General features: G+C 46.3%; 2 protein-coding genes across 2 annotated transcripts; one reads left to right on the top strand and one right to left on the bottom strand.

Annotated features, from left to right (window-relative positions):
* Window positions 1-11833: 11833 nt before the first annotated feature.
* LOC115322017 (juvenile hormone acid O-methyltransferase) lies at window positions 11834-31090 on the top strand. Its single transcript, XM_040214926.3, has 3 exons — window positions 11834-12388; window positions 21075-21231; window positions 30924-31090. The coding sequence occupies exons 1-3, from the start codon at window positions 11834-11836 to the stop codon at window positions 31088-31090; spliced, it is 879 nt and encodes a 292-aa protein (XP_040070860.1).
* A 16731-nt stretch (window positions 31091-47821) lies between these two features.
* Window positions 47822-133493, bottom strand: LOC8029760 (sodium/nucleoside cotransporter 2). Its single transcript, XM_040214906.3, has 12 exons — window positions 133402-133493; window positions 129741-129940; window positions 118666-118982; window positions 83696-83843; window positions 78785-79081; window positions 74815-74976; window positions 58124-58249; window positions 57893-58020; window positions 55373-55541; window positions 53875-54027; window positions 52711-52891; window positions 47822-48307 (listed from the first exon to the last, which is right to left on the bottom strand). The coding sequence occupies exons 2-12, from the start codon at window positions 129876-129878 to the stop codon at window positions 48291-48293; spliced, it is 1836 nt and encodes a 611-aa protein (XP_040070840.1). The 5' UTR covers window positions 129879-129940; window positions 133402-133493; the 3' UTR covers window positions 47822-48290.
* Between the last annotated feature and the right edge of the window lie 10686 nt (window positions 133494-144179).

Raw genomic sequence — 144179 nt, 5'->3', positions numbered from 1 at the left:
GTCGCTCGTGCTGTTTTCCTCAATCTCGGACTGGTTGAATTGCTGGGCTGCACCCGTCGTGGTTGGGATCTCCCGGCTCTACCTACGTAGCGCGTGAACTTTCCAATTCAATAGCGTGTTACAGTTGAGTGGCAGTTTAGTAACCGACTTTCATAAGATTGTTGCGTCGTCACGGGGGATTTTTGTGCTGTTACCAGCGCCAGCTCGAGTCCGAACTCGCGCCTCGTTCGCCGTTCCTTTTCTTCTGTTTTGATGTTCTGCCCTATGATTCATTAAACCTGAACCTAAATGTCAATCACCTCTGCGTCGTCACCCGTCAAAGCATCCCATAGTCCTGTCACTCTACCCACCCTTCCTGAATGTCTCCTTCTGCAAAGTAGCAGCTAGATTGTCGAACCATCGACATCGCCGCATCTCCACTAAAGCGTGCGTCAGCTACCACTACATTTTGGTGCGTCGGCCGCTACTACGTTTTAATGCGTCGGACCATCCCGTTCTAACGACGGTTTAACTCTTTCCTGGGCAGAAAAAAAGTCCGCGTGTTTTTTCACGACGTTCTTGCACTCGTGCTAGTTCAGTTCTTTTACTGCACTATATTAGCTTCTGAGGTTCTTTCAGTTCCAACGCTTGTGTTCCTTCAGTTTTATTCGGACAGTAAATAAGCCTGTAAGTTTCTTAACTGTGTTCCAACGCCCGTGATCGTTCAGTTTAGCAGTCTACCTTGCAAGACGTGGCCTCTGAAATATTCTGTCTTTTCCCCTTTGGCCGGTCGCTCTGCTGTACCCCTTTCCGGACTTTACAAAAAGTTTATTGCATTGAGACATACCGTACTATACTCCATCAGCCCTAAGCTGAGACTGCAGTGGGAATTACGTGCCCACCGAACCAATCAGTTGCCTCCTTTCATCACCTGACCCGGTCCTAAGCGAGTGGGTATGAGCGGGAGCGTGATCACGCGGCGATAGAGAGATGTGTGATTGGTCCAACGAGGACGTAGGTTCCACCGCAGTCTCAGCTTAGAGAGGAATAGAATATAGTCAGCGCGCTAGATGGTTAGGCAGCTCCAGCCTCCCGAGAAGTTGGCATTTACGAGACGGCCGCTTTCTTCATTGGCCGTCTCGTTCGAGACTCTATGGCGAAAAACCAGCGTGCACCAGCACGCGCCACGAAGTTTCATCGACGGCTGCCCGTACGCGGAGGAGCTCCCACCTTCTCCGTTAACGACGGGCCTTTCGGTAATTGGCAGTGCTGTGAAATTAATTGTTTCTCTTTCCGCGTTTTGTTCTAAGAAAACGTTTTCATCATAAATGCCTAAAGGCCCCTTCACACTTTTGCGACCTCTTAAAGCTAAGTTTCTTGAAACCTCTTATAACGTATGTGTATATGTAAGTATTATTGCAGCGCAAGCTCTTTGCAACGATAGTCAGTGGCAGGGGAGGCCAGGCTGATCCGGCCTGAGAGCCGCAAATGGAAAACCACGAAATTTCTAAGAGCTGGCGAAAGGGGCGAGGGCGGGGGGGGGGGGGGGGGGGGTCAAAACAAATAACGCTGCCTGGTTACAGGCAATTACAGGCTTCGTGTCCAAGAGATGGTAATCACCAGTGTTGCTTGATGGGATCATGAAAGGTTCTATTACTGAAAAAATGCCTCATCTTAACTGACCTTATGCGAAATCGCTTGGTGGTCTGAAAACACTGAGAGTGTCGCTATTTTAACGTTAGCAAGCGTTCTCGGTACTGAAGCACGTTGGAGGCAACGGAGACAACCGTACTGGCAGTGTGCGATGGCGCGGCAGCTGTGTTTTCCGCCTTCCGACCATGGAACGTGAACGAACTGTTTAAACAACCTACCACAATTCTGTCTGACGAAACTTCCGGAGGCCTGTGTACACGCTGGCTGTGTACGCGCTGGCGAAAACCCGCAGTGTGTAACCTTCCACATTAAGTGCGTAGGACTTGCTCCGCTGCTTCGACAAGGTTCTTGTCAGCGTGCACAGGTCTCCGAGAGTTTCTTCAGACAGTTGCGGCAGGTTGTTTACACTGTTCATCCACATTGCATGGTCAGAAGGCGGAAAAATAGCTGCTGCGCCATCGCACACTGCCCATACGGCTCTCTGCGATGTCTCCACCGTGCTTCGACACCGACGACGCTTGCTCATATTAAAACGGTTACGCTCTCATTGTAGCCAGATCACCAATTAATTTCGCATAATGTCTAGTGAGCTTATTTGACTGGTTGTCATCTTTTTCTATAAACATGGCATATATTGAACGAGCTTGGCGCAGTGAATGATACGAGGGTGGACGCAAAAGAAACCGGAATGAATTTATGAAAGGCAGGCCGTGTGTACCAGCTTCCTCAGCCAGCAGCACTTAGCAGCCCCCTTCCGAGTGAGTTTGCAGACTCGGATTGTCTGCTATAATGTGTTTTTTTTTGTGTTTTTTTTAAGCGCTTAGAATCGCTTTTTCTTTCTAATGTCTGGTATGAAGGAACAGCATGCCGCCGTGAAATTTGCTTTTCTTTTGAAAAAAACTGTGCCGGAAACTCTTGTGATGCTTCAAAGAGCTTACGAAGAAAATGCTAATAAAAAAAACCAAGTCTATGAGTGGCTTTCTCGCTTTAAGGCTCTGAGTTATTGATCGACAACTAACCTCGTTCAGGGCGACCCTCAACCTCCTGACGGATGACAACTTCAAACAATTTGGGCATTGTTCATTCCGAGTTTCTTCTTCTGGGTGAAACTGTTAATCAGGTGTTTTACTTGGAAATTTTGCGGCACTTGCGGAAGTCAGTAAAGTAGAAACACCCCAATTAGATAGAAAGGGGAATGATAGTTCCATCACAACAATGGCCAGCACACACTGCCCTGCCAGTGCAACAATTGTTTACTAAAAATGGCCATGACACCGCTTCTCCACCTCCCGTATTCTCAGGATCTCTCCCCGTGTAACTTTTTTTGTTCGCCCGTATGAAACGTCTTGAAAGGAAACCGTTTTATGAATGCGGAAGGTCCTTCAAGACAGACATTGCAAAAAGCGAATAATAAGTTTGAAGCGCTTGAGGGAAAAAAAATTACAACATGCTTCTAGATTCTTAGCGGACGAAGTTGCTGGGCGAACTGACTCGGGAAGGATGCCACGTGGCGCTGCTAAAGGCGAATGCTGGTACTACGAATTCACGGCCTCTTGAAAATCATTCCAGATACTTTTGCGTACCCCCGAATACTTTTTTTATTGTTGAATCTTTGGTTTTATGGCCGAGTATCATGCTTGGTGTAATTCATATCCCTTTTTGTGTTATACATATTTTCAGATATTTTTTTTAGAATGGTAAAATGACTGCAGTGTTGCATGTTGTTTTTATTTAATATGTTAGTAAGGCATACATAGCCTTGTTTTCTTGGTTCAACGTTCCATGTTTTCATGCAAGTTTATTTTTTATGTTTTATATTCAATGGTGCCAATAAGAAGGCTGCACGGTTGTTTCGGGCTTCAGATTGTCATTACTATAATTATTATAGTTTTATAGTCCAGAGCTAGAAAAAGACTCCGTTTCTGATTTCCATTTCCACAATGTTTCAAAAGTGCCTACAAGGTTGTTTTAAAAGTTTCAATTTTTGAAAAAAAAATATTTTGCCTAAAATTAAGGAACATGGTTTGGAAGTAAGGTTTGGAAAATAAAAGAATACAAATTATTGCCACCTGAACAGTTTGTCTTCATTATATAGCCACTGTATACATATACAGTATAGTTTTGGTTGTAATGTCCTGATGCTTTGAGCTTAATGCACTGTTTACATGAAGTCTCCCCATGCTTGGAACGTGGCAACCTCGGCTGTGCTATGTTTGTATACATATATACAGATAATTGTACCCCAATATCTAGTATATTACAGGTTTAGTTTAGGGGCTATTGAAGGGGAGCGAGTAGAGTGACTCATCGGTTACTCGACCAACACGGGAAAGCAAGCCGCCAGCGTTTGCCCGCTACAATTAAGTCACCTATTCTCAAGCACTGAATTTAAGGCAAAAAAGAACACATTGAACAGCACAAGGCCAAGAATTATGTAAACTTAAGTCGATTACTGTCTTGGAATGCAAATATTGTTATAACTTTTGCTGCTATCACACGCGCGGAACGAGCATGGGGCAACATGTCTTGAGAAAGCATATCACTTCGTGAATCTGAATCAGAAACTGATCGGGAGCATGCAGTGACGTGTTGCTTTAGTCGATTAGTTTCATATCATGTTGCCCTTCGAAGCGCTAGATTAAGAGAGGTGTCTAGCCTGACAAATTAAATACACAGAACACCTTTTACCAATAATAGTTTCAAATACTCTTTGTATTCGTATAGTAAACAGTGGCACGCCCTATTTCCTTATCCTTCTCAAAATATGGTAGGGCATATATACAAATCGGGTCGGTAGGGTGGTTAGAGTAGAGAGCCGCGGAATCGTTGTGTTGGAGTTTTTTTGGGCCTTGTTGTCCTGCTGACATGTATGTTCCTGTAACAGTGACTGCGTTCGCTTTACTTACACCCCCTGCACCGGTGCAGAGAAGTGTAGGGTAGTGCACTTCCAGTCGGATCTAAATACGCCCACTGGAAGTAGACTGACCTCCACTTTTCTGCACTGGTGCAAGAGGTGTAAGTAAATCGAACTCCTCTAGTGTTCGGTACCTTGGTTGGTGTGTGTGTTGGTGTATGAGTAATTGTATGGGTAATAAGTGTTTGAGTAGTATGGGTTGGTGCATGAGTATTTTTAGTGCCATCTAGCGGCTACTACTACACATCTTAGGTGGCGCAAGTTGCAGCTTGACTCAAAAATCAAAGTGTTGAACAGTCCTGTAGCGATTAAGTTACACACAGCTGGCCTGGCTGGCCTGCGTTCCACTTGCCTCCCTATGTCCCTGCCTCTCAGTTCGATAGCAATCGTAATAATTGTGCCACTCTGCCACCTAAATGCTCGTTTTGTGTCGAAGAGCTGCGAAGTGCAGTTACACACGCGCACGAATGAATAACCACGCCGGTAGAGGTAAGCCCAAATGAGTATTATCACAAAATATATATAGCGGTAGCGTTGGTGCTAGTTTAACGCCTCTTGTCGGTGTCGTCGAAGCTGCCCAGCGATGCATCGCCGCACACAAGCATACGTTGTGTTCAATAAAGTCAGCATGCGCATTCCTCGCGTAACGGTTTCTTTCTTGAGCATTCTCCGCCGATGGTAAAAAGAGTCAATCCAGAGAGATGCCGTCGTTTGTAATCGCGGCGATTCTGGCACACACACTGCCGTCCTTCAGGATGTCGGTGCGGTACCGGCCTGTTGAGGCGGGTGTTTAGAGCGACTGATACCGCTTGGAAGACGTCGAATAGGCGTATGCGGTCTATTCTCTCACTAGGCCGAAAATCCTTGCTCTTTGCTAGGCCTTACCGGGGCCTTAGGGGTTAGTCAAATTGGACTACGAGTGGGTTCGTCATCTTTAACCTGGCAACGCATCCAGGAATGCTAATAGCATTCCTCGATGCGTAGCCACTAGGAAATGATTCGAGGAATTTTACTCTTCGGTGATATCGAAAATTCGCCTGCTAAGGACATTTTTTTGGACTCTACGCGTTGGCGTCATCCCGTGATCATGCTCGCTAAACTCCACGTGGGAGTGATCATTCATTCCACGCAGCGCTGTATCATTCCACCGCAAGCACTGCGTGCAGTGGTGTGCTTCAATCTTATTCAAGAGCCTGTGATGTGCATTTTCTGTGGGGTGTCTTTTACTGCATCCGGTTACTGGCAGCGCGTGCTCTAGGGGTCTGCATTGTATCTCAAGAACAACTAAAGCGCTGACAAATATACAGCCTCAAGTGCATGACCTCGTAAAGTGTCTTTTATGCGCTAAATATCGTACCAACAAAAATATTCGGCACATTTTTAACATTTATAGGGCAAGTCACAGGCGCTTGAACCTGCGCCCTGCCCTTGGAATAATACAATAGTATTTCTTTTCAATTTAACTGGGGGCGAGGTTGAAGCTACAAGTACGAGCATCTTTCCGCGAACATTGCATGGACTTCACGAGCTTGTGTGCTTGGCAGAATCCCGGAGCTCGCTCTTGTTGCCATCTGCACCCGCGCTACGTTTTTTTGTTTTGTTTTTACCATTTTTTTTTATGCAGAACAAACATTACCGTCGCGTGGTGAAAACCCGAACAAGATGTTCATGCTGCGTGCAAGGACATACATTGGAAGCTTTTCCAAAAATTCCAAGTTCCTCGCCTTCTGGGCTTCGTACGGGCACCGGAGTATCAACAGTAAGGAACTATTAGCTAGTTTGCTGTTATGGGCTCTTCCCACTAGTAAGAACGATGTCCATTGTTGGTTTCGTAGTTGTTTTTGACGTTGTTATTGACGTCGTATCGGGTCCGTCCTGGATGGTGCCAAATCCTTGAAAAAGATCGCCCGCGCCCGCGGGGGTCGATCCCAGGTCCGTTGCGTGCGAACTACACAGCTACGCCACAGCTTTAACAACCCGATATACACTTTAAATCTTTGTGGTACCAAATGCCCACCGCACGCGATCTCTTAAAAAAAATATGGCCGACAACAAAATTACGTTGTAGTAGTGTAAATGCCGAAAGACGAGCTTTCTTGCGCTCCGGAACAAAAAAAAAAAAAATAATAAACAAAAGGTTTCGAACAAAGTGGTCAGTCGTTTATTATGTTCCGGAAGCTTTTGTCACGTACTCCATTGTGTGTGAGCGCGACGCCGATGACCAGCAATTTCGCCGTGAAGCGTTGCAGCTTTCACTGGATCTGTACTGTTGATTAACACAGAAGTGTCCATTTCTCTTTTCTGAAATAAAAAATGAGTTGCTCTGCATCGCACAGAAATTGGGGAATAAGCAGGATTAGGTACCCAGATTACTACCTATGAGATAACAGGCGATAAGTTGGCGACGAAAAAGGGATGCACTTTTGTGCAGTCGTGGGGAGTATCGCGATGAGGTAACTATAGTCACTTTTTGGTGAGTTTTAACTGTAACTCGATGCATTTTTTTGCCGTAACTGTAACGATAAATTAAATACATTTTTGAAAAAGTAACTAAAAGGTATCTGCATAAATACAGATACTTTTTTCGAAAGAAAAATTTCACCATTTTGTGAAAGCTACACCGGGTTTGACCATATGTGGAGGTTGTACCCCACATTACAAGTGACAAATTAAAACAAAAACTCGAAAACTTTTTTTTATCAAAGCAAAGTGCGAGAGCAAAGGGCAGGCGTTCTTCTACTTTGTTTCTCCTCTCTCTTCGCACAGAAAAGCACATTTGGCATTTGATTTTATTTCAACGTTTTTGTGCGGGTCTCTCTCGCTTTGTCTTCACCTTTCGGGCCTCATCGAACACCCCCGCCTGTCCAGCCAAGCGACAGAGCCACCTCGTGGAAACCTACAACACGTAGACAACCTAACGATGAATTGTCTCAGGCCGAACTTGAGCCTCTGTCGCCGGTTCCGCCGCAGTCGCCGGAATAGCTTTCGTTGCGATAGCGAGTTACCTCAAGGAGAGACACTGTATGACCGGGGCCGCGGACGATGCTTCCACCGCCCGACTTGCCCGGTCCCAGTGGTTGTGGGCACCTGGGAAAGGGAAAGTTTTCTTCTGCGTTGTATGGAAGAAATTACAAAGAAAAGCGTAACGCGTTTTCAGACGATATGTTGTTGTTTTTGTTTACCTTGTTTGATACTAACGGCCTTTTCCACATTATTCTGTTGCAAATGTTTTAGACTTCTGCTCCCCTTCCCTATTATTGTACTGGACTCGTCTGTTCATCGGTATCCTCCTTTCCTGTCAGCTGAGGCAGCGGAATAAGAGATCTCCTAAAAGAAAAAGAAAGGGATAGTTAACGTCGCAAGAAAGATGGAAAATATCTGGATTGTAAAACGCCGCTATCGGTCAGACGAGAGACTCTCGTGAGTGACGAACGGCAGGTGTTATCACGGCCCGGCTATGAACTGCACTTAGACCTTGTCGAATATAGTGGCAATATCTTCACTGCTTGCTGCAAACACTGCAAAAGAGTACACGCAGCCGGGAGGCCCTCTTCCTCCAACCTTCACAAGCAGCTAGGGGTGAGTATAGTCTTCCATTTCTGGACATCACCCCTAGGCTTGGAGACGGAGCAATCGAAGGCTGAAACCCTGACAGCACTTTCCAGCCTCAACGACTTTCCCACGATTAGGAAAGCTTTTCACGCCCGAATACTGCACTGCCGTCTAGCTTATCCGTTGAGTGCCTCTTTAGCAAGGAAAACGATGAGCATCAAAAGGGTCAACTAAAGTGATGATAACATCGAAAAGTATTTGCGCCTGCATTACATAAACTAAATGATTTATTATTAAGTCCATCCTGTATCGAAGCAACAAACGCTTTGATTCAACATAGTCGTGCGAAGGTAAAAACATATATTTCAAAAAGCGCAATGAAAGTTTTCTGAGACTTGCAAATAAATATAAATCGTAGTCATCGTGTGTTGTCATCAATATCTTGATAGCTAAGTTTAAAAATAAATAGCTTTGAAAGTAACTAAGCTACTATGAAGAAGAAACTGTAACTGTAACACGTTACATTTACTCTTAAGTAAAGGCAACCGTAACTTAAATACATGTTGACAAGCTATCTGTAAGTGTAACTAACTGTTTTTTAGATGTAAATTACCCAAAACTGCTTTTGTCGCCGAGTCACTCAGGGTATGGCGTTGAACTAGATAGTTGCTCGTATTGTAAAATATGAATTCCCTTATACGTCAGTGATTGGTGGCAACTGAAGAGACCGCAGTTGATGTCAGCTTAATTTTATAATTTTACTCCCCTAGCAAAAGTTAACACAAGCCGGAGTGGGGAGATCCCTAGGGGAACATGACGCTACAAAGGGTTATTGACGCACGTTTTACCGACTTGCGAATAGATTTAACTCTACTACCATTGGGGGAAAGAAATGACTTATTTTAATTTATAATAATGAAAGTATAAAACCGTGTGATATTTTATTTACAGCACGGTGATGTAACGAGAGCCAGTCGCAAGATAAATAAAATTAAACTTTTAATATTAGTTAACACAGACACGTTCACACAATTATGCTTCACTTTTTTAATATCAAATTTGTTTCAAAATGTATTTATAATATTTATAATTATATATAGCACCTTGTCTAGAAAACAGCGTATTTTTATTGGTACATTTTCTACACATGTAAAATGAATTGTTTAATGTTCCTAATAATTGAAAACAGCGTGAGTAAAGAAATTAATTGTAAATGTACTTATGATGTGGAGAGTCTGATTAACGTAAAACCTACCATACGTCTAGGTGAAGCAGAATGAGATTGCATTTTTTACTCACTATTTCATATAATACATAAACAAATCTAAACATGAGTAAAGCAGCCTCCAAAGGTTTGTCGTTCCTACTCTGTAAAACTTCCAGCCAAAGTGTATTGTTTTCTTAGTTCTCTGTACATTGCGCCCGTGTGGCCATTTACTATGCAGTGTGCTGAACGCAAAATGTGAGCAGCCTCTTGGCTCCACTGGAAGTGCAAGCAACAAAAGGAAGTCTTCAATAACAAATTGAGGCCTTTGAATTTGAGCAGTTTGCAAGTCGCCCGCTTCTTATACCATTTTTACACGGGCACACTTAACCACAGTTGCGCTAAGCCATATTTAGCGCACAATACTTGCGCGCGAAATTTTGCTGCTATGCAGTCAATGCTATGTTCGAACGTGCGCTTGAGCATCTTGAGGCTCCACCAAAGCAGTGCGCGCGCGCTCTTCACTTCTTCGGAAATAGCTGTCTGATGGTGAATTTCACTCGTAGATCCGGAGCGCTTTCCAAAATCCGTGAGGGAGGCGAAATTCCGCTCCGTGTGACCCGCTCCGAATCGACGAAGGGAAGATAAACTCGCATTTCTGGAGCGACCTCCCCCACACCCCTCTCCAACGCTTCCCCCTCCGCTTTTCAAAAGCTGCTCCAACTTGACAAGTCCACCAACGCCTCAGCCGACTGAGCTTTCCGACGCAGAAATAACACGTGACACAGGTCGGGCGAAATTACTTGTACCACGGCGCCAATGTCGCAAATAACGAAGACATCAGCGTTCGGTACCGTCACATACCTTTTGGCCGCGTCGCAGCGGCGGGGCACGGACAGTGATTGCCAGCGGTGGAGTTCAGGTTTCTCGTACGACTTTAATAAACACTGAGGTAACAAACCATCACTTTCACGGCCGTTTTCTAATCTCGTCTTGCTTTATTGCACCGGAAAACGCCGGCGGAACCCAGTGTAAAAAGGTCAACAATCATTGGCTGCAGAATGCACAGGCCTATCTTTGCGTCTGCCTGCGGCTTTTCTCTCGTTCTGTTTTCGTTCTTCCTCTCACGATCACAGATGTCAGCGCTTACAATTTACCACGCTCCACAGTCCCGGCTCTGCATCCCTTGTCTAAGTGAGGTAGAAGCGTTCGAGCCGTCACAATCCCACGTAAACAACCGACGCACCCGAACAGACCTAACTCGACTACCCGACCGTGGCCCGCCCGGCCCGCCGACCTCGCCAACCTCGCCACGCATGCGTACTGCGGATTTAGACGGAAATGACGTAGGGCGCTCGGTCAAGTTCCGGAAATATCTGTGCAATCCCGCAGGGCAAGTTCGGCGGGGTTTGAGGCATTCCGTGGAGCGGGCGTTGCCACAGATCTACGAGCGGAAGATGACCAGCTCGAGCCGGATCTGCGAAGGGAATATGCGCGTTTAAAATGGAGCGCTTTCGGAGCGCTCGAGATCTGCGAGCGCAAATCACCATGAGATTAATCGCGTCTCTAGCTTGTTGCTCGCCTTCTCGCGGCGGAAACAGGAAGCGCTCTAGAGAGTGCCCCGCGACTTTCCTGCTAAGCGGGCATGGCGAACTGCTTGCGATTATGACTCTCGAACAGTTATTTCTGAATGCAAGCAACACTCTTCACTGTACCAATGTAGTGCTGCAGCCGGTATGGGATTGTACCAGAGTTTTAGTATTGCGTTTACAAGGAAACGCAAGCGCTTTGCGATTGAGTTAGAGTTTCATGCTCCACGCGCATGCGCAGTGTGGTACACGCAACCCTAACCCGAGCACACAGTGCTTGCGTTCGTTCATATACGCAATACTAAAACTCACCTCTGCTCCACTGGTTTACGGCGCCAACGAAGCGTGCAGCAGTGAGCAGCAGTGAGCAACGGGTAGGCGTTCCTTTGAACTGGAAAAGCTGCGATTGGCTAAGCGGCGGCGCGTGACAATTAAAGAAAATAAATATTCTGGAAATATTTGTAAATAGAAAAGAAAAACGGAATACTTTTTTTTATTAATATTATTTCGGGATTTTGGTCCGAAAGGATTGGCGGCGACTTTGGAAGTTTTGGCAATTGTTAAAAGTCGCGACTTTGATGGCACCATATGCTTTAACCAGAATTAATGTCACTTTACATTAATTTCTCAGACAAGGTGGAATGCGTTCATTGATATAAAACCACTGTTATTTTATAACTTGGTAATTAGAAATGCTGCAGTTGGCACCAGACCAGTGATTATAATTTTCCAACTTTTGATTGCCATATTTGTTCGCGCGTTTGAAATTAGATTATGAGCAACAAATTATATTAGAACTTGAAAAGCACCCATTGACAAGTTTTAGTTGCGATTGAGACTGACCAATATCTTCGATTCATAGCGATCAATGTTATAGATTTTACCACAGAAATCACTAAAACGTCCTTATTCCATACAGTTTGTGACACTTCAGTGGCGAAAATGGCATCTGCTTCATCCGATGGTGACGTTGTCGGCAAGCCGCTTCTTGAAATGGATATTATTCCGGAGGCCTACATCAAAGCCAACCAATTACAGAAATACGTCAACATAAAAAGTCTCGACTTACTGCAAATGTCCTTCGGCAGTGGACCAAACCGTAGCCAGCAGTTCATCGACGTGGGCTGCGGGACAGGCGACTTCACGAGCCAGGAGCTGTTGCCACGCTGCCAACCTTGCGGCATGATGGTGGCCACTGACATGTCCCCGGGAATGGTGAAATATGCCAAGGAGAACTTCCCACATCCGCAGATCGCGTACGAGGTACACGACATCGAAAGCGACGTCTCGGGGCTCTTGAAGAAGTACGGCAAGTTTGAGCGTGTCTACTCTTTCTTCGCCCTGAACTGGGCGGAGGACCTCGGAGCTGCTCTAAGAAATGTGGCAGCATTGATGACCGACGGTGGGGGGTGCTTACTGGTTTTCCCGGCTCGCACCAGTTTCTTCATGGTGTGGAGGAAAATTGTGGAGCTGGATCGATGGAAGCAGTACAAAGGAGTGAGTTTTTTTGCTCATTCATTTTATTTGTATTTTGACATTTTGCGTTACGTAAAGAGCCATTTTCAAAGGTTCATCAAGCAACATTGGCAGTCGCCATTATAAAGTTTTAGTATAACTTTGCGTACGCAAAGAAAGGCGTCGTCGACACTGCGCATGCGCCAAACGCTAACCACGTTTCGCGCTTTGCGTGCGATATTTCAGCTTGCGCTATTTTTGCGGAAATCGCGTGGGTACACAAAGAGTCTTTGCCTTCCTCCGAGGAGGATTCGTGTTGATAAGTTGGATAGAGCCAAGACGAGCACAGTTAAAAAATGGCGGCTTCCAGGACCATGTCTGCGGCCGCTTTGGCGGGGTCGTGAGTGCGACGTTGGTGGCATCCTCGCGGTTGCGATTTTCAATACGGGACGACTTTGCACTCGGTTTGGCAGCAATCACCGGCAGCTTGATGCGTTTGACGCGCGAACATTTCTCGGCGAAGGCAGCGAAGGTCACTACACGAGACCTCTCTTACCGAGGCGACGCAAGTGGACACGAACGGCCGACTGTTCGCGTCGCATTCTGGTGTTTAATAATATCTAAAATGTTACTCTGGAACAAAAAGCTTTTTTTCTTAAGTTACAGCGTTTCGTATGAAATACAAAATTGTGACTATCTTGGTAGCGTTCCAAGCGCGAGATGCTTGGGCTTTTGCGTCGCGGCAAAGAAACGCTATTCTAAAACTCTCTCGCGTAGCGTGCGCTAACGCAAGCGCTAAATTTAGGGCTAGCGTGCGCTAACTTGCGTACGTTATTCTGAAACTTCCTGTTCATTGATTACGAAGCGCGTGATTGAATTCGAGTGCAGGCACGAACTCTAGATGCTTTTTCTAGATTTCGGTAAACTCTAGCAGTACAATAAAATTAAAGCACCCTGATCTACACAAACCGTTGAATTAGTAAAGCGGAAATAAATGTGGCTGAAAGTGTATCCGAGACGAATATTTTAGTAAGATGTCAAGTAGTTGAATAACGTTGTGAGGACTTCCAATTTAATTTTCGAGTGATCTCCAAATTGGAACTGATTGTAGGTAATATAAAACAATAGGTACGTAATTCCGATGCAACTGCCATTTAATGTCTCTAGGGTCAAAATAACAACTTACGCAGGCACTCGGGATTGCGAATTGCGATAGATTATCTGCGCAAATATCACGCAGATGTTGGGTCGAGGTGAGAACATTCAGGCGATTGATAGGTCCGGCGACCACAAAACACGGATTTCACCGCCGTGTCTGTTCAACCGAAGAGTGAAGTATAGGACCACAAGAGACCGCTATTGCAGACTGCAGACGGTCCCTAGACGCCTCCAAGATAACGATACCGTAGTGTTGGGTTTGAAACTATAACCACTTTAAGAGAGCGTGGGAGATAGACTGCACACGAGCTCTGCCTCAATGCTTGCATGTAACTCGTGCAGCGATAACCCGCGCTGTTGGTTTGCCGCGCAGGTGTTTGGCAGCAGCCTAACTGGGCCAGCTCTGGTAACTTCTACTCTGCTAGGTTACGTCATGCAAAGAACACGTGGGGAAACTTTAGTGGGCTTTAGCCAAAGAAATTATACAAGCTTGACCATGCTGACGAGGAGTGGGAAGCACAAAACGGGTGATAGCCACCTTTCCTGAAGCTCTAAATACGACACTTGGCGAAAAAGTCGCTGAGGAATTCCGCTGCCGTGATTGACCGGTGCAGGGCTTGACCTTGACGCCGGCTGATCACGGAGGTCGAATTTTTCACCGACTTTTTCGCCAAGTGCACAGATTAGCGCCCCTGGATAGCTCAGTCGGCAAAGCGCTTGGCTCACAATCTCGATGTGGTTATTTCAGATCTTTCCTGGGACTGACGTCTATTTATATGGTCTATTATAGGTGTAACGCTTTTCCGTGTCAGTTTTTTCTTACAGCCGGGTGTTACAGCTCTCCTTATACCGGCAGTTACAGGCGGCTGCTAGTGCCAAACGTTAAAGAGGCCATAATTTGACTTATAAAACATATTTTTTTAGTCAAATAGGGAGCATTCACTGGCGGCCATAGCTGTGTGCGCGAATGCTGAGCGCGTGAGGATGACAAGCTTACACAGATCTTTTGCACCGTGCATTCCGCTACATTAAGATTGCCGGTCTTACCAGCCTATTAATGTGAGCTCGCTCTGAGCATACGCTCCAAACAGCACCCTCAAATATGGCGACCAGGGGGGCTATGTTGCGCTTTTTGCACTCCCAGGAGACTAGGGAGAGGGAAGTGACGTCAACGTCACAGCAAACGCAGATTGGGTGTTGATTTCGTTTTCTTCTGTCAACATCCAATCTGCATTTGCTGTGTCGTTGACGTCACTTCCCTCTTCCAAGTCTCCTGGGAGTGCAAAAAGCGCAACATAGCACCCCAGTGTTAACCCCTTATAAACCGATCTCACTAAGTATTTCATGCATGCGTGACGCCTCATTAACTAGGAGGTTCACGACAGCTCACGAGACAGCTCGTGCAGCTTCGCGCTCTGCTCGGGCAGACTCACAGCAGGGTTTTCATTGGCGCAGAAAAACTACAGTTCCTCCTATGCACTGAGGCGGCGGGGGAATAATGAAACTGGGGGATGAAATCGGTATATTGTTCATTAAGGCGGTCAAATGTACGTCCTTCAACTCGCAGCCAAAACAGCCGGAATTGGTGGACACGTGCTCTGGTGCCAATTAGACTAGGTCGTAAATGCTCATTGTAGCAACGTGCTGGGATTTGCATAGCGCAGGACGTGTGCTTACCTCCAGGTATTTGTAGAGTTTGGTTATTTCTGTTAAAGCAGCAACGACATATTAGCAATTACCTGAACGTTCGGCTAAGCTTTGATTCTCAACGAGCCCCATGTCGAGTGATCACGCAGTGCTCGTGTGAAATCCATGGACTTCATTTCACTATCGTCAGTGGTGATCTCAGGGGCTGCGTGAAAACTTCGATTTCTGTTACTTCGTGATGAAGTATTGCGAGAGAGATGCTGAAATACATAGTTTACTTTTATTCTTAAGATCGCACCTCAAAACGTTAGTCATTAGTACCGCATGCATGTATATTTGTGTTACACTACTGCCACATGGCTGAAGGGAAGACACTACCCAGAAAAAAACAATTTCTGCGAGATCTCTATTTTGAAAAATGTCATATTTACATCCACCAACATCTAGAGAGTACTCCCATAAAGTTTGATTAGTTTACATTGTGTAGGTAATTTTATATAAATTATTTTCGGTCCACCGATGCTAAAGAAATGGTAGAGGTTGGAGCACTTTGTAGGCATTTTTTTCCATTCCACTTTTTGGCATAAATTTCATATTAGGAAAACTACCGTTTTCTTGTTACGTAAATTGGATCAATTTTTATGAGCTTTTCTGAAGTGAAACTTTAAGGGGAAGATAAATATAAGCTTGTATTTCTTATTTTTGTCATTTTTTATGATCAAGAACTAAAATTTTGGACAAAGGATGGCAATCAAAAACACAGTATTTGTGTTTATGTGGCTTTTTTGTCATGAAGGATGGTATAATATATACCTATACCTCTATAGCTATCTGCTCTGAACTGTCCCTAAAGAATATAACACATGACAACGACCAATTTATAAGCAATCCCAAAAACATAAGTTTTGATATGAAGGCACGCCCACTTTCATATCTGAACATTTGGAATTAAGTTTGTACTTCACCCAGATCAACAACATTTGACTGAAATGTTCTCAACGTCCACAGAAACAAGTCATGTAGATGTCATTTAAATCAAACAAGTGGTTCCAACATTAAATTTCTAAGCGCCCCCCCCCCCCCCTTAAAAAAAAAAAAAAAAAACTACAAATGTTTTATGGAAGTACAGCCCCTTTAAAATCAGTTCGTTGAGTTTTCAAAATACCCTGTGCCGGTTTTATTGGAATCTCTTGGAAAGAAAGCAGCCCTCACGAAAATACTACTTGTAATCAGAACAAAAAGTGAGCAAATAAATTTAGTGCTGGCAATCGCAAGTGCAATTCACCGAAATGTTTTACTTAATTTTGTTCCCATGATGAGAAAACAAATTAGGGCTGAAGATGGCCATTACTCTTCTTAAACGCAGTGCCTTATACAATGTTTTGAATATTGTCACGAATGAAGCTGACGAAAAGCCGAACAGTGAACTGAAAATAAAGATTTAATGGGCGAACTTGTGCCAATCAAAAATAAATAACGAAAGAGCGTCGAGGTAGCAGAAAAGCGGGCGGCGGTTCGGCGGCACTACGGAGCGCTAGCGAAACTGGGACTGACACGACAAGGTCGCGGGCAGCTGCTTATCTACCGTGCGTCACTATCTCGACAGTTCGGCAAAGAAGGTTCGAGCGTCGCGCGCTCGGGGCGAGGATGAACTGGCACTTTCGAGAATAACAAAGCAGAGGGAAAGTTACGTCTGCTGCGAGGATGACCGGGAATCTTCTAGAAGACCGTGACCAAGCGTTGCCTTCTCGGCTCTGCGGGCGGCATTATCCCCCCCTTTAAAAGTGCATCGCCCCGATGCAAAACGAAAGGAAAACGGAAATGGCTAAAACAATTACGGCGAAACAAAACAAACATGCAGTGTCACAATCCTAATGCGCGTAGAACGGCTTGAGTCGAACTACGTGGACGACCTCGGGTCGTGGCTGGCGGCGTCCAGATGGGCGAGTTCCGTCGGGGAGCACCTCGTAGTTCAAGTCCCCAAGGCGGCGAATAACCTTGTAGGGTCCAAAGCAGCGTTTTAACAGTTTCTCACTAAGGCCGCGGTGACGAATGGGCATCCACACCCACACCCTGTCTCCGGGCTGGAACTCCCCGTCTCGGCAACGAAAGTTGTACCGGCCAGCTTTCACACGTTGCTGATCTTTTATGCGAAGGCGGGCTAGCTGGCGTACTTCTGCTCGTTGGGTGACCAACTAAGCATCGTCGGTGCCATCATTTGTCGGTGCCGTCGTTCGTCGGTGCCGTCGTTCGTCGGTGCCGTCGTTCGTCGGTGCCGTCGTTCGTCGGTGCCGTCGTTCGTCGGTGCCGTCGTTCGTCGGTGCCGTCGTTCGTCGGTGCCGTCGTTCGTCGGTGCCGTCGTTCGTCGGTGCCGTCGTTCGTCGGTGCCGTCGTTCGTCGGGTCGTGAGGCATCACGGCGTCGAGCATCGTCGTCACCTTTCAGCCGTGTACCAACTGAAAAGGTGTAATCCCAGTGGTTCCTTGAACCGCCGTGTTGTACACAAACGTGATGTAGGGCACCACCTCATCCCACGCCTTGTGTTCCACGTCCACAAACATCGAGATCATGTCGGCGATGGTCTTGTTTAGTCTCACCCTCAGCCCGTCAATCTGCAGGTGGTATGCCGTGGTCCGGCGGTGGTCGAGGTCTGCGACGACTGGGGGTCCATCGTTGACCTCGTTGGTTGCTTGATCTTGGTTGGCAGAAATCCGAGTTCCGGGTTAGCTCTTGGTTGCGGCGACTTTATCGGGTCTTGCTTGTGTCTTCGTAGGGTCTTCATGGGCTTGGTGTTGGACTTGCACTGCGGGCCCTCGGAGGAGTACGGTGCAGGGAAATGCGTTACCACGCACCTCCACCAGAAATGTAACGAATGAAGGTGACGAAAAGCCGAACAGTGAACTGAAAATAAAGATTTAATGGGCGAACTTGTGCCAACCAAAAATAAATAACGAAAGAGCGTCGAGGTAGCAGAAAAGCGGGCGGCGGTTCGGCGGCACTACGGAGCGCTAGCGAAACTGGGACTGACACGACAAGGTCGCGGGCAGCTGCTTATCTACCGTGCGTCACTATCTCGACAGTTCGGCAAAGAAGGTTCGAGCGTCGCGCGCTCGGGGCGAGGATGAACTGGCACTTTCGAGAATAACAAAGCAGAGGGAAAGTTACGTCTGCTGCGAGGATGACCGGGAATCTTCTAGAAGACCGTGACCAAGCGTTGCCTTCTCGGCTCTGCGGGCGGCAATATTGTCATGCGTGAAATGACTTGACGCCGTTATGTGAAGAAACTAAGGGTTAAATAAAAGCGAACTTGTGCTAAAACAAAGCGTTAAAAGAACAGGTTTCGAAAGTGAGCGACGATGTCGGCGAGGAGGCAGATTACTGCGCAAGTGTGAAGGGCCACCCACACTAGCGAGAAAACGCGCGCGGCGCGCCGATAAATCGGTTAAGCGGCAAGATAAAGGGCGCGTCTCTGCACGCGCTCGTGGCGCTGACTGTGCTTCGGCGACATTTTGTTACTTGCCGCGATCGGCGTGCCACGCGCGTTTTCTCGCTAGTGTGGGTGGCCCTTAAGGCTGACCGCGGCTTGCCGCACCGAGCCTCTTATGTACACGCGTGGGCTTCTGGAACACTCGGCGGAGAAGATTCGACCCGTAGAGCATTTTAACCTCGAAGCAGCAACACGGTGCTCGAATTTACCAGAACATCACATAACAGAATGAAAAAAAAAGTGAAAGCCGTTTACAAATCCCTGTAACGCCGAATTGGAGCGCAGCTCTTGAGGAGGAGAAGTGAAGGGTACTGAGGGGAGGGTAGACCCCTCCCCCTTCTCCTCCTCCTCCCCTCATTCTTTAATATGCTCCGGGGGGGGGGGTGTCACGTGACTTCGGGGAGGGGGTCACGTGACCTCGGGGAGGCGTGACCTGGGGTTGACCTCAAGGCCACGTGACCCCAAAGGTGACCCCCACGTGACCTTGGGGTCACGTGACCTGGAGGGGTCACGTGACCTCGGGGGGTCACGTGACCTCAGAGGGGTCACGTGACCTCAGAGGGGTCACGTGACCTGGGGGTCACGTGGGGTCACGTGACCTTGAGATGACCTTGGAAGGGGTCACGTGACCTTGGGGGTCACGTGACCTTGGGGAGGCGACCACGTGACCTCGGGGGTCACGTGACCTCAGAGGGGTCACGTGACTTGGGGGTCACGTGACCTTCAAAGGGTCACGTGGGGTCATCTTGGGGTCACGTGACCTTGAGATGACCTTGGAAGGGGTCACGTGACCTTCAGGGGGTCACGTGGGGTCACGTGACCTTGAGATGACCTTGGAAGGGATCACGTGACCTTGGGGGTCACGTGACCTTGGGATGACCTTGGTTACGCCGACGCCGACGGCGACGGCGACGCCGACGCCGACGGCGACGCCGCTCAAGCCGGGAACGGGCCCCTAAGAGCTGCGCTCTAAAAAATGAAAGCCGTTTACAAAACCCTCTATAACGCCGAATTGGAGCGCATCTCTTGAGAAGGAGAAGGGAAGGGTACTGAGGGGAGAATATACCCCTTCTCCCTCCTCCTCCCTTGTGATCCTGCCTGCTACTCGTCCTCTCCTCCTCGCCTCATCCTCCCCCTCCACCCCCTCCTTCTCCTTCACCTCCTCCTTATCCTTCAACCTCCTCACCTCGCCTCCTCCTCCACCTCCTCCTCTCTCCTCCCCTCCTCCACCTCCCTCGTGACCCCCCGGTCACGTGACCTGGGGGGTCAAGTGACATGGAGGGGTTACGTGACCTGGGGGTGTCGGGGGACCTGGGGGAATCACGTGACCTTGCGGTTACGCCGACAGCGACGCCGACGCCGATGCCGCTCAAGCCGGAAACGGGCGCCTAAGAGCTGCGTTCTAAAATGTGTGCCCGCGGCCAGGCATCGAGCATTGGCTTTTTGTGTGAAAGGCAAGCGCGATAACCGTTAGGCCACAAGCGCGCTTTCTACTTGGTCAGCTGCACGCGCGGCGATGTCTGTTAGCTTAGCCACCTCTTAGTTACAAATGATTCGTCTATAATAATTAGCACAATCAATTCTATCACATTCAAAAACTATTTTTTTAGAGCGCAGCTCTTAGGGGCCCGTTCCCGGCTTGAGCGGCGTCGGCGTCGCCGTCGGCGTCGCCGTCGCCGTCGGCGTAACCAAGGTCATCCCAAGGTCACGTGACCCCTCCCAAGGTCATTTCAAGGTCACGTGACCCCCTGAAGGTCACGTGACCCCCAAGATGACCTTGGAAGGGATCACGTGACCCCTCGAGGTCACGTGACCCCTTCCAAGGTCATCTCAAGGTCACGTGACCCCAAGATGACCCCACGTGACCCTTTGAAGGTCACGTGACCCCCAAGTCACGTGACCCCTCTGAGGTCACGTGGTCTCCTCCCCAAGGTCACGTGACCCCCGAGGTCACGCGACCCCTTCCAAGGTCATCTCAAGGTCACGTGACCCCAAGGTGACCCCCACGTGACCCCCCAGGTCACGTGACCCCTCTGAGGTCACGTGACCCCTCTGAGGTCACGTAACCCCCCGAGGTCACGTGACCCCTCCAGGTCACGTGACCCCCAAGGTCACGTGGGGGTCACCTTGGGGGTCACGTGACCTTGAGGTGACCCCCAGGTCACGCCTCCCCGAGGTCACGTGACCCCCTCCCCGAAGTCACGTGACACGCCCCCCCCCCCCCGAGGTCACGTGACCCCCCCCCCGGAGCATATTAAAGAATGAGGGGAGGAGGAGGAGAAGGGGGAGGGGTCTACCCTCCCCTCAGTACCCTTCACTCCTCCTCCTCAAGAGCTGCGCTCCAATTCGGCGTTACAGGGATTTGTAAACGTCTTTCACTTTTTTTTGCAGAAAGGTTAATCACGCAGAAGGATGACGCAATCATATTTTCTTCCAGGTTGTTGAGCGCTTTATTCCCTCAAGCCATGACATCGAAGACAGGTCGGCCCTTACTCCGTACATGCTTGGCATCCTTGAAAGCGCCAACCTAAAGCCACGCACGTGCGATGTGATGACTATAGACATAATCGACATTGGTGTGGACGAATATATCCGTAAGTCTTTGTTCACAATCCTAGCGAGGTTCCTCATTTGCACGACCGTACGGTGACGAACAGCGAGATCCCAGACCGTGATTTTATTTCACTCGTGCACGTATGTCGCAGTCAAACTGCGGATACATAGTGTAAAAGAAAGTCTGCAGACTCCTTCTGAGCAGTGGCCCTTTCTTGTAAAGCGCCACATTTTTTCGTAAAAACACTCTCTGCAGACATATTTGACGCATACATAACCCAGACAACACTGGGACATCCCCAGGATGTCCCCAGGACAACCTTTTGAGGACATTATGATATCCTGAGGATGTCCTCAAATGATCCTGGAAACATCCTACAAACGTTCCATTGTCCGGCCTCAGGGCATCCTCAGAGCGTCCTCAGGAGGGCAGCCAAGGATCTTTCTAGTACATTTTTAGGACAATGCACTGCAGGTGCAGCTGTTCACGGAGCTGTTAGGATGCTTTCATTTTTATTGTTTCTAGGTTTTCTCCAACTGGATTTTGAACCTGAAGATGCCTACAAGAGCTGCCTGCAGAAAAAAATGCATTGTTGTGCTGTATTTTAAAGTGAAATTCACACGCTAATGCTAGATTACTAGTCAGAGAGAGACTAAAAACATAAGGCAAGGGAAAGGAGGAAGCTGGCGGAATGCTGAAGAGGAGAAAAGAAAACCTCTCCCCTCCAGCATCCTGTCGGCTTTCTCCTCTGCGTATTTCTTTGCGCTAGGTTCTTAGCCTGTAACTATGAGCATGATCGTGCCATTGATTATTGCAAACAAAGGTAACTGTTCAAGAAATACTTTATTGCAGAGCAAATGTTATACATGACTTTTTTCAATGTCTGCACCAGACGTGCAGTCTGGCTTCGCACCTTGGCCAGCAGTAGTCCAAATAGTCAACGAGATCTACAAAAAAAAAAAAAATTCTATGAGCATTAATAATAAAAACAGGTAATGTGAGAAACTTACCATCATGTCGAACATCTCCGGCCTTTGACTGCAGCTTTTTCGGTTTCTCTCCAGTATGGCGTAGCCACACTTTGATGATGGTCTCCACGTCAGCTTTGTTTGCTCACTCAACATTTGCTTTCACTACTCCTAAATCATGGATTTCTGATGACAGTCACAGCAGAAAACTAAGATGGTATAGAATAAAATCACAATTAATGTTTGTGCGAGCAAGATACCCTTGCTACCGAGTTTACTTTCGCACAGTTGAAAACCTCGAAGCTATCGTTTACGCGCCGGCATCTTTCCCGCCGAAATTGTCGTTCATTGCTTTCCGCCATTTCGAAGAAGTACTACATTTAAAAACACACTAACCTTTGTCACTGCCTTGCATTGCTGCCATCATCAATTTCGATGGAACAGCGCGGATATACAGACTCGCAGCGCTGATTAACAACTCGGCGATATATTTCTTCATCCTCAAATCGTCATCATCTTCTCCTTCGCCGTTAATGAGAACATTTTAATTTTTTAAACACAAGAAACCAAATAGCCAATAAACATTAATAAGTAATTAATAAATAAATAAATGACAGCTAAAAATAAATAAAACTAAGAAAAAAAAAATAAATTTAAAAATATTTGTTTAGAAAATAAATTATAATTCAAAAATGAAACTTAAAAAATATTTCTTTTAATTTTTAAGTTCTATTTTTTAGTTCTCATTTATTTATTTATTATTTATTAATGTTTATTGGCTATTTGGTTTCTGGTGTTTAAAAATTTAAAATGTTCTCATTAACGGCGAAGGAGGAGAAGATGACGATATGAGGAAGAAGAAATATATAACCGAGTTGTTAGTCAGCGCTGCGAGTATGTTTCTTTCTTGTGTGCCTGTGAGTGTGACTGTATCCGCGCTGTTCCATCCAAGCATGAATTACCAACTAACCCAAGCATCAACATTATTAAGCCATCATCAACCTCGAGGCTATTTCTGTTTCTGTCCTGGCTTGGCTTAGCTTGCTTGAGTCTCTCGGATGGGTGGATAATTGCCATAACGGTACACCGTGCAGTTGGCGGTAGCTTGCGCCTCCTAGATTGAATGTTGCCAATGGAACTGAATTCCGAAATACTGCGCAAATACAAAACTAATAATAATTGTAGTGCGTCCTGGTTTTATTAAATAATTGTTTGATCAAAACTATAGTTAAAAGATGTCCTAAACTTACGCAACTACATGTAATTGTTTGTATGTGAAATTTAGTTGAGCAGTGAACGTGAACTGTGTCTTCTACCGCCACTTGATTCATTTATTTTTTTTAAACGCAATCAAATTGAGGACGTATATATTACCTCTAACTTTGTATCCTTCGTCCTCACTAAGTCCCCGGAAGGACGTTTCTAGGATGATCCAGCGACTGACGTTCTCAGGACGTCCTGAGGACGTCTTGAAAACCGTGAGGACGTTTGTACCTTTCGAGGACGTCCTTAGGACGTCGGGTGTTGTCTGGGAAGTGTTCAGCAAACTCGATTCAAACACGCTTGACCAACCCTTGGCGCGCGTCGGCAGATAATTAAGTCCTGCTTTCAGCGCACGCAGTGTCTTCAGCATGATGCATGAGTAGTGCGAGTCCGGCTCTGGGTTGCTCAAGCTCTACAGTGTAGCTGCATCTGAAGAGAGCGCCGTTTTGCAGCTGCTATCAAGTATCGGGGCATGGCCTCTGAAGGTTTTCCCGCGCTCTGCTCCGGCCTTTCCAAACACTCGGCTGTCCAGCAGAAAAAGCGAGTTAAGTCAGTTCACTAGATCAGTGCATGCGGTGCTTAATATCAAGCCAGGAACGGGAATATATCCTGCTCAAATCACGCTTTCAAGTGTGAGCCTGTGGCAGGAAGCTTGCATCTTTATTGTTCTTATCATCAGAATAGAAAAAGGTAAGTCGGACTCTGTTGATTCGTACTTTTTATTCGCTGCTACGGTCTTTGGGTTGTTTCGCTGGACGATACCTGCGAATGCAAAATTGGAAGAAGATGAAGCCAGCTAGGCGTAAGTCGTGTTTTTCGCATCGTCAAAGAGCCAGCAAGACCAGTGCCACCCATCATGTCTTCGATCGATCGGGTGGTCACGCGGCTCGGTTTCGAGAGCGATAGCAAGCTGGGAGACTTAGGAGCCCGCTTTCGCGAAGATCGCGCCGCCCGGCCCAACACCGGGACCCACCCCTGGAGCTCTACCGCAGTGGTGCTGGTCTCCCTGCGTCGCAGGAATCCGCCCGTTGCTCTCGGGCAGGGGGCGCGAGCGCGTCCGCAAGACGCGACCATGTTATGCTGGCAGCACAAACCCAGACGGCGCTGTAACGCTCGATTTTGCATGTGCCAAGTTCGAATGCAAGCATCTGTCAGCATCTGTAAACGCGCGATAACAAAACGTATAAAAAATAAAATAATAAAAAAAAGAGTTATGCAGCTCGCGGCCTCAGCGTCCCATTAGACATTCCTTTCAACTTTATTATTTTATTGCTTTTTTCATGGCTTCCGTGAGCCCGTATGTTTCACTTTACTTTATAGCGAAGCCGAAGCTACTTGCTAAAGCATGTTCCCCTGAACGATGCTCGCACTGCACGAGCGCGCGTGCTTGGCAGGGACATTAAAAGCTCGGAGCTCGCCCTTGTAGCCTCTGCTACGCTGGCACTTAGAATGGAACGGAGTAGAAAAAAAACTTTAGTGGGGAAGCGTATTGACGCATGTTCGAAACGCGAGCCAAATATTCTATTTTGCTCGCCTGGAGCGCTGCTCAAAACTTGAGAGCTACGGGCCTATAGACCGATCTCAACAGCCAGTTTGACTATGCCACCGTTGCCGCAATGCATCGAGGGAGCTTTAGTCTTTCTGCACGTGCGACAACCTCGCTGGAGCTCTGCGCGTGTGGAGCATGAGGCGGCACGAACCGTCTTGTGTACTGCTCCCTGCCTCCTGCGAACTAAAGTTATGGCGACGTCACGCATGCGCCGAACGCTTGGTGAGATCGGTCTATTTGGCGCGGCTCGTCTGCAAGCTTTAGGCTATTGCATTCGCGCTGTAGGAACTGTTACTGCGGGGCGCGTGGTGGCGCCCGCAAAATCGTGGGCATTTCTGCTACAACTCGCGGTCTTCGCAAAAGCGAACGTTCGAATTTCAATTAAGTTCTTCCTTCTTAAATGTATGCGTCTTGGGGCAAGAGGCGGGGAGCACATATCATGCGGCTCCTAAGTTCAGAATACGGACGATAATGGCGATGATGTATGGGAGGCCATGACAGGGGTATTAAATAACGGCCATAGATGAGTGCCTAGCTGCTCAGCATGCGCTGTCGGCGAGCTTCCAAAGAGCATTCGCGACGTGGATCCCGTGCACTCAAACAGGACATCAGATGCATGCCCCTAAAGCATTTGTTTTGTAAAATGACGTTTGCTTTTACCTTTCTGTCAGATCCCGCGTACAAAATATTGAAAATTCGTCCTCGATACGTCCTTAAACAATGGTGATGAAAATGCAATTCAATGCAAAGGTGCAAGCGAGCCACACAATTATGACGAAAATAATCCCTGAAGGAGGGGAACCATAAAGACAAAGGAGAAACACGATTCCCCAAAGATAGCTACGTGACTGGTGCGCGACCGAAACAATCCACTTGGTTCGGTTATCGAACCAGGGACCTTTTCCAGTTGAGTGCTCTAGGTACAAAGCTAACAAGGCGTTAGACGTCAGTAGAGCAAACAGGTTTGATCAGTTGCCACCAGTCTCACACCAACAAGGGTGAACGGCTTTCCTTCTTAAAGGCGCGATGCAACGATTTTTATATTTCGCGCAAATTCCGCTGAGAACGGATCCCTGACGTTAATGACCTATGAAGTACCCGTTCGTTTTTCACCACACGCAATCGAAGTCGCAGAAAACAATAAAGAAAAACGAGCGGAGTTCACCCCCTCAACTCGCAGCCAGAACAAGCGGCCACGTGATCGGGAGCCGATTATATGGCGCCAGTGTTGATCATAGCCTCGCGCTGTGTTTGGCAAGGCACAGGACACGCGCTGAGTTCCAGACATTGTTATGGTTCGGCTGTTGTCGTCATTGCAGCGATTGGACACAGGACACTATCCAAATGCTTCTCCAGCTATCAATTATCACGAGCCCAAATCGAGTGTCCACGCCATGCTCGGGTCCAATGTATGACCTGCATTCAAATATCGTCACTGGGCGGTACTGCTACCGCCGAGCTACGTCATCAGGTTTTGCGAAGGAGAAATTGAATGAAAACACTCGGTTTTGTCCTCGAAATTACAGCGCAACAAAGAAGTTTCTTGGTCAGTGGCGTTGCGTGCGAGTATCCTTGAGTCCCACTAGTGCAGTAAAGTTGACATTTGGGCTAGTTGGTAGTCTAACATATTAAGGTATTTAGCGCACAAAGTCTTGTCCTTCTTCTTTCTACTTTGTGCGCTAAATACCTTAATATATCCCACTAGTGCCAGTACGATCGTGTAAAGTGAAAAATATTCCAATCGAATATCGTTGCACAGCCTCTTTAAGGCCGGTTCTCACATGCAATGAAGCGCTGATGTAGCGCTCCTCACGTGCCATCGGCTACTCATTGTATGCCATGAGCAACAGTTTCGACGGTGCGATACAAAGCTGGTGAACGCTGCCGTCAGCACGCGCTTAGCGCGAGGTTAGCGCTATGCTTGTAGCGCTCCGCTGCATGTGTGAACGGGCCTTTAAGGTTAAACGATAATGGCCAAAATTAGCCAAAATAATCCCTGGAGAGGGAAACAAGAGGTACAAGGGACAAACACAAATCTATACACACAGCTAGGTTACTGGTGCGCGACCGAAAAGATCTGCCAGGTCCTTGTATCGAACCATGGCTATTTCTTCCCTTGTTGGTGTCCGACTGATGGTAATTTAAAAACCCTGTTCGCTCAACTGGCGTCTAAGTCCTGGTTAGTTCAGTTAGTAGAGTGCTCCACTCAAAATGGAAAGGTGTCAGTTTTTTTATAATAATATTCTAGCGGCGTGCTGAGGCGCGTGCCGGGAACCACGAAAGACGAAGACGAAGCGCCGGCAGGCCGCACGTGAAAGACTTCTAATCTAGCCTAATTTGGTTAAGGACGTCCTCTTGTTAATTGAAAAATGTAACAACTGGTGTCAGAAGTGGGATTCCCGGCATTTCTTCTGACGGCCCGAAAGATGATTTTACAAGCCGCAAGGACATTTTCTGCGCGAGTGTCAGCACCTCGTTGAGTGGCGCGGCCCTGCCTGGATTACCACCGACCAGACCAGCATCTTTCACCATGTTCCATCACTGAAGCTATAGGCTAGCCGATTGTCACGGTCTGCCGGGAGCCCGCGCCACAAAAGCGCGTAAGTGCGCGCTAGGCTTGAGTTGTTTTCCGACAGGTTGTGGCAGCTTTTGCAGTTGACAGCAGTCACAAAAGTCATGGTGTCTCCTGTATTAGGCAATGCCGGTGCATATCATTGTCGGCGTTAACTGTTCCAAAGGCGCAATTGTGCTGTCAACTTTGGCACCGACATGTTCCGTACCGGCATAAGATTTTTTCTCCGACAGGTCGCCAGGGGTGATAATAAGGGAACCGCCTGACCCCCTGGTATCAGGACTCTGCGCAGCAATCTTCCGAAAGTGCTAACGTGCTGGACTTTCGTGCTGCAGGCAGACTGTGATGTCGGTCTGAACGTTAGAGTGTGTGCAAATGAGTACGAACTTTCAAGTCAAGATTCTGCACGCTCAAAGGAGTTCACTCAAGATAAACTTTTCGAAACGAACAAGTACAAGCAGACAGTCTAACGCCACAGGAACGAGGCGAGGTTCTGTAGAAGGAAAACGATCCAAAGATTATTCCTCCAAGAAAACAAGTGCTTAGGGGGAATAGTGTAGCGGCGTGCTGAGGCGCGTGTCGGGAACCACGATAGACGAAGACGAAGCGCGGGCAGGCCACACGTGAAAGACTTCTAATCTGGCCTAGTTTGGCTATGAACGTCCTCTTGTAAAAAAAAAAAAAATGTAACAATATTAAACTTTATTCAGACTCAGTAGTTCGATGCGAGGACCAGGCAGATTTTGTCGGTCGCGCACCAGTCACCTAGCTGTGTTCGGATATTTATGTTTGTCCTTTGTCTCACTTGTTCCCCTTCTCCATGGGTTATTTTCGTCTTCAAATATTAGAGACTCCACAAGCTAAGGTCGAGCGGCAACCATAGTGTACCACTTATGCTATCATCTGGTGAGTGTATGCTTGGCTCAGACGCGCTTCTTCACACGTAGAAATGGCGATGGTGGCGATTTTGATGTTCCACTCGCTTTATCCAAGGAAGTTTCTTGAATATAAGTCTATGGTCTTGTTGCATTGCTGATGATTGTAACTTCAATCTAATTTATAAAAGTTGGAGAATTAGAAGAGAACTATACATTTTCTCGGTGCCTCTTCATTCCAAACTGCGAATTGTGTCCTTAGGATGGTGTCCAATAAAATGCACATCCACCTTTAAAAAAAAGATCTCATACGTACAACTGTAATATCTTCCTTCCCCTTCATCATACACTCACCCTAAATCACATTTTTATGGGCAACTGCATTATGTTTACTTCAGAACTGAAGAAAATATGCCGCTCTACGGTATATCATTTGATTGGTTTGCTTTTTTTGTCTGACAGTTGCAACGGGTAGAACTAATACAGATGTCTAGTGTTCCACTTAACATCTTTAATGTCAGTTCGCGCTTAGGTGTAGCTACATGCATGTTAGCAGGCGTAAATTTGCCTCTCTTCTCAAAGCAGGCAACGTTCTGAAATAGAGATACTAAAAAAAGTATGAAAAGGAAACAAACTCATTCTGCTCTGACTGAGAACTCTATGCTACTTTCCATTCAAATCTAGTACCTTGCGTTCAAGATCTGCTTTAAAACCCGGAGTAAAATCCCGATGGACCGCATCTTACTTTAACACCGTGTTGTCACTGCATCTACCTGTCCGTAGAGCAAAGGCACAGCCAATGAGAGTCTACCACGTGTTCGCTAAACAATAAATTTTTCGTTTTTTTTTTTTTTTTTTGCTGCGACAGCAATAACATTTATTTATTCGCGGTTTAATCCAAACAATTTTAACTTCTTAGTTGCCGTCGTTCCTTATTTCGTCACATAGTGGTGAGCCAAAACGGCTCATGGATACCCGAAAGAGGTCGTCGACGCAGTGCAATCTTTTTCTGTCCGTTTTTCTTTAGACTACCTGTCTGTTGTGAGCAAGAACACGCTTCCACGGAATCTGGTGATTAGTTTCTTCCCAGCACCACTCTATAGCGCTGTCAACTGTCGCGGTTGCCAGGATATTCATATAAGCGGGTCAAGGGATTGTGTGTCCCTCCCTCCGTTTAAACCATCTTTTTAACAGGGCTGTAAGTTGGGCGAATTGGTTGAACATCTTCAAACGTGAAAACAGCGCAAACATTTGACAAAGGACGAGTGAAAGAGGTGCCCGAACAAAGCGCTGACTATCAACTAAAGTTTAATTTTTAAGCGAACCAGAAAAATAAAAACAGGGAGCATAGGACTTTCCTATGCTCCCTGTGTTTATTTTTCTTCTTTGGCACTTTTTCTCTATGGCGAATGTATTACTGATCGACTAATCAGGATTTTCCGTCCCACCGATGCCGACGGGCACTTCGGCGACCCGAACTCCTTAAAGCTATCGGTTTAAAATAATTTTCAGCTGTATTTCGAACTATAGAACGAACCGCATTATGAGATTTGCGTTTTATGAGGAACACAGCAGAAGAGAACTTCAATCTTAGCCTTCCAGGCACGCCACGCCGTGTCAGCACACCGGGTCCTCTTTTTGTGTGTATTCTTTCTGATGGTTTACTTGTTGTTTTTGGAGCTTTCGCCGCTGATGAAATCTTCTCAAGTTCGCCAACCTTGTCTTTCCGGTTTGCTTTTCTAGTTGTGTATGTGTGTGCGTTTTTTTTTTTTTTTTTTTAATCTCGAAGTTGCGTGGTGTGGCAAGCGGAACTCGGAGCGCAGGTGTTTGGCCGCCGCCTGACTATCTTCCATTCCAACTTGGCAGGTTTCACTTTTTATTGCTAAGTCAGGGCTAATTTCGGTAAGAACGCAAATATGCATCATAAAGTTTGCATTGTGACACTGAGCTTGACTTTTCACAGACCCGCGCCACAGAACATGCCACAACCCTGAGTTCATTTTTAGATCTCGGTACATTTTCGGTGCCGTTCATTCTCGAGTTCTCTCCGTGGACCCAATCATGACCGGTACTCTGCAGCCGAGGAGGTGAATTTTAGAGAGGAAATGGTGTTATAATACTTCTATCGCTCTATTGTACTTTCGTTTGGCGCGTCTTATATAACGCTGCGACTTACATCAGCAGAAAGTTGTCCCGAAAATTTAGTAATTTTGTCTCTTGTCAAAAATATCGAGTCTTGATGGCGCTTACGCGTATTGTTTGATCATAATAAATATATGTTGGCATTTAATTTCAGTTTCGCCACGCCCACCGTACAAATATATACCTGAGACTTTTGCATATGTGGGACAGTGTTGCCAACATTTCTGCTGAAATTAGTCGACTGCGACCGATAGAAAGCTGCTATGTATAGACCGGAAAGTATCGTATTTTGTTGCACGTGTTATTCTTCTTGGCTAAGAAAGGAAAAATGTTTTGCTCCCCCCCCCTCCTCTTTTCTTTCAGAAGAAGAACTCGCTATAGATCCCATTGCACCATTGCTGTCCAAGGAAGCGAAGAGGCTGTTTGAGACCGACGTAACGGACATTATTCGGAAGATGTGGAGAGAAAAACCGGCCGGGGATCCATATTATCTTCAGGATAGTTTCTTAGTTCACGCAAGCAAAATCTGAAAATAATGTTTAAAAAAAATGTTTTATGGGGGTTGGATGCTTTGAAGTCCTGCTCAGAATAAATTATTCAGGTTCATAGAGCGTGGAAAAAGTACGCTTATAAACAATGTGTTTTGTTTCTAAAACAGAACAACGTGATTTGTTTTATCTAAAGTACCGCAACTAAGTGCTCCAAGTACCGGTTGGAGTAGTGCGGTGCAGGTGGAGTTTCTCCTCATGAAAGATGTCCGCCCGAAACCTTGCTTCCGTACCCCGACCTTCAACAGAAAGCCCGATGCCATGGCTTTAATAGCAAGTTCCGCGCTTTGAATGTCGGTAAACTTTTGAACTCGTGCAGTGCATGTGTCGTTCAGGACAACAGGTTCTTACTTGGCTTTTCGGTTTCACTTGCACTTAAAGTGAAACGGAGTGTGGCAGTGACGGGACGATATCTTGTGTCAGCCGAAGTTGCCCAGCATTACCACCATAGGGAAGCGAAGGATGCAGCACGCGAAAGCGACTTTGGATGTGCTCTTGCAGAACAAGAGCTTGCGATAGAGCGTGTACATACTAGGTCGCTCTTGTCGCATTCGATTAAAGCTGGCACCCTGGCAAGCCTTTGGCAACACCTTCAGAATGTCCGCATTCTTCACGAAAGCCAGAATGTTATGAATATACAACAATGCTTGGCTTTTATTTAAAAAAAGAGCACTTTCGAAATTTTGAAATTGCGATATGCTCTGAGGAGAGCTATGGTTTGTTGTAATACAAAATCAAATTTGGGGGTTTTACGCGCCAAACCTACGACGGGCATCTGGCACGCCCCAGCAGAGGACTGAGGATTAATTTCGACCACCTGGGGATCTTTTGACGTGCAACCGAAAGCTCGGTTACACGGCACCTTCTCCGCAATAAGCCTCCGTCCTGTTGTAATACAAGAACAGCACCGTAAGCTCTGCCTCTTGTGCACGCTCATTAACTTCCGTACTGCTTAGTACGTGCTCGCCTACGCTCGCTTCATCAAGGCTGAAAATCTTGTGCTGGGATGGGGCTAACAGACTATACATCTCCATTATAACATTTAAAATTGGGATCCCATTTTTTTTTCTGTTGTCTCAGTATTTGTTTATTTTGACCAACGTTACCAAAACCTTAACTGTCCACTTCTCAAATTTCGAACGACAACGAAAGGTTAGAATAAATTCAAGCATGGGGTGGGGCTATCCTATATGGATCTACAAAAGAAGACAAGAATGTCAAGGCGACCCTTGGTTATTTGCTGTGTCTTTATTTTACAGGTGTGTCATACAATTGTATATGTTGAATTTCTTTCAAAAAGGAAGACTTCAACTTAAACAGTTAATTTGAAAACAAGTTTTAAATAAATAGCCAAACAGAACACCATATATATAACAATGTACTGCCCTGTGAAAGATGACCAGGTTATGAATAAAATGAACGAAAGCATTGGACTTACATGGAAATGTAGAACACTGGTGGTGACTTTTGACCGAAACTAATATGCAAAGTATGAACAGGAGCGGTGAAGAAATACAACATTTAATGCCAGTCCTCTTCATATTTAGCAAAGTACCCCAAGATTACAATAATTTGACAGTGAGGATGCTGAACTTCAGACATGGTGACACTAACTGTTTTAACAAAAACGGCAAAAAAAGGAACTACTCCAAACAGTTGCATAATATTTTGCTGACTAGGAAACAACGCATATCACTAGGGAAACGTGATGAGTATAAATTAATAAAGCTGGTCAAAAACTTAAGCATACTGAGATATCTGAGTCACACAACTTGCACCCGCCATCTCAAGAAAAATAAACAAAGCCTTTAGTGATTTCGAAACTCAAAACTAGCATGCAGGAGTTACACCAGACTTCGACGGACGCAGTGTTATCAGCGATCAGGCTACAAGTGTCTTCTTGATTGCGACTGGCCATAGCTGCGAGTAGGTTAGAAGAAGACAAAGCCTCTAGAGAATGCAGCTCGTATTGTATTTCTTCTGGCAATGGGCAAGGCCAAAACGTGAGTAGATCTCCATGAGTGCAGTCAAGCCATCTTCTGCATCTTGCACTTGAAAAAGCCGAGCTATATGAACATAAACACTCATGATTTTCGCTGACTCCATATTGTAGCCTGAGAAGGCAACGCAGCGTGTTGCCAATACGGGTCCCTTCTGCACATAAAAGCTGAACTGATTCAGTCAGAGAACAATAAAGGCGGCATTGATATGAGTATGATTTTAAGCATAAAATGCTCTTAGCTTCCGTTCTCACTAAACCGATGACGTGTCCTTTCGGAAACCAACGCCAACGATCACTTCCCAGGTTCAAAGTAAAAAAATCCCAGGTTTCAAAGTCAATTCGGCGTTGGTTTTCTTATTTGAAACCGTCTTTGACACCTACAGGATCTCAAAGCGCGTTCGGGGTCAGAAAGGTGTGCACTAGCAGGGTTCACAATTTGATGGAGGCGAGCAAATAAATTTCCTGACACCAGAGGTCTCGGCCATTAACGCACGCTGTTTGGTCTGGTTCAGTGTTGTACACGTTCCTAAAAAAAAGGAACGGAAGCTCGTTCCTCGTTCCTTCTGATTTTTGGAACGCGTTCCCGTTACAAGTTCCATTTGTGAGAAAGGAACTCGTTCCCGTTACAGTTTAAAAAATGGAACGTATCGTTACATATACGTTACATTTGTATTTTTTGCTAATTACCATATTTAGTTAAATCAAGCATAGTTTTTTTTTATCTATCCCATTAATAGTCAACATACAAGTTTGTATGTCGTGATGGAAGGGCACCAGGAGTAGAAAGCACGCGGAAGTAGGGTTTCATTTGTTGATAAATTTATGTTAAAAATCTCAGCTATTAACCATGTCCATGTTTGTAGTTGACAATTCAGACGAGCCAAATGTACTTTTACCCAAGATTGCACGAGCGTTTTACAACAACCTCACACGATTCAATTTAACAGAGTCCCATGTTAGAACTTAACAACAGTTGCTTCTCGATGTTGCTGTAAGCAAGACGAGCAAGTGAAGGAGAGGGTAGGGCTTTTGGAAAGCCAGTCTTGAAAGCTACAAATACTTCGTTGTGAAGGTTGGATTTGTTCAGTTTGAAGGTAGGGACAAGAAAAGGAATAATTTTTTTTTTGTGTATCTTTTAAGCGAGTAATGTTCGGGATACAAGGGTGAGTTTGATATCTGGCAATCTGTGATCTTGTTGTAATTGTAGGTCTCGTTATTAAAGTTCAAAATGGCTGTAGTCGGAATAAGATTTCTAGGTGTATGAGGATTCGTGGAACCAAAGAAAGTAGCTGAGTTTGAAACAACCCTCTTTCTTTGTTTTTTCCTACGACTAAAATTTTGCTTTTTGTACCGCAGTTTCGGGCACTCAAAAAAGTATCAATGCCCACCAGCTCTCCTTCACCCGAAACTGTAAGCGAGCGAGGACCACACAAAAGAATCCTTAATATTAGTGGCAAAAAAGTTAAAGAGATCCTGCACGTCGTAAAGATATTGTTTTTGTACTTTCATACTTTCCCTGTTAGAAATAAAATAAAAATTACCCCACTGGGCGAAAAAAGGAACGCCGTTACTCTTTCCGTTCCAGTAAAAATGTAACGCGTTCCCGTTCCAGTTCCAGCGATGCAAAATGGAACGGCGGCGTTCCTTCGTTCCTCCTAAAAGGAACGCGTTCCAGGAACGCCGTTCCTTGGAACGCCGTTCCGTACAACACTGGTCTGGTTAGATTTGCTGAAGGCTGTGCGAGCGAGCGTGAACAGAAGCTTCAGCGGGGAGAGAGCCGCTGGAAGTGTGCAATCTCCTGAAAGATGGCGCTCGCCGGCCTGTAATTGCAACCCGCGCTGGCGGCATGAGAAAAGGACGTTATGCAGTCGCGCAAGTTTATGCGATCATGGTATGTTCACACGATCATGCTTTGCGTAAATATAGACTCACGTTTTGTGATGCACTGTAAAACCCTTAATGTTCGTGCGCCCCTTAATTTTCACGAACTGAAAAATTCATTAAATTTAAGGGACACAGAGACGTCATTGGCCTAAGCTATTTTGGAGAGCTGCAAATGTGGCCTTTGGAGCAACCAAAACAGTGTCTTGCAGCAGCAAAAGTGGCTTTTCGAGCAGTTAAGACAGTGTTTTGGAGCAGCAAAAGTGGCTTTTGGAGCAGATATTCTTTCAAAAACCAAATATATTTGTTTTAAGTGCTGTACAAACGAAGGGTAGTTTGTATTATGTTCTTTTTTGATGTAACGTGTTGTGACGGAACTCGCTGCTGGTGTTTTTACTGCAGAGATATTCCACAAGTGTACAGTGTTGGAAGCGTTGAGAGCGATTACGAAAAACCGTTTGCCACCGTTTTGCATAGCAAAAATAACGGTTTGAAATAACTCCGGAAAGTGAAATCCGGCCTAAAATCAAACCGGAGTCACACCGGAAAGGCGGCTTCCGGTTCGCAAAAACCGTGAATTTTCAAATCCGGTTCAAAGTTAAATTGGAGGAATTCCGGAAAGGCAAATTCCGGTTCGCTCATACCGTGATTTTCGTAATCCGGTTCAAAGTTAAAATGGAGGAATTCCGGACAGGCAAATCCCGGTTCGGTGAAACCGTAATTTTCCTAATCCGGTTCAAGGTCAAATTGGAGGAATTCCGGAGAGACAGATTCCGGTTCACAGAAACTGTGATTTTCCTAATCCGCTTCAAAGTCAAATAGGAGGAATTCCAGACAGACGAGTTCCGGTTCACATAAACACGTGATTTTCCTAATCGGTTCGCACAAACCGTGATTTTTGGAATCCGGTTAAAAGTACAATTGAAGGAATTCCAGACACACATTATGCGGTTCGAACTTACCATTCCTTGCCAAATTCGGTTAAAAGGCAAATAGGGCAAAATCTAGACTGAAAATTGTTTCTTCATAGATATACCGTATTGGTACGGCAGCGAGTGCCACTATAGAACAAAACGTATATCGCGCTCTAGGAGAATTTGTGCTCAGATATGGTATATTGGGTTATGGCTCCTGCTAAAATAACAGACTACAGACAATAAATAAACTGATATTGAGAATAGTAAACAACGTTTCATATGGGACTCAGTTTCAACAATTAGATCTGTTTCACAAACTTGAATCATTTAACATAATGCCATTGCATATTCTATTTATATACATTGTTATAACAACGCATTATTTCTCTACAACGAAATTCAAACATCCAGTTCGTAAAAGGCCCCGCAGAAAGGCGGAACGGATCTATTTGCCATGAATACATACGCTCTACGGAAAAAAGACTAAGAGGTTCCTATATTTCCTGCACTTTCAATGATATACCCCAGTGGTTCTCAACCGTCGATGTTTCGCGGACCCCTTGTGGATCGCTGGAGGTGATGGAGGACCCCGTTCGTGGTGAAAGGAGAGGAAAGCTAGACGATAAATATAATAATGATTTAATAAATGGATATAACTAAGGGCTAGTGTGAAGTAGACCTCTCTTATTGATGTACACACCAGAAAATTGTCCCGAACACTGAAACATTTCTTCTCGACCTGAAAAAAGACGACTTTTATTGCCGGGCTCGTCTGATGAGGTAGTGCTTTGCCGACCCCTAGAATGCCTTCGCGGACCCCAAAGGGTCCGCGGACCCCCATTCGAGAACCACTGATATACCCGAAGAACTTATGGACCTAGGGTCTCTTAAAGGGGCACTCAAGTGGATTCTGAGATCGTCTATTTATTGTCATAACTCAATCTGCGGGCTCTAAGCATCCTAGAAATCCCAAAATTACATTCAAGGGCGACCGATTTCCCTATTAAAAATCCAATCAAAGATCGCTGTTCTGCGCCTAGGCGCACGCCGTCAGGGGCGCTGTCGGACGGGAAGGCAGCAGGGAAGGGCGTGCGCCATCCAATCACGAGTGACGGCTTCCCGGCGGATTGATCCTTCGAACCGGCGGAGTGATCTTCCGAATGTGCGCGTATTTGATGGATTCTCGTTGGGACTCATTTTGTTTACTTCGGGTCTTGCGTCGTGCGGAGATGGACCTGCCAAATCTAACACCGTTGGAGGTGGAAATTCTTCGGCGGACGGCAGATATCAGCTCAATCTCCTACGACGCCCCTCCTACGCGCGACGCCGATGCCTTGAACGCGACGGACTCGGACGACAGTTCGCGATGCTCAATGTCGACACCGGAGGAAGACGACGAAACCGACGACGCAACCCAGCGGCTTGGGAACACCACTGGTAGGTGATGAGCTGTTTATTATACCTCTCATATGTATAGCTGATGCTGGTTTTCTGTTTTAAGGTGCCAATGCAGTTGCTGCGTGCCGATGGAAACCGTCGCAGAGTGTGTCTGCTGCCGTGACTACCCGGCCGCCGTTCGCAAGCAGCAGGGCCGGCAGAGCTGCGTGACAAGCCACCCGGATTTCGAGGGGCTGTGCCTCGATCCGGGTGTGCTACAGCTGGCCTGTAGCACACCCGGGAGAGATGTGCGTGGGCACATCACTCCCGCGTAACAAGGCGAGGAGAAAACGTAGTTCGCTCTTTTAAACAATAATAGCTGTATTACGTCACCTACAGCCAAAGATGTGGCGTTGTTGTCAAAATATAATGTGCATGTGCCTAAAAAGAGCAATAATAATAACTTTAGCAATCTTTTCGCAGTTCGCTATTTCTATTGGTCGAATACTACGGAGGTGGTGGAGACACGGGATGGACCCCGCAAGAGGATATAGTGCCTGTGTATTTTTATTGCTGTGAGTTTACTAGGGCGCCTTGCCATTTAGAACTGGTCATTTTTATTGACTGAAGCCCAACAAACAATATGCTTCCAAAAACAAGCTTCTCCAAAAAGCACTTGAGTGCCCCTTTAAATCAGTTAAAGACAAATTTAGAACATGGTGCTTGCAAAAGTATATTTATAACGTTTTATGTCTTCCTGTGTGCTGACCTGGATGCCTCTTGTACAGTGATTATAGCATGCGTATTTGGGTATATGCATTTTAAGCAATATCCTCCTGATCCTTATGTTTGTTACTCTGATGATCTCTTTATATTGTATAATTCTGTACTTTGGTATATGTGCTGAATTTATATGCGTTCAATTTATCAAGTATTTCTAATTCAATATTGCTTGTGTCTATTGTGCGAATTGTGTCCTTTATGCTTCAGTTGCTATGTAGCACTTACAGGAACTAAGATTTTGTGATGTATCAGACGTTCAGATTAGTGAATGTATATTTGAACTTTTGTCATTTCTCGTTTTGCTCTCTGCAGACGGAAGTCATTGTCCTGTTTTTTTGTACTAGGCTTGAAGTCATCTTTTCTTTTTTTTTTCTGATTTTGTTCAACGCGAGGAGCAGCTTTTGCTTAGTTTAGTTTTGAGACTGCCGGGCCACGTCATACAAGCCTCATGGGCTTTGACGGACCCGAACTTTGTAAAACGAAAAGAAAACAATAAATTATAATTAGTAATTATTATCAATATTATTATTATTATTATATTATTATGACAAGTTAGTGGCGCCCCCCTCCAGTCCGCCCGTCTGCGGCCGTTAGGCTCGGCGGGCAACATTGATCACCCCGCCCAATAAACGCCGTTGAGCGTACGCCGCTCCGGCCAGTCATCGTCCACCCTCACAACCAGGCTGCGTGTCGTCTCTTCTCGGCGGGTGCTTCGGCCCCCTTCGTCCACGTTCGAGAAAGATCGTGACACTGGCGACGAGGAACCGTGGCACTGGAGGCCACCAACGTGCACGGTTCGGCCCACGCCGCCGAGAGAGTCGCAACACCGCCTCCCGCTCCTGTCGCCATGCCGCTGTACGGGAGGCTCGAGCCGTTCGAGGGAGATGGGTCCGCCTGGCCAGTCTACGAAGAACTGGTCCACGTGTTCTTCCGGGCGAACGACACGCCCGTGGCGAAACAACGGGACATCTTCTTGGCCAGCTGCGGGACCCGAGTCTTCAGCCTCCTTCTCGACCTCCTCAAGCTGGCCACGCCGCACGTCAAATCGCTGGGTGAGCTGCTCGCCACGCTGCGCTCGCACTTCAGCCCGGCGCCGTCCACGCTGATGGAGCGGTTCCGCTTCAACAACCAGAGCCGCCGGGACGGGGAGACCCTCGGGCAGTTCGTCGCTGCGCTACGAGGGTTAGCGAGCACCTGCGCCTTCGGCGACCAGTTGGACTCGCTACTCCGGGACCGGTTCGTCTGCGGCATCAACAACCCCGTCATGCAGACGCGACTCCTGGAGCTCCCCGACCCCTCGCTGGACGACGCGGTGAAGGCAGCGCTTGCGATGGAAGCAGCAGCGAAGGACGCCAGCGAGATAGCGCGTGCGGCCGGCTCACCGTCGACGGAAGCGGCGGTGAACAAGATGGCGGCAAGGAGCGGTGCCTGCAGCCGCTGCGGTGCTGCCCACTCCCCCTCACAGTTCCAGTTCGTCCAAGCACAATGCTTCACGTGCGGGAGAACTGGGCACCTCGCACGTGTCTGCCGAGGGGGCAGGACGAGCGGCGGCCAGCAGCAGCAGCAGCCTGGTTCAAGCCCGGGTTCCAGCCACGCCCGCGGCCAGGGTGGCCGTCGCAAGAAAACGCGGCGGGAACGAGCGGCACCAGGGCCGGGTCCGTCCTCAGCCAGGGTCCACGTCGTGGCCGACGAGCCGCAGATCTTCGACGTGTGGCATTTGAATAAACTTTCGTCTGTGCCACCTTACTTGGTGTCTGTCAAAATCTGCGGCCACCCCATCACCATGGAGCTGGACACGGGGGCCAGCGTGTCGGTCATGCCCGGGAAGCTGTTCAAGCGGACCTTCCCCGGCGTGTCCATCGAGGCGTCTGAGGTCATGCTGCGCTGCTACTCCGGGCAGCTTTCCCAGGTCCAGGGTCGGGCCCAAGTCAGCGTTCGCCTTGGCGTCAGGGAGGCAATCCTTCCCCTTTACCTAACCAAGGGGTCGTCGCCGACGCTGCTGGGCCGGAACTGGATTCACTCGCTGGGTGTTCGGCTGCCGGAGTACCAAGAAGCTGCGCTGCACGTGATGAAAGACGTCCAGAGCCTCCTGACCGACTTCCAGTCCCTGTTCCAGCCGGGGGTGGGCACCTTCGCCGGCACGACGGTCGGCATCCATGTACCCGAGAGAACCCGGCCTCGATTCTTCAAGCCGCGTCCGCTGCCGTTTGCCCTGAAGGACGGGGTCACCCAGGAGCTGCAACGACTGCAGCGAGAGGGAATCCTGGTGCCAGTCAAGTCTTCCGAGTGGGCCGCACCGATTGTTCCAGTCAAGCAAGACGGCCGCGTCAGGATCTGCGGGGACTTCAAGGTCACCATCAACCCCGTCGCTACCGTCGAGAAGTACCCGCTGCCTTGGGTAGAAGATCTCTGGTCGGCTCTGTCCGGGGAACAGAAGTTCTCCAAGCTCGACCTTCGAGATGCCTACCAGCAGCTGGTGCTCCAGGATGCCGCCCGGAAGTATGTCACCATTTCGACTACCATGGGACTCCTCCAGTACACGCGCCTACCGTTCGGCGTGGCCTCAGCCCCAGCCATCTTCCAGAGAGAGATGGACAACCCCTTCAGGGGCATGAGGCACGTGGCGGTGTACTTGGACGACATCCTGGTTACCGGTACCGACGACGGGGACCACCTGCAGAACCTGCGCAAGGTCCTGGAACGATTGCAGGACGCCGGTCTCAAGCTGAGGCTGGACAAGTGCGTGTTCCTGACCCCCAGCGTGGAGTACCCGGGACACATCATCTCCCAGGCTGGCCTGGCCCCGGCTCCCCGCAAGATTGAGGCCGTGCTCAAGGCGCCGAAGCCCAAGAGCAAGAAGGAGCTTCAGAGCTACCTCGGCCTCATCAACTTCTACAGGAGGTTCCTGCCCAACCTGTCGACGCATCTAGAGCCGCTGCATTGCCTGCTTCGTGATGGGCAGCAGTGGGATTGGAAGAAGGAGCAGGACTTGGCCTTCCAGCGCAGCAAGAAGCTCGTCGTTAAGGCTCCAGTGCTGGTGCACTTCGATCCGGCCAAGCCTGTGGTCCTCACCGTGGATGCGTCACCGTATGGGGTAGGAGCCGTCCTGTCGCACCGGGGTCAGGATGGTCAGGAACGTCCTGTGGCGTTTGCTTCTCGTCGACTACATGCGGCGGAGCAACGCTACAGCCAGCTCGACATGGAAGGCTTGGCCCTCATCTTCGGGGTCCAGCGCTTCCATCAGTACCTGTGGGGCCGGCAGTTCGAGGCAGTCACGGACCACAAGCCGCTGCTGGGGCTGCTGGGACCTGACAAGGCAGTTCCAGTGCAAGCCTCGCCTCGAGTGGTACGCTGGGCCTTGACGCTGGCAGCCTACAGGTACAAGCTGGTCTACCGCCCTGGGAAGGACCTGGGACCTGCAGACGCCCTGAGCCGCCTGCCCCTGCCGGAGGTGCCTGCTGCCGTTCCAGAGCCAGCTGACGTGTTCCTGCCAGAGCGGGCCTACCCGGGGGTGCTCACCAGGACTGCGGTGGCGCAGGCGACCAGCCGGGACCCGGTCCTGTCTCAGGTGGTCAAGGCGGTTGCCCGAGGGGAGGAGCTGCGTCACCAGGCGTTCAGCCACAAGACCGCCGAGCTGAGCCTGGAGCAGGGCTGCCTGCTGTGGGGTTCCAGGGTGGTGATTCCACAAAGTCTGCGGGCCAAGGTGCTGCAGCTGCTGCACGCGGGGCATCCTGGCATTGAAAAGACCAAAATGTTGGCACGGTCGCACGTTTGGTGGCCTGGCTTGGACCAGGACATCGTGCACCAGGTGCAAGGCTGCCAGGTCTGCCAGGAGAACCAGCGAGCCTCGCGCCACGTGGAGATCACCCCCTGGCCGTTCCCACAGAGGCCGTGGTCCCGCTTGAACGTGGACTATGCGGGACCCTTCAAGGGCCACTACTTCCTGGTGGTAGTGGACGCCTTCTCCAAGTGGGTGGAGGCACTGCCAGTCACCAGTCCCTCGGCAAGCGCGACCATTGCGGCGCTGCGGCAAGTCTTCGCGGCGCAGGGATTGCCGGACATTATTGTGTCCGACAATGGTCCCGCTTTCGCTAGCGCCGAGTACCTGGACTGGCTGCAGAGGAATGGAATCCGCCGGATGATGGTTCCGCCGTACCACCCCGCTTCCAATGGTGCGGCCGAGCGGGTGGTACAGACCCTCAAGAACAAGTTGAAGAGGAGCCAGCCCGGGGATTTCCGGACGCAGGTGGCCCGGGTACTATTCCAGTACCGGACCACGCCTCACGAGGTCACTGGCCGTGCCCCCTGCGAGCTTCTGCTGGGCCGGATGGTCAAGACACCCCTGGACGTCTTGCATCCAGACCTCCGGTCCACGGCGCTCCTGAAGCAGCTGAAGCAGAAGCTGGCTGCTGACCGAGGGTGCCGTCCCGGGCCTTTGCCGGAGCCGGGAGCGTCGGTGTACGCCAGGAACTTCCGTCCTGGCCCACCCTGGTCTGCCAGACATGTGGTTTCACCAGCGAGCGCCTCATCGCTGCTCGTCCGCATGCCGGACGGGACCACCTGGCACCGGCACGCTGACTATGTCAGGCCTCGCCTCGGGACCTGGCTTCCACCCTCGGCCGTCGCTTCAGAGGACCAGCCTGCAGGGGGCCCAACAACAGCACCAGTAGCGGCTGGCGGAGCGCCATTCACCCCGGAGCCGACAAGCGTCGCCACTCCTGTGGCACCAGTTGGGCCGGTGCCACTCCCCAATCCGGTCCCTGCAGCTCCACCGGGTGGAGCGCGACCAATTCAGGCAGCGCCCGGCGTTGCCACACCTGGCCCGCCGACACCTGTGCCCAGGCGGAGTGCACGGCAGAGGAGACCACCTGACCGCTACTCGCCGGGGTGACCTTCATCTTCGACAGGCCGGGACTTTGCATGACCAGACGCCGAGATTGTGTCGGCCGTGCGAGTCGTGTATTTAGTTATTTTGTTTTCAGGAAAAACAAACTGGGGGGGGGGGGGGGGGGGAGTGTGACAAGTTAGTGGCGCCCCCCTCCAGTCCGCCCGTCTGCGGCCGTTAGGCTCGGCGGGCAACAATGATCACCTCGCCCAATAAACGCCGTTGAGCGTACGCCGCTCCGGCCAGTCATCGTCCACCCTCACAACCAGGCTGCGTGTCGTCTCTTCTCGGCGGGCGCTTCGGCCCCCTTCGTCCACGTTCGAGAAAGATCGTGACAAGCAGCTTTTGCTTAGTTTAGTTTTGAGACTGCCGGGCCACGTCATACAAGCCTCATGGGCTTTCACGGACCCGAACTTTGTAAAACGAAAAGAAAACAATAAATTATAATTAGTAATTATTATCATTATTATTATTATTATTATTATTATTATTATTATTATTATTATATTATTATTATTGTTATTATAAAGGTATGGGCTTCAAAATTTAATTAATAATTATACAAGAGAGGAGTACCTGGGAAACAAAGTGACAAGATCGTGCACTGATCATGTTATTGTACGTTCGTGTAATTTAGGCTTTTTTAGCAGGAGTAATAAGACAAAAAGTGACAGACCATTATTTCATTGTGCTCAGGATTATGGGTGAAGACCCTAAAATCAAAACAAACAAACAGGTACATAAACAGGTTCTAGACAATAGTAAAAAGGATGACAAGGTGAAAAAATTCAACTGGAACTCTGTTGCATCTTGATCATGTCATCCTATATGAAATGGTGGTTGAGAAGTTAAATGATTTATACGAGAACTCGAAAAGAACGATAAAACTGACAAAAAGAAACCTTAGCAACAATTGGATAGACCAAGAAATATTAGAATTAAGTTCTGAAAAAAATAAATTATGGAATAGATGCAAACGAACTCTCTATGATGCAAACATTAAAGGAAGAACTCAGACAACTACAAAACAACGTGATTGCCAAAATTAGACTGGCTAAAAAAAGGTTCCATACGACGAAACTCAAGAGGTGTCGGACAAACTTACGGCAAACGTTGAATACACTTTTCCAAATAATCGGACAACTCCCTAAGGACAGCATAAATGAATGCCTAAACAAAAGGTTTGGGGCAAATATCGGGAATACGCTAAGCAACGAGTTCAATAATACATGTGTCAAGCAGGTACAAGAGCTACGGAACCAAACAAGCAACTCTGCAGAAAAACCAAAGCTATTCTCCGAATTCTGCGTAGCTGCCAGAAATGACAATTTCGGAACTAAGGGATATAGTTAACAGTATGTCTTTAACAATGCCAGCCGGGAACGATCGCATAAGGGTAAGAGATATAAAAATGAACTTTAGCTGCTTAAAATATGTTTTGCTTGCCATATTAAATGGCGCTCTGGCTACAGGAAATATACCTAATAAGCTAAAGGTATCGGTTGTTAGGCCTATATAAAAGAAGGAGAATAAAAAAACGACTATCCAATTATAGGCCCATCGCGTTGCTACCTGTCATCTCGCAGATCATGGAAAATTTTGTCTTAAAAATAATGTCTCCCTTTTGCGAAGAGTATTTATTAATTGGCAACAGTCCGTACGGCTTCAGACAACAAAGAGCACCACGATGTTACTCGATGATATAACGGATTTTATGAATGAAAAACATAGACAAGAACCAAATAGTACCTGCACTGCTTTTAGATTTGACGAAAACCTTCGATACAATTGACCGCACTATATTGCTAGATAAACTGGAAAGAATCGGATTCCGAGGGCCGTTTCTCAGGTTGTTTCGAAGCTACTTTTCCAACAGAACGCAGAAAGTCAGATTTGGGGATGATACAAGTGACGCCTTGTACTTCAACTACGGTGTACCCGAACACTCGGTGTTGGGCCCTATGCTTTTTATTGTATGTGTTAATGATCTCGTCTTGCTGCCCTTAAAGTCCAACATTTATCTGTACGCTGATGATACAGCTTTATTCTTGGCGGATGAAAATTACTTTACTGCGGTCTCAACTCTACAGGAGGATATAAAACAAATAAAGATTTGGTTTTCAAAAAATGGTATTTTTGTGCACAACGAAAAAACGCATTTGATGTGCTTTAGACCTCATCAAATACGCGTTAACCTTACAGAGACTGTTTACTTCCATTTAACGATACGTAGACAGTGGTGTTGTTTACCACTACCCAACGTTACGGAAACAAAGTACTTGGGTCTATATTTTGACGAGTTCTTGACATGGAATTTACATGTCGATTATTTACTTAAGAATTTCCGGATGATTTAATTGTACCTTCATAAACTAAGAAGTTGTGGAGATATCAACTGAAGACGAATGATTTTCCAGACGCTAAAAGAATCTAAACTAAGGTAGGGGATAACAATTTACGCATTCTGCTGAAAATACAAAGGAAAAAAATAGATAACTAATTAAAAGGATGATAAAAAAAATATTACGTACGGCACACACGTTGATCATCTAAGCTTTGAAGAGCAGCTGACCGACCTGGACCTGTTGGCCATTCATAACCTACGTAGGTTCGAGGGCCACACAAAATATTATTTCTCGTGTGATTTCAGAGTACAATTCGCTAAACCAAAAAGTCTTACGCACACAGAACGGTCTGACGTTCCAAGGCTATACACCAATTATGAAAAAAAAATGCAGAAGTATTACATTCTTACATATTTCAATGATCTTCTAAAGAATTTATTCGATCTCTCGTCCTTAACAGAGGTGAGAAAATAATTAAGTAAATGGTTCGACCTCGTGCGGAAGTAAAATTGAGTGTAAATGCTTATTTACACGATGCATGTTTTCAACGCGCCACACTCTAGCGAATACAAGATTTCCCGAAATCGGCCGGTTCACACGTGTAGTATGACGCGGGAAACCTGTGACGTATTGATTCACGAGAATTTCGCCGAACCTTGTCATCTGCACCGGGAATACCAAGCGTTTCGCATCAAAATTATATGAAGTACGCACAGTTTGAAGAGACAGCCTGGTTTATTAATACCACTTAATGAACTTCGTCCTGCCAAACCCGGGAAAGAACGCCAACGTCAAAGAACAGGCGGATGATCTCGAAGAATTTTGGACATTTCGCACCGCTAATAAAGAAAGTTATTCCCAGCCACCATGCGGTGCTTGCACTCGTCGCGACTGTTGTTGAATCTGCACCGCGCCACCAACCCGCCGATCACACTAGGACTAAGACTCATCACCCGTACGCACCGTTTCTCCGCCTGTCGCTCGTCATGTTTGTTTGTTTACTTTCGGCTTTGATCCGGATACGGAATCGGCCAAAAATCAGACTCCTCCAAAAGCTCGCTCCTCCTCGAAGGTCAGACGCCATAGCGAAGTCGAGCGGCCATTTGCAGCGTCCGCGTTTCTCCTTCGGGTGATTGACAGGCGTCGGTGAGGTTTCAGCGAAAAATTGCTCCAGAAGCGAGGAACACGTGCCACTTTTTTCGGAGGCGCGCCACGTTTTCGGTCGCGTTCAGGCGGGGAATCTGTTTCCCGAAACCTAGTTTTGCGACACAAGATTCGCCAATAAGATGCAGCGTGTGAATAGACCTTTAATGTTTTTTGGACCTATACGTTTCAATGTTTACATCGAAGTGGTAAATTTCTGTTCTATTTGTGTTCAAAATATTTTCTTACTATTGCAAACATATCATGGATCGAGAAGAAAGGGGAAAATGTATTTTGTTGTTTCTTTTTGCTCTGTTAACAAACCCATTGTGTTCTCCTAGGTATACCGAACGTTGTGCGAAGTAAAATGAAAATCATATGATTGTATAAGGCAAATAGAATCGGCAGTTTTTTTTTTCTTTGACCGTAATTGAAAAGCGTATGACGTCCTCGATTTAATCTATATGCTTTTATTTCGCGGAAAGGTGCAATGATGATATAGAACTAAGTTTGTAACATGTGGTGTCAAAATTGAGGTTTGTTTATTTTACGCTTGTTTGTCTCTGTTTTTTTTTTTTCTTTTTAATTTGCGTTTCTTTTATAGACTACCTGTTCTCACACACAAGCACGCAAGTGCTTTCGTGAGGCAGTAATCGATGTATGTGAATGATTGTGTGCTAATAAAACTACTATTTTTATCATTATTATATCTGGCATTATGAGGTTACATCTGGCAAATACACCATATCAGGTTATATGTGCCCAATTTTCGATATGTGCCATATCTGAAATATTTATATCTGGCCAGAAGTAATTTTTTTGTAAGGGTTGGCGCTCTGCTGTATCTGGGAACAGGCCTTTATGAGACCCATTTCCGAACAACGAGCGCTCACGCTGGAAGGGCGCGGTTCAGCGCAAGAAACAGACAATAGATCATGTTGCTGAAGCATTATTTGCTTATAGCCTTCGCTGCACTCTCAGATAGACGAAGATAACGTTGCCTCGTTTACAACAAGGCAGTGTTGTATTAGAAAATACAGTTTAGGAATTTTAGCTGTAACGGCGTGGGCCTCCAAATTCACGTGGATTGGAAGCCCACCCTCTCCTCTGATATATTGACAACTTCCTTACTTTGTCCCCTTTTGTTTCTACCTCTGAAAACTCCCTCGCTGATCACAGACAAAAACAGGTTCGTTTAATCGACCCGCCGGTTGCAATATCGCACATGCACAAAGCAGTCGGCGTATAGCCTGTGTTGCATGGCGGCTCCACTAACTGCCCCGACTGCGGCCGTTGGCGGCGCTTCTGTGGTGGACCGTCGCGCCCCCTGTAGATCCCGAACGGTTCTTTTAGGTTGCTAGAGAGACAGGAGTATAACCATAGATTTTTCAATTTAATTTTTATTGTGGTTGACAAAATCCGGACTTTTAACATGTCTACAAACAAACACACGCGATGACTTGAGCAATATATGTATATACAGTCTAATATGTGCAATTTGAATGTGTACTACACATGTCATTTACATGAGTTCTAAATAAATTAGGACTACTATTAAGCATAAAAGTACTAGAACGTCCCTAAAATCATGCCCTGAGTTAAAACTTTAGACGCCGAGTAAAACTTAACGGTGCTCGGTCGCACACGGTCATAACAAAGATCATGAAAACACAGAAAATTATGCTGTCGTAAAAGCGCGATTAGCACGCTCTAGACTGCGAATCCGGCACTTCATATCAACATTCGACGAGTATCCTTCTTAATTTATACAAATCGAGTCCAGAATGCTTGAAGACGTGTTGACTTTTCTCGTAGCCTGCTTCGACAGCTTCGTGACTCCGACTGCAGATCATTCTATCATGCTTCCTGCAAGAAGGAAGGAAGGAACCCCTTTAGTTGTCATCCCATTTTGCGGTTGACCCAAAAGACATAGAGTAGCGTGTCTAAATAATGAATGATTTGTTTATTTATTCAGATATTGCGTTTTATTTATTAATAAATTAATTCGTTCAGTAATGTAAACATTCTTTGATTAAACGATTGATAAATTTTACAATACTGCAGGCTCTGTTACGGCACTAGCAGAAGTGGCTACAAGGTACAATGGCACAGACACAATCATCCGTAAACACGCACAATATTCGAAATAATTACTGAAATTATCTTAAGTTTTGTATAAACTTCTTCAGGTGTTTTGAGCCATGAACGGTGAATTTCGATAAGTAGTCGAATTTTATTATTTTTCTTGGAAAATATTAGTTTTGAAAAACATTGTAGGTGCTTTCGTTCGGCTGTAAAAGCCTTCCATTATTAAAGGTGTATTGCGACGTGAGTCTCTTTTCAGGTAAGGCGGTGAAACCAAGCTTAATGGGACCATGAAGCGATTTCGAAGTAAAATTTCATCCAAAGCACGTCGTAAGAAGAGTGAATATATAACTCAAACACAAAACTAGAGAGACAAAAATTTTGCTATAGAACTTTCAGAAGAAAAACAAACTCTTTTATATTTTCTTTCCTTCGAAAGAGCTCTGCCTTTTCACTGCTATGCATCCACGGTGCTAAAGCACATCAGCCAAATGTACGTCCCCTATTGGAGAAGAGCCTACCTCGCCAGCACCGCGATCATAAGAAATAAATATCCGGCGAATGTTTCTTAAACATTTTGTTAAAGAATATTTTGATGCACATTTTTTAAAATAATTAGCAATGTGACGGAAATTACCGAATAATATAGTGTTCGGAGCTATGCGCCATCTATCGTGAGGTAAGAGAAAGATAAGACTGTGCATGCCCTGTTTCGTGGTTCCTGTTATCTGCTGAAAAACATGGAGTCCGTTGTGATTGTTGACGTGGTCGGCGCGGTGGAAGCTCATTGTTCCGCGTGGAGCGCTATTCTTGACTGAATTCTCGTTGCCTGTCGCGATGATAACCCAGCATGTTATAGAAGGGAAGATCCATCTGTTCGCGCGGCGATGTTGTGGCGGCATCCTCAAGACAGCAGAAACACCTGTGCCGTTGTGTTTTTTTACTTTGACTATAGTGGTGCTTTCTTAGGATGTGTGCCCTCGAACATCGCCCGGTTTTCTTATTTTGCGCATTCCATGCGTGGGCTCAAGTTCAAGGTATTACTGGTTCGTACTGTATTTAAAGGCGTGTATGAAGGATGCGAACTTTTTACGCGTTTTGATAACACGAGAAAAATGATTAGTGTTAGCATTCCTGAACGCTCGCAATGCCTATTTGATCAAGCAATTGTATTTCTACTTTGCTATATTTTTTAATCGTAGGAAAGGCGTGTGGCGAGATTTTTACTATTTGTAAAGTCGTGATCGTCGAAGATGGCGTAGTACATCCTTTTCTCTTATGCTTGTTTCATTCACTATCCCCTGCGAGCCTATACTGACAAAATAAAAGTTCATAAAGCTTGAGCCCATAAACAACTCTCCATTTTCTGCTACGCCTCGGAGTAGCAGCGCGTCCCATTCTTTTTAAAAATACCGCGGAAACCTCTGACGGCGGCGGAGAAGCGGCCGTTGTTCTGACGACCTGCTGCGCTTGTTGCGGTGGTTGCGGGAGTGTGTCCGCGTGGCGCAGAGCGGTTGTTCCAGTCGCCCTGGTCACAACGAACGCATTCACAGCTAACATGCTCGTTGCAAGTCCCCGAATTACAGGTTGTGCATTCCGGAGTTTAGAAAGAAACTGCTGCAGTTTCACCGCTTGCAACGCGAGGAACCACGTCGAAGCACTTGGAGAATGCTCATCGGTTTCAGACCCCAGGTCTAATTATTGGGGTGATGTGAGTCGCCAATTCAGAAAACATGTCGGTGGTATCGGCGCCATCAGCGCAGTGAAACCCTGTAGTAAAAACTACCGGCACACCTTCAGCTCGCCGCTGACGCTCCCATTCTCCTACCGCATAGAAAACTTCCGGTTGTTGTGCAAGAGCACGTCACGACCGCCAAAATTACGCCGCTGCTTGATTTGCGGTGAGTTGGAGAGGAAGAAAATTTGATATTTCAATTATTTTTTTTTCTGTACAAGTAATTTAACCGAAACGAAAACGGTTGCCTGTTGGCGTTCAGTGAACATTGAAGGTCTAATGTAAAAGGTAATTGACAAAAGTAAAAAGGTAATGCCATGGTCTCTTGAAGTAATCATTGGTAATGAAGTGTAAAAACTCGATCTTTTTTTTTTTTTCGGCGTGGTCTGATAATATTTATTCCGAGCGAATTTAACATCTTCAGTGGCCTGTCTAGACGTTTACAAATATGTCAAGCTGCTAATCTTTGAATTGTAACGCATTATAAATGCTAAACAATATTGTTGTTTTTGTAGTTTTCATGGGGAAAGGGGGGGGGGCGGACAAAAACAGGGAGGGCCATCGGAAGGATCAAAAGATTTCTGAAGTAACAAATGTCAACCAGAAAATATGTTTATATATATTATGCATGAGAATGAGAGGCATGGCAAATGCACAACAAACACACCAGCCTGTCGAAAACAATACCTCAGCAATTTGAGTCGTGAACTGCCTCAATGAGGTGATGAGCCATAATATATCTGCGAATACAGCTGATAACAATACATATACATGATTAATGGAGAGTTCATCTGATCAAAACTTTGGTTTGTTCAGGAACCTGCATGCGAATGAAACAGGGATCGCAACATCTATATATCAACAATACTAGGATCCCATCTTCAGCAGCACTTAGCCTGGTTCCAAAACAACTTCGTGGCCACGTTAAGAAACTGACGTCACGAATAACACACCAAGACTAATCAATAAGCACCAAGGCGTTTATGGGCTGGTTACTGGAACGAAACACAATTCGTCGTTCTTTCTCGGTTTTTGAGATTTGAAGCGAATTCCCGTTATCAGACATATTTTGTGGAGAGACACATCTTGTAGCTAACAGTATAAAAATGTGACGTATACGTCCATTTACATTATATTTCAGCAGCATTGCACGCAAAATTATGAAATTCCTTTCAGACAAACTAAGCTAATAAATTACGACAACGTATTATACTTCCTACATGAAATCTAGAAATCATTAAATTAATTGGTACTGGTCCAGAATTGCCAACCGTATTTAGAATTATTCTTTATTTATATGCGTTAATAAAATTCCATAAAAAAACCAAACCAAATTCGGTTTGAAAGTTGTACATAATACAGCATAGAACAAAAAAAAAACTTGTATTCACTGCCATTTCGCCGGAAAAGAAACAAGTTCCCTCTTCGGTTGCAATGACTTTGACTAGGAAGCGGAAGTCTCCATCCGAAAAGTTTAGTGTCACTAAATAAAAATGACGCAAGCACTAATCGTCGATATATTAAATGTAACTAGTGAGCAAGGCTGTCACCTAACATTTATAAACCAATATTAAATAAACCTGTTTGTGAACGGAGGCGACCACTCCAGATTGGGAGTGCATGAAATCTACACGCACTATGCCTTTTAGCTCTGTTGACCAGACATATGCTAGAACATCTACTAGGGACAGTTCTTCGAACAGCATTATTAAGGTATTTTCAAAGCAGGACGCGCTTTCTGCTGCTACCCACATTGTATGGACGGCAGCCCAGACACGCTCTGGTGGCTGCCGTCAAGGCCTTCGCTGTTGTCTGGCCCTGACCTCCCGAAAACAAGAAAGGGGAGGCCGCAAAAGCGTTAAGGCGAGAAATTAAAGGCTGCTGTTTGTGTGGTTGATATCCTCATTGAAAGCGTACGCGTCCGCTGAAAATGTAACGTGTTTTTAGAAACGTTTCAAAGCGTGCACGATTTTGGACCTGCACAGCACTATCACTTTGTTTGTAGAGCCGTTTACTATGTTCCATGACTCACTCGTTGTCTCTAAGGCTTTACGCCAGAAAACACAGGGACAAAAAGTGAGAGGCTACACAAGAAAAGGCGTACCTTCAACTTATACATTTTTTAAGACTGTTGAAAATTTATAACTTCACACGCTCAAGGGAAAAGCACACAGTTAAATAACAAAAAGAAGCCAGACAACACTAACTCCAAGCTGAGGCTTTGCTGATATACTTTGTGCTTTAACTGGGCGCCTTTCGATTTCACACGTGCAGTTCGCAATGTTTATATCTGTCTTCGAATAAAATTGCTTCTGAAAGTACTCGTCCTGCGTTGCCCCTCACTTTATGTCTCCGCGTATCTTGTCGTAAAACCTCAGTATGTATCGGAACGAACTAGCCCAAATTGCAGTCCTAATTCAGTGGTTTCTTTGTTGCTGACTTGGCTTACCGGCGACGCATGCGGTGAGGAAGCAGGCCGCAGAGCCTGCACAGAGGGCCCTGACAGACATGGTGGCCAGTTCTGACTTCCGCTCTGGACACAGGGCTCCCAGTGCCCCCAGCGTGATACCGAGGGATCCCAGGTTTGAGAAGCCGCACAGTGCGTACGTCGCTATTATCACCGATCGTTCCTGCGGGTTGGGAAAATGTTCGATGGTGAGATACAAATGGAAAGAGCACTGCGCTGAACGACGCAGTAGTGCCGTTTTAAATGAAGACTAGGAAGAGGAAAGGGGGGGGGATATGTTTCTTACGCTTGCTCTGATGCTCATGGCACACGTACCATACCAGTTCAAAGAAACGAACAGGTATGTACGGTTCTGTAGACAAAGGTAGTGATCAGGCGGGCTGGCTTATGTTACACAGAACTTAAACGAAAAACGACTGTGAGAAAAGTACACGAAACCCAGATATCTATAACGCCTTCGTGCAGTCCCCTGTTTTCGTCCGTTATCTCCGGTTTTTTGCACGTGTAGGTACTTTACACCGACAAATAATGAGCGCAATTAGTGAGTTAACAGATATCCTACACTTTGTGAGTTTTCTTCAGAATAGGTACGAAATTTATATTTTAAAGAAGTCAAAAGTATGACACATATACAATGTACAGCATGTGTTTAAATGGATAATACTAGTTGGACAAGTTATGGAGGATGGAAGTACATGAGCGCTGCTGTAGCATTCAAAAATGTATATTCTCCTATTCTCCCCAGCAACATTTTTTCATGGAGTCCTGCTCAAGTCAAAACTGCAATCTACGTTCAAAAATAAGGAGCGAAAAATGATAAAGCTCACAGTATTAGAAAGCTTGAACTATACACATTAGACTCCATACAAGGCTTGTAGTATTCAACTTGACAGCAACTTTCTTGATGGAAATATAAGACATCAGTGGATAAAACCCCATAGAGGTCGGGGGTCTATTTAAACGAGATTACCTTCAAAAGGGAGAAGCAAATTATAATTCAAAACGCGAACAAATTGATTTGGACACTGGAGATCCACAGACCATTCAGAGATAGATAGCCCTGCGCCTTCACTGTGTGCGGCGTATACAACGTCGCACAACTCCTCCTACCGCAACACAAGAGGAGTTCTGTGGCGCTCCGCTTACCTCCAGAACGCTCCTGACCTGGGCGAGCTTGGCGTATGCGATGAATTCATTGGCGAAGGTTTTGATGCCCACGAGTTCGCCCACCACCCTGGAGTCCTTCCAAGGAACACCCATCAGGTACGCCAGGGGTGTGAAGAGCATCGACAGAAGCCACTGCAATCGAAAAATACCGTTCCTTTAGGCCACGGAACAGCTTACAAGGGGGTGGAGAATAGCCTCTAAACGCGCAAAGAATGATCCCAAAGAGGTGAAGCGAATTCGTTTTGAAAGCCGCGATTACACCGCTTATACATACAAAGAGGCAGTGTGCAGACAGTGGCGTAGACAGCAGTTTATTTTGCGGCGGTAGCACTGAAATGTTTATGACATGGGGTGCGGAAGAAACAGGCCTCGGATACTGTCTGCTTCCTTGAAGGGCGATCTTGTTCTATTTGTTATGGAAAATTTGTCTTCAGATATGTTCGATGTAAACATCTCTATGAAGCAAACATACTTTTCAAATACTTGAGACTTGCTGCAGATGATTATGTCACACTTGGCTGCAGAGAAGACATCATCTTCTGTCTATGTATGAGCAGTGTGGCAGCGGCTCTAGTGGCCTATGCGTTCTAAAAGTCATAATAGCGGATCGAGTTCATTCGGGGCCTTTTCTCTCGTTCAGATTGTGTTGCAAGTATAACTGCCGTGTCAATTGTGATGGGCGCATGCTCCAGCGTTTTGCTATCAATGGACGCACGACGACCAATAGCGAGCCATTGCCTTCCGTGCAGCGAGCTAGCAGGGATTTTCTTCCGCCATGCTGGAGGCCATGACTTGCCAATCGCAAACAGTGGTCTTTGCTATCCGACTGCGGTAATACACAGAGTGGGTCGGCTAACTTGTGACCAGACTTAAACGGAGTACAACCAAAGCAGTGTTGGCAAACATAGTTTAGCTGCGTGCCAAGCTGGCCATAATTAACGCAGATTAGTTAAAAAACTTGAAAATGTCCCTCTTGTGCGCAAACCTTCCAGTACGCAAGAAGAGAAAAGCCCCATATGTCATTCTTTAAACGACAGCATTTTCGTCTGATATTTTTAAAGCTTAAAAAAGAACAATATAAAAAATTTAAACAAAACCTTCACAAGCGAGTAGTTAGTTACACAACGTTCTCGATGCTATGCTTTTTATAGAACTCCTCGTGGAAATGCGATAGAGACAGCTATATTTTTCTTAGGCCATCGACACTGCATGTTTATCTCTCCTACGAAGGAATCACAATGCGTATACATTACGCAAGAAAGACGGTGCTCGTTGCAAACACGATATAACCGCATTACCTGCGGATTCGCCTGATGCATGAATAATTTGAATAATACCAGTAAAGCAGGATAGTTAAGGAAGCAAGGAACAAGCTTCAGGCACTGTCTGTAGACAGTCTTTTGTATGATGTAGTAGCGGAGTAACTGCCATATCACACCCTCGGAAAGCAAGGTAAAGTAGTGCGCCACTACCTCACCTCAAACGTTAAGAAGTCGAGCTTTACAATGGAGCCAAACCAGAGCAGAGCGCTGTTGAGGAAAGCGATAAACGCCAAGAAGCCGATCACATTGGCCACAATCTGGCCGATTATGGTCAATCCCACAGTGGTCCCGTTGGACGCTGCTTCCAGGACGTTCTTTTCTTCACTGCATTTAAAGAAAAAATAGAGAGAGACGGAGAGAGTGAAAAATGTGGCGCAGAAATACCTGAACATTTTTGGCACTCACTTAAAAGAATCCGGGACATAGTTCGCGAGAACAAGCAATCGCCAGTTTTTTTTTTGTTTTTTTTCTTCTCAGTGTTAAAGGAACCAGCCAGAGTTTCTGAGACAGAAACTATGGCTGTGTTGACATGGATACGTCATCAAAACTACTATACTTGTGGGAACTCCTCAGTTGGAGCACTATGGGTTAAGTGGTATATTTTGATCTACGTCTGTATCCCTCCGAATCAAAATGCAAAAAAGCGCCGAAGTCGTGTTCCCGATGACAATGTCGCCAAGCTTACATAGTTCCTCTAGGCCAAGTCTAGCGTCAAAGGTGACTGATAGCATTACTTCGCATGCCGTCCTTGCCATTAAGTTATGACATGTATAATTTTAGTAAACAGGTAGCTTCTGGACGTCTAATGCATATAATACGATAAAATGATCAACTGCGGTTCTTAATAACGTTTCTATAGAGTTTGTTTTGTCCACCTCACTGGTTCCCGCATATGGCTACTGACGAAATTTCAGATAATGGTAACTACTTTGGCTTTTTAGCCTCTTTACCTATACTAGTACTGCGAGAGTAAAATCCCTACTTAAATACATGGAAACACGACAAGTAAATAAACCAACCCAGATAATTGTTTCCATTAGAAATGCCGAAAACCGATATATTTGAGGAACGCCGAAAGAATAAGACACGCGTGCGAGGAGGAACGACGTACACTTTCTTTCACAGCGCACGTCGTACGCCGTCCCACATCTATGAAAGTTTACTTTGTCCTTCATCCCACATTCTTTCGGCATTCCTCAACTCTACCAACACGATCGTTATTCTAGAGATACATCTGTAGTAATTATGTTACGAAATTTCATTTACATATGTCCAAGGAGATGGCTTGCAGTACATTTTTAATTGCAAAGATAAACTACACAGATCCGAACGCACATTTTTCAGCCAAAATGTAACGCTGTGGCCCTGACCAGATGCTGAAGTTCGTGGGACACAAGGGTGGCAGACGACAGGGCTAAGGGCACGTGACAGGCGGTCGGCCGAAAAGACACGAGCTGGCACCGGACAGAGCGCGCTGCGCGAGGCTGGAGCCGGGCAGGAAGGATAGAGCCGTTCTGGCTGGTCTGGCCCATGGCGATCCCCGGAGCTGTCCACCAGCGAGGTTCTAACCAGGACTGGAGGGAACGATGAGCCCTGGCCATGCCGGCCTCGGTCATGACGATCCCGAAGTGGTTCCGCAGTAATACTCGTGCTATGATAACCTGGAACAGCAAGCCTATGCAGCGCTGGCTTCGGAGGAACGATCCGCAGGCCTGGACACGGACTCGGACGGCGAGCACTGAACGGCGGGCTACAACGAGGGTCGGCGGGCCCGGACTACCGGCTCTCAAGGACGGGCAACCGGGTAGTACACTAAACACATTCGCTGTCTCCTCGTGGTGTTGTATACGGTCGTCTCCCTGGGAGACAAGAGAAGGTTTACCGATCGGTGGGCGATCATTAATAGAGCGAGAATTCCACAAAGACCAGAAATGGCGCATCCAACGTGGGTCCCGGTCGCTATATCTCTGTTTCTAGCCGTACCCAGGTTGTTCCAGGGATTCGTTGAGCGGTTTTTCACTAAAGCTATCGATGCCCGTTAAAACAAAGTCTGTTGGAACCTTGGCGACTTGTCTCACAGAAGAGCTCAGCAGGTGTCTCCTCGAATCAAGTACCGAAAAGATTCGAAGGACAATCTTGTGGACGCGCTCTCTCGAGCAACCCGGAATAGCTGTTGGGAGGAGGTGATGCAACCCTGGGGTTTGCGAAGAGTGCGGGTAGGATGCAAGTAAATCGTCTACGGAGGCAGAGGAGAGGAACCGCATGTTCGCTGGAAGGCAGTATTACGACTGGCAGGAGGGGAAACAGCCAAGACTCGGTGCAGATTTAGCATTTGTTTTTATTAGGGTTTGGGACTTAGAATTTAAGAAGGGAAGACAGATTTAGGAGGTAGGCTTGGGGTGATGCGGTGAGCAATTAAGCGCTTGTCAAAGCCCAGGGTGCAGATGGGTTTCTGTCAGCGGGTGTCGGAAAAATTGCGGGAATAGCAGTTGACACCGGGAACGTTCGCGGACGAGATTGCTAGCGGGGGGGTACCTCAAAGAACACCACAAGTTTCAAAATGAACCGTCTTGGGAGGTCCATTATACCTTGAAATGTCTGTTTTAAATATAAGGGCCCGCAAACAACGCCGGGCAAGAAAGAATCAAATGGAGATGCCAAGTAAAGAAACTCACCTTTTGGGCATCACAATATTCGCCAAATTTGTTTTGCTCTCCTCCACTTCAGGGTAGAGGAGCTTTGAAAAGGCCAGCGCAGCCGGTGCGCTCATGATGGACGCTGTAAGCAAGTGACTCGGGCTAACCTGAAGGGAGTGACAGGGAATGGAAAATGAGTCAAACTGTTTTCCGTTACTAAGTTTGCAAACTTCTTAGGAAGTTTGTAAACTAAGAACAAAACGTGCTTACCCCGAAGCCGATGTAGGCCGCCATGACACTACCGGCGATGGTTGCAAAGCCTCCAGTCATGACTGTATGCAACTCAGACTTTGTCATAATAGGCAGAAATGGACGGATCACCAGAGGAGCTTCGGTCTGCAATAGAATATGAAGTTTCTACACACAAAAGAGATCTCGTACATGCATTCTTTGAGTTTTGTAATAAACAGCGTGTGGCTGGAATCTGTTATATATTTCCTATTAAATCTTCGTTGTTTACCAGTCACTAAACGTACATCAATCGTTTATACGTTCCCTTACTCTTTCCGGGTTACTCTCAAGCTTGCAAGATTATGACGTGCCTGTTCTCAGAAAATTGTTTTTAAACTATAGATATACCGGGTGTTTTTCTTTTATTCTTACATATCTGTTAAAAAAAAGCCATGGAAGTTACACGTACGCGGTTTGTGCGAGAGAGTTGTACGATCAGGCGGACATTATGGGGGTAGGAAAACTTCGTGATGAGTCGGCTAATTGAATAAAATTCGTTAATTAATTTCTTAATTACTGAAAATAGTCCCACGGTTCCAATTAAAAATTTGCTGAGCGTCGTCCAAAACCCTTAAGTCAGTAATTTTTAGCAAAACATTGAGCGCTTGAAAAGCTCAACAGTGCACTGAATTTACATCTGTGGAGCAGGTACAAGGCTGGGGCTGTGCAAGAGGCGAAAAAATCGCGCGGGGGTGTTTCAGAGAACTCAGGCCAAATCCCTCCTTATCGCAACTTATCTTAACGAAAAAAGGGTTGTGTCGTTTTGGTCCTGGGCCGAGGGCCCATTTCGGAAAATTATTTAATTCGGGGATAATTAACATGTTAATTATTTTTGCGCAATTAACTTTTTCATTATTGTGTTTTAGGGCATGGTTTCAATTAGAAAATTTCTCAGTATCATCAAAAATACACTAAATCAACAAATTGCAGAACGATAGAAGGCACGCGAAGCATTTTACGGCTTTCTGAAAAAAAATGCACAAATTCGCCGGGCTTTTAAGTTTCGGTTTTCTATCGAAGCGCATCTCGACCCCGGCGGCACCGCGCCCCGTGGAGAGATATTACATCAAACCTCTGCTGCGTCGTGCCATGAAGGCGCAGCAGAGGTTGGATGCACTATCTCTCCACGGGGCGCGGCGCCGCAGGGGCCGAGATGCGCTCCGATAGCAAACTGAAACTTAAAGGGGCACTGACACATCAAAATCATATTTTATTTTACTATCCGAAACGATTGCAAACGATGCCTGGACATTACCCTCAAAATTTGAAACTTGGGAATTCAGTATTTCTGAATTAAAAAAAACTATTTCCAAATGCCGAATTTGAAGTTCCCGCGCGATCCGCGCCAGTGCAGTGAGTCAAATTTTGCGGTCTCCTGCGACTTGACTTTCTTTCGGACCTCCGCCCCACGCTGTGAAGCTGAGCGCCGTTGCTACCGCGGCCCGAAGCGAGGAGGAGGCGAGCAGGCGGGATAGAAGGGTGCCGGCGCGGGAAAAAAACCGGTTTCGTCCCCGACTCGCCGATAATCCTCTGCTCGAGCGCCGCCAAGTTTTCCGAGGGAGCATACAAATCCAGGAAGCGACATCACACCGAAATCTGATTTTCGGTATTTCAAAAAGAAAGGCCGTAGTGCGTTCGCAATTGCGTTAAAAAACACGTTTTACGATTGCCGTTATTAAATGTTATAGAAAGGTCGCCTACAAAGCTTCTAAATTTCCTGATTTTTGACGTCACCGATCAAAAGAAGCAAGGAGGTGAGCGCGGGAAATATAAACGCCAAAAATAAAAAGGCGCGCGCGCGCGCGGGGAAATTTTTTTTCGCGATGCGGTTTTTTTTGCGTGTTTATGACTACAACTTGCATCGTTTTAGACAATAAAAAAGAATACGACCTTTGGGGTGTCAGTGCCCCTTTAAAAGCCCGGCAAATCTGTGCGGTTTTTCAAAAAGGCGTAAAATGATGCGCGTGCCTTCTATCATTTTGCGATTTGTTGATTTACTGTTTTTTGACGATGCTGAGAAATTTTCTAATTGAGACCATGCCGTTAAACATAATATTTAAAATGTTAATTACGCAAAAATAATTATCATGTTAATTATCCCGGACTTTAATAATTTATCTAAGTGAGCCCCTGGCCCGGGACCAAAACGACACAAGCCTTTTTTTTTTGCGATGAGTAATTGTCGCAGGAGTGATTTGGCTTGAGTTCTCTGAAACACCCTGTATATATATATATATATATATATATATATATATATATATATATATATATATATATATATATATATATATATATATATATATATATATATATATATAAATATATATATATATATATATATATATATATATATATGAAAGAAAACGCACCTGAGACGGTTGTTGGAGTTTTTAAAATATATTATTGGTAATGTTGGTTATATACAGGGTGTTTCAGAGAACTCAAGCCAAATCACGTTTTCAAAAACCCGCCGAAAGCCAAAAAACGGCTCCGCCGTTTTTTGGCTTTCGGCGGGTTTTTGAAAACTTAAATTCTTTGATTCATTGGATTAAGTATGGTTCATTCATCTGCACATATTCGTTTACATCCTTCTTGAAGACCACGTACGATGGTGTGAAGTGCCCGTGTTACATATATATATATATATATATATATATATATATATATATATACATACAAGTCACAAATGCGTACTGTCGGAGTTACTAATTCGAAGTTTATTACGACGTTTCGAGCGGGGATCGCTCTTCATCAGGTGACGAGTGTACAGCGGTCCCCGCTCGAAACGTCGTAATAAACTTCGAATTAGTAACTCCGACAGTACGCATGTTTGACTTATTAACGTTTCCCGGTCCATTGTTTTTATATTTACCTTACTTCACCTATATATATAGGGTGTTTTTTTTTTAGCTGCACCAAATTTTCAAAGAAAGGGGACGTGAGATAGTGTAATTTAAGCCCTGGAAAAGTATTAATGGCCATGGCGGCCACTAAAGAAAGGTGAAATTAGGTCATTCGTTAGCTAATAAACTAAAATTTTTTAACTAACTTCTTGATTTTTTACTTGAGGGCACATAATGTGTTTAGAGAATTGAAGCTCGACCTCAATATGGTCTAGCCCTGTCATCAAAGTTGGATTAAAAAATTTGTAGTAGGTTTCAAGAAGTTTCACTTTGTACGGCGTCAAACCGAAACTAAGCGAGGAAGAGCGCCGGTAAAGTTTTCGCTCGGCCCTTTCGGGCATGCAATTTGTTATTATCGCGGCCGGCTCCACTTGCTTAGGCGAAGCTAGCTGCGATAACGACAATCCACGGCGGCCGGAAGGGCGGTGAGATATCTTTACCGGCGCTCTTTCTCGTTTAGTTACGGTTTGACGCCGTGTCCCAAAGTGACATTTCTTGACCTCGTAAAACCTACTACAAATTTTTTAACCAAACTTTGATGGTGTGGAGCTTTAATTCTCTATATACATTATGTGCCCTTAAGCAAAATATTAAGAAAATGCTTTCTAGTGTCCGCCATGGCCATTAACACTTCCCCAGGGCTTAAATTGCTCTATCTCACGTTCCTTCTTTTTTTTTTTTAAATTTGGTGCAGCTAAAAAAAAACACCCTATATATATATATATACCGGGTGTTTCTGCGAAGACTTTCAAAAATCCTAAAAATTAAAGCGTCAAAAAAAAAAAAAAACTTTCTTCGCGAAGAAACTACCAGCCACGGCGGACGTCAGGAATAGCCAAAACATAGTAATTAGCCAACTAATTAATTAAAATTTGTTAATTAACTTTTTCATTAGTGGAAATAGACATATGTTTCTAATTAGAAAGTTGCTGAGCGTTATCGAAAACCACTAAATCAGTCATTTTCAAAAAGACTTTCGGCGCGTGAGAAGCGTAGTATTGTACTAAAGTTACCACTCGTGGAGCAGGTACAAGGCTGGGGCTAGATAAGAGACGGAAAAATCGCGCGGGCGCCTTATCGCAACCGCTAGCTTTGTACCTGCTCAAAGAGCGGTAACTTCAGTGCACTACTACGCTTCTGACGCGCTCAAAGTCTTTCTGAAAACGACTGATTTAGTGCTTTTCAATAACGCTCAGCAACTTTCTAATTGGAACCATATGTCTATTTCCCCTAATTAAAAAGTTAATTAACACATTTTAATTAATTAGCTGGCTAATTAGTATGTTTTTGGCAATCCCTGACGTTCGCCGTGGCTGGTAGTTTGTTTCCGAAGACAGTTTCTTCTTTTTTGGAACGCCCTAATTTTTAGGATTTCTGAAAGTCTTCGCAAAAACACCCGGTATATATATATATATATATACAACACGGGCACTTCGCACCATCGTACGTGGTCTCCGAGGAGGATATCAACAAATATGTGCAGATGAATGAACCGTACTTAATCCAATGATCCAAAGAATCAAAGGTTCCTGAAAACATATATATATCTATAGACCTTTTCCACGAGGGCGCCGCCATCTTGAATTGTCGTCACTTCCAGTATGGGCGACGACAAAATAGTAAAACGTTTCAACCTGTAACTAGTAAAAAAATAGAGGCGAGCCAAAACGAGAATGTGTGACGGTTAGGCTTATATCCTAAATGTCTTCTATTGGCGTGGTGACGGCAAAGTAATGTTTTCGCCCATACTGGAAGTGACGACAATCCAAGATGGCGGCGCCCTTGTGGAAAAGGTCTATATATTGTCACGGGTGGTGACCAAACAAAAAAACAGGAAATAAACAGAAAGAAATAAACGTTTAATGTGGCGAACTTGTGCCAAAAAAAATAAAGAAGGAAACAGAAGAAAGCAGAGCGTCGCGGGCGTCGAAGTCGGCGTGTCAGCAGAATCGAGCGCTAGGGCGAGACTGACTCGACAAGGTCGCGGGCGGCCTCTTATCTAGAGTGCGCCGCTATCTCGAAGATTCGGCGAAAGCGGTTCGAGCGTCGCGTGATCGGGGCGAGAATGAACACGCACTTTCTAGAAAACAAAAGCAGGGATAAATGATAGAAGTTAAGTGCGGTACATGAATAAACGGGAACTTTCTGGAGGACCGTGACCGAGCGTTGCTTTCTCAGCCTTGCGCGCGGCATTACTCCCCCCTTTAAAAGTGCATCGCCCCGATGCAGTGTAAAACAAATCAAAATAAAAAAGAACGATAAACTAAAGAGTCTTTTGGAGCACAAAAGGTCCACAGTCTTATCGAGCGTAGTACGGCTTCAGGCGCACGACGTGGACGACCTCAGGTCGTGGTGGGCGGCGTGACGATGTTCGTGTTCCGTCGGGCATCACTTCGTAGTTCAGCTCGCCGAGGCGACGAAGTACCTTGTATGGTCCAAAGTACCGTTTCAGCAGTTTCTCACTGAGGCCGCGGCGACGGATGGGCGTCCATACCCACACCCTATCTCCGGGCTGGAAGTGGACGTCCCTGCGACGAAGGTTGTAGCGGCCGGCGTCGACGCGTTGCTGGTCTTGAATCAGGAGTCGGGCGAGCTGGCGAACTTCTTCGGCGCGTTGAGCAACCGCCTGGGCGTCGTCGCTCTCGTTGTTAGATGGCTCATGGGGCAGCATGGCGTCCAGCATGGTCGTTACCTTCCGACCATGTACCAGCTGGAAAGGGGTGAATCCAGTGGTCTCTTGAACCGCCGTATTGTAGGCGAACGTGACGTAGGGCAGCACCTCGTCCCACGTCTTGTGCTCTACGTCGACGTACATAGAGATCATATCGGCGATTGTCTTGTTGAGTCGCTCGGTCAGTCCGTTGGTCTGCGGGTGGTATGCAGTGGTTCGACGATGGCCGGTGCCACTGAGACGAAGGATCTCTTGCGTCAGCTGGGCCATGAACGAAGATCCGCGATCTGTAATCAGAACCTCGGGAGCGCCGTGCCGGAGGACGATGGACTCGATGAAAAACTTGGCGACTTCCACAGCAGTCCCTGAAGGAAGAGCTTTCGTTTCGGCGTACCGCGTGAGATAATCTGTGGCGACGATGATCCAGCGGTTCCCCGACGTCGAAGGCGGAAAAGGACCAAGTAGATCCATTCCGATCTGCTGGAAGGGTGTAGTTGGAGGAGAAATGGGCTGCAGAAGTCCAGCCGGCCTCGTCGGCGGTTTCTTGCGTCGCTGGCACTCGTGGCATGATCGTGTGTATAGGTGGACGGTCTTGGGGAGCTTCGGCCAGTAATACTTTTCACGAATACGGGCCAGTGTCCGACTGTAACCAAGGTGTCCGGATGTCAGGTCGTCGTGGCAGGCTTGGAAGATCTCCTCTCGAAGGTCACTCGGGATTACCAGCAACCAAGGTGTGTTGTTGTTGCCGAAGTTCTCTTTGTAGAGTACACCTTGTCGGATGGCGAAGGTCGGCAGTACTCGTGAGAAGACACGTGGCACGGTACTCCTGCCCCCTTCCAGGTGCTCGATTAATGCGCGCAGCTCAGGATCATCCCGTTGACGTCGTGCCATATCGTCGGTGTTCACTGCTCCTAGAAAGCACTCGTCGTCATTGTCGTCGCTGCAGCCGGAAGGGGTTTCGACGGGGGCTCTGGACAGGCAGTCGGCGTCGCTGTGCTTGCGGCCTGACTTATAGACCACTGTCATGTTGAACTCTTGTAGTCGAAGACTCCATCGAGCGAGGCGTCCTGACGGGTCCTTCAGCTTCGCAAGCCAGCAGAGCGAGTGGTGGTCCGTGACTACACGGAACGGGCTGCCGTACAAGTACGGACGAAACTTCGTTATTGCCCAGACGACCGCAAGGCATTCTTTCTCAGTTGTAGAGTAATTTTTCTCCGCCTTGGACAATGTCCGACTTGCGTAGGCGATGACTCGCTCGATGCCTTCTTGCACTTGGACTAGTACTGCGCCCAGTCCCGCGTTACTTGCGTCCGTGTGAATTTCTGTTTCCGCATCCTGGTCGAAATGTCCAAGCACAGGAGGAGTCTGGAGTCGTCGTTTCAGTTCGTCGAATGCCTGCTGTTGCTCCTCGGCCCATTCGAACTTCTTGGCGTCCTTCGTGAGATTCGTAAGTGGTGCGGAAATCCTTGCGAAATCCCGAACGAAGCGTCGATAATAGGCACAAAGTCCAAGGAATCTTCGCACGGCCTTCTTATCTGTCGGCGCTGGAAATGCCGCGACGGCGCGAGTCTTCTCGGGGTCTGGGCGGACGCCTTCGTTACTAACCACGTGGCCAAGGAACTTCAGTTCGTCATAGGCGAACCGGCACTTTGACGGCTTGAGTGTGAGTCCGGCGGTCTGAATGGCTTGAAGAACAGCTCGGAGTCGTCTCAAGTGCTCGTCGAAGTCAGCTGAAAATACTACGACGTCGTCAAGGTAGACGAGACAACTCTGCCACTTCAGCCCTGCCAGTACGGTGTCCATGACACGCTTGAAAGTTGCTGGCGCTGTGCATAGTCCGAAGGGCATCACCTTGAACTCGTACAGTCCATCCGGCGTGACGAAGGCTGTCTTCTCTCGGTCCCGTTCGTCGACCTCGATTTGCCAGTAGCCGCTCTTCAGGTCCATCGATGAAAAGTATCGAGAGTGGCGCAGCCGGTCTAGGGTGTCGTCGATGCGGGGGAGTGGGTAGACGTCTTTCTTCTTAACCGTCTTGAGCTGCCGGTAGTCCACGCAGAACCGAAGAGTTCCGTCCTTCTTCTTAACCAGCACGACTGGAGAGGCCCATGGACTGCTTGAAGGTTGGATTATGTCGTCATTCAGCATCTCTTGAACTTGCTGATGGATCACCTCCCTTTCCTTAGCGGAGACTCTGTACGGCGATCGATGCACAGGGCGCGCGTCGTCCTCAGTAACGATGCGGTGCTTGGCAACCGCGGTCTGGCGCACCTTCGACGACGTCGCAAAGCAGTCGCGGTATTCGGCGAGGAGGTTAACCAGCTGACGCCGTTCAGGGTCCGGAAGCTTAGGGTCAATGTCGAGCTGCGCTGGCGACGTACTGTCTTGCTGGGACGGCGAGGATTCGTCAGTGATCGCAGTGATTTCGGCGGGGTTTCGGAGTTTCTCGACGTGGCCCACGGCTGCACCTTTCGTGAGGTGTTGCGTTTCGTTTCGGAAGTTCGTCACGAGGGTCACAGTCCGCCCATCCTGAAGTTCAGCTACTCCCCTTGCGACGCCTATGCCTCTCCCCAGGAGCAATTGGAGGCTTCCCTCGAGAAGAACTTCGCCACAGGAAGCTTCATCGATCCCGACAAGTACGAAAACACTCGACCGCGGTGGTAGGTTTACGTGGTTTGCGAGGACTCGGACCGTGGGTGACGTCGCTTCGGGTTCCTCCGCTGGTGGAGCAGGTTTTCGTAGCGTCAGCCGGTTTGTTCCGAGGTCGATGACGGCGCCATACTCGCAGAGAAAGTCCATTCCGAGGATAACGTCCCTCGAACAGTCTTGCAGAACGACGAACTTGACAGGGCACGTTTCACCGTGGATCTCGACGCGAGCAGTGCATCTCCCGACTGGTGTGATGAGATGTCCTCCGGCGGTTCGTATTTGGGGTCCTTCCCACGGCGTCATGACCTTTCGAAGGCGGCGGGAGAGCCTCCCACTCAAGACTGAGTAGTCTGCTCCGGTGTCCACGAGTGCCGATGCGTCGTGACCGTCGATGACGACGTTTAGGTTGTTGGACACCGTTGCAGGGGCGTCGTAGCGATGCGTGGCGTCGGGAGAGTGGGAGCGCTCCGGCGTTCTTGGAGGCTCTTTACGTCGGTCGTCTTCGGCAACTCCACCTCCAGGGGTTGCCGCGCCTAGTTTCCCCGGCGAGGAGCGAGGGGCGACAGGCTTTCACGTCGGGGTCGGTGCATCGGCGAAGCTGGACGTCGTGGCGATGGCGACCGGAACTCTCGGCGGGACGCAGGCTCGGGGGACTGGGGTCGTCGCAGGTACTCGTCGATCTCCCGAGGGCGTTCACCACACCGGGGGCGCGGGTCGTTTGGGTGGAATCCGCGCAGCCCAAGTCGTCGGTATGGGCATCGGCGGTACACCTGGTCGGCTTCCCCGCAGTGGTAGCAGAGCGGGCGTCGGTCGGCCGTTCGCCACACGTCGGTCTTCCTCGACGAGGGTTGCTCCGGGCGAACGTCGTGGACTTGTCCTTCCTGGCGTCGAGGATACTGTGGCATCGGAGGGTCTCGTCGGGGTGGCGCCGTGGTCTGGCGGTTAGCTTGCGGCGATCTTCGGGCCATGGCGGCGTAGCTCAAAGTAGGCTCCTCTGGCGTCGTCGTTTTGATCGGAATCTCAGGTTGGAAGGCTCGGTGGATTTCCTCTCGGACGACCTCGGCGAGCGACAGGGAGGACGAGCGATCCGTAGCGGGGAGCATCTTGGGGATTTCTTCCCGGACGACTTCACGGATGATGTCACGGATGCCTGGGAGGTCGGTACCAAGGTCGTATCCGGATGTCGCCAGAGTAGTCACGCCAGGGTGCCGCTCGTAGTGTCTGGCGCGTGCTAGTAGCGCACGCTCCATATTCGTCGCCTCCGTGACGAACCCGTCGACAGTTGTCGGAGGATTGCGAATGAGACCTCCGAATATCTCGCTTTTGACACCCCTCATCAGGTGTCGCAGCTTCTTCTCCTCTGTAGCCTGAGGATCGGCGCGGGCGCTCAGGCGAAGAACATCCTCAACGAAGCTGGTGATGCTTTCATTCAGACCTTGGGTCCTTGTTCGAAGGATGTCTTCGGCCCTCTCGCGTCGGTGTTGGCTGGTAAACGTCTTCACTAGCTCTTGCTTGCACACCTCCCACGAGGTTAAAGAAGCCTCGTGGTTCTCCAGCCAGTACCGTGCAGTACCTTCCAGCGAGAAGTAAAGGTTTTGCAAGCAGTGCTCAGCTGACCACCCGTTATGTCGGGCCACACGTTCATAATGTTGCAGCCAGTCCTCGATGTCCTCGTGGGTGTCTCCGTGGAAAGGCGTCGGAGTTTTGGGTGCGACGGGCAGGTATACGACGCTGGCGGTGGACGGGTTCTGCGACGACTGGCTGTCCATCGTTGGCCTCGTTGGCTGCTTAGTCTTGGGCGGTAGAGGTCCGAATTCCGGGTGTAGACCTTGGGTGCGACGACTGAACCGGATCTCGGAAGTGCTTTCGTCGGTTCTTCGTGGGCTAGGCGTCGGACTTGCACTGTGGGCCCTCGGAGGGGTACGCGGCAGGGGCATGCGGTACCCCGCACCTCCACCAAATGTCACGGGTGGTGACCAAACAAAAAAACAGGAAAGAAACAGAAAGAAATAAACGTTTAATGTGGCGAACTTGTGCCAAAAAAAATAAAGACGGAAACAGAAGAAAGCAGAGCGTCGCGGGCGTCGAAGTCGGCGTGTCAGCAGAATCGAGCGCTAGGGCGAGACTGACTCGACAAGGTCGCGGGCGGCCTCTTATCTAGAGTGCGCCGCTATCTCGAAGATTCGGCGAAAGCGGTTCGAGCGTCGCGTGATCGGGGCGAGAATGAACACGCACTTTCTAGAAAACAAAAGCAGGGATAAATGATAGAAGTTAAGTGCGGTACATGAATAAACGGGAACTTTCTGGAGGACCGTGACCGAGCGTTGCTTTCTCAGCCTTGCGCGCGGCAATATGTTGAAAAAATATAAAACGGGTCGAGTACCAGCGAAGAAGAGTTCATCAGCAGAATGGCAAGCCTGCAACGCGAGATCGGGGACTGCGCTCGTGGACGGCGAGCGTGGAGCTCTTTCCTTATTGTTTTACCATTGCTATTTTCTTCATCGTATTGAACGCACGTCGGGAATTAAAGCTCTTCAGTTTTGTTAAGCTGCCGTTGTTCCTGGGTCTTCATATCAACAATTTGGTGTCGAAACTCGGGAATCAAGGACCGGGGAGAAGATTCGGCAGCGCGGTGGATCCCCATGGAAAGGATGAAGACTAAAAGAACGACCGTTCAGTGGACCATTGAGTGCCGAGGAAACCACTGGGGCCGAACTATACTGGATCAACAATGTTCAGAGCAGTACTTACTCAGACCAGATAAAATGTTCTTGAAGAAATAAAATGTTCACAAACAATTGTCTCTAGCATAGATGGTCAATTTTTGGATAAATACAATATTATCCGGGATGGGGGTCGGCTACAGATGCTGTCAGCATCGGACAATGTGAAACATCCAATCATATTGCCAAGTGAGCACTACTTGACAACCCTGGTGGTACAGAGCGCCCACTGCAAGGTCCTACACGGAGGAGCACGAGACACGTTGGCGCAACCCCGAGAATGATTTTGGATTATAGGAAGAAGGAAACTGGTGAAGTAAGTGATCTTCAGCTGCTGTTTATGCAAGAGGTTCCGCCTCACGGCTGACACAGCCCCAACGGCTCCACTTCTCCTTGACTGACTGAGGCAATGCGCGCCCTTTGATGTTGTGGGCGTAAATTTTGCAGGTCCTTTGTACGTCAGGGAGGCAAGCGGCAGCGTGAAGTCCTACGTTGCACTTTTCACTTGTGCAGTATTTCGGGCCGTTCATCTTGAACTTGTTTCTGCGATGTCTACAGAAGCTTTTCTAATGGCCTTTCGGCGTTTCACGGTACGAAGAGGATTGCCTACAAGAATCTATTCTGACAACGCAGTAACATTCAAGACGGTATCAAGGGACCTACGTTGTTTAAAGCGATGCAAGGAGATTTTACGTCTCATCTTGCCAACAACCGAGTAACATGGAAGCTCATTGTTGCCAGTGCCCCATGGAGGGACAGCTGGTGGGAGAGGCATGTGTGAGCGGTAAAGACCACCCTACGGAAAGTGCTTGAGAGGGCGTGGAGAACTAGTGCAACCAAGCTCTGCTGCGCTGTCCTCGGGCAACGCAGAAGAGGCTGGTTGCACTATTTTTTTACGGGGAATGGTGCCGTCGGGGCCGAGTTGCGCTGTGATTGCAAACCGAAACTTAAAAACCCACCGAATTCGTGCGGTTTTTCAGAAAGCCGTAAAACGCTTCGCGTGCCTTTTATCTCCCTGCAATTTGTTGATTTAGTGTTTTTCGATGATGCTGAACTATTTTCTAATTGAAACCATGCCCTTACACACTATATTAAAAAAAGTTAATTACTTAAAGATAATTAACAATCTAATTATTCCGGACATTATTGTTTTCCCATATAGGCCCCTGGCCCAGGACCAAAACGGCGGGATGAGGACGACTCGTCACATGCGCATTCGTCACAGGACGATTGGTCACAGGATGATTCGTCACATAGGAACATTCGTCACAGGATGACTCGTCATGCGGGCAACTGGTCACATTGGTCGAGCAGGAGACGATAGTAAATTGTAAATTTCAACATCTGCCCACATACCCTGATGAGGAGTTTCACGATTTTCCACTGTCACGTAAACCAATGGTTATATAAACTAATATTACAATACTCATCCGGTTTTCCTTTCATTATATTACGGGTCTTCAGCAGGTTGATCTCAGTTGCAGGCTTGAACGAGCAATAATCCGACTGGCAGCCAAATCAGTTTTTAGTTTTGCCTTGCATACACCTATTCGACAAATCCAACAAGTATCGGAATTCCTTCTGCCGAATGTGTACGAGTACCCCTCGTGCAGCATCATGGCTCTACCTCTCTCTGTTGCGATCACCTCCATCCTTTTGAATGTAGTCTGAGTTCAAAAATAGTCGCTCTTATATGGCCTCCGCATTCACCGTTCAGGACGGACCCAGATAGCTAAAACGTCTGTTACAAATTCTTTGATCTCGAGAAGCGAAAGACATGCTAAGGTAAGAGGTGACCGACTTTGTGAGGCCAAACCAACATTCAATGTTCGGGACCGAATCAGAAGCTAAAACGTTCGTTACAAATTCTTCGCCTTTGTCCGCCCGACCCAAATTGAACAATACATTTTTGGGGGGACGAACTATTGTGGGACCGGTTGGCCGCGTGACGAGTCATCCTATGACGAATGTTCCTGTGTGACGAATCGTCCTGTGACCAATCGTCCTGTGACGAGTGTGCATGTGACGAATGGACCGTATTCCCAAAACGGCACAAGCCTATTTTTGTTGCGATGCATAGTTTTCGCAATATCAAATTTGTCCCCATTTTGTGAAACACCCTATATAAATGTGTTTTTTAATAAGCGGGTCGAATATTTTATTTCTTCCTCCCCCCCCCCCCCCACCACAGATAATTCCAGAAACACAACAAATGTGAATCATTGCGTGCGCCGGCGGCAGAGTGACAAGTTCTACGAAGACCAAAAGAAGATCCGGCCAAAGTTGGCACGAACACAAACGTATACGATACCAAAAATAAATCTAGGTCCAATTTACGTGAGCGCTAACAATTAATATTTTAACGCGTCTATTCAACATCCCGTAAAATATTGCGAATTCGCTGTTACCACAATCGACCCTTTTGAAAAGTCCATCAAGCAACACTGGCGAACGTCATAATTTCGGCGTCGCTTCCTTGGTGAAATATGTGATTGTAAGAGAAGCTAAAGTTGCTTAAGCTAAAGTTGCTCAAGATTGGCTTGCAAGAGAAGCTAAAGTTGCTTAAGATTGACGATCCCTTTTTGATCAGAAGTTCGGATGAGGTTGTAGATTTTTTAGAGGAAACTCGAGCAAAGGCTTCTTAGCCTGCTCTGTACACGTAAAATATTGGTATTACTCGCATGATATTTACATGATAAACTACTTAAGTGCGTTGAAGAGCGCATCGACCACCGCGGGATGATCGCTTTCAAAATGAAGCGGGCTAGCCAGTAGAGGGCTTCCTAGAACAGCTAGGTTTTTATCTTAACTCAACTTTTTCTGAATGGAATAACGACATTTTTATTCAAAAACGGGGTGTGTGTATCGGCTCCTGCATAGCTCCTATTTTGAGTGACGTATTTTTAGCGCACTTTGACAGAGTACTTTGTGACCGCCTGAGTGCTTTTAGCGCTACTTAGGTTTTACCTATATTGACGATTTTTTTTAAATTTTTTTTGACAATGATATTCCCCTCTCCCCCTCGACGGTGGAAAGTCTCCCGACCGTTTCTGGTGATGTTTTTGACCCCCTTCAGGTCACGCATGACGTACCCGTAGATAGTGTTATACAATTTATAGGCATTAATCTCACCCTCTCGTAACACCACGTGTGTTGGGCATACCACCCAAAGGCCAACAAGCCGTTGTTACCACTTAATTTTTGCGAACGCCCTCAAAAGGTCTTGCCACCATGCAATGTCCTTGAGCTTGATTGAGCAAAACGAACGCTTGCAGTGTGCCGGGTTTGCAATGGCTGTGATTGTATCTGTAGCAGAAGGCGTCCTTAAGAACATAAGAAAGGATGTTAGCCCGCGCCCAGAGACAAGTCAAGCAAGACAAAACGTTGCGGTTGTGCCTTAAATGCACAAAACAGCGCACAGTCCTGGAAAAATAGCAAAACGTGTAAACGTAAAAGTTGTTTACTTTGCACCCGAAAAGCTCGCAGAAATGTGCAAGCTGCCAGACCCATTCCGCAAGGTATCGACGGGCTGCCCAATCAAGCACAGAAGTCTGTTTGTTGCGTGGACGGAAGGGGTGATGTATCAGATTCCACTTTCATGTGGCAAGACATATTCGGCCAGACAGGCAGATGTTTAAATGTACGGCTAAGAGAACACTACCTGAAAGTGACCGGGGTTCGGGATGGTCTTCTGTCGTGTCACTATCATGACTGCGGATGCTAACCATTATTTGCTCCCTCCACTGTTCTCACTAGGCACAAAGATAAGACTGTTAAAGAGATAATTGTGGCGGGCGCCATAAATAGTTCCGGCACGTGTTGCGTCAGTGTGGCTTCCATTGACTTGGCGGAAAAAAAAGTTCGTGTACTTGCGGTACGTGCCGGGGCCACGGATTGGTTGAGATGCGGTGCGGTGACGCAGTGCGTATCTACGCTGAGGCTCTTGAATTAAATCATTTGAAAGCTAGCGCTCTTTGGTGTTTGTTCTTCCTATGTCCTTGTCTTAAAGCGCAATCATGTTTTCTCACGTATGTGATTGTATCTGAGTTAAAAGGTGCGACGCCACGGATTTCTTACCTTCCGCAAATACAGCTTGGAACGAATCTCTGGCCTTATTGACCTATAACCCTCCTGCTCGTTTTTCACCCCCGCAATCGAAGTCGCAGAAAAAAATTGAAAAAATTGAGCAGTGTTCACCCCCCCTCCCCCTCCCAACTCGCAGTCAGAACAAGAGATCACGTGATCTGGAGCCGATTATATGCCGCCAATATTGATCATAGCCACGCGCATGGGTTGGCAAGGCACAGGACGCGCTCTGAGTTCCAGACATTGTTGTGGTTATGCTAATGTCATGACTGCAGCGAAATGCTTCTCGAGCTATCGATTATCACGACCCCAAATCGAGTGCTCACGCAGTGCTCGGGTCCAATCAATGAGCTGGATTAAAATGTCGTCACTGGGCGGTATTTCGACCGCCCAGCTACATCATCAAGTTTTGCGGAAGGCGAGGTTGAAGGAAAACGCTTGCTTTTTCCTTGAAATTACACTGCAACAAAGGTTTTTTTGGCCAGTGGCGTTGCGTGCGAGTATCATTGAGTCCAAATATTGCCATTAAGCTCGTGTATTTTGTAAAACATTCCAATTGAATATCGTCGCACCGCTCCCTTAATGCCAAGCGTCACTGAACTTGTGTCCAGCAAAGTTAGGCCCGCCTAGACACCGAACGTGGACAGAGCGTTTATGCATGATGCGGGCTCAAAATTCAAGCCCAAGATAGCAATTCGCTTTCGATAATTGAAGCAAAAACTATGGGAGGACGCCCACTTTTGTAAATGACCTATCGACAGTCTACGCCCTTGTTGTCAGCATAGTGCTCGAATATATTCCCAAATATTACGGGTCTATGGGCCAAAGTGGGGTTTTGCAGTAAACATTTAGGGCCCTGTATGCCCCAAGAAGCCAAGACATAACCCAATTTTGAAAGTTCTTGGCCACCGGCTTGATATTTGGTTCCTATATTGCCAAACATGTGCTGCAGTTGGGCTTCACTCCTTTTGACGGTCACCTAATATCTGTGGATTCACTTCTCGAGGAAAGGCCAGAATTAGGGCTCCGTTTTGGCGCTTCGGTTTTCACTTGGCCATTTTTGGGCCTAAATTGACAAACACTCATGATTTATTTTGGCTTTACTGCTCGTCGTTCCCTTGATACGTGTCAATTTCGGCCTATGCCTAGCACTTTGGCCGTTAAGTGGTGATCCAAAGAAAAGTCAAAGCCGAAGAAGTATACTTGGCAACGATGTAGGTAGGAAGCTCCTGAAAGCGACATATGGACACCAGAGGTGATGCCAGAAGTGCGGAGGTGCACGCCCCCAACGATGATTAAAACCAGGAGACGCTATTATACAAAAAGGAAAGCTGACTCGGCGCCCGGCAGCTCTCGGCTCTTGGCTTTGGCCATCGTTGCCGGGCGTGTACCTCCACACTTCTGGCCTCACCTCTGATGGCCTCAGGTCGCCTCCTGAAGCTTTCTACCTCCATTGTACTTTGGCACTGTCTAAGGTGTTGGAGCAAAACCTTATTAGACTCAAGTTAGGCGGCTGGGATTGCCAAACTTATACCAAGAAAGGCGTATCTCCGGTGTGCTCCCTGGGTTCAAATGATTTTGGGCGAGGCGTACACAAAGTCAAAGACACAGGCTCCTTGAGATAGGGCCAAGAGCGCTCACCATTCCTAGGAAGATGTTGGCGGCGGCAGTCATAGACTCGCAGACCGTCGTTCCGATGGTGAGCTGAAGGAAGCTGCCCACTCTGAGCACAAGCCACTGCATTATGCCATAGAAGTAGAGGATGCTCACGATGAAGCTGAAGAAAAAGATGACGGGCAGGGCCTGAAAAAGGAAAAGAGAACGGCGAGGTTTTCCAGGACAAAGGATTACAATCTCCGCTGAGAGAATATACTCCATTTTACTCTGAGCCCAACTACTGCAGACAACGCCAGACTGATGGGACGAATTCAGCAGTGTCAAAAGTTTACCATCAGGGCAGGCACTCATCGTCTTTATGTTTGTTTTTTTTTCGATTTCCGGCGAAATAATTTATGCGCTGCGAATGGACCATGATCTTACAATTTATTTTTCTGCGCGTGATTCGTTTAGCCTACATTAACTGAATGTTCCCAGAGTACCGAATTTTATTCAGTCCCCTTACCGGAAGTCGATCCCACAAAATCCAGTTTTGATTGGCTGGTTTAGCCCACGATGGAAGTGATCAGTGGATTATACAGAAGATAACCCCCCCCCCCCCCCCCACCAAAAAAAAAAGAAAGAGCAACCCGGACATGAAACGTTCCTGCGTTATCACGGGTACTGCGGGTACTCATGGTTGGATACGCCGGGAATCGACATGTTAGGAAGATGCGTCAAATTTCTCAAGATTTCTTTTCTTTTTTTTTCTTTTTTTTTTATATATATCATGCACCCGCTAATTTGGTTAGCCAAAGAAGACCATTGCCGGCTCGTTTCCTCGCTCCAGTTTCGCTGGTGTGCCGTCTAAAACCCGACGCCTCAGACGCTAAGCCTAACACTCAACTTCGACGTCTTTAGAGGGGAGAGAGAAAAACGAGACAGTGAGGAGCAAGTTACGCACTGTTCGGAACGAAGGAAAAAAAAATTCAATAAAAACTAACCACTCTCACCACAGACCAGGAAATTGGATTGTAGAGCTCGCAAAAGAACCAACCCAACGCTGTATACGAGCTTCGCTTCGACCGCACAGGGCAGCGCCATATTGGGGGATGAGTTGGAACGCGAAAGCCGCGCCGCGACTCGGTTCTGAAACGAAGCTTGGGAGTTTCGGTGCTTTGGGAACATCCAGTGACTCTAGTTTAGCCGATGATATCAAACGCAGAAATTCGACGAACGTCGTGGGAATGCACCTTTGCCTTGGCTTGATTCACACCATTAGACTTACTAGAGTTAGTCTAATAGAGTATAGGCATGCGGAGATACTCTACGCTCTATCGCATCGTAGCGTTGGCTGCGGTCGGATGTAGGAGAGTTTTAGGGAATCGTTTTCGTGCATCCCATAGGGCACGATTGGCCCTCCGGTACGAACTGCGCATGTGCTACCGCCGAAGGCTCGCAAAAGCGCAGTTCGTACCGCGGGTGACTCATCGTACCGTGTCGGATGTGCGAAAATAGTTCCCTAAAACCCTCGACAAATGTGGGACCGAGTATAACCCGTCTCTTCATCCACCTTCTAGCTCATGCTAGTTATTAATGAAACCCTACACAACCTGGATGCTAAAAAAAAGATATTTCTTCAAGGGCGAGCTCGCTTCGAGTATTGAGGCTTAATCTTGCCCGAGGCCTGGCAATCCGTGGCCCACGGGCCGCATTGTGCCTTCGAGATGCTTCTTTCTTACGTATGGAGAGTTTACAGCTGACAAGTGGTTTTGGTAAAACACCAAGTTGACCTCTGCAGCGCTAGCATTCTAGCTCACGCGACGCACATAAATATTTCAGGTTTACATAAAACAGGTTTGAGAGGAAATGTCTGTTCTTAGTCGAGCAAAGACCAAACAGTTATCATTACATGTATTTTCTGGCAGCGGCTTCTTATTTGTGTCGTACTTACAAGCTTATCAGGGGCGAAAATCGTGCACATCTTATCCCTATACTGCGAAGGGCATTCATCCACAACGATGTTCGCTGCTAAGTTGACGGGGCATTAAAACCTACGTCTTCGCAGAAATTGTCTATCCTATACCTTTATATCGCGTGGGTATTGCCTGCTGACGTCACGGGTATATACGGAGAGAGCATGATAACATAATGCAAGATTTAATTTGAATGGTGCACCGGGAGCGTAGCTACTGCCGCCTTGCCTGTTTAGCCCTTAACAGGGTTAGTTACCGTCAAAACCACCCGTGTCATCCCCATCATGAAAGCATATAGCAAGCACCGGCCGAGGGTTCTAAGAGGGGATTGAGAGCCAGCCTAAGCGATAGAAGTTCAAGCTTGGAATGAAAGACATTATCAACTACATCCCAATTCACACTGAAACGAGGATTATAATATGGAATACATTTTGCTTTCTTTGTTCCGTGGTTCAATACACTCATAGTGAATTCAAAAATTATTCCACTGCGTGAGTGCCCTGCCGTTAGGTTTATCGAAATACGTTCATATGTTTATTGCTAAAACACCAGAACCACCCGCACAAGCACGTGTGTATTTGTGGGCGGGAGACTGTTGCATTGGATAGGAATTTCGTTATTATTTATACATCGGATGAAGCACAAGCAAGCTTCCGACAAAAACATGAGTTTCATAACCTAGAAACTTACTGACGAAATCCAATTTACATGTTAGAAAACCCGACAAGTTACAAACTCTGTAAATTCAAACTTGAAAACCATAAAATGCAAACTCGCAGAGCGAGGTACAAACTTACTTCCGCGTTAAAACAGATATTAAAAATTTGGTTATGCAACAAGGCTATTACACCACTTTTTCAACTCTCTCGTAACAATTACTAATTAGAACTTTAGTAAACATATTTTTAGAGCTTTATAGAAATGTTTGACATGCTCCCCGCGGGTGCGACGTAGAATATTAGTGCTGAAAGCGTATTATATACTCGGGAGGTGTTCAGAATAAAAGCGTCATTACAAATACTCTCACAAGTTCGCTCACCATTGCTACTGAGAGCTCTGACGCTTGACGCGGAGGAGCGCGCCCTGTCGACTCAGTGAACATGTACGAGAGTCGCTCAATACATGTTTTCTGGATGAATCTAAGTACAATTCAGGGTGAAAAATACTGCTTTTGTTGTCAATATTTTCAGAAGTGAAACACATGCCCGCATTCTAGATATATTTCATGGAGATTGAGTTAGCGTGCGCAGAGTGATTAGACGCGTAAAAAAAAAATCACTTTTCTCGCTAAACGTAACAAAAAATAGCACATATCAGGCTTCACTTGAAAAAAAAATAATCTTAATTTGAAGAAAACTGTGCCGGAGTTCTATGAAACTAAAAGGCAGGTATATATAATTTGGCCAACATACTAGACCTGTCTATTAGTTCCTGGTACGTCGAAAGACAGGCGAAGTCTTGCCAGCAAGATATTCAAGTGTTGAAAAACTGAAGGTTGCGGTTCCTGATCCGCTTGGTGCACGTGGAAATTTTATTTATGAATAAATCGGAATGCTTGTGAGAAAAGCCTAGCTGTTTCTTTTTTTTTTTAACCATAATCTTATTGAAGGTTTCTTTTTTTTTTTACGTTAAGGTAGAATACTTGACGGGAGTCACTCGCGCATACATTTTGTCCGTCTTCTGCTATACCGAGTATTTAATGGCCGTCATAGATGCGTGCGCCACTGTTGATCAATGAGGGCTGCCTCCAAGCTTTCAAAAGATTTGTTTCACATCTTAAAAGCTGCTGTTATTCGCAGACTGTAAGTCACATTAACCACAGCTCGCGATGACGCGAACAAATGTGAATGCCTCCTCACAGCCAACGCGTGGCTTTTACGTTACACCACTACGGTGAGGCTGCTTTATAAGCACGGCGCATGCGCAGTTCGCTTTCCTTTACATGAATCCGGTTGCTGCGCACGCGCATTTCACACACCTCACGTGATTCGTCTGTAACCAGCGCTTTGGTGTATATTCACGAGAGGGTATAGGCTTACCTGGAAGACAAATAGTGGAGGCAAATTCTCAATCGACGGCGGGGCAACTTCGGTGACGTTCTGGAGCGACGAATTTGCGTTCTGTGGCTTGACTAGGTCTCCGAGAGCCTCGGTCAGGTTGAAGCCTTTGGCCAAATAGCCAAACACAAAGGTGGAGCCAGCGAACGTGAAGTCTAGAAAGCTCTTGACCTTGTCGCCGAAACACTGGAGCGCCTCTCGGCCAAGTGGCCAGCGGAGCACAATGAGGCCTAACAGGAACTGGAGGAGGACAGCCCACATCACCTGGTACCAGTTGATCTGCGCCAGAGATGGCAGTAATGACATTACTGTAATCGGATTACAGTAATTAAATTACTTTTTGGAGTAATGAGTAATGTAATGAATTACTTCTGTAGGCTAGTAATTTAGTAATATAATGCATTACTTTCAGGCAGTATTTTCGTGAAAATTACCCATTTTTTTAAAAATTACTTTTGTCATAAATTAGAGAATTCGTTTGCAAGCTTTAAGAAAGAAGAGATCATCATTTTGCATGGTGAAATGTTGTGAAAGAGCATCAGAAGATATAATCGACGGCTACCTGAGCGCAAAGCCTTGTACGAAGAGCTGGACAGACGCACAAAGGAGGGCTGGAAAGCCGAACGTGGAAAGCTTGCGTGTGGACATCGCTGGAAGGCAGCGGCTTACCAACTCTAGGCACGACAGATTCACGGTGTCGCGTCATCACGACGATACTATACTTCGCTCATCACTAAGCTGACAGTGCAGTGGGAGCTGCAAGCTAAGCACGACCAATCAGACACCTTCTTTTAATCACGTGTCCCGTTCCTTTCTCTGCGCGTGGGTATGAACGAGAGCGTGGTTACGTGATCAACGATAGGCGTGTGCCTGCTCCAACAAACATGTAGCTTTCACCGTTCAGCCCTAAGCTGACAGTGTGTCAGCTTAGGAATGAACGGCTCATAAGCTACAAGGCGACGAGCACATCACCAGTGAGTTAAACATAATTTAAAAACTGAGAGCAGAGGACAAACAGATCTTGTACTTTCGTCAAACTAGGTCAAACCGTAAGCTTCGACCATTGTGAACAAAAAGCGACCGGAATGAAAATAGTTAATTCCAAATGCCTCGTCAAAGCCCCAGAACGTTTCGTGCGTCCTCGAGCAAAACAGGTGTCGCTCGCGGTATGCCTCGCTGCCTTCCCTTGGGAAGTTTATTCGGAAATAAGCCTAAAAGCAGACATCGCCCCCCCCCCCCCCCCCCCCGGCTTGTTGGGAAAGTATGAAATTTAGGGAAGCTCGCGCCATTCTCCAGCTGGCGAAACTTCTGCTTAGCAATTATCCGGGCCCCTTCTGTGACAATGCGCAAAAATTTGACTCTTCGGGTGTTTCGGAAATATGCTCCTTCAAAGAAATGACCGAGAATACGTCAACTATACTTGGCGACAACTTCTATTGGGAATGCAGTGGAGGGTACAGGCACGCGTTTCCTTTCCCATTTTGAGCGCTGAATAAAGATGAGCGCGGGCTCTCCTCCTCTCCACTGCATTGCTAAGAAAAGTTATCGCCGAGTATAGTGCTCTCGGAGGTATAGATTTAGATTGCGTCTAATGCGCAAGGGAAACGTTTCACGTGACGACTCCTTGTAGGAATGAGCTGCCATTTCCCGACTTACCAAACTGACACGGACTACAACTTCTAAATCAGGAAGACGGAAACATATCACCATTTTAATAAGAACCTTCACTGTTGAATGAACAGCGAATTCGATGAGTCGATTGCCTTTCTGAGTCACATCTAAAGAAGTTATACTTATCATGTTTAACACTTATGTCGTGTACGCCAGCAAAACCACTGTTCAGTATGGTTCAGTTTGAGGCAACTAATGAAGATCTGAGTTTTTGGTCATATCACTGCGGTGGCGCTGCTCTCAGCACTGCATATGCGCAGCGCCTCGCTTCTCCCGGGTCTGGTTCCTGCACAGGCGCTGTGTGAGCAAACGAGGACTTGTTTTTTAAACACTGTGGTGGTGTATCCGGTAAATAAAATGAGCGCAAATTACTGACTCAAGGTATTCAAAAGTAATGTCAAAGTAACTTTAAAGTAATATCAGTACTTTAGGAGAGTAATTGTAATGCAACGTCATTACCGTTAGTCTGCGGTAATTTGTAATGTAATTTAATTACATTTGTGCAGTTGTTGGGAAAGTAATTGGTAATATAATTTAATTCATTTTAAAAGAAATTTTGCCATCTCTGATCTGCGCAATACGCGGCACAATATTGAAATTAGGTGATATGCATCGTTGAAAGCGAATTCTTTGAGCGATTCGGGCACAATAACGCTACGAAGAAATGCAGTTTTGTGTTTTGTGTCATGCATCAAAAGAGGCAGCAATCTTGTATTAGAGTACCGCGTTTTAATGCCAAATGATAAAGTATACGTCGGAAAATTACAAAGCAAGGTAATGTCATAGTGAACATAGAACAGGTGACTGGTTTTAATATGAAAAAATTTTTTCAAGCCCGTGAAATGCACTTATAGCGGTTTGCGCAGGTGAGTTACATGGCCAGGAGAACATAACATACGGGCTAATTGTTACGATAAGCAGGGTAATTGTCTTGAATTTGTTCGCTAACTTCGTAAATTGATGAAAATAGCGATAATGGTTTCCAATAAAAACTGCAAAATTACTAACTCAGTCAATATTATAAAACTATGAAACACGTGTGAAGCGAGGAGGTGCGCTGAAATTTCCACCCGTGGAACAGACGCGAGGATGGCAGTGCAAAAACGAAGATGATAAGACCCTCATCTAGGTCTCTCTGTGCGCAAACAATTAAAAAAAAATATTTTCTGGAAAAAAGTTTTTTTTTTTTTTTTTTTTTTTTAGTACAGCGTATCGAGATAAACGGCCACGATTACGTAAATGAACTTCGATTGCTCGCGCAAATTACGCACCTTGGGCAGCACGGCACAAAACTTGTGTGGGGGAATATATATTCTCATATTTGTAAGGCCAGAGGCTCGACCCAATAATTAAATTTAATGGACAGGAAAACTGCATGTTCGTTTCTACTATTACGAACATTATGAAACGGTCCTTCCCGCCTCCTTAGAGTACCTGCCTTTATTCTTTTTTTTTTTTTTGGAAAGCTGTGGTTTTAATTAGAAACGGGATGCGAAGGTAAAGTTCTTGAATTATTCGGCAAATGGAGGGGTAAAGAGATTTTGGGAACCGCAGACGCACACAAAGGACATTTCCGGTGTTTCAGCTCGTATTCTTTTGGGGGTACTTTTATTCTCAGAGACGAGAGCGCCATATATGCACAGCGCTGCTCTCCTAAAAACAGTTTCAAGAAGAGTTTTCCAAAGGTGCATTTATTTATAGTTCAGTTCGTTTTCGTTTATTAACCTTTAAAGGTACTTCAATGAAGTGTACCTTACATGAAGGGGATCTAGTACAAGAAATCAGCAGTGAGGGTTGCCGAATTACACTGGGGTTAATTATTAGCATTACACATAATATGAGGTAATATAAAAAAGACAAGTAAACGAAAATAGCAGTAAGTGATATAGAATAAATATTTCGACTCAGGCAAAACACTTATGAGGTTCACCCCGAACAAAATTACTGTACTTTTCGTTGTCAGTTTTAAGTACGTTTTTTTGGGGAGAGAATTCGATCCAGTCCTTAAAGGAGCAACGCAACAATTTTTGTACTGTGCACAAATACCGCTTAAAACGGATCCCTAACGTTAATGACCTATGAAACACGCGTTCGTTTTTCACCCCACGCAATAGAAGTCCCAGAAACAAATTTAAGAAAAACGAGCACCGTTCACCCCCTCAACTCGCAGCCAGAATAAGCGGCCACGTGAGCTGGAGCCGATTATATGCCGCCAGTGTTGATCATAGCCACGCGCTGGGGTTGGCAAAGCGCAGGACACGCGCTGAGTTGCAGACATTGTTATGGCTCGGCTGTTGTCGTCGTTGCAGCGATTGGACACGGGTCACAACCCGAATGCTTCTCGAGGTAGCAATTGTCACGAGCCCAAGTCGAGTGCCCACGCAATGCTCGGGTCCAATCTATGAACCGCATTCAAATATCGTCACTTGGGTGTACTGCGATCCCCGAGTTACGTCATCAAATTTTGCAAAGGAGAGATTGAATGCAATTGATCGCTTTTGTCCTTGAAATTACACCGCAACAAAAGAGTTCCTTGGCCAATGGCGTTGCGTGTGAGTATCCTTGAGTCCCAGGTGCGCCAGTAAGCTCGTGTAAAGTAAAAAACATTCCAACTGAATATCGTTGCACAGCTCCTTTAACGTATAAGGGAAGCGGGGAATTTCGAAATGTATTTGTTCCAGTGAATGAAGGATTTATTTTCAAGTTGCCGTAACGACGCAAAATTTATATGAGACAGGGATTGACAGTAATTGTTATGCAAAAAGGAATGGTAGGTTTTGTGAAACACGAAAAAAATGAACAAGTTTACTTCTCTCAGCCAATCGGCGAAGCTAAAGATTTTATTTTTAAGGACATTTTGCTCGACGTCCGCGGGTAGTCGTGCGACATAAAATGGGACGTTTTATTTCGAACCAAATCAAGTATGTTATTGAGATTTACAGCAATCTCACCAATTTCAACACTGCATGTTCATGAGAATTTTAGCAAAAGGACTCTGGCAAATTTTAGCCCTTTTAAGCCAGAGTCATATCTGGTCATACATGATACAAAAGGCACAGTGTTCGGTGCTGACGCGATGACAATTTTTTTTTTTTTTGCAGACGCGCCTTAAGTATATTGACTTCATACAGACGTATAGTCAGAACATATCTGCATACACAACATTGTATGACATATTAGCACTGTGACGGAGGCTTTAGTGAAGTTAAAAAGAAAGCTCACCTCTTGCCTATGTTTGGAGAAGACATAGCCCAGGAAGATGAGCACCACGGCGCCGGCGACCGACACGAGTCGCCGGGGGTCGTTCAGGGAGTCTACGACGAGGAACGCCAGGATTCCGATCCAGATCGCGGCCCAGACCCCGATCCTTCTGTGGATTAACGACAGGAGCGGTGCGGGAAATTAGAAAGACAAGGATGAGTGAGTCAGGCTGCTCGTATATCGCATAAAAGTGAGTCTGAAGCCACTGCATGAGGCATCACGTGTATATGACGGCCCCGTCACACTGGTCATACAAAAACTACCGGCAGACACGTCTTAAAGCACACACAGACACACATATAGAGCTAAAACATCGTGCTTCCAACACCCTTGAGACGCGTTAGTCGATTTTATTTTTCATCGTGTCTGGAGTGAACGCCGGTTCTTTTGTACGATGCACAACCAGTGTTACCCCTGCTTTAGTACTGTAGAGGCACACACTTGGTTCAAGGTCCTTGTGGCTGGGTCCATATATCTGAGAATATCTTCGTCTAATGATAAGCGCTCTCGTCTAATGATAAGCTGCAGCGTGTGATATATATTTAGTTTGAGATAGAGGCGACAAGATAGCCCAACAACCAGAAAGACGAGTAGAAAAAGTGGACGGAACGAGCGCTGACTAACAACTGAATGTTTATGTATGGTTTATTGTCGAATGAAGAGTTTATTTCGAGACATGTTAAGCTTGAATAATTTCCGAGTGAAGTAGGCAACGGGAACCACAGTGTACTTGCTTACCAGTACGTGGTAAGCAACTACACTACTTGCCAGTACGTTTAAATCGCATCAAGGACGGGCCAAAAAGACCGCAACAGAAGAATGGCAACTAAAAATGTCACTGTCAAACTTGCAAGTTACTAAAAGCATAGAGCACAAGGTGCCTTCTCTAACAAATTTCTTTACCCATCCCTCCTCCTCTCCCCTTCCCCCCTTTCCCTCGACCTTTCGGTGGTCGGCTATTTGGTTCCCACACTCAAATGAGTTTGAGACCACTGTTTTAGATTGTCCATAATTTTGTATAATGAAAGATTGCATTAACACACCTCGAATGCTGGCATTAGTTTATCTGGTTTGGCGGCCACTATCACAATGTTTCTTGTGGCATGTTGCGGCTAATTATTGCGTGTTTTTATTAGTTTACTAAAAATAAACATACTTAGTTGCAATAAGAGACAGGCTCGGCTTTGTCGCAAACCACAAAAGTCAGTTACGCTGAAATATATGGAAACACATGCTTTGTTTTGTTGTTTTTTTCTGTTTTATTATCTGTGTTTTCAGCTTGCCAGCCATGTGCCTGTAGAAAAAGTGGCAACTTTTGCACCCCGCTATGCTTAAAATATTTCTGAAACTGACTGATTTAGTGGTTTTTGATAACGCTCATTAAGTGAGGTATGGGGCCATTGCATGCATCCTGCACCTTCCCAGTGTCCTATATGTATCTAATCATGGTATACAATTGTGTTTTGATTTTCAGGAATGGTCCATGGCTTTTTTTAGTGCTTAACACCTAAGGTAAAAAAACTAAAACCTTAAAAGACGAGACGTGCAAAAAGAAGGGGAAAGGGAACAAGCGATGCTTCTGGCGCATGCCCTTCGTGAGACCACACAGCAAGCCGCAAGTTATATGTGAATTTTGTAGTACAGGTTTCATCCAGTGTGAGCAATAAATATCTAAAAACTGATTTCAACGTTTTGCAGCTTATTTTATGAAATATTGCATGGTCCTGACAACCTTATATTGACAGGAATGACACAAGAGATACAGGCAAGCTGTTGGACTCAATACGTCGTGGAAACCTGGCACCAAGAAACAAGAATGGATGACACAAGCAACAACTAAGGTTGTAGCCTGTGTCCCTCTTTTTCCCCTGATCTCGGGATTCCACTCTTTTGAACCTCGCCTTGACGTCGCTTGACCTCTATGCAGTATAGACTAATTTTGATAATCACCGTTCTATTTCTAGCATTGAAAGGCTCAACGGGATGATGATGAAATAAGTCAGAAAACACCATCATTCTGACGTTCAAAAGCTTGGAAATAGAGCTGCGAAGACATTTCCCGTCATTTTCAGGGAAACGGTTTTACAGTGTACCTAGTAACATAAATGCATAAAACGTGGGACCACTGTCGGCCGCAGGGCGAAGGTGATCGCCGCTATTCCGCCCTCTTGGCCTAGAATACCTGATAACCGCCAATGCACGATTGGTTCAGCTTCAAGCACTTGGCTTTAGACCCCCTCTGAGCTCCCGCGCCTCCCTTGGTCAACGCAAGTGCTTTGGGGCGAGTATCGCTTCCCGCGCTCTTTCCGAAGAATAGATTGCGCTTCCAAAGCCAAAACGTAGTTTGGGTTCAGCGCATTCGTGGTGGGAACTTCGCAATTTCTTCGCAAAAAGATGAGAGGTTATTGTGCAACAGAAAAAGCAAAAAGATGCTCGTTCCAGGGTTACGCTGTGGTCGGATACAAGTTAAGATTGCGCTGCACGCGCCAGTTGCCTTCCGTCGCACTTTGACTGGCAGTGCTCACCAGACCCCAAGGATTGCGGAAAGCAGGAAGCCCGCGCTCGACGCGGATCATCCGGCGCATCATCAAAGGCCGACGAGAAACCAGATAGGTGGGAACTCCTCCTATTCCTTCTTTCCACTTGAGAAAGAAGAAGACCCTCCTGTTTTCAGTGGAGACTCGGAGACCCGCTCTTGTTGGGAGGGGAGGTGAAAAGTGTGCGAAAGGGAAGGGAGAGAGAAATACTGGGAACCGGTTTCCTAACCGGCAGAAGATGATTAGGTAGGCTTTAAACTTCTATGTGTCATATTTGAGTGCGTTGTTCACAGCGCCTGCTCAGGAGCTCACAGTCTTTCGCCCCTTTTTTGTTTGGCAACAAACTCAGTGGCGCCATATATTGAGGAGCCCCGGGACACTTCCGGTACACGTATTGTTCCTAATGTCTTACTGAACATTCTTTTATCATACGAGTGAATTAAGTCTGACAGTGCTATAAGTTGTAATTTCCAGAAGAAAGCGTGTATAATTGATTTCGCAAATACTGCGAAACCCTCCGTCTAGCTCAGAACCGGAAGTGGTTAGGGACTATTTACACGGTGGTGCTACCATGTCTCAACTTACGCGATAAAGAGCGAATAGTGTGCTAAGAGCAGCTCTCTTGACATCAAATGCAAGCTAAAGAAAAGATTGCGAGAGTTTGCCATTAGCACGCACTAAGCACCCGCGGACTCAGCTGTGGCTGCCAGTGAATTCTCCCGATAAAGTGCAGAGCGCTTTTGTGCCCAAACAAATGTTGAAATAAACATTCAATATTTAACGCTTCCAGATTTATTGTAAATGTGATTCCCGCACTGCGTAGCTGAGCCAAATAAGAACCAAAGTCTGACAACTGGCAGCTTAACCGATGCGTTAAAAAATTCTAATCGACGTCCCAATCGCCAAACGTTTACATCAGAGAGGTCTACAGCATATACAAAGTTAAATATTTCGTTTGTGCTATAACTCAAGCATAGAGTGAACTTCCCAAAGCCATACACTCGTGCCCGTGTGCGTAATCCGAAAAGAAAAAAAAAACACTTTTTGAAGGACATTGGCAGGTTATATATGCTCGCCGAGGTTTCTATGTGACCATGACTTATGAGAGCCTAGCTCCACAGAACACAATTTCCGGCTCCTGAGAAAGATATGTCTTCCTTACAATATATAATGAAAAAATGTTCACTAGGAGGAAACTGGAAACAGTTTTCGCGGCATATTTTGGAGTTCTCAAGTATTTTTACTTTTGAAGAACCAAAGGTGGATTGGGGTATTTGGGCTATCGTTACAGGGAGCCTAATCGGCCGTTTCGTCAGGCTCTTATGCCCTCCGCACAGCAAAGACACCTTTTACGTTACTTTTTCAACTACAGTAGAAGTACAAGATGCTTATACAAATGTAGGTTTGTTTCTTATTATTTTTGGAACAAGATATACAATCTGGCGCTTTTGACGATATTTTACTTGGTTTGGTTTATGATAACTTCTTTTACAATAAATTTTATAACATTAATTATATAGATAAAATATAAGTTTATACACGAACGTATTTAAGAAATACAACTTTTTTTAGTCAAAGAAATCTTAGTGAAAAATACCTTTTACCACAAGAAGCAACTCTATAAGCACAAAGTTCAACATAAATTGTTTTAATTCATTTTAATTGTTTCTGTTGTTTCAGTACGAAGAACCTTGGAATTGTTTGAAAGGTCTAAAAAAATCAGATATATGTTTTGGGCATATAAACTTGTGCATTCCAAAATACAATAAATGTGAAGTTTTTATCAACTAATGAATACGTATTCATCATTTTTTCATCATTCTTGTCCAGCTCGCTTGCGCGTTTGCAATTAATTGCATTCTAATAATAATGAATACTTAAGTGAAGTAAAGTAAAAAAGTTAATACTTTAGTAAAGTATTCATTAGCAGCATCTTACAATGCTGGCCTCGGGAAACTATTTTTTATATTGACATTTCCTTACCGCGCAACGAGAATATAAGGGAGAAACCCGTCAATTGAAGTCTGACGTTTGCAGTCAGTATAATTTGCGATAAGAGAATTGACCGCCAGAAAACTTGGCTCAAGTCAAATGCCAGGCACCACTTCATGGGTAGACGGATATTTATTTGTTTGAACAGAAACGTGTTCTATTATGAGCGTCATCGAGAGTAAATCCGGCATTCACAACGCAGCACTGGAGCGATTTTTATGCAGATGGCTTCTTTTCGGCATCGTATTTTGCGTATCTCGGGCGCTTTTGTCAGGCGCTCACAATTTGTCATTGACAGGTTTTTCACCCGGGATGCCCTTCCCTATGTATATAAATAAATTATTGAATTGGATATCTTAAGAAATTTTAAAGACTCCAAACATGAGACCGAGCACGGTCTCTAGTTTCTTTAAATTCAAAAATAAACAGATCAAGGGAATGTTTATACCGCCTAAATGATTCTCCCATATAATAAAAAAACATCTGTATTGGATTTGTTATGAAGGCAGAGCACGATGCTTTTAAGAAACACACAGTGACTCTTTGCATTTGCGCTTGTTATTGTGATACTATCATTTAGCCGCTAACAATTCAGTAAATTCGCGTGGTCATAAATAATTGGCCTATTATCCCCCATGAGTATCGAAGTCATCTACATAGTCCATGTGCGCCAGTGTTAACGCTGATTCCTGTCTTCTCAGTTATCCGGTACGCCGACGGTGCAAATAGTCAAAACCTGTTATAAAAACAAGTGCCGAAGTTGTGCACATAACGATGGCAAGAAGTTAGTAGTAAAAATAAGTAGCAGATGACACTTCACAAAACAAGGCAAAAAAGCGCGCTAAAACGTGACGATAAGCACAAATAGAACGATGACGTCAGAACCCGGAGGGGAGGGAGGAGCGACAAATTGAAGCCACCTTGCTGCAGCCGCGTCACGTGATCCCAAGATGGCAGCGCCCATGCGACGGAGGGTAAAAATTCTATACGCCCAGAATATAGAGACCCGTTTTTAAAGTCACGTGCCGAATATTAGAAGGTCAGAACCACTGCACAATGGCGGAAAAACTGACATCATGGAACGTGCAAGTCACTGCATAAGATTGCAAACGTCGTAGCGCGGCCAACGATAGGAGCCATCAAGTTTATTGAACAGCATCGGAAATTCAACGTCATGGCGCTCAGCAACTCTTTTGTGGATGAGTTTTTGCCTTCTAATTCCACCAATCGCACAAAGTGTGCCGTGATGTTGAGGTTTAAGTCCGCCATTGTGCAGGGATTCCATAACTGCCGACTCACGCAGTATTTTGAAAGGGGCCTCTTGTAAGGCATATATAGGTTCGTGAGGAAACGGTCTACAGTCACTGTCAAATCCCCAGCACGAGTCAGAGCGCGTCCGCTGAAGTCAACCGTGACGGTTATGTTATTACGCACTAGCCATAAACGACGACGTAGTCAGCCAGAAGAACACATGATTTTTCTTACAATATTTTTTTCGCAAGCTTTTATACAGATGTCCGTCACACCGCCTTTTTTCATGAACCCCTTTCTCTGCAAGAGTTTAAACAAAAACACTAAACTAGTTTTTAGCCAGCTCCTAAATTTGTCTATGCTTATGGCGAAGCAGATAAGGGAGCAGACTAAAAGCTAGTGCGTGGATCGCTAAGGAGTGTTCGCCAAATCTGTCAAGCTTGATATTAAAAAAATATATATGTTTCAAAGCCACCAGTTGTTAGAGGGAGAGGTAGTTCACCTCCATCCTTCCCGTCACAGGTTGTGGAAAACGTTTTATTGCAATTACGTTCTGAAAAACACGAGTGCATGATATGCCACGCACATAACTACACTATACCTTAAATATCACAGTGCAGACGTAGGCATGGGCAGCTTATACCCCAAAAAAGCTCGTGAGGTAATTAACCGGGCAAATTTCGGAGCTTTGATGAGCGCGTTTTCACAGTGTTTTATCGCTGAGGCCTGTTTGCTCAAACCTCGCCCTCCAATTCTTCTTTCTCTCTGCCCGTAAGTTAGACGGTGCGACCGACATGTGTAAAAACAAGCCAATCAGAGCACCGAAATTGGCTCGCTTACTTACATCGCAGCTGCTTTTCCTGGTATACGCTGCCCGTGCCTCAGTTTTTACTGCAGATGTTTAAGATAGTGCAATTATGTGAGTGCCACATCGCGCACTGGTGTGTAACGGAGCGTAATTACAAAAATACATTTTGCACAACTTGCGATGAGATAGAGGTGACTCACCGATCTCTGTAACAACCTCTGGCTTTCGAAGAACGAATTTTAAACATCACGTTGTATAAAACCTGCAGTTGCATACCCTTCAACTACTCCAAGCTGAGCTGTGATTAGACTCTGATACGTATGTTTTCTCCTAAACTATACTCGCTGACTGCTTAAGAAGAGCTATACGTGGTGAGTGTGGAACATCTTATTATCACTCAGCAACCAATAAAGTTCCGGAATCATGCAATAAAAACGCTGAAGAACGCTGTCTTTTTTAGGTCGTCAGGCAGTATAGATAATTCTAGAGTTGTTGCTTCCCCATCTTCAACACTGTTTGTTGTCTATAAAACCGCCTGTTTTCGCTTAATACTTTTTTAATCAAATGTATGAATCACGTCAGTTGAAGCCTAGAGCAGGTAGCTTGGATATGTTTGTGGCAGAACGTAGCGACGAAGTTTCACATATTTGCCCAAGGTTTTCTGTAGCAGCATGCCTTCTTGTCCTCGAAAAATAATTCGTCAGCATTCCAGTGACCATCGAGGGTCCAGGTCCTTTGAAGTTGACTCGCACCGTCTGTGAATTTTGCGTTTGAAAGATACCAGGAGCTTTTCAGTCACATAAAGCTTATTGTGAAACGGATCTGTACAGCACGAAAACGAGGAAAGAAACTCATAGCAAGATAACATGTCGATGAACTGCTGCCTACTACTGGCTGCTGTGTTTCTCAGAACTCGTTGCGTTGCTTGGAAAGTCTGTTTGCAGATGAGGATTATGAGAACACCTACCAAGTGTTCAATGTGCTCCTGACTGATTACTTAATAGGATATTAGAATAGAAGAGCCTATACGTTTCCTATGGCACGTTTTTGGTCCTTATTCTCACCAGCTGCTGAAGGTACTGGCGTCGGAGTGGTTGTATTATAAATGTAATAAAAAACAGGACTTCGCAGAATATCATTTTTTTTTTCAATTTTGAATTTACTATCGTTTTGCAAAACCTCGAATTAAAAAAAAAGTTCGCTTTAAGCCTTTCAAAAATTAAATGAAGCTCTAATAATAAATTTTGGTAGCTAGTTGAACTGTGAAATGCATTGGTGAATAAATTCCTTTTATTAGAATTTCTCGATGCATTGCAGTTAGGAAATGAATTGAGGAAGTTTACGCTTTGGTGTAAGGGAAACTTCGTCTGCTAAACAACATTTTATGTGCTCTACGCAGCGCTGCAATCTCGTGATTGCAGCGCTGCGTAGTAAACGAAGTATAGCGAGCTCGAGAGAGCTCGCTATACTTCGTTTCGGCTTCGGTCCGAGCGCGTCCGATATTATCAGCCGAAGGGCCAATCAAACAGCGAAAGAGGCCCAACGTCATGGCGTGCTCTCTTCAGTTGATAGAACCAGCCGGTATTCGCCGTCTCTCTGTGCGTGCTCCTCCGCCCGCTAGTCCTATCAGGTGCAGAGAGTACGCCATGACGTTGCGCTTTTTGCGCACTTTGGCCTTTCGGCTCATAACATCGGCCGCGCTCGGACGTAAGGTGAAATGGATATTGGTTCCACGTGCCAGCGATGGCGTCAGTACGGGGGAGGGGAAGGGGGGTGCCCGGCTGTAGCGAGCAGGGGGTGCAGCTCGGCAGTGAAAGGGGGGGGGGGGTGTAGGGGGGTTGCGGTGGGCAACGAGCGGGGAAGGGGGTGGAGGGGCTGTCGCGGGTGGCCGCCCCTGGTGCCGCTCATTCCAGTGATGCCACTGCGGCCGAGTGGTGAACGAGTTTGCGCAGGGCTGTTTACTGCGCCACAACGAATTCAATGCGTGTCGTGGTGTGTTCTACTTAAATTAAAGGGGTCATGAAAGTATATTTCTACTTTTGCTAAGTACTACTTGGAATCGCTGCCCACGTTAATAACTGAATAAACTTGCATTAGTTTTTCTTTCTAGACAAGGGTGGTTGCCACCGAAATTCGTAAAATAGGAGCATCGTTCTCCCCCTCAACTCGACGCCAGAACAAGCGGTCACGTGGCCTGGTGTCTATCCTATTCCGCTAACGTTAATCATACCCACGCGCTGGGCTTGGCAAAGCAGACAACGAGTGCTGAGTTCCAGGCGCTGTTAAAGTTCTGCTATTATTATCACCGCAGTGGTTTGACACGAGCCACTACTGCCCGAATGTCTGCCGAGTCATTGATTGTTACGAGCCGAAGTCGAATTCTCACGCAGTTCTCGTGTCCAATCCATAAGCCACGCCCGAGCGTCATAACGGGGTAGTTTCGATCCCACAATTATGCCATTAAGCTTTGCAAAGGTCAAAATTAAAAAAAAAATAATCCATTTCTATTTTCGAAATTTTACCGCGAGACAAAAGCATCTGAATCAGTCGCGATCCGAGCGAGTATAGATTGAGCCGGCATTACCGAACTATCTCTTGACTTACCGAGATGCGTGCCACTGAAACGGGCATTGACGAGCCTCTACAAAGGTATATGCTAGCGAGAAGGACGCAGTAGCACCTAAAGTTGCAAATACATGTCCTGCTGTAGCAATGATAAATTGCAGCGAACAGAGTAAGAGGAAACAAAAGCTGAAGGTCGGTTATGGCTGCGCCCATGCACAGCTGCTTAAAAGCGTCTATGCTTGGGTCCTAGGACCAGTATGCCTCTGCAAGTTCATAGACATTGCAACCCGATATCGTTTTGCAACAACTTCAAAGAGTCTATGATGTGCATCTTCTAGAAGTGTCCTTCTGCTACCGGCTAGGGAGAGCGCGTGCTCAGGGGTCTGTACTTTATTTCACAACCTACTGTATGCTCAGAAAAGCACGGCCGCGAGCATGGCACCTTGAAAGGCGGCTTTTATTTGCAAAATTTCCTAAAAAGAGAAGGTTCGTCAGATCTACCCTCACGCGCCTGTGCCCAGCCCGTTAAATATTACAACATATATTTTTTTCTTTTTCACTTTTTTGGGGGCGAGGTTGAAGCTCTGAAAGACACACGATGTGTTTGCGCTTGCCTTGCAAGTAGCGTCAAATGAGCCAGTGCACGAGGCCCGTGTCTCGAGCGGCCCTTGGAAGCAAATGGCGGCGCCGCATTGAAATGAGCGGACCTAATAAGCCAATGGCGGCGGAGCACCCCCTCGTGGCATGTGTCTTGAAAGTTCCCACAACAATGGTTGGCGGTACTTGTAAGTGTGAGTTTTTTCACGGCACTTTTAAAGCTTGAAGTACGAGCATGTTGCCCTGACTGATACATACATTGCACGAGCGCGCGTGCTTGGCGGCGGCCCGGAGCTCGCCCTTGTAGCTTTCGCTGCACTTATCTGAGTGATAGGTTTTATCGTTCAGTCGACCTTCAAAGTCCTTGAGTGAAAACACGTCGACGACATGAAAAATAGGGAAACACGTCGGCGACACGAAAAGTACCAAAACGAAAAATACCAATGAAACGGCGCCAAAAGTGCGTCGTCAGAGAGTACCTTGAGTTCCCTACCACGTTTACATCGGCGCTTGGGCTTTCGCCTTCAATTCGTCTCACGGATAACTAACGCCCCCATCTCAATGTTTCACCCTTCCGGTAGAAATCAGGAGGCGAAATTTCAAAAGTTTGAAGAATGATGAGTAGGCCGGACACTGGTGATTTACATTCTATGGTACAGCTGTGCTTCTGACACTGATCTGTCACCCCCCTTTTTAAGCGTCAGCATTAGAACGCTGGTTTGACGAAAATCCGGCGGTGCCTCGTTTGTCAGCGACGGAGAAAGAGGGAGTAGAAGGGAAAGAGGGTGACGCATGCCACGATCCCATTGGTCCGAAGCGCTGACGTCAGTTCTGACGTCAGCGCTCCCCGGCGCTGACAAACTGACAGACCGGCTATTTTCCCTCTAAACGAGCCCTTTCGTTTTTGTCAAAGTCACGAGCACAGCTGGCGCGAAGCCAGAGAGGAGGAGGCGCCGCTCAACACCAACACCACCTAGACACTGTAACCTAGATAAGCAGAAGGCCTCCGCACCGTCAACACAGTCAGCTCAATTGAGGCCTGAGATTGGGCACGAGTGCCTCGTCAGTGTTCAGCCGGGGCTTGTGTTCAATCAGCACATTGAAGGTCGGACCCGTCCTCGATAGCCGAGTTAGCGCGATCCGACTGTGATGACGGTTTATGAAGGGGCAGGAGGCCATGCGCAGGCTTTAATCATTCTAGATGGTGTTCCCACCCCTGCCCGTTTCGATCTGGATGAGCATCGTACCGGCGTGCGGTCGTGTATCACTACCGCGTAGTGCACGTTAAAGACCCCAGGCTAGCGGTTGTACCGCACTGGCTAAATTGCTCATCTACAGTGAGTGACTCGTCGCAACTTTAATGGCTGGCCAACTACACGCTGTCTGAATATCCCCACAACCCCAATTATTATATGGTTAACAGCCCTTAAATAACAAAGCCATAGTGCTGAATTAGATCGCGTCATTAGAGAATGCCAATGCTGTACACAGATTGGAAACGAGTATTGCGTTAGCGCTTGGGTTCATGTCAAGTTTGAACTTTCATCCAAAAGTTCACACCATCGTCGTGTTCAATCTGTGTTCAGCGTTCGTCCTCTCTGATGAAGCCTTCTCATTCAGCACTAGGGCTCTGTTATCTACGGAGCCGTATATTGGGAGAGTTTGACCAATGGGCGGAGCAAAGGCCGCCGCCAGTGCCGAGTATTCCTTCGCGGTTACAGCGTAAACTAAAAGAGCGACACAGCGTCGACCATTGAGCAGTCCGCGACGTCATAATATTGGAAACCACATTTAAAGCGTAAAATAGAAGCTTTCAATATCGGCGTCTCGGTGACAATAGTGTCAACAGCAAATCATCAGCAATGATCGCAACTACGCAGTTTGCTCTGGTTTGGACCGCACGTTCGTTTATTTTACCGTTGAATATAAACGTGACAAAAACCTCACATGCACCAAGTTTTCATTCAAGAAGAGTCATACCTTTTTTTTTGTTTTTACTATAGCGACACCACAACGGTTTAAATTAGTCGAGTCGAATATTTAGAGCTCACGACCACCACTAGGTGCTGTTCCGCGGCTTGTGGTTGGCCGCGAGACGCTCGCCTATTCAAGCCAATGACTGGCCAAACTTTCCAACAAACAGCTCTAGTTATCTAGGAGGTGTTGCGCCGCGGCGCGGTGGAATGCGGACGTGCACAGTTGCTACTCTGCCGTCGCCGGTTGTTCTTCGCTCCGGGTTTCCGTAGTAGCAGTGCCTGGGCCGCGATCCGTGCGTGTAGTTAAAACGAAGGATGCGGTTTACTCCACAAGTGATATGGATGCGGCTCCTTCCCCGAGAGGTATGGATATGGTTCTTTGCATAAGTCATATGAACGAGGGAACAAATGGACGTCGACGCACTCTGATAAGCAGAGTACAAAAAAGGAGTGAAAAAATTGCTGAAAGATCTATTGGTGGATTCTTAAGGAATCCGTTACCGTGAGGCTTGGGAAACTCCAAACACATCCTATTTGGAAATCGCTAACACTGACCCCGTTACGAGGCCCAAAAATGCGGCAAAAATGGATGAAGCAAAAGAGAAAGTAAAAATATAAAAGTGAAGGGTTCAGCGTTAGCGTTTTCCAAAGTAAAACGTGTGGGCGTTTCCAAGGTTCCTGGTAACGCATTCCTTAAGAATCCTATAATGAATCGCCCTGTATTTTTTTATTTTTTACTGTATTTTTAGTACTGAAATACAGAACGAAGACTGCCGGCGCACGGTGAATGCCCAAACAAGATGTTCATGCTGCGTGCAAGGACGTACTTTGGAAGCAGCTTCAAGAAGTCCAGGCTCGTTGATATCTGGGCTTTGAACGGGCACTGGAGTAGCAACAGTAAGAAACTATTAACTACATGTTTTAACAGCGAGAACTTTTAGGGACTCTTCCCACCACCGGAAATGACGTTCGTTGTTGATGTAGTTGATGTTGTTGATGTAGGGCTTCCGACGTCAATGTTGCCAACCTTGAAACAGATCGTCCTTGCCCGCGGGAATCTAACCAGGATTCGCTGCGTGCGAAGCAGAGGCGCTGTTACAGAGCAACGTTATTAGATTAGCTCAGTTGTGGAAATGTTCATAGACGTTGCTTGCAAGAGCAGTACCCCCCTTACTCACCACGACCCGGCCTCCCGTTGTTCTACGCGCCGGACGGCTGCTATGTCAACTGCAGTGTGTTCGATGTAATACGTACGTTTCAAAGCACAGCTTCTATATGGCGTTCCTCCGTACTCTATGGGACAGACAGTTATGAAACGAAAATCTAGATGGCTCTGCAAACGACGGGAGGCGGACTGAAGTGAGTGAGGGGGGTACCCCCTTCCGCGGGAGTTCCACAGCTGAGGTATTCTGGTAACACCACCCCAAAGCTACCCATTAAATAGCCGGTATCAAAACGCTGTCATAGCACCCTGAATTCCAAGAGGTCGTGCCGGGAGGTGTGCTTTCACGCGCTCCGAAAAATAAACGAAACGAAAGCGCTTAGAACAAAATGGTCAGATGTATATTTTGTTCACGCAACCCACGGTACGTGAACACGACACCGAGGCCCAACGACTTCGCCGTGACCTGTCGAAGCAATCGCTGCGACTGTACTGTGAATCAACTCATGACTGCCCAGTTTCTTTTTTTGTGTTTTCATGTATGCAATCAGAAAGTAACCGCGCTAATTCTCAAAGAAATTGTGGAATGAGCTGGATTAGGTGCCCACAATGCTGCCTGTGCTAGAGACAACAGAGAATATATGGGCGACGGAAAAACGGAAGACACTTTTGTTGCTACCTCATTCAGGGCTTATGTAGTCAGTGCATGAGTATGAACCAGACAGGTGTTGATATTGCAAAATTTTTATTCTGTCATGGGTCAGTGTGTGGGTACTACTGAAGGGACCGCAGTTGATGTCTGCTTCTATTTACAGCTTTATTCCCCTAATAAGGATTCACACAAGCCGTTTTGAGGAGATCCCTCGGTGAACATGAGACTAAACAGGGTTATTGGGGCAGGTTTTAGCAAATGACGGAACAAGGTTCGTAATTGACGATACAGTGACAGCCGTCTGGTTTAAATATGAGTAATACTCTGGCAATTTTTCATTCATCGGGTACTGTGCCTGTGCTGAGACCATAGAAGTAAATCAAGTGCAGGAACTTAGCTGACCATTCAGCGTACCTTAAGAGAAAAAAGTTCGGTATATTATCAGGGCCGCAGCTCTTTGAGATATTAAGATTACGGATGGCCGCCAAGAAGCCTTCCTCGGAAATGGTAAATTTAGGTATAGTTCTACGAGGAACATCATATTCAGGATCTACCGCGTGATCTACAGTAAACATAGAAAGAAAATAGTCGTTAAAGGCGTTCGAAATCAATTGCTTCTCATTAGAGGTGTCACTGGACTGTTTCATGTCCTTCAAAATGAACTTTTGCTTACTTTTCAAAAATTTCCAAAAATTTTTGGGGTTACTACACAAATAACCATGTAAATTGACATTAAAAGATAGTAATTAGCGTTTTCGACTCACGCCTTTAACTGCCTGCGCAGAAAGGGTTTTTAATAAGTATTATGTGGCATTATTAAATTGATAAACTCATCGTAGTCTGCGTTTCAAATGAAGAAGATAAAATGTGATCCATGAATTGTTTCTTTTCACCGTCTTCAAACGTAACGGAACATGTCTCTGGATGCAATATCCTACCGTATATCTAAACCGTGACCATAGATCATTCGTTGAACAGTTAGCAGTCTTTGAACACAACAGAGCATTGAAGAAAAAAAAGCTTTCCTCAATTCATATATGTATAATCAAGACAAATATCGTAATTGGTGTTAAGGTTTATTTCCACAGCCGATTTTATCGGGAGGGGCTTAAAGCATCCAGGATGTCAACATCATTCGAACGATTGAAATCCCAAAATTGCTTAAAGGAGCTGTGCAACGATATTCAATTGGAATGTTTTTCTCTCTACACGAGCTTACTGGCACACCTAGGACTCAAGGATACTCACACGCAACGCCACTGGCCAAGAAACTCCTTTGTTGCGGTGTAATTTCAAGGACAAAAGCGATCATTTTCATTCAATCTCTCCTTTGCAAAATTTGATGACGTAACTCGGGGATCGCAGTACACCCAAGTGACGATATTTGAATGCGGTTCATAGATTGGACCCGAGCATTGCGTGGGCACTCGACTTGGGCTCGTGACAATTGCTAGCTCGAGAAGTATTCGGGTTGTGACCCGTGTGCAATCGCTGCATCGACGACAACAGCCGAGCCATAACAATGTCTGGAACTCAGCGCGTGTCCTGCGCTTTGCCAACCCCAGCGCGTGGCTATGATCAACACTGGCGGCATATAATCGGCTCCAGATCACGTGGCCGCTTGTTCTGGTTGCGAGTTGAGGGGGTGAACGCTGCTCGTTTTTCTTAAATTTTTTTCTGGGACTTCTATTGCGTGGGGTGAAAAACGAACGCGTGTTTCATAGGTCATTAACGTTAGGGATTCGTTTTAAGCGGTATTTTCGCAAAGTACAAAAATTGCTGCATCGCTCCAGTCGCATCGCTCCAGTCGATGTATGGCAAGTTAAAATCACCCGCAAGCACCATGTCAGTGTAACGCTTAGAGAGTTCTGAAATAAAATCCTCTAAGGCCTCCCAGGAGGAAACATTGCCGCTGGGCGGACGGTAAAACGCACCCACCAAGACTGAAACACTGGAAAAATAAAGCTTTGCCCAAGTTATTTCGGCCTCACTTCTACAACCTACAAAAGAGCACGGAATGGTATCTCTGAACACAATTGCAACACCGCCATCCATAGAGCCTCGGTTTTTACAGAGAACATTATAGCCAGTGGGAAACACTGCGTCACTAGATACCTGCTCATTGAGCCATGCTTCAGTGACGACAGCCATGTTGGGCTCAGATGTTGGAAGGTCTGTTTCAATTTTCGCCACCTTATTTTAAACGCTGAGAACGTTCAGGTTGATGAGCCTAAATTAGAGGGTGGGGGGGGGGGGGGTGCCAGCGGTCAACCCAACGGTTGTTTTCTCTGGGTGGCCTGAACGAGAATACCGTAAGCCACAGCTCGGCGTCAAATGGCTTCGCGAAGTCGTTATTGCTACCTACAAGTTAAAAAAGGAATAACCGTTAATATAACGTGCACAAGGCAGTGGTTTCCTAACACAGGTGGGCAGTTATGTAAGACAAAACAATTATACTAGCCGTTGGAAGGTCAAGTTGACTTATGTCTCGGTCGCCTTTGTCACACACGGTCTCTATCGCTGCCGGTCAGAATTCACGTTTATGGGCAATAAACAAATAATCTTCTTGCTCTCCCTTCTTCCTTTTGTGTTCTGCATTGCTATTAAAAGAGCAGAAAGCGGCTGAGGAACAATGAAGAAGGTAGAAACACAGCTTAACGCTCCGATTCCCGCAAATGAGCGTCACTTTTTGCTCATGTACAGTCTTACTCGAATATTGCTCGCTTTATAATTTTTTCAGTTTCATTACCGTGGGAAGGCTGAAATGATAGACAAACTGTAAACAAAACATCGGGTGTCTTAAGTCACCAGGCCCGATCTAAAATGGGCGGTAAAAGTTTTTGCCTGTACGTAGCAATCTAAACTTTTCGTCTATGGGGTATTTCACAGGCCGTTTTGTTATGTAAAATTATAAAGCGTAGCTCACTATCTGTAAAAAATAGGGCCAAAAAACTTGCCAGGGTCATTGGCGGGCGGCGATGCAGACGATCAAGTCGGGTGGCGAGGCGCGTTCGGCTCACGTATTGATAAATGGCGTCGGTAGCAGCGTTTGAAGGTGTACCCGGCCAGCGAATGAAAGCAGACGACACGCAGCCGAAATCCATATGCAGCAAAAGTGCCGTTGTTATGTAAACGAGCTTTTTTTTCTACTTCACATTTTTACTCATTATAAGAAGTTTTTTTTTTTTTTTCATTTTAGTAAACCATGGTCGTAGCGAGCAGCCTTAATAATGAGGTAGCGCCATCTATTAATACGTGCGTCAAACCCGTCCCACCACTAGACTCTGTTGTCTGCGTCACCGCCCGCCTTTGACTCTGGCAAGTTTTTGGTCCAATTTTTTTTACAGAAAGGAAGCTATGCTTCGTAATTTTACACGAAAAAACCGACCTGCGACATACACCTTTGACGAAAAGTTTAGATTTCCACGTGCAGACACCGATTTTGACGGCCCATTTTAGATCGAGCCTGGTGGCGTCACACAACCTACATATTACATAATTATTTTGCCATGAAGCTTTGTTTTATTAAATCGTGTCAAACTTATGTATGCTAAATGATGCTTAAATCTTGATTCATGTCATCTCAATATTAGGGTTTTTCAGTAGATCGCAGTGTCACTAAATAAGCTACGCTTTAGAGTAACGACTAATTGCCCATATTTTGGCTTAACATCATGGTTGCCAGTTTTCTTAAGCATTTTATTGAAATCAGAGGAAACGCTTTTCCGTCTTTCACAAATGTTTAAACAGTTCGCGACCGTGCAAAGCAATATTACGTGAGCTTCCTGACACAGAATCTAATGTTGAGGGAGTCGCACTTTTGAATCATGACGATCAGCAGTTGCGTCTGCTCTGCACAAGCATCAAAATGGCGCCCCCACTACATAGTCGGAGAACAGAGTGCCGATACTCTAAGCACAGCTTATTTAGTGGCTCTACTAGATCGTTTTCAAAGAACCGTTAGCGGCAGGGGCGCACGCTTCAGAGCGTGCATGAAAGTGGCAGCGCGAACTCCCGCTACAACTAGCGTGGCCCGAAAACATGATCTACTAATGGCGACGTGCGCGACCGAAAGCGTCGCTGTGGTCGGCCTTCCAGGATTGGCCCAAAAGCTGACTATGACGTCGGAAAGGGTATACCATCGACGGAAATAAAAGGAATGAAAGAACTTTAATTTCGACGGTGTTGGCAGTGTTGCTTTGAGAGCGCAATGATTTCAGGCTTCCACCATGCTATTTACAAACACCACCGAACTTGTTGTTCGCAAGGTAATGACGTCACAAGGGGAAACCATAGGAGGGCGCCACCAAAACATCTCGCCGCTAAAACCTGTGTATTTAATCTCGACCCTAGAGGGAAGCGTGCGCGTGCATTGCTTTGATCGGCGCCGAAGGTGCACGAGAGCACGGGCGCCTATGAGTTTTGCCTGCATATTTCAGAACGTTCCGCCAAGTATGATTTGTAGACGTTGTTTATTTACCTAAGAGGGGAGAAAGAGACAGAGCATAAATGAATGTAGTGCAAAGTGAGGGGGGATACGCTGCTGGTGTCTTGGCTAGGCCCTAGTCACGGAGTATTCGCGGCTCCAGTGAAACCCACGCAAAGCGTAGTGGCAGCGTCGAGACGCTCCCATCGGAGGTTCCTTGCCTACTACCCTGTACTTTTGCTGCTTGGACAGGACAGCCTCACGCGCTTGCTACTTAAAATCAACTAAACGGCCATTGCTCAGCGATGCCACAACACTATATATACAAGAATTATTCACATACGTAAATAATTTATGAGCTCGTCTTTTTTTATTTTATTTTGAAAGAAGTACAACAGTTCAAAGCGAGAATTCCCTCAAGGTGTATCGCGTTTCGTGCTTGTAATATGATCGTATTAGAATGACCTTTTTCAGAGCGCAGCTCTTTGGCGCCCGTTTCCAGCTTGAGCGGCGTCGCCGTCGCCGTCGGAGTAACCTCCCGTTCCATTATGGGTAAATTGCCCGCTAAATCTAGCGGAAAAATTTCCCCGCTAAATCTAGCGGAAAAATCCCCCTCCGCCGCTAAATCTAGCGGAAAAATATCCCCGCTAAATCTAGCGATCTAGTGAAAAAATTTCCCCGCTAAATCTAGCGAAAAAATATCCCGCTAAATCTAGCGGAAAAATTTCTCTGGGGGGTCGCCTGACCCCCCAGGTCACGTGACCCCCCCCCCCCCCCCCCCCGCCCCCCAGCACCCTTTCGTCTTCCTCCTCAAGAGCTGCGCTCTTATTCGGCGTTGCTAGGAGTTGTAAACTACTTTCACTTTTGTTGTTAAATAAAAAAATTTCATTTTAATAACAGTTTTTATTTGCCATCAAGACTGTTTTGCGATTCGCAGCCATTGATTTTAAAGATTTGTACCGCAGCAATAACTCAAACGTCCTTATTCTCGACAGTTCGTGACACTTCAGCGGCAAGACTGGCCACTGCGCCGTCCGATGATGACGCTGTTCACAAGCAGCCTCCTGAACTTATTCCGGAGGCCTACATCAAAGCCAACCGATTCCAGAGAAACGTCAACATCAGAACTCTCGACTTGCTGCAAATGTCGTTCGGCAGTGCACCAAACCGAAGTCAGCAGTTCATCGACCTGGGCTGCGGGACAGGCGACTTCACGCGCCAGGAGCTGCTGCCGCGCTGCCAACCTTGCCGCAGAATGGTGGCCACTGACGTGTCCCCGGGAATGGTGAAGTACGCCAAGGAGAACTTCGCGCACCCGCAGATCGCGTACGAGGTGCACGACATCGAAAGCGACGTGTCGGGGCTCTTGAAGAAGTACGGCAAGTTTGAGCGCGTCTACTCTTTCTTCGTCCTGAACTGGGCGGAGGACATCGCAGCTGCTCTAAGAAATGTGGCAGCATTGATGACCGACGAAGGGGAGTGCTTACTGGTTTTCCCGGCTCGGCTTAGTTTCTACGTGTTGTGGAGAAAAATAGTCGAGCTGGATCGATGGAAGCCGTACAAAGGAGTGAGTTCTTTTTCGCTCATCCCTTTTTGTATTTTGACATTTTGCGTTACGTCACTGATGATGCAAATCCCATGTATACATGTGCGCAGTTTTATAGCCTCTATATGAACCTGAATTCGGTTGCAAAATCCGTACCTTCTGCTGTCTGTACAATAATATAAAAATTCCTATTTCTACGCAAAATATTTACGTAATAAAACGAAAATAAATATAGCTCAAAGTGTCTGTGAGGCCTATATTTCAGTTAGGTGACTAGTTCTATGACTCTATGAGGTATTGAAGTGATCTACAAGTAAAAAAAAACTGTTGGTTAAAAAAAGAAGAAAAACAATAGGTCGGTATTAAAACTATATAAACGAACTAAAAGATATACCGAGGCTCACGCCCCAACGCGGCCAATCGGTCTTGAATATTAGGATAGCCATTTTGCGTAAATATCACGCAGAGTGGCGTCAGGCGAGCTAAAGCAGGCGATTGATTGGTCCGACGACAACCAAACTTCCAAGGCTTCCACCACCGTGACAGTTCAGCGGGGAAGGAACTATAAACCTTTCCAGCGCATATCACCCAGGCGAAAAATGCTTAGTCACTGGACTGTGCAGGCATGCGCGCCGCCTCATATTTCGTGGAAGATAGCAACTGCGCATACTCAGACAGAGTTTCACAACCCAGTAGACAAAGATGACAGCGCCCAGGGGCCCTAAACTCGTCAAACACAAAGTTGGAGTCGAAAGTTCGCGGAGCGCACCGATTGGACGTCGGCGAAAACAGCGCGAAGTCATCGTCGTGATAAACCAATTGGTGCTTTCTGTCAACTCCTGCCCCAACTCTGTGTTTGACGAGTTGAGAGGCCCTGAAGGTGATTATCGGAAATGTCTGTAGGGCCACAAGAACACGCTGTCGCAAACTGCAGGCGCTCCCTCCTGCAGTTCCTTCAAGTTAACGATACCTAGGTGCTGGATCTTTTATGTCAGCTACTGGAAGACAATGTGTGACAAAGGCTGTACACGAGTGCTGCGTCAATGTTCGTATGTAACTGGTGCAGTGATAACCCGTGCAGTTGATTCGTGGCGCAGGAGTTCGGCAGCTGCCTAAATAAGGCCAAGTCTGCTAACTTCCAATGTGCTAGGCCACGGCGTCCAACGAACGCTTGGAGAAAAAATTGAGTTTGCTTTAATTTAAAAAAATTATAAAAGCTTGCTCATGCTGACAAAGATTGACGAAGCAAAGAATGTGTGATAGGCCTCCCAAGGAAGAAGAGAAGGTTCGCGACCGCTCCCACGTGCGCCGCGTCAAAGACTTCGCTCTTGCGTGATCCGACCATCGGTCCTGAGGCTCTCATCTAGGCACTTAGAGCAAAAGTCGGCGAGGAGTACACCTGCCGTGATCGGCCGGTGCCGCGCTTGACCTTGCTACCGGCAAATCACGACGGTCGAATTTCTTGCCGACTTTTTGGTCAGGTGCCCAGATTAGGTCCCCTAGATAGCACAGTCGGCAAAACATTCGGCTCACAACCTGAGGGGGTAGAGCACAAATTATTCCGGGGGACTGAAGTCTTTTTATATGGACCCCTATGTGCGTAACGCTTTTCAAATTTCTTTTTTTTTAATGCTGGTTTTTACGGCTAATCTCTACAGAGCTTATTAAAATCGGTAGATAAAACGCATTGTATATTAATAAATTGGAACAATCTCAATAAGTGTTAACTGTAGTATAGACAATAAACCTTTCTGCAAAATCCCAGGAGACTTTGCAACGAGGGGAATTGTGGGGCTGTTTGAATGTGGGCTCGGGTGCCAGCTCGAACGCTTCGTTATATGCTGGTTGTGTCACGTTTCATTTTTCCTTATTTTTATGAGATTAGAACACACAAACGCATTTTGCGAAAGAAAAAGGAGGTCATCACATACTCTGTGTTGATTTCCTTTTGCCTTCTAAGCATTCTGAAATCACGAACTGATAAACCAACGTGACCTTCGTGTTTGCGTATTCAATGATTCCACGTGCCTTACATCTGAACGTCACAATCCGTAAAGCAGAAGCTGGGGGCACCACATATTTCCAGAAATATATATTGCAAGCACGGCTCTCCGACTGGTGCTCTATGGGTGCAAGCGCGTGCAGCGTACTCGTGAACACAGCTTTGGCAAGCTTGCAATTGCACCGGCTTGCCCACACGTAGAGAGACATGCTGGCGGCCAGTGGCCCTGCTTGCAGTCACCTATTGGCGACGTGAGCGATCGAAAGCGTCGCTGGGGTCGGCCCGCCACAATTGGCCGAATGCTGACTATGACGTAAGCAAAGGATGTCTCATCGACGGAAATAAGAGGAATGTAAGAACTTCAGATTTGACGGTGTTTGCAGTCTTGCTTTGAGAGCGCTATGATATCAGGCTTCCACCTGCTCATTACAAACACCATCGAACTTTTTGTTCGCAAGGTAATGACGTCACGAAAGGTAACCAAACGAGGGCGCCACCAAAACATCTCGCCGCTAATAGACCATTGCAAGCAGGGCATCTGTCCTCCGCCATGTCGATGCACGTGCAGGCTAGCACATGAAATTACAAGCCTGACAAGGCCACGTTCATCCGCTCGCTTCGCGTACTCGTGCACATGGGGCAGCAGTCGGGCCGCTAAGCTTGCGATAGACCTATTACTAAAGTACCCAAGCATCAAGGAGAATGCAGGGATTGGTTTTCCACCCGCCACACGTGCACGCCTTCCCCGTTTAAAGGATTCGAAGTAAATAACCAAAAATAAAGCGTCGACGAAAGCGCGTGCAAGATGCAATTTGTTTTAGGCGTTTGGTTTAAAGAACTTACTACTGCTTAGGCCGGCACGTGCGGCGCGTGAAACACCAATCCCTGCATCCTCCTCGATGCTTGAGTAATTTAGTAATAGGTCTATTGTCTATGGACGATTGCAAGCCAGGCTACCGCTGGTATCTCTAAATAAGCTACGCTTCAGAGTAACGACACTTGACCATATTGTGTCTCAACATGATGGTTGCCAGCTATCAGAAGCTTTATCTGAAATCACAGGAAACACTTTTCCGCCCCCTACAAATGTTTAAAGAGTTCACGACAGAGCAAAGCAATATTACATGACGTTCCTAACACGGAATCTATTGATGAGGATGTCGCACTTTTGAATCATGACATTCGGCAGTTGTGTCTGCTCTGCATACGAACAAAGATGTGGGGGCCCACAACAATGTCGGGGAACGAACTGCCGATGCTCTAAGCGCAGCTCACTTAGTGGCTCTTGCCTCTGCCATGTCTCTGCTCAAGCCAAGCTTGCAATTGTCTAGATATAAATGTAGTTCATACTGGTAGGCGCCAGTCCACGAGATGACTCGTGCAACTTCGTGCTCTCGTCGCGCAGACCTTCAGCTCGGTATTAGCTCATGCAAAAATACTTCAGTTCCCACGATGCATGATGGCAGCGGTGGTGTAAAGAAACTGGCTGCGAGATTTGCCTATCCTTCATTAAAACGGTCCGCACCTAAAAGTCAGAACGACCGGAACAGTGGAAGAGATCAACACGCGATTTGGTGCCAATTATACAATTCCGTAAATGCTCATCATAGACGCGCGGTGGCATTCCCATAGTACAGGACCTGTGCTGACCTCCAGGTATTCCTAGAGTTTGCCTATTTTCGTCAAAGCAGCAGAGGCCCAGAAGCCACTACTTGAACGTTCGCCGAAGCAGTGATTGTCATGGGACACATGTTGAGTAATAACGCAGTGTTGGTGTTGAGTCCATGGGCTGCACTTCACTGTCGTCACAGCTCCGGGAATGCGTCAACATTGCGATATTCGTTACATCGACGTCAAGTATTGTGAGGGAGACTTTGAAATACATTCTTTTATTATCCTTGAAATTGTACCTCAATAAAAGATTATTGCGTCAGTGGTGCCGCATCCCAGTATATTTGCATCACACTACTGCAGAAATACGTATGTAAAGTAAAAAAAAGAAAAAAATTCAAATCATTCGGGGTGCTCGACCCCTTTCAAATCAGTTCATTAGCTTTTCAAAATACCAGGCGCCGCTTCCATTTTCTTTTTCGCAATTCTTTTAAAAAAGAGCACCACTTACAAGAGTGCCGCTTGACGTCAGAACGTAAATGGACCAAATAAAGTTAGTGCTAGCTAGTTCATATTAAACTACAGATAGTCATTCTTTAATATTTTTCTCATGGCTTTAGCATACATCTTAAGATAGACGTATCTGTTTCTAAACCCGGAACATTATGTAATGTTTTGAATTCCAATAAAAGAAATGTATCGTAGCTCAGCAGTCTCTTCCGTGAGAATTACAAACGATTCGCCCTTCATAATTAACATATTACCATCGATTCAATTACTTTAAGAAGCCAATAATTTTTCAACAGAAGGTGAATCACTCGGAAGTATGACCCAGTCCTTTTTGCTCCTAGGTTATTGAACGGTTTATTCCCTCAAGCCAGGACATCGAGGAAAGGTCGGCCCTTACCCCGTACATGCTTGACATCCTTGAAAGTGCAAATCTTAAGCCCCGCACGTGCGAAGTGATCAGCGTAGACACAAGCGGCGAGGACGTGGACGAATTCATCGGTAAGTCTTTCCTCACAATCCTGGCATGGCTTCTTACTTAACACACTGTCACACAGCCAATACATCATACGAAAGACAGTCTACAGATACTGTCAGAGGCATGGTTCTTCCTTTTACAGCGCTCTCGTCGCATTGGTCATATACAACACTATCCGCACACATGTTAGAGCTTACATATGTCTGAAGCATACATGCGTCAAACATACTTGACACCAGCGCACACAGTATCGTTTGTACCACACGCGAGTGCAGCATCATCTAAAGACTGCGCCATTTTTCAGCTGCCTTCGAGCGTTGGGGGTACTCACTGGCGGCGATAGCTGAGTGCATAGCCCCTCAGCATGTGCTGAAGTCGAGCTTCCATAGAGAGCTTTTGCATCGTCAATCCCTTACCAACAAGAATTTCCAGTCTTGGAAACCTAAAGTGCAAGCCCGTTTTGAGCATTCCCAGTGAACAGTGCATTAAAAAAATGCGTCCGGCAAAACTACTAGTGCAGTTCTTTTTTTCTATCACGTTTATTGATTTATTTTTGTCAGACCCTGCGTACAATATCATACGCATTCGTTCTAGTTCAACCTACAGAATATTGCCAAAGAGATGGAGACAAGAAGTAAACAAGACAAGCGCATGTGCTGTTTAATTCGTCTCAGTGTCGTTTTAATGCAAAAGCATTAACTGGCGCATGGAGCGAAACCGGCGTTGTTCTTAACTGTCTGTAGAAGAAAAACGGCACCCAAATTCCGATGCCCAATAAAACACAATGAAAAGCACAGCAACGCAGATGCTTCGTCACGGAAGCCAGCGGGTGCGCTCAAGCTTAAGGCGGACGTGCTTCAGAAAGCAAACACTAAGAAAAGCACGGGGACGCAATGCTTCGTCACGGAAGCCGTCATGAAGCCGGCAGAATTCGCAGCGCCTGCGCAGTGGGGGAGTGCTGGAGCGCCGTGTGCGAAAGGAAGCTGTGGCGCGCTGCTTGTAGGAATGCGCTGCGTCTAGGAATTCTTTCGCATTCGTACGCGTAAGCAGTATTTTTGCACTATATATATATATATATATATATATATATATATATATTTATGTTTAGGTAAGATGAACCAATTAGCCCAGCAACGTACCATACCACATTCATTAGGTAGAGCGGCAATCTTAGTGCACAACTTGTGCTATCATCTGGGGACTGTACGTTTGGCCCATAGGCACGGTGTTTACACTTAAAATACCGATGGCGCCGATCTTATGAGACTTACTTTATCCAAGTAAGCCTCATAAGTCTATTTCTCGCTGAGCTCTGAGAATTGTACCTTCAAACCAATGTATAAGTAGTTGGAGGATTAAGAGAGAACTAGACACATTCTGGATTCCCTTTTCATACCTTCCTGCAAAACTGCTTTTTCTCGTGATAATGTCAAACAAAATGCATATCCCCTGTAAGAAAAGTATCATGTGTTCTTTCTCCCATTCATCATACACGTTACGTGTATGATGAATGACCAATCCCATTTTCAAGAGGCAACTATGCTCCATTTACTCCATATCTGAACTTACTATACCGTTATACAGTATATCGTTTGATTGTATCGTTTTTGTTGTGCCCAGTGCAAGAGCACGAAATGATATAGGTGTGCATCTTTTTTTTCCTATCATATTTATTGCCAGTTTGTGTACACATATATTTATATGCATATTAAGTAAGACGTAAATTTGCGGGCTCTATCCTAGCTATACTCAAAGCACGCAACGTTATGGAATGAAGAAGCTAGAAAAACGATGAAAAAACAAAACCAAATATCCTTTGCTCTGGCTGACGACTATATGCTACTTTACATTCGAATCCATAGACAGTTACAGGTTAAGAGTTCCAGGTGAAGCCCCTCCGATCTTTCCCCCCTTTAGCAGAGGGAACGCTGGAGAAGAAGTCGTCTCCTCTCCAGCATTCTCTCTGCTAGAATGAAAAAAGGGAGAAGGAGTTTCCCCTAAATTCCTAACCTCCCGCCGACTTTAGTGCCTCGCGTTCAGCATCCGCCTTAAAACACGCAGCAAATAATTAAGGGACGGACCTTAGGTGCACAGCATCACTGCGTTCTTAGCTGAAGCACATATAAGCATTTCAGCTGAGCTGCGCCGGAAACCCAACTTGAGAATTTCTAAGGACCAAACGCATCTAAAACACTCACAGCTACGGAATATTCACTTTTAAAGTCAAGTGTTTTGCTTTAAACTTACGTAATACGCGTACTCCGCGTATGGGGCGACGCCCGCCACTTTTAAAAGCGCCAGTGCATCTAGTACTTCCCCGTAGAGAAATGGCATGCAAATGACTCTGGTGCATGAAAGGAGACCGACAGATGACGAGGGCGAAATTATGGGCTTCCTCCTAAAAAAACAAACAAAAAAAAACAACATATTTTTCAGTTGTATTTTAAGCTATGGAACGTACCGCCATATGCAGCACTGCGTTGTATTCGGAACGCAGCGGACGAAAACTCCAGTCTCAGCCTTTTAGACAGGCAACGCCGTGTCAGCGTCACGAAGTCCTCATTTTCGTATCCATCCTTCCTTTTAATTTTCTAGTTGTTTCCCGAAGATTTCGCAGATGGCGGAATCTTCTCAATGTCTCTCGGATTCCTCGCTCTCTTGTAGTTTTTTTGTTGTTTTTTTTTCTCCCGCAGTTGTGCTGTGTGGCAGGCGGAACTCGCGGCGCAGGCGTTTGGCAGCAGGCCAACTCTCTTCACTTTTCAAGGCAAAGTCAGGGTTAGCGTCAGTGAGAACGCAATGGACCTTTTCCGAGAAGCGTTCTGCGCGCGCGCGCGAGCGCCCGATGCCAAGCGGCGGAAGACGGAACGAAAAATCGAGGAAATTCGGAAGGAGGCTGTATATCAGCGAGTAGAACACGCAACTGCAGCATATATATAATTGTGTTACACAAAAAAAGAACGTCGACGGAAAGGAAAACACGACGTTTGGGTGGACGCCACGGATGCCCCTCTTTAAAGTCGCGTTGGGCAGGCGCCGCTGCTCAGAGAGCGAAGAAACTGGTAGCTTAGCTCCCATTATCGATTGGTAGCGCAGGTAGGTCACTTACTCGATTTTTAGTACGTGCAGCCACCGCCTGGTGCCGTCGGTATGTGGAAAAGGTCCATTCTCCATTTATACAGTCTGCAAGGGTGACACTGAGCTCGACTATTCACAGGCTCACGTCGCGGGAAGTGCCAACACACATACCATACTTCATCTTCACGTTCTAACACATTTTCGGTGTTGTTCATTCTCGAGTGTCCTCCGTGCACCCAGCCATGGCCGGTGCTCTGCGGCCAAGGAGGCGGATTTTTGAGAAATGTTTTTAGTATATATATATCGTATGCTACGTTAGACGGGTAGCGTTTATTTTTGTTTTTACTCAAAATTTATTTTGGTTATTTTTACACACTGCTGCGACTTATATATACGTATATCCTTTCATTCACCTCAACTTCGGAAATTTGTCACTGAAATTTTCTAATTAGATTTGTTGTCGAGAATATCGATATTTCATTTCGCTTGCCCGTATTTTTTCAATCACATTAGAGATATGACCGCATTTAGTTGCAGTTTCGCAGCTCCGACCGTACGAATGTTTAGGTGAGACTTATACCGAGGTGTGACGTACATATGTCGACCGTTCTTTTGAAATTAGCCAATAGCGTACTATACAAAGCTGCGAGATATGGAACAGAAAATATGGTATTTCGCTACACGTGTTGATCTTTTAGCTAAAAGAAAGGGGAAAAGTTTCACTCTTTTTTTTTCTTTCAGACGTTGAACTATCTACAGATCCCATTGCACCATTGCCGTCCGAGGAATCGAAGACGCTCTTTAAGACCGACATGGCGGAGATTATCCGCAAGATGTGGAGTGAAAAACCGGCCGGGGATTCATATTTTTTCCAGGACATGTTTTTGGTTCACGCGAGGAAAATCTCAACACGAGCTTAAAAAGTCTGTTTTATACTGATTGGCTTTGTTCAATCTCTGCTCAATATACATTCTTTACGTCCATAAAGCGCGGAAAAGTACCTTTATATAAAAAGTGTACAGACGAAAAATTGCGGATGATTTTAAACCGCAAGTATAAACTATGAATCGTCGAACTCCCATTCTCCGCTCAAGTGTAGAGCTACCGGCCCGAATAAGAAGCCAACGTGCCAGAACTAGTGGTTATTTCATTCAAACGTTTTAAATAGGGTTCCGTCTTTACTGTATATACCGATCGTCCCCGGTAAATATCCCTCAAGGGGGTTTCTTGGAATCGAGGAAAATAAAAAAAACCCCAATTAGACCTGCCCTTGAATAAAAAAATTCCCCGTGATTCGGTACAAAAAAAAAAAAAAAAAAAGATATGTTCAGCATTGCCGTTTGTAGTGAATTTAATCGAGACCCTTACTACCTGTCCTTGAGGTTAGATTTTATTTGGAAACCACGTCCTCCGCTCCGGCTCCTTCTGTTCGCGGTATCGGGATGATGTTGTTCAAGTATTTGAGTCCCGGGCGTGAGTTCCATAGTCTCGGGAAGCAAATAAGATACCCGGGAGAAGGGGGGCGGGGGGAGGGGGGCGGTGCCTTTGGGGTTGCGAATTCATAAATATGCAGTTGTTTTATAACATTATTCCCGATACACCCCTATATGTTGAGTGGCATTGAGAATAAGTACCGATAAACGCCAATTCCGAAAAATATACCCCAAACAACGTCCCCGAATTTGAGTAAAAATAAACCCCGAAAACACAAAACTGTAATTGAAAGGTTTCATTTTTTTTAAAATTTTTAATGCAAAGACGGAGGACGACGGAGCTCTCGAATGCATGCAGCCGAATGGCGGCCAGTTAACGAAACCGTGCAAAAACGGACCCCACTTTTCCATTGAAATTTTCAGAAAATAACGTAACTTTTTATTGGGCTGACGGTTAGGACTCAGACTCGGACCGTTAGCGCTACATTTGCGCAGAGAATGAGCATTGAGCCATGTGCAGTGAATTTTGGCAGCAAAAAATGATATATATTTATTGTCAGGAAGGTGACGACGACGATGGGGCAGTGGCGCGCATGACCATCTCGCGCCAGGCCCCACGGGCCGGCTAGGCCACCATAAATCTTTTGTCTGTTCTATCATCGTGTACTGTACTACCCTTTCTGCTGCCGACAGCATCACCCTAACAATATATATACATATATATATATATATATAGGTGTATTAGGGGTATATAAACATTCACGGGCTGTACACTCGTTACCTGATGAAGAGCAGTCCCCGCTCGAAACGTCGTAATAAACTTCGAATTAGTGAGTCCGACAGTACGCATCTTTGACTTATTAACTTTTCCCGGTCCATTGTTTTCATATTTACCTTACTTCACCTAGATATATATATATCTATATATATATACAACACGGGCACTTCACACCATCGTACGTGGTCTCCGAGGAGGATATAAACGAATATGTGCAGATGAATGAACCGTACTTAATCCAATGCAATAAAGAATCAAAGTTTTCAGGAATTTGCCGTTTTTTGGCTTTCGGCGGGTTCCTGAAAACTTTGATTCTTTATTTCATTGGATTAAGTACGGTTCATTCATCTGCACATATTCGTTTATATCCTCCTCGGAGACCACGTACGCTGGTGTGAAGTGCCCGTGTTGTATATTCAATAACGTGGCTCTTGATTCTCGCAGATGATGATGATACTGTGTCTCTCAAGCTCATAAACAAAGAATACTACTTCATGTACACGGGGCGAGACAAACAGTGCGAGGATTTCTGCAGCACAAACGAGCACGTACCACGTGACACTAAGGCTATGTTCCAAATCTTACCCGAGTAACCTGCCTCCTACGTCAGCGGGTAATACCACGTGACATCGCGAGTAAACGATCCGCGACTCGATTTTGGAACGGCCAGAATAATCACCTGGATACTACGCGGATTGGCTTCGTCTTGGGCGACGGAAAAAAAAACAGCAACGATGGCAGAAAATAGCAGACGATCCTATTGATCATGGAGAAAGCACCCGAAGAACGGTAATGTTAATGACGACGCGGTGTATTTTGAGGTGGATCCACCAGCTCCTTTTACTCACCTTCGTTTTGAGCTGTATATTGAGATCAAAATTACTTACTCCTTACAGCTAGACATAAAAAAAATGTGTTTTTATTAATCAGCGCGATCGCTGCAATTCTAGTCACGGAGCCCTAAACGCATATATTCCACGCATTGTAATTTGCACCGATTATGTTTTGCAGAAATATATTCCACACGGTGTAGCGGTACAGCGCGAGGGTGCTTTCCCCAGAATGATATAAAACTCACGTTCGCTTTGACGCGAATGTGATTACAGTGATATTTTCGAAGCCTTCACTGCTTTACAAACGTTATCCTCTCATTACACACACTCTGGAGGAAACAAAAATATTACATTATCATATACCGAGTTCAAACATTTTTGGCCTTGAACGTGAGATTACGGCATTCCCCCAACGCCGAGGACGAGGATGCGGAGAAGCTCCTGTTTACGCTCGCACTCAGATAATAACAAGTACACGTTCCCGGGGAAGGTGGACGGTCTGGATGTAATGCAGTCAATTCCTGCGTTGACAACAGCAGATCGCAATAATCACACATGCTGCACCTAATTCTTTGTCATTTCGAACGTCCGCCACCAAAACCAACGGAGCAAGCGAGCTTTGACGGCTGTCGGTGCAGAAAGCAGACGACGAACAGATCACGTGACGTATTTACTCGATTTGATCCGACTTTACCCCCCGATCGAGGAGGGTAGCGCGAGTAATTGCTCCGGAGTAAACAACCCGCTTCTGGAACGAACGCGAGTTCTGACGTCATCGAGTAAGCTCGAGTAAGTTTTGGAACGCCACGGTACGAAACTTTTACTCCGGAGTCGGATCGAGTAAATTTTGGAACACAGCCTAAGCGTCGTACCGCGTTCCTCGCGGCGGCGTGTGTGTCCAGAACACCTCCGATTCGATACATTTCGTTTCTTGTGCATTAATAAGACAGGTAGGAAACGCCAGAAAGCCAAGGTGGAGTGGTGTAGAGGTTAGCACACCCGACCGGACATTGGGAGGCCCAGAGTTCATATCCTGGCTCCGCCGTTTTTTGGCTTTCGGCGGGTTCCTGAAAACTTTGATTCTTTATTTCATTGGATTAAGTACGGTTCATTCTTCTGCACATATTCGTTTATATCCTCCTCGGAGACCACGTACGCTGGTGTGAAGTGCCCGTGTTGTATATTCAATAACGTGGCTCTTGATTCTCGCAGATGATGATGATACTGTGTCTCTCAAGCTCATAAACAAAGAATACTACTTCATGTACACGGGGCGAGACAAACAGTGCGAGGATTTCTGCAGCACAAACGAGCACGTACCACGTGACACTAAGCGTCGTACCGCGTTCCTCGCGGCGGCGTGTGTTTCCAGAACACCTCCGATTCGATACATTTCGTTTCTTGTGCATTAATAAGACAGGTAGGAAACGCCAGAAAGCCAAGGTGGAGTGGTGTAGAGGTTAGCACACCCGACCGGACATTGGGAGGCCCAGAGTTCATATCCTGGCTCCGCCGTTTTTTGGCTTTCGGCGGGTTCCTGAAAACTTTGATTCTTTATTTCATTGGATTAAGTACGGTTCATTCTTCTGCACATATTCGTTTATATATATATACATATATATATTATTTTTTTTTGAGACGGGGAGGGGGACACGCTCTACTCCAAACCGTCACTTTTTGCACACACCAAAATGAGGCACAAAGCCCTTAGTAAAAGATTCGTCACGTGCCGTAAACGAGGCTCCGTGCTCGAAAACCAATGGAAACAAGGTTACAAAATGTAGATGTATATTCCGCTCATTGCCACCAACAGCTTAAGAAATGCAGGGCGTGGCGAGTCCCGTGAGCCTCACTATCGCTCAGCAGCCTATGGGAGTGCGCCATTAGCCGATAGCAAGGTCAAAGAACCAATCACGGAGGGAGATGCGTGGACATCATAAGCCACACCCTGCATTTGGTGAGCTGTCGACGACTGTAAAGTGGGACACGGTGGCGCATTATTTTTCGCGACAGTCATTTGCAGTTTCTCTCACGGACCAACCCTTGACGGTAGAAATGCAAGGAATAACGACAACGCGAAATTCTAGTAACAACAAACAAATTGTCTTTATATCGTGGGTTATTAGATAATTATGTATTATATTTGGGCGTCCAAAGTGGTAAGAGCGAACATTTATAAAGAACTATCGCCGGTGACAGGAAGTATATTGGGAAGCTTGTTTTGACTGCAGAATTTACGGTCTTTAATGAATACGACGTGCCTTTGAGCAAAATCCCGAAAATAAGAAAATAAGAAAGACTAATCTATAGGAGATGTGGATTAGACGCCTTGCGAGGGCACACCGTTGAAGAATAATGAGAGCAGTCCGGGTTGGGCAGTATCGCGATAGTATTTCAGAAATACATTTCGTATCTGTATTTCTGTATCGCGATACATTTTTTCACCAATACCTCTATTCCTATATAAAAATACATTTAGAATGTTTCATTGTATCACGATACAATCAGGATGAAATGTATGTCGTTACATTTCTCGAGAAACATTCCCCCCCCTTCGAAAGAAAAACAAGTCCGAATATTTCTTTTTTTTTTTCTTTTTACTTCTGAGGGCACCAGGGTCAAGGAACTTCTGGGGCATTGTTACTATGCTGAGCAGGGTTCCTTCTGATTCTCCAAACTATTTTTCTATGAATCCTTTTCTCTTTTGTGAGAAGTGTTGCGTAGTCTGGGACTCGTGCCTGGTGGCGTGCCAGGAGTGGAGTCAGAGCATCTTCTGCCGCAAGTCCTTAGGTATGGATTTCTTGAGTCATTGTTTGCTGGCATCCAATGCCCACTGCTAACCGTCTCTCTTGCCTTAGCGTATACAGTACACCCAGCCGGGCAAAGCTGAGTCGCAGTACGTTGCAACGCGAGCCTGGTGGGGGTAGACTAGAAATAGAAGGATGACTCACGCAGTAAAGTTCAACACATATTCGAAAGCATCCGCGGCTGCCCCTGTAATATTGCACGGCTCAAGGGTACGTCATCAGCTGACGTAAACGTGAACCGCTGCTCTGGTCATCTGAAACCCAGAAAGGAGGCTAGACGTGGCCTCGCTGCGCCGACCCAGACTTCGTACACGTGCGACTCGTCTCGAGCGCGCCGTTTCTCGAAGAGCTCGCACCTGTGCCGGCAATATCAGGTCGCGATCCACGAGGTCTCTGTTTGGATGATGCTAGGCGAAACTTTAGGACTGAAATCCATGCGTCGGTGGCGGGGGGTCGGCAGGAAGGACCTTCAGAACAGGGATGCCACCGTATCGTTTTTTCAACCGTAACAAAAGATAAGACGTGTGTTCCTGGATGCTTCTGGTGGTCTACTATTCTCAAAAATTCCAAATGACACTGCCCGCACGATCTTCAACGAGGTGACCTACAAGGAAAGTACGTATTGTCCTTTCAGACAGCATCGTCGTAAAGTTTCATTTTCAAGGCCACACCTACAGATAAAAATACCAGTTCATTCCACCGTGACGTCATGTGATCAATCTTGACATGGCGTGCTTATTGGACAGGGGCGTGGTGACGTTTTAATGGGATTTAGGCTGGCATTAAATTTATCTAGTGATCGAAGACTTGTCGCATCCCTCGTCAGACAGACCGGATGGCAGAGAAGGGACCGCGGTCAGTACTTGATGGAACGTTTTTTTGAGCCCAGTGTAGGCTCCTTGTTGTCCAAAACCACTAACTTCAAGGAAAAGTGCCGAACCTACGGGAAAGTACTTCCTGATCAAGAACTCCCACTTCAAACTTCAAGCTTCATCTCAGTTTCTGTCTCAAACAAATTTTAAAAATGTATTGCAGAATCAATATTTCTTTATTTATAATTCTGCCCTTCGTAAAATGTGTTCCTGTATTTGTATTTCCAAAGACTTTTTGCCTGTTTTTAAAATGTATTTCCGATACGTATCGCGACACACTTTTACAGATATATTTCAGTATCAGTATTGTAGCTACTATTTTAATGTATCCCAGTATTTCTAATTCCAAAATACATTTGTTTTTATATTTCTGCCCAACCCTGAGAACAATGAAGATCAGTGGAATACGGCTTACTGCCTCCTTACCTTTGTTAAAAAAAATAACCAAGTACACCCAGCCATTTCATCGAAGCACGCGATCCTGCCTATAGACGTTTGCGAGTACGGCTTTTGGCACCGCCAGCTTGCTGCTGGTGTGGGCAGATCACCTGTTAGTCCGGCGTTGCTGAAGTGTATCCACGGCCTCAGAAATGCTTGACTATCAGACGATCTATAGCTATACCCACACCAGCAGCAAGATGGCCCCGTCGCCCAGAGGTCGTACCTGCAAACGTCTATACGGAGACAAACTGAGGAAGAGATGAGAGCGTGCGATGACGTCAGAGCGCGGAGGCCTGATTGGAAAGGTGATAGGTAGACGCAAAGGCTAGTTGCCTTTGCCCCTACTCACTGTTCGAACGCCGGCGTCCGACGTTCTAACGTGATACAGTGCGCGGAGTGCAGGTGGCGCTCTATTGTTTCCTCTGATTAGAGGGAGACAGTGAGTAAGCGCAAGGCCAACCGGAGCATGGCGCTGAGACGTTCACGCGAGCTTTCATCTCCTCCTTTCTCTCAGTCTTTCGCCGTAGAAACACCAGGGCATGACACACGAAGCATATTAAGTAATATACAGCCTTCACTCACATTCCACGCTTCGTCTTAGCCGAGATGCTTTCCTTCAGGTTGCTTTTGAGGTTGTCCCAGCGAGCTTCCAGGAAGTAGTCGAAGGTGTAGGCGACAATCTTCCAGATCACGCAAATATAGACAATTGCTGTGACAACCACAAGGAACTTGACGTCGTGGCAGTAGCTTCCGGTTTCGTTCCAGGTGAGTTTGATGCCGGCTATGAGGTAGCCGTGGTAGAGCAAGAATGCTAGGGTCTTCAAGGCTAGGACGACTCGCTCTCGAATCTTGGCATTCCTGTTTTGTTGATCCTCCAGGTCGGAAATGGCTAGATGCTCCTGCGAATCCACATCAAGCTGATCAAAGTCTTTCGAAATCACATTTTGCGGCTCGCGTATACGACATATATAATATGTAAAGACATGCGTGAAAAAAAAAAATTTTTTAGTAACAGTGAATTCCGACCAGATGCCAAAGTTTCAGAGCGAACGCTGGTAAAGTGAACACCTCCTCTACAGCGTTTGCTTTGCTAAACTGGAAAGAGGTGGGAAGGAGCTTCTCCTGAACCTTTAACCTGTCACCGACTATTGGCAATTTTCACCACGCGGTATTGAACCTACTTTAACAGCTTCGTCTTTATGCAGCCAGGCGCTGTGAATATCTGATTCGCTCGAGAAGGCTGGAGAGCGAACCTGCCGCCACAGCTTTCTGTTCGATCTAGGGTGCCTCAATGTCCTTCTGTTTAGGGTGATGCCACCCTTTGTAGTACCCGATGCCGACAGCGCGCGCTCACGGGGAAAATACAAAGAAATCAACGAAAACAAAATGTCGCCAAAATACAGTCAACGCCACAAACGCGTGCAGGGCCACGCTCTTTCACGCGCTTCTGAACAAAACGTGTGAGACAAAATGGCGAGATGCCACCGCCCTAAGCAAAGCGCACATGAAGGCACCCTAGTTCGAGCCCTTAGGTGTCGTCAATTTCGCTGGATTCGTCAATAATTAACTGCAACAGAGATGTACAGGGGGAACAGCGCACCCGGAGAACAGTCATTCAAATCAACATACACACAAAAGAAAGAAACACTTACTCAGCGCTGACTGACAACTCTCTATATTTACACTTTCTCTTCTTCTATTTGTGCTATATGCAAGGACCAGGGAGAATAACTGGTCTTTTTTTTTTCTTTCGATATGATGATAAATAGTGAACTAAATTGAAATTAATTTAAAGCTAGGTAGTCTAATTCTTTTTGTGACAAGGTTAAAGACGGAGTACTGACGCATGTGCCGTTATGTTTCGCAATGTTCTCTGCCTCGATAATTTCTCTTGTGAGCTTGTGATGCTTGCCAAGCACGCCGCAGTTACTCAGCAGCACTGAGCAGCCACAGTCTCAACAGTGAATGCCTAGATGACCGGAGATTTTGTTGGTGAATGTGTTGTTATGCTCTCGAAGGCGATCGTTCAGACACTTTCCGGTCTGACCTATGTACAGCTTTCCACAAGAGAGGGGAAACGAATACACCACCTTTCTGTACAAGGGACAAAGGTGTTCTTGTGCTTCTTTTTGCAGCCAACTGTGGTTATTGGTGGAGTATTTACCTTCTTGCATAAGCTGTGAAGTTTGTTAGGAGCTGAGAAGATGACTTCCAAGTTTACTCGGTTAGCTATTTTCTTTATTCCGTGAGAAAAATTATGAATATATGGCAAAATGATGGGCTTCTTTGTTTTGTCTCTTTGCTTTTGTTGTGTGCATAGGTCTTGTCTGCTTTCGTTGATGAGCTTTTCGGCCACTGATGTTAATAAGGAGTTTGGGTATCCTGCGCGCTTTAGTCTTGAAACTTGCCCGTCAAAGCTCGCTGGAATGGAATGCGAGCAGGATTTTATGAGTGAGTTTTTGAGGCATAACCGCACGATGCTTCTTTTCACAAGTTTTGAATGGGCCGAGTTGAATGGTAAGAGCGGTTTTTTTTCCCTGGGCTCATACGACCAGCATAAATGGTAGTGTAACATGAAGAGTCTGAGATCCAGGAATCTTAAAGAGCGCTCGTTTGGAAGTTCATGGGTGATTTCCAAAGGACTCATGCACATTTTAAAACTGTCGAGGACGTCAGCAACCATGCTGGTGAAGTTGCGATGGTCTGAAGCTAAAACAATTAAATAATCGTCGACGTACCGGAACACTCTTATAACTTTGGAGGTGTCTAATGATTCTTTTATCTTCCTGTCGTTGTGCGCTAGATAGAGATCGCTAAGGACAGGGGCAATGCAGGACCCGATGCAGACACCTCTCTTCTGTAGGTATGGTTGGCAATCCCAGGTAGCAACGGTCGACCTGAGGTAGATGTTAATCAAGGTCAAAAACTTGCTTTGGGATAAGCCCGACGCATTTTGAAAGGCAATAGCACCGAAGGTGTCTATGCTGTCCTCTATGTACCTTAGGAGGCGGTCGTGGGGCAAGGAATAGTACAGATCCTTAATGTCGATGGAGAACACCTTTAGGTCTCGGTCACGATGCTCTTCTAAAAAGTTGAAAACTTCAAAGGAGCTGCGGATCAGGTATGGATCATTAATGTGAAGTAGGTTTAGTTGTGTTAGGAGAAATAAGGCAACAGACTTTTGCCATGTCCCCCTTTCAGAAACGATAACCCGGAGGGGGCAATCCGCTTTATAAGTTTTGGCGCTGAAAAATAATTCTAGACTCAGATTTTTACTGCGATCGATGTAGGAGCAGGGTTGTTTTAAATCATTAGTGACAAAATTGTTTTGCTTCCCTTTTAACTTTTTCCAGGGAGATCGCGGAGTGCTAGCTGAAAACGGATTCGACTGCTGTTAATGCTTTTTCTCCAAACGTGTCCGAATGCATGAGGACAAAACCTCCCTCTTTGTCCGCGGGCAGAAGATATAATAATTTCTCTTTCAGGTACGTTGTGCATCAAGAGAGTAGAAACGTACCTGAAAGAGAATTCATTATATCTTCTGCCCGCGGACAAAGAGGGAGGTTTTGTCCTCATGCATTCGGACACGTTTGGAGAAAAAGCATTAACAGCAGCCGAATCCGTTTTCAGCAAGCACACCGAGATCTCCCTGGAAAAAGTTAAAAGGGAAGCAAAACAATTTTGTCACTTGAACGATTTAAAACAACTCTGCTCCTACATTGATCGCAGTAAAAATCTGAGTCTAGAATTATTTTTCAGCGCCAAAACTCACAAAGCGGATTGCCCCCTCCGGGTTATCGTTTCTGAAAGGGGGACATGGCAAAAGTCTGTTGCCTTATTTCTCCTAACACAACTAAACCTACTTAACATTGATGATCCATACCTGATCCGCAGCTCCTTCGAAGTTTTCAACTTTTTAGAAGAGCATCGTGACCAAGACCTAAAGGTGTTCTCCATCGACATTAAGGATCTGTAATATTCCTTGCCCCACGACCGCCTTCTAAGGTACATAGAGGACAGCATAGACACCTTCGGTGCTATTGTCTTCCAAAATGCGTCGGGCTTATCCCAAAGCAAGTTTTTGACCTTGATTAACATCTACCTCAGGTCGACCTTTGCTAGCTGGGATTGCCAACCATACCTACAGAAGAGAGGTGTCTGCATCGGGTCCTGCATTGCCCCTGTCCTTAGCGATCTCTATCTAGCGCACAACAACAGGAAGATAAAAGAATCATTAGACACCTCCAAAGTTATAAGAGTGTTCCGGTACGTCGACGATTATTTAATTGTTTTAGCTTCAGACGATCGCAACTTCACCAGCATGGTTGCTGACGTCCTCGACAGTTTTAAAATGTGCATGAGTCCTTTGGAAATCACCCATGAACTTCCAAACGAGCGCTCTTTAAGATTCCTGGATCTCAGACTCCTCATGTTACCCTACCATTTATGCTGGTCGTATGAGCCCAGGGGAAAAAACCCGCTCTTACCATTCAACTCGGCCCATTCAAAATTTGTTAAAAGAAGCATCGTGCGGTTATGCCTCAAAACTCACTCGTAAAATCCTGCTCGCATTCCATTCCAGCGAGCTTTGAAGGGCAAGCTTCAAGACTAGAGCGCGCAGGATACCCAAACTCCTTATTAACATCAATGGCCGAAAAGCTCATCAACGAAAGCAGGCAAGACCTATGCACACTACAAAAGCAAAGAGACAAAACAAAGAAGCCCATCATTGTGCCATATATTCATAATTTTTCTCGCGGACTAAAGAAAATAGCTAACCGAGTAAACTTGGAAGTCATCTTCTCAGCTCCTAACAATTTTCACAGCTTATGCAAGAAAGTAAATACTCCACCAATAACAACAGTTGGCAGCAAAAAGAAGCACAAGAACACCTTTGTCCCTTGTACAGAAAAGGTGGTGTATTCCTTTCCCCTCTCTTGTGGAAAGCTGTACATAGGTCAGACCGGAAGGTGTCTGAACGATCGCCTTCGAGAGCATAACAACACATTCACCAACAAAAGCTCCGGTCATCTAGGCATTCACTGTCGAGACTGTGGCTGCTCAGTGCTGCTGAGTAACTGCGGCGTGCTTGGCAAGCATCACAACAAGCTCACAAGAGAAATTATCGAGGCAGAGAACATTGCGAAACATAACGGCACATGCGTCAGTACTCCGTCTTTAACCTTGTCACAAAAAGAATTAGACTACCTAGCTTTAAATTAATTTCAATTTAGTTCACTATTTAGCATCATATCGAAAGAAAAGAAAAAAAGACCAGTTATTCTCCCTGGCCCTTGCATATAGCACAAATAGAAGAGAAAGCGTAAATATAGAGTTGTCAAAAAATTGGGTTGTGTGTGTGTTTATACAGCCTAGAACTTGGTCTGCCTCACAGGGGCGACGAGTCTCCCAGCTGTAGATGAGAAATTTAGCCAGTGCGGTACAGCCGCTAGCCTGGGGTCTTTAACGTGCATCACGCAGTATTGATACACGACCGCACGCCGGTACGATGCTCATCCAGATCGAAACGGGCAGGGGTGGGGCTCGAACCCAGGATCCCTGGGTTCTGCAGCGCGAGCTTTCGCTCCACGTGCTCCGAGCTGGTGTGCGCTAGACCACTCGGCCACTGATTTTTTTTTTTTTTCTTTATTGCGGCCACTGATCCCCTAGAGAGTTGTCAGTCAGCGCTGAGTAAGTGTTTCTTTCTTTTGTGTGTATGTTGATTTGAATGACTGTTCTCCGGGTGCGCTGTTCCCCCTGTACATCGTGAGCAACCAACTCGCCCGAACCTATGTGTTAACATGCAACAGAGACGAAGCAAATCTGGCCTTGGTGTTCCGCTTACGGAACGTGGGTCTGTGTGGTTGTCTTCGCCAAGTCTACTACGGCAAACGTTTGCCAGATCTGACCATGTCGGTCGTGTTGTCTTAGAAAGCTCCGTGCAAAGCAGAAGTACACTGTATTACTCACTGCTCACTACTATGGCATTATAACGACTGAGGTCGTATACAAATTAAGAATGCGCCAAGTAAATATCGCCACGTAGTAGCCACAGCAAATAATCGCTCTGCGGGCTAACCAGGCAGGCCGTAGCCATCACGAGTTATTTCACGTGTGGGTTTGAGGGAAAGGAAGACGTTGGTGCTGGGAGCCCGATGGCTCGGTTCGGAGCCTGATTGCTGGAACTTCTAGGATAAAACTGTGTTCTATATGCGTCCAGCCTGTCTTGTCCTTACGCGTGAGTACTATACGCCGATGCCCACAGGCGTCAACACGAGGTGCGCCTCGGTAGCGGACTATTTTCATATTGTGGAGGAACACTAGCTGGCGATAATTGGGATGCGGAAGGAGCTTCTGCCTTGTCTTATATTTGAGTATAGATGTCTCGCCGTTTTATATTGATTCACTGCGGCGCTAATAAATGTGCATCCACGATCTTCTAATGGGCGGTACGATGACAGTTTAAAAGGGCCAGTCTACGTCCGCCCTTACATAGTCGCATCTCTGCCCTTTGGTAGACTTTATGGTTAGTTAGTAAACGAGGGTTTAGAGGGGGTGTAATATAAAAATAGATGCATGCGGTAATTTGTTTGTGTACAATATTACTTGGCGCTTGGCTGTATTGTCTGTGGGACTAAGACCATCCATTGAAATAAAATAAATAAAGCATAAGATAGGTACTAAATAATTTGTGTTCTAAGCCAGTAAAAAATCATTAGACGTTAGTGTCATGGGGCATTATTACACATACCACAGCGCACTATAGCACTATAGTGTGTAAGGAGTGAGTGTTGTTTGCTATAGTGCGCTGTGGTGTGTGTAATAATGTGCAACCGACTCGCCCAAGCTGCTACGTTATCATGGGGCATGTTACGTTCTTTCAATATCTGCTTCTGTGCAAACATTAAGAGTGTAAGACAGAATGCGCCATAAAGGGGTTCACGGCACGGGACGCAATTGATTTCTGTAATTACAGTTTCAGTCGTTCTCGTTGCGGCCAAACCACCGATGCCTAAAATAGAGCTGCAATGTCCAAAGCAGTGACGTTGCATATCACGGATGTTCATCCCATTGTGATAAGGAACCCAATGCCTTGTCATGCCTCCTTTACAGGGAGTGCCACAGACCCTTCCGACCCGCCAACAGCAGCTTTACTCCTTTCCAAACGATTCTCGGCCCCATTTGTTTTAGTAGTGGCTCGCTCCCCCTGAATATGCGGACACAGTGGAATGGTGGCAGGCCCTCGATATCTATATCCACTAGGTCTTTCCTGACACCTGAATTATATTTCTTTATTTCTGGTCCTGGATTTAGGGCATTTTTATTTATAATAAAGCTTTCAGCTTCTCCTCTTTTATACTGATAATGCTTGAACAATTTCTGACTTCCTCTTGCATTGGCTCCGTTGCGCCTGCTTTATATAATCACCGCCAGGGGCGTCACCTCTAAGGCAATAAAGACAACGCCAGTCGGCAGTGCACTGATACTTCCGCAGTGTACGTAATTCACACACTTCAAGAACGCCTATTTCATAGCAGCTGAGCAGCAACACATGTAGCTTCTGCAAGCGAATAAATGTAGGGGCGGTACACTCTCAAGAAAAAAGGGTGTAAAAGGGTGTATAGTTACACCCTTTGTACCATATAATACACCCCAAAACTTCAATTCGACCGTACAGCGCCCTATAGTTGAACATTCGGCTCGAAAATTTACGAGGGGCTTGATAGCCGTGTGGTACAACTTACTGAAATAGCTAATGTACGTTTTACTGACAAAAAAAAATAATCAGGGCTGTCTTGGCCCTACTGTAAGAACTCGGTGTTTTTTCTTGATGTGGTCTTTGATACGTACCTTAGCTATTTAAAAAAAAAATGTTAAATCGGACCGTTATCAAGCCCCTCGTAAAATTTGGGGCTGTTTGTTCGACTATAGTGCGTTGTACGTCGAAATAAAGTTTTGGGGTGTATTATATGGGACAAGGGTGTAACGCTACACCCTTTTACACCTTTTGTTTTTTAGAGTGTAGATATATGACCCAACACGAACTACAGGCCGGACAGACGAGCAAGTAAACTTTTACAATGTCGAAATAGTGAACACTGAAAGTTTTTTTATTGCTGAGGCAAAGGAACATGAAATAGCGGAAGGTGAAGAGGAATTACCAAGGTCAGAGTCCTGTGAGTTTACAACCGTTACGAATTTACCTAAGCAGTGTGGAAAGGTGTTAGTTGTGCCGTGCCTCAAGTTTTGTGTATGGCGTACTGTGCATGTCGTCAGAAACCCGTCACTATCTCGAGGCGCGTGAGAGATAGCTGGGCAGTCAGCCAGTTAAGCAGCACCGTAAGAGGCCGTGAAAGATTCCATAGGTTGATCCAGCTTTGACGACAGGGAGGTCCGAATTAAGATGGGCCTTGAGTGAAGCCTCAGAAGGATGCCAAGGCTTCACTGAAACGGACATTAAAAATGGTTCGTCTAAACAAGCCCCCCTTAATGTCCGTCGCAAAAACGTGCCTACTGTACATAAAAATGAGCTTCAGTCACCTTTCATGATCCCCGATGTTGCTTGGGTTCTCGGAAAACGACAGCCCCTGCCTTTAGTTTTGCGATTCTGCCTAAAGCATGTCAAAAAACGTGGCAAAAATAAAAACGAATTGCCTATGTGCAACTCTCAGCCCGCACCATATGCTCAAAACAGCACCAAGAATGTATAGTGAATGCGAGAGAGAGGGCGGAGTAACATCGTTCACTTCGTTCATGTTTCCTGTCTTATGTGGGGAAGCGGCGCACACTGGAGAAGTTGTGAGGATAAACGGCAAGCGGCGTTTGGGATGCATTATCAGTAAAGAGGAGGCTATGGCATGATTCGAGCTTTTCCCGATAAGATGCCGCGTCGTACCTTGTAGTTGTTTGTAGGTCAGTGAACGACTGATAGCCCCTGAGAGCTACCGTACTTTCCGCGAGCATATTGCGCCGGATATTTCTGCCACACTGAGGGGCGAGGCAGGGAGGCTTTAAATGCCTTTTCAGCCACCGATGACGACCAATTGTTGAACAATGAGCTGGGCTCAAGGATTAGGCCCCTTTTGATTTAAGTGGCGTAAAATACGGCGTTATCAAGAAAAGACATGCTGTCCAATGTAAGACGTTCCCCCAGGATATAAGTTATAGCTAGGGGTTTTTTTTGTTTTCGGTAAATATTGATATACCCCAAACATTAACCCCCGAGGCTGTTTCATCAAACTCGAAGAAGGCTCAAGAACCCCAAACGGGAGCGGTATTAAATAGGGGAAACCCAATCTTCACGCAAAAAAAAACAAAAGAAAACTGAAATATATGTTTTTTTTTTGCGCTAAACTGGAACAGGGCCCGTACTGAACTGCATGAAAAGTTGCTTCTTTTTTCAGGAACATCTCCCTCTGTTCTGCTTTTTCCTTTGGATGATGTGGAATCATATGTCCGTGTACTGGGCTCTCCAGTATAATCACTGAAATCTAAGAAAGTAGCGTCAGTGCGTTCCCTCCCTGCTGTCCCTGACACAAACCTCGCAAACCTCGCAAGGTGATTGGTTGATTGATGTCAGCTGCCATAGTAATCGCCAGTTCGGTTGATTCAAATCTTCGAAGCTTCGAAAGGGTCGTTCTCTAGTCGCGTAAAGATTACTATAAAGCAAGGACAGAACGAGCGGGTTAGTATGAGTAATTAAACTTGAGGACGAAAACGAGAAGGGACGTCCCTTCTCGTTTTCTTCCTCGAGTTTAATTACTATAAAGCATCATGGTACAAAAAGCGTTCCTCTCCAATATCGGCGAATTTGGCATACAATCCACTTATCAATCATGCTTGTCTCCACATATCTCTTGCAATAGCCTTGCTCTTCTTGCTCATTACGAGACAGGAAAATTATTTTCCAATGCCTCCAAGCACCGACGCCGCATCTTGTGGAGGTACAAAGATGTACGCTTGTTTGGCTGTTGTGTGGGTAGCAAAAGATCGGTGTACGAGAAACGTCTCGGGAAATCTCCCTGTCACCAGCGAATTCAGATCGGCTCACCGAGAATGGTGAGGTCAAGGAGAGATGGAACCGAGGAAATTGAATCAATGAACCGAAATGGCGACTATACGAGGAGCTTGGCGCTGCTTTCCCAGGATCCGGTGAGTTTACTCCAGCATAGACCCCGATAAACTCCCGTTTCTTAATCCGACACCAAACTTTTACAACGAGAAACATCGAATTTGTAAGAAGGAAATAAACCCCGATAGGGACACGCGCGATGTCAAAGAGAAATAAACGCTGAAAACACGGAACCCAAATTAGCTAAAAGTTCGTAATTTGTTTTTATTTGCTTTTAGTTTTAATGCTTTTAAAGGGCAACTCCGCTCAAGTCCGAAAAATTTAGGCTTACATGTGATTCCATTTCACAAAGCACTACTAAACAGATCTACGTCATCGGATTCGCAAAATGTGGAATATTTTTTGTGTAATCTTAATTCAAACATCAGCTGATACCGAAGCCGAAACTTCGGTTGCGTCAGGCACCATTGGTCTCGTGTCGTCAGAGTCATGGCCACGTCACGTCGAGCCACGTGGTCTTGTGACGTTCGTGGGTGCGAAGGACAGGACACGCGACGCGGGCAGGTCGTGTCGCATGGCGTGGACGGTGATGTCCCGGGGGAGAGGGGGAAGGGGAGAAGACGAAAGAGGAGAAGGGGAGCGGAGAAACAGACCAATAAGCGCGCAGGGCAGTGCAAACTAGCGCATCCGGGTTACGGTGACCTCGTCGACGCCGTTCAGCCAACACCGAGAGGAGAAACTCATGACGTCATCGTTCAATTTCGCTCTGAGAAGTAAAAACAAACAAAACGTGAGAATGACGTAGTCCTGCCTCTGACGTTGTGGCTCAACGTTGGCCTCTCCAACTCCGTCAGATTGACTGCGCTGGTGATTGCGCCTCACGTCGCACGCCAGAGCTGGCAGATTTCGGCGACTTGGCCGATTTGAAAGTTTTCTGGCCAGTTTATTAAATATATAGACGGAATTCGATCGTAATATTTGACATGGGGTCTCCCTATATGACACTGAAGAGGGCTACATAATTTTCTAAATATCAAAAATGAAGCGGAGTTGCCCTTTAAGAGTTCTTGTAGAACGCCGTCGGCAACATTACCGTGGCTATATAAGGAGTGGGAGAAATAAACAAGGTAAACTCGGTGTCAACTTTCTGTGGCATTTTAAAAGTGAAGAGTACGCGTGTACAGATTTCATCGGCGTTCAAAGCGTGCGAGCGCACGGCACCCATAACCTTTTCCCTCAAAGTTGCCTCCAAGTACAGCAGAATTGTGGACATTTGCCTTCTGTAACCTTTACTGCAAATTGAGTTTTTTTTTTTTTTTTTTTTACAGTTTTGGGGTTAACTGCTTTAGCTACGGCCGAACTAAATACGCCCTCGCTGTCTAACGGCCTCTTTAGTGTGGCATGACAGCACTAGATTGCTGTGCCGCATTGTCACGATGGTTAATGTTGATGCGCCTTTTCACTTCGTAGCAATGGAGCTAGAAACAAAAAAGAAAAATAGAGTGTCCCTGCCAAAACTGTAAAAGAAGCTTAATTTGAACCGAAAACATGAAACCCTAATTATAAGGAATGGTACCTCACTCACCCGATGCTCGCCGTTCATTTCGGCATCCGCGACAAAGCCGGCGTTCGTGAGGCCTTCGTCGTGCATTGGACTGAATCTCTCCATTTTGACACCGTGGTCAGGCGGGCTCTGGGAATGGTCAAACTTTCGTCCGGGCATCCTTGTGACCAGTTACTGGTTGTGCCTGAGAACAAGTTACCTGAAAATGGTAAGCTGTTCTTCTGCAAAAAAAAAAAAAAAAAGAAACATAATCCACGTTAGCACTGAAGACCACAACTTAACCACAGAGCGGATATGCTGAGTTTTGTCAGCAAAATCGCATTCCATTCAACAATAACTTGTATTGACTGGCGAAACCTGCCAAAGTTTTACCACCGAAATGACGCCGTTTTGACGCCAAAACGCTAAATTCAGATGAGCACAGCTAAATGATTCGACCTCCTTTCTTTCCCGGTGTAAGCGAGGAAAGGCACAGAAATGTAACCTTTAGTAAAAGCCTACATTCAGTCGGTATGATACGAGTGCAAATCGAAAATTAGTGGGACCTGATTGTTTTTTGTTCAGAACTGGGCCTCTCTGGGAGCTTTGATTTTTTTTTTCTTTTTGTTTTTGAAAGTAGCATCAAGCGTATTCAATATTAAATAAAAAGGGTTCAAAATAATTTAAAAGAAGACGTAAAATAATGCTTTGAAACATCGCTTTCGGTGTTGCAGCAGCAAAAGTTTCCACTAAATCGTACGACGAAAACTTTCTCCCGTGAACTTATTTTTTTATTGTTGAATATACCTAGAAATCACAGGGCGATGAGTACGGGCTGTATGAAGAGCGTTACAGTGCAGTTAACACTTTTCAAGGGTTAACGCAAAATTTAATTGCACACCTTTGTAATACTCTTACCAGCAGGTCTTTACCATCAAACATAACGAAACGTATAAGGTGCTAAAGACGAAGATGGTAAGTCTGCAGGTTTACACATATGGATGCATTAACTTCACAATCATCGACACAACACAGCTTGTCTACCTCCTCGCATAAAATAACAGCTTATCGATACTTCTTAATCAGCCCTTGTACATTTCCCTATTATTTGCCACTACATATATTACTCCTCGATGTTATAAATTGCCGTAGTATATGTAACTAGGCCTTTAGTGTCTCGCACAGTTTATTAGCTTTCCGTTGAACTGGTTGTCTTCCACGCTCCGCTTTTATATTTCTCAGTATGTTCTTATTCGTAGACTTAGAAAATTTGACTCATGTGTGCGTGTTCTGAGTACGTGTGCCTCACCACACTTGTCTAGAGAACCCATGAGTACAACGGTCGAGAAGACTTGGATTTAAAATAATATATATATATATATATACGTCAGAGATCCGTACTTGCGGAGTTGCTATGCTAGGAGTTTATTGTATGTATTACGACAGTTTCGCCGAGAGGCTCGGCTTCGTCAGGAGATGGCATACATCTCCTGACGAAGCCGAGCCTCTCGGCGAAACTGTCGCAATACATACAATAAACTCCTAGCATAGCAACTCCGCAAGTACGGATCTCTGACATATTACATTTTCCCGATCCATTGTTCTTAAATTACCCTGCCTCACCTTTATATATATATATATATATATATATATATATATATATATATATATATATATATATATATATATATATGTAGGCTAATAAAATTTGGGAATAAGAATATACATATATATACTCTTGCCATTTAAAGAGAGCAAGCAGAGAAGTATGAACGATTACTAATACTGCGAAAAGCGATCAGTGGACAATTTATCCGAAAAGCGTGGTTTGTGTATGATACTGCTAACTGGACTAAACGTTCTCCATTCGTTATCTGAATGTCTTTTTGAACTCAGTTATACATCAGCTTTCATTCCTCAGCAATAAATGAATTTCATTAAACGTACGACTAAAATCAATAGCAGCAAGGCTATGCAATATGAACAGTAAATTTCGCTGTTTAAACACAAAAAATGGCAAAAACAACTTGCATTTTCATTTATATTTGCCCCGGTACTGAGAGTATTTCATCATAAAAACGAAGCATAATAATATGTATTTACTCGCGGCGAGAAGTTCGAACGTCGCCGCCAGGTGCAATTTTTTCACAACCCAGAGTGAGGACACTTCAACTTTCTCTTCTAATGCGAGCACGTGCAATGCGGAGCTCCTATGAACTATGAAGATTATAACGTAACCGCCCGGGTAGCACGTGCAGTACCCATAATGAGTGGAACCCGAAGCGATCCAAGCGAACTTGTCACTACGAATAGTTAACAGTCATCGTAAACACTGCTTTTCAAGACAAATATGCTGAAACATCACATGAAAATGCTGCGTATTGTGAACAACACTATCAAAATAATCATGCAATTTTGAAGTTTTCGTTTCTTTTTTTCATCATGTAGCAGGGACTTCGCCAAGAGACGGCGAGGTCGGCCGAAAGATGCGTTAGACTGTTAGAGAGCTGCGCTGGCATGTTGAGGTAACCACGTCCTCAGCTGTCATGTTAAAAACAAAACGGCACGCAGGTGGTATATCTACAATATATGTCGTCGATACCATCACAGCATTTAAAATCAAGAAGAAATAGGCATTTTTTAGAGGCTTTGAAAATCTAATGCCATTTACGGGGGTTTACGCGTCGAACCACATAAGGACTGGCGGCGCGCTTCAGAAAAGAGCCAACGACTAAATTAGATTATAGAGGAATCCTTAACTTTGAACCGAAATCTCGGTTACACGGCGCCTTTAGCTCGGTGGATATCTGCAAGATCTATGAACCTTCAAACCGGGTTCGACCCCGCCATTTAGAGATTCAAACGCCGGCTTCTTGCCAAGGAGCCGCCGGCGCAGTCCAAGGCTCCAGCGCATAAAAAGACCGAAACACAGAAACACGTAACAAAAGCGCAAGTCACCGGACATTCACTGATCTTGACTTGCTTAGCAGATGATAGCAGACGTACAAAGGATGACTAACGCCATGACGTTGCGATTATGAAGTTCCTTAATTGGTCGTATCGGCTCGCAGCTGAACAACCGCAAAGTACATAGTTTCAGTACAAGTGAGTTTTAGTATTTCGTATACGAGCAAACGCAAGCTCTCTGCGTTTGCGTTTGCGTTGCGTTCTCCACGATGCGCATGCGCAAAGTCTCCATGCGCCAATCCGAGGCCGCAGTTTGGGCTCCGCGCACGCGCAGTGTAGAACACGCAACGCAAACGCACGGGGTTTGCGTCTGCTCGTATACGCGATACTAAAATTCACTATTGTGTATAGGAGAAAACGCAACCACTTTGCGTTTATATTTTAGCAGCGTGCTCCACGCGGCGCATGCGCGTCATCGCCATGTACCAATCGAAGATGCAGTTTTAGCTTCCGCTCACGCACAGTTTGAAACCCACAACGCTAAATCAAACGCAAACTGCTTGCGTCTGCTCGCACGCGCAATACATAACCTCGATAATACGAGGAAAACGAGCGAAATCCCGAATAAAACTTGACTGCATCCTCGCCCAGTCGTGAGGCCAGTTTCGAAACGCGAGTGCTATAATGCCCGATTGTTGATTTTTTGCGACTAATAATTTGTCTTCTGACATACGGGCTAAGTATATTTGTCGCAGCGATGAGAGTTCGGTGACTCAAAGCACGGAGTCAGACATACCTGGGGGAAATACGAGTCCGTCGATCGAGAAGCTGTACTATCGGTCACAATGGAGACATGCCAACTTACTCGGAGCGCGGCGTGTGTCCGTGTGGAATCCCGCCTTGTCTGTATCAGATTCTGAGGCCGCTGATACACTCCGATTAGCCGCTGAGCGCAAACTGCAAACCCTCGGTAATTCTTTTTCCTTCTTTTTTTGTCGCAGTTCGACGATAACCACCTTCAACACTCAGACAGGGCATCGTGGGAGTTTATTTTGTGTGTTCGAAACGAATTGCTACGTTGCCGGAACGCCCAGTTTGCGCTCAAATGTAGCGCAAACTTTTCTCGTCGTCCAGCGCCCTGCATAGACCTCTTTAGCGGTATCTCTGACCGCTGAAAATGACTGTGTACACAATATTTGCACCGCCATTTCTTTCTAGAGGTGTCCCCCAGCGTTCCGAGAGAGTAAGTGCTTCGTTAGCGCTGGCGGTCAGCGGTGATACGAGTCGGCCATGGCGCTGAGCCGCAAGTCACCCCACAGACACTGGCTAAACTAGCCCTACCCCTTGACTAAGAATTGTTAGTCGACTTCTTAGTCGCGCGGAGCGACTAGGCCCTAAAGACGACCGGTGAATACCAAGCACTCACTTAGCGGCGACTATCGCTCGCCACGTGATCATTTTAGTCGATGACGTCACTAGTCAGTGGTTAAACAGGCGCTACTCGCGCCTGGTGAATACGGGTGGTGAGGTTTTGCACTAACCTCAAAAAAAAAAACGTTTAATCTCTTGTAGTCAGTAACACGTGCATTACCTATTTCAATAAGTTGTACCATATGGCTATCAAGCCTCTTGTGAAGGTACCTACCGTCAGTTCGATGTCAGTGTGCTATACGTTTGACTGAAGTTTTGGGATGTCTTATATGAAACAAAGGGTGTAAGAATACACCCGCTTTTTCTGAGAGTGTATACATAATGGTAGGGATGGAAAAAGTACGCAGTTTCGCTACATAGTCTCCTTCCTTTTTAATGCAATTTATTCAGCCGTCCAAGATCTTGGATATTCCTTCCAATAATAAGGTTTTCGGTTGGTCGCCCAACCATCTACGCACGCACCGCTTCGCGCACTGACGGGCGTCCCGCTCCCTTTGTGTTCATCAAGCTTGTCCAGCCACTTTTAAAATTCTCGAACAACTTATAGACACACGTGTATGTGGAAAAGCGCTCTCCCCGTGTTGCGTTGTAAGCTTGCGATGAATTGCAGTTCTTCGGACACCCCCCGACCAGAGATATTGTATCACTGCTCTAAGTTCCTCCTGATTGCACACTGAGGGCTGAGTGCGCATGTTTACAAACAGAAGTGACAAATATGACGATATCAAGGGCGAACTTCAATAACGTGACCACAATTATATCGACTCTAAGCACGCATGCGCAGTAGGCAGTGCGGAAAACCTAAAGCTGTATTAAAGCAAACGTTCACTTTTTTTTTTCTTTGTATTTTTTTTATTGACCGCCAGAAAACAAAGCCGAGTTCCGAACACTTGGAAACTTGTTCGGATGTGATCCCTTGATTAATTTTACAATGTGGGTTTCTCAATTGGGGGGTGTACTATCTAGGAATATAGCATCTCTATCGGTTCGCAAAGCGACGTATTTATTAAACAGTTTTAGTGGACCTTCCGCAAAAACTTTGAGTACGCAAATAGACAGTATTAGTGGACCGTACGCTATAGCTTTCCGTACGCAAGGAAATTGCGGGCCGTGAGTGCGCATGCGCAGAACGCAATAGAAGGGCTAGCGTATTGCGTACGCACGCAACGCTGGGGATTTTGCGTGGCGGGCTAGCGGGCTTTGCGGGACGCTCTCGAGAGATCTCGGACCCAACGAGAGCGCAAATTTCAACATGGCGGTTACCTCGACTAACGCAGCAAGGGCGACGTGGTGTTTTCGAAGTTCTGTGTTACGTGAAATTGCGTGGTGTTCAGCTCGGCAATTCTTTCAGGGACCGGTCGAATCAGATCGCCGTGCAGCTGGAGTGCACAGTAAAAATGTTCGCCGCTCGGAATGTGCGTCAACACTGCGACCTGCTCAACGCTAAGCCTTTTCGCACAGTTCATCGCCCACGGACGAACGACTCTCAAAGAAATCGCCGAAGTTCTCGCTATGCACAGGACATCAGTAGGTCATGAATTTCGTTCCGCGACAGCATTGATAAAAGGTGCCGTTTCCACGAGACGACTCACGGACGCTCCGTGATCGAATTTGACTACGCATTCGTACTCGTAGCCTGTGTACCCCGCAGAAAAGCGCGCTTGACGAGGCAGCTGTGGCTTGGTTTATTTTGAAATAAAATGATGGGACACGTTTTCATTTTCAATATTTTTTTTCCAGGAGCATGGTTGCGCTATAAGCACGCGGAATTCTACGGCTCCAGCAAATTTAACCAAGATCATGCGCGGTCTTCACTCGAAAACGTTACGGACAACTAAATTCGGTCCGAGCAAGTCATTTTTAGCGTACGCTATTGGGCAGGAGATCGAACTATAGGGGGCGCTTTATCGAGGTTGTTGTCCCCACAGCCCGGTGTTTACTAACACAGCATAACAAAGAAATTTAACCTCGTCATGCACGGCCTGGACACGAGCGCTTCGCCCTGACCAATGTTGGCCTTCGAATCGTCATCTTCGATATCGCTGATCAAAAACAAACAAGAAAATTCGGTTTGTTGCCCCCACAGCTGAAGCGTGCCGCCAGAGGCGTGACTGTTCGATCTCCTCCCCAATACTATTGCGTATCGCGTAAGTAAGAGCCGGCAACGCTATACTAAAACTGTCTATACTTCGTTTCAGCTTCGGTCCGAGCGCGGCCGATGTTATAAGTCGAAGGGCCAATCAAACACCACAAAAAGCGCAGCGTCATGGCGTGCTCTCTGCTCCTGATAGGACTAGCCGGCGGAGGAGCGCGCACAGAGACTCGGCGAATACCGGATGGTCCTATCAACTGTAGAGAGCAGGCCATGACGATTTGCTTTTGGCGCTGTTTGATTGGCCCTTCTGCTCATAACATCGGCCGCGCTCGGACCGAAGCTGAAACGAAGTATAGTAAATTGCAGTCTGGGGTGCGCTTCCGCAGAACGCGCTAAAAGGGCTAGCCTATGGCATACGCACGCAACGCCATAGGCCAGCCCTATTCACCGAATTCGGTGGGAGTCGGTACCGCGAGGGCGCCACAGTATTTGGTGCCCCAGTAAACTTCCGGTCGTGTATTTATTTGTTCCTCAACAACGCACAGTAAGCGGGTAAGAATGTTTTTCTAGGGAGAACTATCTGTAATAAGTTTGTAAGAACCTGCACGCATTGTAGAACTTAGTACAAGTAACATAAGGATGTCAAAAAAAAAAAAAAAAGAAGAGGAAAACCGGAAGCACGCAAGGGTACGCCGATAGCTGGCGGCACCGAGCTTGTTTGCAAACAAACATCGGTGAATATATGGCGTTTGCGTTGAGGGCCAGCCGGCTTTGCGCAAAGCTCTCGAGAGAAATTGGGCCCAGGGACAGGGCCAGCTTCAGGAGGGCGGTTACCTTGACTGAAACAGCATGGGCGACGTGGTGTTCTGGAACGTCAGTGTTACGTGAACTTACGTGGGGTTCACCTCGGCTATTCTTTCCGTGACCTACTGCAGTCACGTCAAATCGCCGTGCAGCTGAAGGAGCGCATTGTGAAAATGTTCACCACTCGCAATCTCCTTGAATGTTCACATCTGCTCAGCGCCTTTTCGCGCATTTCGTCGCCGATGGACGAACAACTCTTCGAAAAATTTCCCAGGTTGTCGCAGTGCACTTGACATCGGTAGGTCATGGGTTTCTTTCCGCGATAGCGTGTATAAAGGGGGCCTTTATCACGGGATGATTGACCCTTCGGCCCATGGCTGTAACTCCAACGTTGGTTTTTCCTCTTTTGCAAGACTTCTCTCTCTCTCTCTCTCTCTCGGATGATTGACCGACGCTCCATTATCGAATTCGGCTACGCACCCGTAGCCTCCGTACCCCGCAGAAATGCGCGCGTGACCAGGCAGATGCGGTTTGGTTTAATTTGAAATAAAAGGATTGGAAACGTTTCCACTTTCAATAACTATCTTGAGGAACTTGGTGGTGCCTTAAGCACTTCCTGTGCTTAAGCAGTCCCCGTGCTGAAGGCATGGGGAACTGCCTCAAGTACTCCCCGTGCTTAAGGCAGTTCTGGCAAATTTGATCAAGGACACGCGAGATGTTCACCCGGCAACGTTTACGGAACTCAAAACTAAAATCTGTTCCAGGAGGTGTTTCACAGACCTTTTTCGTGTACTCTCGTCCCCAGCCAAATAATAGGCGTATTTGGTATGGGCGACAAAAAAAAATATTAAAACGTTTCAGCCTATAAATGTTTTTAAAAAATAGAGGGGAGGTAAAACGAGAAGCAGTGACGTTTCAGCTTATATTATTAAAGGGATACTACAACGAAATTTTGGCGCTTATTTTATGTTGTATATGTGTTCAAAGGAGCAGCCTCACATCGAACACACCAATGTCTTGTTAAAAAAATCACGAAAAGGAATTTAAAACGAATTGAACGATTAGCAAAGAGCGCCTGGTGGATGTCGCTAAGGCCTCATTTGTAATGCCCGTCTAAGAACCTTGAAAGCTAGTGACGGCGTGTGTCTCGCCTCCGGCCACGACGAGAGAAGAGGGGAAGGAGGAACTCCCGTCTTCCCGAGAATCCCTTTCGTGTGTTCCAGAAGTAGCTGTTGTCCCCCTACAAGATTATAAAAGATTAACCCGTCACTCAAAATTCGTACAAAAGCAACGGCTTCGGTGCCTGGAACGACTAGGCCATCCCCTCGACGTCAGCCTCGCAGTAGCTTTGCTCGTCCCGAGACGACCTACGTCACGATTGCGTCGGATGTCACGTACTCTAAGCTGGGCCTTCTCCGAGCGCTTGCTACAGTGGGCCGTTTATAAGAAGAAATGCAGCCACCAGGCTCAAAATACAAACGTGCGATTGTCATTTACGGATATTGTGGATCATATTCAACCTATTTTTGAACTCGACGGATATATTTCAAATTTCATTGAAGTATCCCTTTAATGTTTTCTAGTGGTGTGGTGACGGTAACAATTTTTTTCACACATACTGGAAGTGATGACAATTTAAGATGGCGGCGCCCTTGTGAGAAGGGTCTATCCACGTCCTCAAGTACGTCCTTAGCAAGGAACGTCATAATCCGATTACGCCGCCTTAGCAAGGCGTCGTAGTAGGATGTTGACACGCCGAAACGTACCCCAACTGAGCAAGATGGCGGCACCCTGAGGCCGAACTCGCAAACGTGTATAAATGCTTTGCGCCCGACGTCATCCCGTCAGGTCTCCGGCTACCACCAAAAAAAAGAGGAAGGGAGAATCCCCCTTTCACTGGACTCTCTTTTGTACCTCCCAGACGTCGCTTTTCTCACTCTAGAAGAGTAACCCGACACTTAAAATTCGTACCAAAACAGCTTCCTTCCCTCGCTCTCTCTCTCTTCTGTGGTACTGCGAAACGGATGACGTGATGTCGATTCTAAGCATGTAGGCTAATGCATATCGCGTACGTAAGAGCCAGCAAAGTAATGCTAAAACAGTTTATTGACTTGATAGGCCAACACGTTTTGCCCGCAAGAAGTCCGAGGTATCGGAACTGCCTCAAAAGCAAGTTCACGGAAAGGGGAAGAACCTCGAATAGAGCTCCGTGGGGCACGGCCCTCCCTTGACAAGAGCCTGCCTGCTAGAATGGATGCACCCGGGTTGTCGAAAGTAGGTCCGTCCCCAGTTGCGGCGGACGCCCCTCCTGGTGGCGGACCTACTTCCGGATGTGATGCTAGTGTTTCATCCCAACCGCTAGCATCACACACCACGGAGTTTAATCTCTCTGCGATGCATAATTTATTAACCGGGCAGAAAAACACGATTCTCTTTTCTCGGGAGCTCCTGGTATTCCAGGCGGTTATTTACGGCTGTATATAATAAAAGAACTAACTCTCGGGGTGTCTATAAGCATTGTACATTTGTTGATGGAATGCATGACGGTTTTGCACTTTATTATATCAAAGCTTTTTTTTTGGATCACACATATCAGCCTCTTGAGAGCAGGCAGGTGTACGTCCAGACGGGGGAATGAAACCAACAGTTCCGGACAGCTAAATAAAAAGGTATAAAAACTCTATTTCCACGGGCTCACTATTTGCTAATTTAATGAAGTGCCAGTTGACGGCCAGCGATGACGCACGCTTTGGTCGGAGAAAGCCAGCTGAAGTTCCTGAACCTAAACCGGCTGAGATTCGCGGCGAATGTGCAGACAATCGCATTCGACGTTGGAGGGCTCACTGCTGTACCTTTGCTGGCAAATGTTCGGCAGTGGCATGTTCGGTTCATAAACTTCGTTGTTGTGCCCGTTTTAGGTGACGATCTCAGGAATAGACAGGACCCCTGCGACATTTTCCCCTTTTGTTATGAGGGCATATAATGGGGTGACCACGTGTGATGAGCTTCTCTCTTTACTTCTAGCTCCTGGTGGAGGAGGCTCTCAGGACGACAAACTTACGGTGTTTCTCTTCAAAGTTTTGCCTCGGTGCGGGGTTGACGTTGTGGACGAGGCCAGGCGGGTGTAGCTCAATCGCCGTCTTGCGAGAAGACTGCGGCGATCCGAGATCCGAGTATGTAGTTCAAGCCATTTGTAAGTTGAACGGGCCACATGGGGTCACGTAAATAAAGCTGCATCGGACCTTAAGTTCAGTAATTCTGTGTCATGTTTAAACCCCGTTGTTTATTTATGCTCTGCCACACTACAAACTGTACAAATAGTGTAAACAAGCAATTTGCCTTTGCACATTGTTTATATGAATGACTTTGACTTGGCTGGCTCCTCCAGGTCTTCTTGGACAAAAAGCAGCCGAGGAGGGACTACTTCGAGGGAGTTGGCTACCACATCTCCCATCTCGTGGGTGTCCGGGCCCTTACAAGGCTGATCAAGGCCCAGGTCGTCCGTAGGCTGGGTGCGGAGTGGGGATGAGACCTACGCCAGCTCGAGGTGAACGAGACGCTGCTCTACATTACGTGTGCTGCCAAACGCCATCAGCGAGACGAGTGCCTTTTTTCATGCACTAGAACTAGCCAAGGAAGGAAACCTTCGTTCATGACTTTCAGTGCACGTCCTAACCAGTGCACCCTTTTTCCATGAGGGAACGAAAAAGTATAGATCAGTTGCGGCATTCAAGGGCAGCCATATTGCAAACAGCATATTGTTAACCTCGTGCATGCATCAAATCTTTAAAACATGTACTTGTTTTTAGGTCCTGGCAGTAGTACTTTACCACACCTTACTTCCCTTTTTAACCCGGCAGACATCCAGCGGAACCTCCTGTCCTGTTGTGGAAGGATCACCACGAGGGTAGTGCCAAGTGGCATGGGCACAGGACGTAGCAACTCGATGGCTGATATACTGCGATGTAAACATTTCAGTATATGGCGCCCCGGGTTGCAGCTCCCAGTCTCTTTTCTAGCCTCACTACTTCACACTATCCTCGTGGGATGTTTAGCACACCCCTTTCCAAACAACGTCTTTCAGGGCCATACAAATGTGCAAACATTTGTTGTCAAACAATGGGCCCGTACATCTCTCTTGTCTAAATCATTGGGAATCAACATATCACGAGCAGATTTTGCACATTTACCGTTCGCAAATGTTCGTGGCAAGGTTGTTGTGATTACGTTGGTGCACTCGGTTCGTCCCAAGTGCAACTTCTGTCGTTCGTGCAATTTGTCAAAGGCAGCCTGGCAATTGGACGCACAGCAAAACATCCTATATAGGGCGGAGTGGGGTGAATCTAAGACCTAGAGGCGTTTTGCATTTTTTTCTACTCTGCAGAAAGACTTGATTTAAAAATGTGTGTGATGTGGTCTCCTTCCAGCAACAGTACCTGAGGGCTCGATTAAGGTGAATGAAACAGCGGGTGGGTTTATCAGAGCAGATTAATTCACTTGTGGTGCCCCTAGCAATCTTGTCGAAACGAAGACTTCTGCTGCAACCTTGAACAAAGACTGCTGGTCAGCCAGGCCAGCAGTCTTTGCGGTACCTGTGTGCCTGTTGGGTCGCGAGTGCAAGAACTTAGCTATGAAAATGGAGCCCCTGGAAAACTGGCACTATCTGTGCAACTTGATGCCTTCCTACAGTACTCGGTGGAATGCGACCATTTTATTGCTGGCCTGTGCCTTCAGAGTAATTCGATTAAAGGGAAAACATGGCCTAGTGTGAGAACTGTATTTTGATGGCTGCCCCCTATCCACCACCTTGGAGACACGTTCCCTAGCAGTCAGGCTGTGCCGAGAGCCCGCGCCTGATCTGGATCTGGCCCCCACAAGCCAGTCTGGGTATAGGTAAGGACATGTGCAAAACGTGGGGAACACTGAACGTAACAGCACCAGCAAGGATATGGGCCTCCACCTGCAAGTTCAGAAGGCACTGAGGACAATTAAAATTAAGCGCGCCTAATAAATATTTTTCTCAAAAACTTAATTCGAACAGCGATTTCGTTCCCCACATTTAGTTACATGCGCCATAATTTAAGCAAAAACAACCCTTATTTCACTCACCCTAGCAAGCGTACCCCATAACCCGGCCATGAAGTGTGACGGCGAAGGAAACACTTGGAAAAAACAGCTATGCTCGAGAGGGACTGCTAACGCACCAGGGAACCCAGTCCCATCCCGTAGCACAGAACTTCAACCATGAAAGCCATGCACCGAAAGAGCATTGCATTTTGTTTTACTGAAGCATAACTTAAAAGAGGGACATGTACGAAAGTTAGTTATGATTGCGACTCTAACGGGTCACAAAATGTTAGTGCCTATTTAATAAAGGAATGTAAATAAATTAGTATTCTTGGCTGTATAGGAACTATATTAGGCATGAGGATGATTGCCACCACAGCAGAGCACGAAAACTTCCCTTTATCCGAGTTTCCTACAATTCCCATCACGCCTTCTAAGTTTACTGAGCATCATCTTCTGGGAATGGTTCGAGCCAAAGCAACTGTTCAAGCATTTCTTCCCTCTCATCTGCCTGTGATACTTTTCACTTTTTCTTGTTTCCCTCTCTTCTCTCTCTTTTTTTTCTTTCTTTCATTTTCATGCCTCTCCCTCATTTCTTCGCTCTTGTTCTTCTTGTCCTCACCTTACTGTTAATGTCGATTAAGGAGGAGATCAGACCATGGCGCCCAAACAGCTAGCTTTAGAAACACACGGATGGAAACAACAGATAGCAATGACTCAACGATCGGCTGACTTAACCGAACGCCGCGTCAGCGTTCGGCTGGTATTTATAGTCTCTGGTCGCCTGAGGGCGGGGAAGGGCACATGTGTTACCGCTCCGCGGCCTGCATGCACGGTGCATATGCCCAGCTCGGCACATAAGCCGAAGTGAGTCATATATTTTGGGGTTTTAGGTGCCAAACCAGTGACGGGCATCTGGCACGCCCCAGCGGAAGACTGAGGATTAATTTTGGACCACCTGGGGATCTTTTGGCGAGCAACCGAAAGTTCGGTTACACGGCACCTCTTCCGCAATAAGCCTCCGTCAGATTGCGGGCACCTCGGCCGGGATTCGAACCCGCCACATGGGGATCCGTAGCCCAGCGCTCCCGCCTCGGAGCCACCGAGGCGGCTCCGAAGTGGGTCAAGCCCTGACGACTGCTTTCGGGAGAGATCCGGCACAAAGAATAAACGTCACTTCATTTACTGCTAGTATTTTTACGTTAAGTCGTGAAGATGCCCACAACACCTGTGGCCATGTTCACAGGCCTTGTGTTGGGTAAAACCAAGCTGTGGGGACAGCAAAAATAATGCCCCTGAATAAGAAAGGTAACGACATTTCTCTCCTCCTCTGACGCGCACACCTCTTATCTTTATGTTTTGCTTTTTTACACTCGCGCGTCGACTGTAGCGCCGCCTGCATCGCTCCAAGATAACAGACGACCTTCCTATACTTGGTTTCTATTTGAGTCAGATCGCAGTCAAAGGCTGAAAGACACGAAAATACATAAACACAGGATAAAAGCGCACTGTCACGGTCTACTAACCTCGAAGGATGTGCTCAAAGAAAGACGATGATAGCCGTGACGTTGCACAGTCGGCGTTATTTCATTGGCGACATGAGCTCATGGCATGCACTACACTCCAACACTGCAGCATAGACGTTCCTACTCCCTCCTCGTCCCTCATGCACACTCGTATTGTTATATTTTGCTATTTCGCGCTCGCCCGTAGACGGTAGCGCCGCCTGAATCGCTCCAAGAAAGCAGGCAGCATTCTTCAAAGGGTGTCGCTACCTTTCTGTATACAGGGGCTCTAACAGCAAACGGCTCAGAGCGCCGATAGTGGTGCCCTTGCGCGACGTGGCCAGGATCGCGAAGCTGAAACCTTGGCTAGAGTAACTGTTTATGCACCGCTTGCGGAGCAGAGTGCCGCAATGGTACTCCTAGGTATCCACGTTGGACCCAATGCAGCAATGCGCGAAGCCACCGTCGGATTCTGCAGGAGACCCGGAAGTTAGGCGGCGCGTTGAGCAGAAATATATAGTGCGGTTACACGCAGCGCGTGCGCCTCGTCCCGTCATTTGTCCCCTGTTTTTCTCTATGCCCTCGGTAGAACGTAGCAGCTGAGAAAAAAAAAAAAACAAAAAAAAAAACACGTGACCGTTCACAAGCCGTAGCAGCGCGTTGTTCAATGGT

This window comes from Ixodes scapularis, unplaced genomic scaffold (genome assembly GCF_016920785.2).
Source record: "Ixodes scapularis isolate PalLabHiFi unplaced genomic scaffold, ASM1692078v2 PGA_scaffold5__190_contigs__length_132052651, whole genome shotgun sequence".
NCBI lineage: Eukaryota > Metazoa > Arthropoda > Arachnida > Ixodida > Ixodidae > Ixodes > Ixodes scapularis.
Note: the sequence above shows the minus strand (reverse complement) of the source record. Positions and strands in the feature narration are given on the sequence as shown.

What these genes read in the sequence shown, in the direction of transcription:
- LOC115322017 (XM_040214926.3), top strand. Translation starts at nt 11,834, where the DNA reads ATGGCATCTGCTTCATCCGATGGTGACGTTGTCGGCAAGCCGCTTCTT. An exon ending in GATGGAAGCAGTACAAAGGA is followed by an intron (nt 12,389 to 21,074) that starts GTGAGTTTTTTT and finishes ATTTTCTTCCAG; the next exon opens with GTTGTTGAGCGCTTTATTCC. An exon ending in TGGTGTGGACGAATATATCC is followed by an intron (nt 21,232 to 30,923) that starts GTAAGTCTTTGT and finishes CTTTTCTTTCAG; the next exon opens with AAGAAGAACTCGCTATAGAT.
- LOC8029760 (XM_040214906.3), bottom strand. Translation starts at nt 129,878, where the DNA reads ATGCCCGGACGAAAGTTTGACCATTCCCAGAGCCCGCCTGACCACGGT. An exon ending in TCTCCAAACATAGGCAAGAG is followed by an intron (nt 79,082 to 83,695) that starts GTGAGCTTTCTT and finishes TCTCTGGCGCAG; the next exon opens with ATCAACTGGTACCAGGTGAT. An exon ending in AGGTCAGGAGCGTTCTGGAG is followed by an intron (nt 52,892 to 53,874) that starts GTAAGCGGAGCG and finishes CCCAACCCGCAG; the next exon opens with GAACGATCGGTGATAATAGC.